Source organism: Anabrus simplex, chromosome 4 (genome assembly GCF_040414725.1).
Source record: "Anabrus simplex isolate iqAnaSimp1 chromosome 4, ASM4041472v1, whole genome shotgun sequence".
Taxonomy (NCBI): domain Eukaryota; kingdom Metazoa; phylum Arthropoda; class Insecta; order Orthoptera; family Tettigoniidae; genus Anabrus; species Anabrus simplex.
The window spans coordinates 117,690,693-117,828,902 of NC_090268.1; the positions used below are offsets into that span (position 1 = coordinate 117,690,693).

At 44.2% G+C, this 138,210-nt stretch overlaps 1 protein-coding gene across 4 annotated transcripts; it reads right to left on the reverse strand.

Annotated features, from left to right (window-relative positions):
• Positions 1 to 21,865: 21,865 nt before the first annotated feature.
• LOC136872480 (uncharacterized) lies at positions 21,866 to 113,574 on the reverse strand. 4 transcript variants are annotated; one of them, XM_067146286.2, is made up of 2 exons: positions 113,435 to 113,475; positions 21,866 to 22,683 (listed from the first exon to the last, which is right to left on the reverse strand). In XM_067146286.2, exons 1-2 carry the CDS (start codon positions 113,450 to 113,452, stop codon positions 22,069 to 22,071), a joined length of 633 nt encoding a protein of 210 aa, XP_067002387.2. In that variant the 5' UTR covers positions 113,453 to 113,475; the 3' UTR covers positions 21,866 to 22,068. The 4 variants fall into 4 exon arrangements, 3 of the variants coding, with proteins under 3 accessions (XP_067002387.2, XP_067002388.2, XP_068083569.1); XM_067146287.2 differs by lacking the exon at positions 113,435 to 113,475 and adding an exon at positions 37,363 to 37,393; XM_068227468.1 differs by lacking the exon at positions 113,435 to 113,475 and adding an exon at positions 25,723 to 25,788.
• Between the last annotated feature and the right edge of the window lie 24,636 nt (positions 113,575 to 138,210).

Sequence of the window (138,210 nt, forward strand, 5' to 3'; positions counted from 1 at the left end):
TCTTCCTGGGAAAACTAGGTTCCCCCGAAAGGGATCGAACAAGAGGGCGTCGGGACCCCTTGGTCCTGTCCACCGTTTCTGTATTCTTTGGAAGAGAGCCGGCAGATGGGTTGCCAGTCATTTTCGGGGATGCGATGACCCCCGATTTGGCTGGAGAAGGCTTCTCCTCCAACATTTTAGGGGAGGGCTGGGGCTTCTCCTTCTGTTTCTGTTTGTTCTGAGCATTGGTAAGACGGCCTTGGTTGGGAAAGTCTTTCCCCAGCTCTGGTGTGAGACGACTTTCCAGCCAAACGTGACTGGATCTTTCCCGGTACAATCGGCAACAACGTACTTTGTGGCTTCCCAGGAAGTGTGGATACCTTCCTGGGATCTCCATTTTCTGTGATAACTAATTCTTGCTGGTGGCTACTGTGAGTTTTCGATACTTGTGATGTACTTACAGTTAATTGGTACAAAATCCGTGGGGAGATCCATACTTCAGCGGTTTGATCTGTCTCACTTTACGATTAACAACAATTATTATGACAAAAAGAAGCTATAATCTCAGTAACATTCCTCAAGAGTGTACGGGATCAGTGCAGGAGCAATAGAATTCGTAATAAAAAGCGAACATAAACAGCGGTCGTTAACAGATTTTATCTTCACAATACGATAATATGCTCCCGGAGAACAAGAAAGGACCTGGAGATATGGAATGGAAAAGTAACTTTGGGAATTCTGTTAGTAATAAGTGGAAGCAGTGGCTGATTCAGTTGGTGTCCTGATGTTATCACAGTGAGCTAAGAGAAGAACGTCGAATTTTTCTAATACCAAGACAGTTTTATCTATGGTAACGATACAATAATGAACCATACATGAAGTTATTATTCAGACTTTGTTGTATCCTTCTATCGGATACTTCTGAAATATGTCAATGGCTTCAACAACAACATTCATAGAATATTCTGTTCAATTTTAGTAATAATTCAGCCAGCGAGATTAATGCCCTAAGTTATGAGACGTGTAAATTGCGTTAAAATTTTCAGATTTTAGTCTGTAAATCTATAAAATTCGTTTGAGTGTTCTCTTTTATTGGTACAATTCAATGCCGCGGTGATGTTCAGTTGGCAATCTGGCAATTTATACAGCCATGTTACATTAGTATGACCACCTCTTACATTTCAATTCGGTATAGCGCGTACCCTAACATCGCGCGTCGTGAAATGGCGTGTTATGTAAGTTATGGGATCGGCTGTCTGCTCACGAATCACTTGTTCCTGCTATGGGTAAACTGGGCGATTTATTGCAGTTGAAAAATGGAATGATCATAGGTTCTAAACCAAACGTGCAAATTTTAGTACCATTGCGAATGACCGACTCATAAATTGCGGAACACAGCCAATGTTGTGAGAGATGCACATCTGACTCGTTTATAGGAACAGGAATTAGGGATTGAAATAATGTCTCAAGAGAAAAGTTTGATAAATGTCCTACTAGTTTGAAACCATTTAAGAAACGAATAGGTTAATAACTGGAAGGGAATTTTTGCCACCAGGGCGTTAGGCCTAAATGCAGATCAATGGTGACTTACGAAGGTGCGCAATGTCCTACCAACTTGCTACAATGAAACAGAGGGTTTCCAGACTTGTACCTAGATCGACAGTTCAGCGGAATTTGCTGCATTTCGGGCTCTGAGGCGATAGTATGTTCACTGCACATATGCTGACGAAGTTGCATCGACGCAAAAAGGTTTCAATTTGCCCGGCAGCATCGAAACTGCGCTGATTGGCGAAGGATTGCTTTCTCCAATGAGACCTGTTATCTGCTCCATCAGTCTCATGGACGTTGGTGTGTCGGATAAGAAACTGCGGAGAACAAATATTCTGATGGTGAGAGCCTTTTTGTCTGGGAAGTGTTTCTGTAGCATTCTCTGGAACGACTCATCCTCACGGATGGCACTCGTGACTTATGAACCCAAACTTGCAGATTAATGTGGCATGTCCTCCTGGAGCTAGAAATATCCAATTGTAGTCGGGAGAACACGATAAAGACCTCCAATTTCTTCTTGGCTCCCTAATTCCCCGGATTTTGAACCCAACTGATTAATTATCAATGAGACCACCTCGGCCGTATGATTCGCTCTATTGATCCTTCGCCACGCACCCTGCAAAAGCTGTGGGAAGTATCATGGCTCTCCACTAACGCGAGTGCTGGGACAGTTCCAAGCATAGGCCACGGCCGCCAACCCTCACACCATCTCCACACATCTCCTTCACCGTAACAAATCTCCTGGCCTGAGAGAAAGCGTCACCGTCTTGGGGGCCCGCCTAACCCTTCAGGGCAGGAATGATAACATTTTAGTAGCAGCAGTAGCATGGCTCTTGATACCAGAGACTACTTACCAGTTCCTTATTGAGTCGCTCACAGTTCGTCTATCTGCTTACCCGTGCAGCGGTTATTCTGGATTTTAGCAGGTAGTTCACATTGATACGACTGTGTATTAACAAATGAACAAATGCAGAGGATAGATTGAATCTCTTCCTTTTTTCTTCTCAATAGTGTAAATAGGGGATGGTTGCTCAGTTATACTTACAACAATAATCACCACCATCACAACTGGGCCTGAAAACATTTTTTTCTATTTGTTTTACGTCGCACCGACACAAGATAGGTCTTATGACGACGATGGGGCAGGGCAGGCCTGGGAATGGGAAGGAAGCGTCCGTGGCCTTAATTAAGGTATAGCCCCAGCATTTGCCTGGTGTGAAAATGGGAAACCACGGAAAACCATCTTCAGGGCTGCCGACAGTGGGGTTCGAACCCACTATCTCCCGAATACTGGATACTGGCCGCACTTAAGCGACTGCAGGAATCGAGCTCGGTAGGCCTGAAAACAGAGCGATGTAAAAGTTTCGCCCAAGAGCTTCTTACAAAATATCGTTGATTGCTCACTGAAATTATTTTTGCTGTACATTAATGCAATTTCAGGTAGTATAGTAAAATTCTGGGAGGACACTCAACCTGAGTACTTAAAATGATTCTGCTATTCCAGTTTTGTATTCCTTATTCTTCCCAGGTGGCATCACTTAAGACTTGGAAGCTGTATTGTACTGTCGATGAGGTAATGAGGTAGACAGAATTGTTGTGTATGTATTAGATGTAATGTCGACTATCAATAAAATGATTGTTTATTCGGTTTAAATCGCTATTTTTTCAGTACATCTGTTGGATAAAAGGAGTGATGTACTGCACTATCGATATGAATGGTATCGATGTGTGTGTTGGACGATCGAGATAGAATTGTTGTGTATGTTTTGGAGGTAATGGCGACTATCAATTCCGTTTAAATCGCTATTCATTCACTACAGAAGCGTTCTATTTTTAAAATTCAATTTGCTTTATGTCGCACCGACAAAGATAGGTCTTATGGATACGATGAGATAGGAAAGGGCTAGAGTTGGGAAGAAGCGGGCGTTCCTTAATTAAGGTACGCATCCCAACATTTACCTGGTATGAAAATGGGATCGGAAGTGTTAATTTCCACATTATACTTGTAGCACTTCTGTAGAAGTCACAGGATATTAAATTGCGGACTTTCAGCATACTCTGCCATGAAGACCAAGTCGGGGGCATAGGCTCAACTGCTTACTACATTTTCACCCAACTCAATCCCTCCAAACCTCACAGCAAAGGCCTGCAGTTTCGAGGTGACGTATGGTCAGCGGGACCGCTATCTCACCGTCGGATAGCTCCTCAATTCTAACTACGTAGACTGAGTGGACCTCGAATCAGCTCTCAGATCCAGGTAAAGAACCCCTGACCTGGCCGGGAATCGAACCCGGGGCCTCTGGGTAAGAGGTAGTCACGTTACCACTACACCGCGGGGATGGCGAATCTCTCCAAAGACACCGTAATTATAAATTACTTTTGGTAAATAGTATTTCTGAAACAGATAATAATGCATTTAATAAGAAATAATTTACCTACCTTCTTCCTTTCATAGTTCAAACGGGTCTTGTAATGGTTGGTGACAAACTGAGTGATTTCGTTGAGAGACCGCCATGGGTAGCGCTCAACGGTCTGTTCCTCTTTGATTGCTGATGTTTTCTCACTGTCAGCGACTTTAGTACTATCCTCTAACATCTTCACTTTCACTTTAGGAATGGTTACACGTTAATTTATGACAACGATGGGTGCGGGAGACGACAATTTAGATTATTACGTCATAATACCAGGGTCTGAGGCTTTAAAGAAGATTGCGGACCGACAAGTGAACACGGGTGGTTCTAATGTCTCGCTAATCACTCCGCGTGACATATTGCAGCACCAAGAATTGTACAATATCACCTTGTTTTGGGGATCCATCCACTGATCTTGACATACAAATGCATCTTTATAGAGATTAGAAAATATAAACCCGCAAGTATGAAACTGATATGAAGTTACAAGCCAGACACTGGCAATATGTGGCATGATTCCGATGAAGTTAACTGATCCAAACACCTAGGATCCACCATAACTTTAAAGAATTAAGTGAAGAAAGGATGCAGTTATGCCGGCCCCGCGGTGTAGGGGTAGCGTGCCTGCTTTTAACCGTAAAGCCCCGAGTTCGATTGGTGGTGATTATTTTTTAAGAGGAAGGACAACTAGGCAACCTTCCTCTATATAACACTAATCAGAAAGAAAAGAATGGGAGGGGGTCCGATAATTGAAAAAAATAAAGGTATCGGTCAAAGAAAGACAAGGGTCGCAAAGGGCGTGAAAATGAAAGACACTCTAGGTCTCAATACCTAATACCGTAGTGGTCAGACAAGAAAAAGAGTTGACGAAGGGAGATCAGATAGGATAGATCAAAGTGAAGAGCCTGGCACAAGTAAGTGGCAGCAACGTCAGGACTCAGCTCAGGCCCGTGGTCGCCAACCTACGTTCCAAAGTTCACAGCCCCTCGGGCCCCTTTCAGTCGTCTCTTACGACAGGCAGGGGATAACGTGGGTGTTATTCTCCCACCCCCGCCCATAGGGTTTCGGGTTCGATTCCTGGCCAGCTAAGGGATTTTTATCTGGATCTGAGGGCTGGTACGAGGTCCACTCAGCCTACGTGATTACAATTGAGGAGCAATCTGACGGTGAGATAGCAGACCCGGTAGAGAGAGCCAAGAATAACGGCCGTGAGGATTCGTCGTGCTGACCACACGACTCCTCGTACGTAATCTGCAGGCCTTCGGGCTGAGCAGCGGTCGCTTGGTAGGCCATGGCCCTTCGGGGCTGTTGCGCCATAGGGATGGCTTTTTAATAGATTCTAATGTAATGGAAGTTATACATTTAAATTCATAACAGCGAACAAAAATGTCTAAATATATAAGACAATTATAAAACCAAAATCAATAGTCTGCGCCGATCAGTGTCGTGGACGGTTCCAGCTTCAGTTCTCGCTCGGTTTGAGGATTTTAGCCGCGTTCGGTTAATTTCTCCGACTCGGAGACTGGGTTTTTGTCTTAATACACACCTCTTTACACGCACACAACACATGACACTACCAAGAACGATAGAAACATTCAGTAGTGGATACATTCCTCGACAAGAAAGATCAATACTTGCTCCCTCACTACCAAACTGTCCGCCTCCGTAGAGTAAAGGTTAGTGTTATTAGCTGCCTCCTCGGGGGTCCGGGTCCGATTCCCGGTACTGCCAGAAACTTAAAAATGGCACGAGGGCTGGTATGTGGTTGAAATGGTATATGCAGATCACCTTCATTAGGGGTGTGCCTAAAAAGAGCTGCGCCACCTCGAGATGAGGACTCGAGTTACCTTTTTTTTTTTTTAAACCAAAGTTTCACTATATACACGTACGTCCGGAACGATTGTCTTCTGTTTATCTCTGGCGGAGGAGGTGGTCGGGCGGTGCACAAGTCTGCCAACCTGTCTACTTACGAACTAAGGGTTTAGTGGTGGAAATGTGAAATAAAACATTTTTCTTGTCGTGCGGACAGTATGCGCTGCGGCCATAGATAAAGCATCTCGAACCCTGTATTCAGGTAAGTTTCATAGAACATTATTGTTGTTCTGTATTCCACATTATTTCTTTCACATTTTCTATCACGTTTGTGCTTTTATTCCTCCGAAGTTGACAACGGAATCATTATTTACGGGAATGACGTCACATTTTACGTAGGGGTGGGATGGTGGGTTCCTGGACATCGCAATGAATACATCTCCCCTCTGAAACCACGGTGTAAGATAGATGATGACGATGCTTGTAGTTTAAAGGGGCCTAACATCGAGGTCATCGGCCCCTAATGGCCGAAATGAAATGGCAACAAAAAAATCAAAATCATCCACTGACCAAAATAAGAAAATGGCATGAAGAACGAATGGATGGACATGAACCCAAAAGGAAACCAAAAAATAATAAATACACAAACAAAAAACAGTGGATCCAACGCAAAAAGGATCAGAAAATATAGTATTACTGACCAAGGGACACGTGGACAGTGTTTAGTACAGTGGTAAGTGGTAAGTTACTACTTAACTCACGTAGGCTTGTTTAAACGTAAGACAGCGTTTAGTACAGTGGTACATGGCAGTTTGTCACTCAAGTCACGTGATTCAGTCGTTCCTGTGCCGTCGACTAAATCAGAGATAAGATGGACGGCCATCAACAACGTGTAAATTTTGTAATGACTTTATTCGCTGCGTGTTAGATAACATTTTAGAGGAAGTTGAGGAAGAGGTGACCAAAGTTAGGAGAAAAAGAGAATGGGAGCGAAAATGGATTACCAGAAGGAATAATATCGGGACAAGTACAATTCTCTTTAAAGAATTAGCCGAGGAAGATCGACAGGAATATATGTTATCCTTGTGAATGTCAGAAGTAACATTTAATGAGTTACTGCATAAAGTTGAACCAATGATACAAAAGCCAGATAACATCATGCGTAGTGCATTATCAGCAAATCTGAAACTGCATATCGTGCTGTACATGCTCGCGACGGGAAATAATGTCCGAAGCCTTCATCATTTCTTCAGAGTTTCCGAAGCCAGTATATCTTTAATGATTCCGGAAGTATATGAAGCTATATATATATATATACTGCTCTGAAAGATTTCATACAGGTAAGGAAAAATAAAAACACATATTGGTTAAAATATTATATATAAATAATTGTTTAGCAAAACGACTATTATCAAAGGTTTATTGCTTTTAAGTTTCAGTGAATACACATCAAAAACCTATCACAATAATTAGTATTGTTTCAATTCTGCAGTGACTTAAAAGCTTCTGTCCATCTAGCCATTGTTCTCGGCAATTAGAATGAACGATCAAAAGAAAAGAGGAACTCACAACGATGATCAGCTCCGTAGCTTTACCCACAACTTATGAACGTGACTAAATTGCACCTGTTCGCACGTGGTAAGTTGCAAGTACAGTGCTCCCCCACTACTCTGATGGGTGCGCGCGCAGCTGGTGAAAAGTCTACTTGAAAGGAAAAATAGACTGGATTCTATTCCACTTGACTAAATTGTTACTTAATCGTTTACTTACCACTTACCACTAAAGTCACAGTTCACACGCTGCAAGTCACTTAAAGTTAAGTTAAAAATTTAGTTACCACTAAATTACCGTCGTAAACAGGTCATAAGTCCTATAAGCAGCTACTGCCCCTACTTTACATAACACTTCTGGGGGGAAATTCGTTTTACAATACGAAACATGGTGATGCGTTTACGTCTTTACCGGGCGAGTTGGCCATGCAGTTGGAGGCGCGCGGCCCTGAGCTTGCATCCGGGAGATAGTGGGTTCGAATCACACTGTCGGCAGCCCTGAAGATGGTTTTCCGTGGTTTCCCATTTTCACACCAGGCAAATGCTGTACTTTAATTAAGAGCAGGGCCGCTTCCTTCCCATTCCTAGCCCTTTCCTATCGCATCGTCGCCTTAAGACCTGTCTGTGTCGGTACGACGTAATGCCACTAGCAAAAAAAGGACCCTAATTCTCTGAAATTATTTATGACTTAGGCCTACTTATTTATCGTGTCCTATTAATACCAGGAGTGTCCGAGGAAGTGTTCAGCTTGCCTGGTGCAGGTCTTTCTACCTGACTCCCTTGGGCGGCCTGCGCGTCTGGTTGTGGGATTATGATAATGAAGTAGGGAGAGATGAAACCCGGTTTCGGCATGTAGCCTACTCCTCTCGAATAATACCATGGGATCTGCTCAATGCTTTACGTCGCCATCCGACGGCCGAATCACAATCAACAGCATCATATCCCCTCACTACATTTGAACACTGAGAAAAGGTTTGGATTTGAATCCCGGCTTTTGGCATGAAATCTAGTGATTAGAAACTGTCTACCACCAAGTTTCCTACCCTGCCGGCCAACATTCTGATGGTGATTTTTTTTTCATCCAGGCTAAGTGGCTCAGACGGTTCAGACGGTTGAGATGCTGGTCTTCCGACTCCAACTTGGCAGGTTCGATCCTGGCTCAGTCCGGTGGTATTTGAACGTGCTCAAATACGTCAGCATTGTGTCGGTGGATTTACTGGCACGTAAAATAAGTCCTGCGGGACTAAATTCCGGCACCTCGGCGTCTCCTTAAACCATAAAAGTAGCTACTGGGATGTAAAGCCAGCAACATTATTATATTTTTCTTTCGACCAATCGCACTCAAACCTGCTCACAACGGTGTCAAACCTTTATTTTAGAAAAGACCAAGTTGGCTACTTATAAGCAATCTGCCGCTTGCTGACAGCCCTTAATGCAGATCAATTGTAAGTGATTGATGGGTCGCATGCGGCACGGTGCTTATCCGCTCGGTCGCTATTGGCACGATAATGGCCGGGTCGCATCCGGCACGGTCGCATCTGGCACGTAACCGTAACGCAGACCTATGTTGTTCCTAACACAGTGGCGCCACTCATAGCCAACGCAAACTGATAAGGTTCCTCACCGAGTGTACTAACCACAGGGACTAGCACTATCCCGTGGTGTTCCGCAACATAGTGGGGACCAGTTACAGCCAACGCTGAGCCACGGCGCCGCTCAGAGCCAACGCAAACCGAGAAGGCTCCTCACCAAGTGAACTAACCACAGGGACGCGCCGTATCCCGTGGTGTTCCTCAACATAGTGGCGGCCAATCACAGGCAACGCTGACCCACGGCGCCGCTCATAGCCAACGCAAACCGAGAAGGCTCCTCACCAAGTGAACTAACCACAGGGACGCGCCGTATCCCGTGGTGTACCTCAACATAGAGGGGACCAATCACAGACAACGCTGACCCACGGTGTCGCTCATAGCCAACGCAAACCGAGAAGGCTCCTCACCGAGTGTACTAACCACAGGGACTCGCACTATCCCGTGCCGTTCCTCAACATAGTGGGTACCAATTACAGGCAACGCTGACCCACGGTGTCGCTCATTTAGTGGTACAATGCACAGGCAACGCTCAGACCCGCGGTGTTGCTCACATGGGTACGACGCACGGGTACTGGAAAACCCCCGACCAGGCCATTGGTGCTACTAATCACAAACCTATTTCGTACTAACATAGTGGTACTACTCGCAAGTATAGGCAACCCATGGTGTTCCCCACGTGATGGTACGAATTAAAAGTAGTTACATGGTTCTAATTCAACCATCCCTTGGGCGCCCCTTTTAGTCGCCTCTCACGACAGGCAGGGGATACCGTGGGTGTATTATTCGTCTGGGTCCCCCAACCACAGGGGGTAGAGAGAGAGAAAAAAGGAGAAAAAAGAAGGGATCAGTCACTTCGAAAAATGAAGTAACGGACGAAGAAAGGCAAGGGCCACGAAGGGCGTGAAAATGAAAAACTCCCTAGGCCTCGAATGCTCTAATACCGTCGGGGTCGGAAAAGAACAAGAGTTGACGAAGGGAGGTCGGACAGGATAGACGAAAGTGAGGAGCCTGGCACAAGTAAGTGGAAGCAATGCTAGGACTCAGCTAAGGGCCCCGTGGTCGCCAATCCACACTCCGAAGTTGAGAGCCCCTTGGGTCCCTGTTAGTCGCCTCTTACGACAGGCAGGGGATACCGCGGGTGTATTCTACATGTGCGTCCCCCACCCGCAGGGGGCAGTGTGTTTGGTCCGCGAGAGGTATTTTATTTCCCTCAAGTCCGCCGGCAAGCCGGTTAGGACCCCCTATCCGCCACGTGGGAGTATCACCTCTCCCCCTGCTACGCACGGTGTAAGATAGACTGGTGTGCAAGCGGGCTTGATATTAATTGCCACAGTAATAGGGGAAGGTCGGGAGGTATCGGACAGTTTAACTTTTTTGCCATAATTTTTTTATTGAATAGGATATAAAATATGTAATTCATTTTATATGCATCTATAGTCTTATATTAACGTACTCACTTGAATATATTAAATCATAATGAAAAACACGGACAATATTAACGAATTACGAGATCATTACAAACTCGCATGTTTGAAAACTGGAGGGTGGTATCGGACAGTCAATCGTTCGAACAAAAATATATTTTTCACATTCATAATACAAACAATTTAACGTCTTATCAGCGTTGAAGATTCTTGATGGAATAAAGAAATATTTTGTCATAAGATCATTTAATTTATCAAAAAATTTGTCCACTTGCTCCTTGTTGAAGCCTACTGCTCGCTGCAAGCTAGTAGACTCAGCCGTTCTCAAACTGAGGTCCTGGTGACTCTTCATAAAATCATAATAAAGGTCCTTTCCTGCCATCATTTTAGTTTTATTAAACCTATGTTCAACTCTCAATTCCTCAGCAAATTGATACACAAGTTTTAAAAATTCAGTTTTGTTGAGTGGCATGAGTTGGCTGTCCAGTGCTTTTATATGCATGAACAGTTCATTCTCTTCTTCATCTGAGAACGTTCTCTGATACGTCCCACTGTTCCCCGTACACACTTTGATAGGAATCTCTTTACCAGCACCAAGAGCTTTAATTCTATCACCTAACGTGCTTTTTGGAACAGAAAAACGTTGACTGGCCTCTCTAATACTCATTTTATTGTCCCTGACACTATTCACGGCTAATATCATATTGCCTTCTTCCCATTGTCCTCGTATCTTCCCCATGTTTACCTAAAACAAAGGATAGTACCATAAGTAACCTGGACGGAACTGCAACCTATGATGTCCGATACCGCCCGCCAGTTTCGTGTCCGATACCGCCCGAATGACTCCCTTAAGAAACAACAGGAACTGAACGAGAACGTTCGAAAAGAAACTGATTCTAAAAGCACGATATTACAGAGTAAGGACTACTGTTTCTGCTAATGTACTTAAAATTCAATACAACAAACCCTTGTTGCTGCTGCTTCTTGGTAAAAATAAATTCGTGCGGGCCGAAAATCACACAATGAACAGAAATACACCACCACTCATAAACGACCCTGCCTCTCGACTGAATAGAATGTACCCACCCTTCAAACATGCGGGCGGACCTGTGAGTAACTAAACAGGTTGTTCCGTCCTCTTAGAAAATTTATACAGAGCGCGCTCTTGTCCGCGTCTCTATTGAGTGTCCAGAATGCATCTGGTTTCGGCAAGAAAAAGAGACAGACTCGAACAAGACAACATGTCGGCTAGACATGCATTCGCGGCCACATGGCCTCCAACTTAATCAGTAGCCATCCAGGCATTTCAGTTTATTGTTAATGTGTAAATAATTTCTATGCAGTTTGCTAATCATGTTTAATTGTAATAAAAGTTTCATTTACGTGTAATATTGATACATGACTCGGCCCTATGGTCTTATCGCGTGCTTAACCAAACTACAGTCCACTACCAGAGTAATCATCGCTGTTTATAGTAATACAACATGTGTGCTACAGCATTCAATTCGTCATCCAACATTTTGGTCCATTTCCGGGCCCGATATTACACGGCAAAAGTGAAACGCGTGTGAAATATCCGCAGGATTGGAAACATACAATGCAACGTGGGACTCTTCAGTTTACAAGGTCAGATTCCCTTTAATTACCTTTTCTTTGCATTATTTACATTTGTGTGAGCCAGTGCTTTACGATGGACGAGAACGAAATCGCAAAGCTGATCAAGCAACGGGGTTATCTGAAAGGTAGAATCACAAAAATCAAAACTTTCGTCGAAAAGTACGACACTACTCAAAACCTAGCAGACATTAGGGTTAGATATGATGCACTTATTGATTTAGAAAGCAAATACGATTTAGTTCAATCGCAGCTTGAGGTGGAGGATAGTAAACGAGATCATGGGGTAGATAGAGATGAAGTAGATGACATTGTGTACAGTTTGAAGGCAAAAATGCAGGTATTATTGTCGCCAGACCAACACGAAAATGCCGGTAGTATCAGAAGTAACACTTCCAATTCGTCGCATGAAAATATCAACATCAAATTACCCGCGATTAAACTACCCATGTTTAGTGGTAACTATGAAGATTGGATGTCGTTTGAAGATAATTTCAAACTATTGGTGCATGAAAATTCCAGTCTAGCAACCATTCAGAAATTTCACTATTTACTAGGAGCAGTTCAAGGTTCAGCTAAAGCATTAATTCAGAACCTTCCAACTACTGAAACAAACTATACGGTAGCTTGGAACCTATTATGTGATCGGTTTCAAAACAAGAGACTAATAGCAGCAAAGCATGTTAGAGAAATCTTAAACATTGCAACAGTGGAGAATGAAACCGCTGAAGACCTCAGGCAGTTCATCGGCACATTCTCAAGCAACTTACAAGCACTTAAAGCATTGAAATTAGATACTCCTCTCGAAGAAGTAATATTATCACAACATATTGTTGATCATCTTGATTATGAAACCAGGAGGGGCTGGGAACTAGAAGCAAACGCCAACAAAAATTCCTCCCTCAAACAATTAACATCTTACATTGAACATCGCTGCCAAGTCCTTGAAAGCATGCAAACATCTGTCAGTCAAGTCAAGGTGCACGGTAGTAAAGAAAGCTCACACAAGAAAAAACCGTTGTCCTATACACATGTTGCATGCATTAACAATCAGTGCTCTTATTGTAAACAAGGTCATACACCAGGACTTTTTGCATGTGAAGCATTTCTCAAGTTAACAGTGTCAAATCGCATTCAATATGCTCGTGACAACAAACTCTGTTTAAATTGTCTTAGAGCATCACATAAAACATCAGAGTGTACATCCAGTCACTGTCGCAAATGCAACAAGGCCCACAACACATTACTCCATCTTGAAAATCCCAAGTCTAGTACAACTAACGAAACTACTTCGAACAACAAGGTGGTATTTGCCAGCGTTCACACAACCACCAAGAATGAACATCCATGTACTCGAAACAAACCATATGTGTTGTTATCCACAGTTATTGTCAAAATCAAGGATCACAGTGGTAAATTTCGCAAGGTTCGAGGACTCTTGGACAGCGGCAGTCAGACTCATCTCATTACTACAGACACTGTCAGCAGACTAAATTTAAAATGTAAAGAAGACACCACTTCTATTGTAGGCATTAACAATTCTTCATCAACTCTGAAACACAGTGTGGATATTCACCTCCAGTCCACAACATCAGATTTTAACACCAACATAAATTGTTTAGTGGTTCCTGCCATCACAGGAGAAATGCCTTCCATGGAGTTAGACTACAAATCGTGGAACCTACCTAATGACATCACACTAGCAGATCCTAAATTCTACAGTCCAGGCAAGGTAGATTTAATCATTGGTGCAGAGATGTTCTTTAACATTTTAAAGACAGATGGGAAAAAACGTGCAGGTGATTACCCGGTATTGCAGGGCACTCATCTGGGTTGGATAATTTCTGGTAAATGCCCTCAGTCAAACAGCCATCCTGCATGCAACACAGTCACTTCTTTCTTTGTCAAAAAGGAAGATCAACTCGACACGCAACTTCGTAACTTTTGGGAAATAGAAGAATTGCACACTAAACCTAAAACTCAGGATGAACAACAGTGTTTACAGCACTTCAAGGAAAACACCACACGCACTCCTGAAGGAAGATTCGTTGTCAGGTTACCTCGTAAGGAAACTCGATCACCCTTGGGCAACTCTCGTGATATGGCAACACAACGATTTCAACAACTGGAAGCAAAATTCAAGAAAAATCCAGTATTGCATGAACAGTATGCGAACTTCATGTCCGAGTATGAACAGTTATCTCACATGAGGGAGGTAGGCCTACATGCAACAAATGATTCTGAACATTATTACTTGCCACACCACGCAGTATTTAAACAAAGCACAACTACATCAGTCAGAGTAGTTTTTGACGCATCAGCCAAAACTACTACTGGAGTGTCACTTAATGATACATTGTTAGTAGGGCCTACTATACAACAAGACCTTTATTCCATTGTGTTGAGATTCAGGACACACAACATTGCATTTACGGGAGACATCACAAAAATGTACAGACAAGTTCGGGTTCATGAAAATGACACGCAGTTGCAAAGAATTATTTGGAGGGAATCGCCACAAACAGCTATCAAGACTTACGAACTATTGACTGTCACGTATGGTACAGCTTCAGCTCCATATTTGGCAACACAATGCCTCAAACAATTGGCAGAAGATGAAGCAACTTCATTTCCACTGGCATCAACGGTTTTACAAAGGGATTTTTATGTTGACGATGCCCTGTGTGGTGCGTCCAACATCGCTGAAGCATTAAAATTGCAAAGTGAACTCATAGCCTTACTCAATAAAGGTGGTTTTCCCATCAGGAAATGGTGCTCAAATCATCAAGCTATACTTGCCGCTGTTCCACCTGAAGACAGAGAAATTAATTTACCTTTCCAGTTTGATAATGATGACACCATACAAGCTTTAGGATTATCATGGCATCCTACGTCAGACAAATTCTTAGTGGCAAACAGAATCAAACACATTCCAGGGAACAGTAACATTACTAAACGCACCACTACGTCAGTTGTAGCATCTATATTTGACCCATTAGGATTGATCAGTCCATTAGTGATACTATACAAGATATTTTTGCAGGACTTATGGTTACATCAACTTCACTGGGACGACCCACTGCCAGATCCATTAGCATCAGACTGGGCAAAATTACAAATGCAGCTAGCACACATTGACAATATACAAGTAGAACGCCACGTATTAATTGAGGGTGACTTGGCAAATATTCAAGTTCATGGATTTTCAGACGCTTCCGAGCGAGCTTATGGCGCATGCATCTACCTTCGGTCAGTGAATCAGGAGGGTGAAGTATCAGTCAAACTGCTATGCTCTAAATCGCGCGTAGCTCCGATTAAACGAGTCACTCTTCCTCGTCTAGAACTTCTTGGTGCAGCATTATTAGCTCAGTTGGTACACAAAACCGTGCCAGTCTTAAACTTGGCCATTAATGAAACACATTTATGGACAGACTCCACTATCGTACTGTCATGGTTAGCATCACCAGCATCACGTTGGAAGACCTTTGTAGCAAATAGGGTAGCTCACATTCAACAATCAACGAACACTAGTGACTGGCATCATGTACCATCACAAGATAATCCAGCGGACTTGATTTCTCGAGGCGTCAGACCAGCAGATCTGCAAAACTCAACCATTTGGTGGTCAGGACCCGCCTGGTTGTCCACTTCTGAGTTAAATTGGCCGCAGAACAACAATGTTGAGGATTCGCTCGCCATAGCAGAGCAGCGACAATCATCCACACTATTAGTAGTGACACAAGCTGAAACTATTATTGAGAAATTCTCATCATTAATAAGACTGCAACGAGTAATAGCTTATTGTTACAGATTTTTGCATAACACTAAGCATGCCAGGGACAAGAAAATTGGGCCTTTAAATGTTGAAGAATTGGAACATTCATTAGAAGTCTGCATTCGTATTGCACAAAATGCAGCCTTCTCAGAAGAGATTGGAGACCTGAAAAACGGAGGCGTAGTCTCTAAGAAGAGCCAGATAAGGAACCTATGTCCCTTCTTACACAACAATATTCTAAGGGTCGGAGGCAGGTTGAAGAATGCATCGATTCCGTTTTCATCCAAACATCCAATACTGTTACCATCAAAACATCACCTGACGACTCTAATTGTCAAACATGAACACTTACAACAAGCTCATGCAGGACCAGAATTGTTGTTAGCAACCCTTCGTCAACGTTATTGGATTCTGAATGGCAGAAATGTAGCCAGACAGCAAGTGCACAAATGCGTAACATGTTACAAATTGAAAGGCGTAACTAGTCATCAACTCATGGCTGACTATCCTGAGCATAGAGTTCAACCAGCACGTCCGTTCAGTGTTTGTGGCATTGATTATGGAGGTCCTATTCTACTTCGCCCAATTAACAAGAGGAGCAATGTCCGTATCAAGGCATACATCGCACTATTTGTTTGCTTCACGACAAAGGCTGTACATTTGGAAGTAGTCAGCAGTCTTACTACAGATGCCTTCTTAGCCGCACTTCGCCGTTTCATAGCCAGAAGAGGAAAGCCCGCAGATATCTACAGTGACAATGCTACTACGTTTATTGGAGCCGATAGAGAATTAAAAGATCTTCACCAATTCATAGCATCACCGCAGCATCAAGAGGAAGTTGTAAGCAACCTGGCAAACAAGGGTATCAACTGGCATTACATTCCACCTCGTTCACCCCATTTTGGAGGATTATGGGAAGCTGGCATCAAGTCGGTTAAATATCATTTGCATCGAGTTGTTGGAAACTCATCATTAACATTTGAAGAGCTTAGTACTGTGCTCACACAAATTGAAGCCTGTTTAAATTCTCGTCCACTTACAGTCCTATCCTCAGATCCGACTGACCCTCAACCCTTGACTCCAGGTCATTTTCTTACTGGTAACAGTTTGAATTCCATCCCTGAATCCAATCTGACACTTGTACCCAGCAATAAACTTTCAGCATGGAAACGGTTGCAGCAAATGGTGCAACACTTTTGGACCAGATGGCATAAGGAATACTTAACCCAACTACAAAACAGGCCAAAGTGGGCCTCCCAGCAACCTTGTATACAACTTGGAGCAGTGGTGGTTATCAAGGAGGACAATTTACCCCCGCTTCAGTGGAGACTAGGTGTGGTTGAGGAACTTCACCCAGGTCTCGATGGACTTGTGCGAGCAGTCACCATAAAAACTGCTCATGGAAATTTCAAGAGACCAGTAGTGAAGTTGTGTCCCCTTCCCATCGAGTAGTGTTTTCTTTTTAATGACTATATGATTCCTTACAGTGTCAGTGAGTTGATTGGTGTATAAAGTTGTATTTGTAGTTATATTGTACAGTCATTTAACAAATGAACAATTCAAAAACTCTCATTGTGCAGCTGTAAACAAAACAATGCATCAGCCTGCACACCAGTGTACAGTTCTGTTTCATTTTATCTATGTTAATTAGTGATTGACGTTCATTTAAGTGCAACATTTATTATTATGTATTTGTATTCTGATGACATTTTGTTTTATGTTAGTGTTATTTTCATTGAAACTGTATTTTGTCTTGATTGAATGCAATCAACAGAGGGGAGAATGTTCCGTCCTCTTAGAAAATTTATACAGAGCGCGCTCTTGTCCGCGTCTCTATTGAGTGTCCAGAATGCATCTGGTTTCGGCAAGAAAAAGAGACAGACTCGAACAAGACAACATGTCGGCTAGACATGCATTCGCGGCCACATGGCCTCCATCTTAATCAGTAGCCATCCAGGCATTTCAGTTTATTGTTAATGTGTAAATAATTTCTATGCAGTTTGCTAATCATGTTTAATTGTAATAAAAGTTTCATTTACGTGTAATATTGATACATGACTCGGCCCTATGGTCTTATCGCGTGCTTAACCAAACTACAGTCCACTACCAGAGTAATCATCGCTGTTTATAGTAATACAACATGTGTGCTACAGCATTCAATTCGTCATCCAACACAGGTTCTGTCACATGCTGCTAACAAAGACATTCTGTGACTGTCCGATACCACCCGCTGTCCGATACCTCCCGACCTTCCCCTATGCCTTAGTTCAATAGTTCACCGCTATGCGCGGTGCAAACTGCGGGCCCAGAGAACAAGCCATCAGGAAAAGCATACAACTACATTGCTTTTAAACGCACTAAAATGCTTAATGTAATGTTTGATTCAGGAAGGCTAAATGCCAAACAATAACTTTTAACCTGTCACGAACTAATCATACGTATGATACTACAAAATTTAAATATATAAAATATTAATAAGGCAGTTGAGCCAACATACCTCTTCCGAATATTAATCCTAATACAACATTCAATTCTCCTTTGTCTTAAGTACCGTTGTAGAATTATTTTGCTTGCAGTACTGTCTCATCCGCAAACGTATTAATAGGCCTATATATTTTTTTCTAATCACACATCCTTTGAACTTCGCGCGAGGAAAACTGGACATCATTTTCAACAAGAGCGAACAAGGCGTCTTCGAAAACGGATGGGGAATTCATGTTTTGTGCCAAATAATGTTCAACAGTTGATAACAATTTGTATAAAAGTATATTTGGCTGTACTAATTTTCCTCTTGTTTTACAATTTACCAAATATGCTACAGGAAAATCAGAAATCAGAATTTACTTCTGAAGCCATTAAAGCACCTTTATATACTGACCATGTTAAGAATCTTTAAAAGCGTCTGGCTACAAATCCTCACTCATGTGGAGAGTAGATGATGGAATTATAACATTAGACATACTTGTAAGTAAATGTGTCAAAATAATGATGGCACTGCCAAGCTGTACTGCGAAGAGTGGAGTGAGAAAGATGTGTGAAGAGACGAGTATACGAGTACTGTAGTTACTGTTGTTGTTGTTGTTGTTGTTGTTGTTTGAGTCATCAGTCCATAGACTGGTTTGATATAGCGCTCCATACCACCCTGTCCTGTGCTAGCCTTTTCATTTCTACAAAACCACTACATCCTACATCTGCTCTAATCTGCTGGTCATCTTCGTATCTTGGTCTACCTCTACCGTTCTTACCATCTACACTTCCCTCAAAAACCAACTGTACTAGTCCTCGGTGTCTTAAGATGTGCCCTATAATTCTATCTCTTCTTCTGGTCAAATTTATCCAAATCGATCTCCTCTCACCAATTCTATTCAATATCTCTTCATTTGTAATTCTATCTACCCCTCTCACCTTCATCATTCTTCTGTAACAGCACATTTCAAAAGCTTCTATTCTCTTTCTTTCTGGGCTAGTTATCGCCCAGATGCTGTTACACGAATAATTAAATATTGGTTGAGGCTAAAGACGGGGGGCAGGGGTTAAAATTCTAAGGATAGCATATGAGCACCAAATGAAACATCAAAATGAGGGTTACTGGGCGGATGGAGTGAAGAAACTACTGTATGCCATAGGAATGGAGTACTTTTGGAAAATAAGTTTATCTAAGAATGATATGGGATTGTGTGAAACGATGGTTCAAAGAGTGAAAGACACTGAAAGACAAACAATAAGGACAGAATGTAATAGCAGACTCGATGACGTTGTTAAAGTCTAGGTAGTACCGTTGATGATGATGATGAAGCTTGTTGTTTAAAGGGGAGTAACGTCGAGGTCATCGGCCCTTAATGGTACGAAATGAAATGACAAATTAAAAGCCCAAAAAATCCACTGATCATAATTCAAAACGCGGATGGATGGATGGATGGATGGATGGATGGATGGATGGATGGATGGATGGATGGATGGATGGATGGATGGATGGATGGATGGATGGATGGAGGATGATGATGATATGATGATGCTTGTTGTTTTAAGGGGCCTAACATCGAAGGTCATCGGCCCCTAATGGTACGAAATGAAAGAACAAAAATTGCAAAGGCACCCACTGACCAAAATAAAAATAAAATATGGCATGAAGAATGAATGGATAGACAGGAACTCAACAAAACACAAAACAAACAAACAAAAACCAGTGGATCGGACTCAATACAGATCGAAAATAACATTATTACCGACCAAGGAACCACTTATAAAGCACAATGATGCTTGGTGTCTAAAGGGGGTGCAAAATCCACGTCTAAGGCCCCACAGAATGGTACATGTCGCGAGTAAAATAGAACCATGGTATGTGTCATGTTAGGGTATTAATCAGAAGTAGCGAAGACTCACGGTGTTCCACAAAAGATGGTACTACTCACAAGTATTGCAATACGTACAAGTAACGCAGACCTATGGTGTGTCTCACACAATGGCCCAACTCAGAGTCAACGCAAACCGAGAAGGTTCCCCACCTAGGTGTACTAAACACGGGCGCCGGTATTCCTGTGGTGTTCCTCACATAGTGGGTACTAATCACAGGCAACGCAGACCCACGGTGCTGCTCATATAGTGGTACAACTCACAGGCTACGCCCAGACCCGCGGTGTTGCACACATGGGCACGGTTACTGGAATCCACCAGGCCAGGCTTTTACTGCTACTAATCACAAACCTACTTCGTACCGAATTTAGTGGTACTACTCGCAAGTACAGGCAACCTATGGTGTTCCCCGCGTGATGGTACGATTCAAAATTAGTTGCATGGCTCTAATTCAGTCAGCACTTGGTCGCCCCTTTTAGTCGCCTCTTACGACAGGCAGGGGATACCGCGGGTGTATTCTACATGTGCGTCTCCCACCCGCAGGGGGTAGTGTGTTTGGTCCGCGAGAGGTGTTTTATTTCCCTCAAGTCCGCCGGCAAGCCGGTTAGGACCTCCCTATCCGCCACCTGGGACTCGCCACGTGGGAGTATCACCTCTCCCCCTACTACGCCTGGGTAGCAGGTTCGTGGCGAGTTGGAAGGAAAGCGGTCGTGGTCTTAATTAAGATACAGCCCCAGCATTTGCCTGGTGTCAAAATTGGAAACCACGGAAAACCATCTTCAATGTTGCCGACAGTGGGATTCGAACCCGCTGTCTCCCGAATGCTAGCTCACAGCTGTACACCCCTAACCGCATGGCCAACTTACTCAACTTGTTTAAAATATAAGAGGCACAAATGTAAAAAAAAAACGATACTGCTGTTAACTTTTAAGTTCTTTTATTTAAATATATTATATGTATGTTGTTATTTGTGATAAATGCTTTCTTCGAAACTTTTGTTCTTTTACTCTCCTTTTAGAACTATATTGCTCCAGCTTATCCCAGGCATATCTGGGGTAATTGGAGCCAAGTTGTATGTTGAGTACTCAGCCCAAAGGCTGTTTTGATCCCCCACAGCTCTGCTATCAACTGTCATAGATAGCCTGGAGCCTAGATATCAAGGAAGAGAAATATAGAGAAAATGAGAAGGTGATGTAGTTTCCCATTGCTTTCTCACCCAGCTAGAGAACCACCTAGGCTCATTGTGGCTTTGGCCGGGTGTTGAAGGCTCAATGTCTATTTTTCAGGTGAAAATTCCAAATTGGTATCGACAGGTATTCGAATCTCAAGCATCCGGGGCGAAAGCTGTAAATAAGCCACTGGGGTAATTCCATCCCATTTCTTGCTAATATAAAAAAATAAACTTAATTAGAATTTTATTATTTCTATATTATTTCTATAGCCTATATTAAAGTTCTTGAGTATTCGTTATTCATCCGTAAAAGAACCTAACCCCATGGCACTACAGCCCTGAAGGGCCTTGGCCTACCAAGAGACCACTGCTCAGCCCGAAGGCCTGCAGATTACGAGGTGTCGTGTGGTCAGCACGACGAATCCTCTCAGCCGTTGTTCTTGGCTTTCTAGACCGACATCAGTAAAAGAGTGAGCCAAAAATAAAACACATGAAATATTGTACTTGCTTTCATTTTGGTGGGGTAAAAGAGTAAGCCAAAAATAAAACACATGAAATATTGTACTTGCTTTCATTTTGGTGGGGTAAAAGAGTAAGCCAAAAATAAAACACAGGAAATATTGTACTTGCTTTCATTTTGGTGGTGTAAAGTAATTTATTTCCTGATAAGTGGTACATCTAAATTGAACATACTTGCTCAGTGGTACGGAAGGAAATGAGTTTGTAAAAGGGTGGTTTAAAAGATTGTGCTAAATGAACAAAAGATTATTACGTAAGTATGGACTATTCCCTGCAATCGAAGAGAAACAAATTCAAGTTTCTTAACATTTCATGCTTCTTCAGTATCCATTCCATCTGTCCCACTTCCCGACAAAGAAATTTCCTTCTGGACTGCCACCAAAGTTAGGACTTCCTCCGGCACTTGGTACACCTGCACCGTTTCCTCCGAAACCATTTCCTGCATTGCCTCCAAAGTCGCCTCCTGGACTACCACCAAATCCTCCTCCAGGACTCCCTCCAGCACCGGCTCCTCCACCAGGATTTCCTCCTACACCACCTCCAGGAATTCCACTAGCTCCAGCACCAGCGCCGGGTCCACCTCCAGCGCCTGCCCCACCTCCAGCGCCGGGTAGTCCACCTCCAGTGCCTGCCCCACCTCCAGCACCAGGTCCACCTCCAGCGCCGGCTCCACCAAATCCACCACCACCAGCATTGTTCCCTCCACCACCACCGCCACCTCCTCTCCCTCCTCCGGCGCCTCCTCGTCCCCCTCCTCCTCTTCTTCGACCACCGTTACCACGATTGCCATTTCCCCGTCCTCCGCCACGATTCGGCGGCCAATCCCAACAATTGTCAAACTCCGTGTTTTCTCCATCTCCGACGTACCTCTTCGGTCCATAGGGGCGAGAGTGCACATCATTACAGAGAATAAAAAACGCTATGCCAGCGAAGATCTGGAAAAACATGCAAATAAATAAATATATTAATTAATTAATTAATAATTTCATGTGGCTACTGTAACCTTTATGGAGCTTCTCAGCTGAAGGTGGGCGGCATCTATGTGTGAGATATTGCGTGTAATTGTAGGGAGGGGGGATGGTAGTGGTGGTGGTGGTGGTGGTGGTGATTTTAGTTTTGAGAGGAAGTAAAACTAGGCAACCAGCGTCTATGAACACTAATCGGAGGGAAAAAATGGACGGGATGCGACACTTCGAAAATGAAGGTATCGGCCAAAGAAAGACAAGGACCACGAAGGGCGTGAAAATTAAATACTTCCTATGCCTCGCAATATCATACCGCTGGCGTCGGAAAAGAACAAGGGTTGATCAAGGGAGGTCGGATAAGGTAGATGACAGAGAAGCCTGGGACAAATAAGTGGAAGCAATGCCACTACTCAGCTAATGATGATGATGATGATGCTTGTTGTTTAAAGGGGACTAACATCGAGGTCATCGGCCCCTAATGGAACGAAATGAAATGCCAATAAAAAGTTCAAAATCATCCACTGACCAAAATTAAAAAAGTCATGAAGAATGAATGGATGTACATGAACCCAAACAAAAACACTATAAAAACAAACAAACAATAAACAGTGGATCCAACTCAAGAAATATCATAAATAAAGAGTATTACTGACCAAGGGACCACTTATAAAGCACAATCCTGAATCGAGGATGCTTGATGTCGCAAGGGGTCCAAAATCCAGGTCTAAGGCCCCTCAGAATGGTACTTATCGCTAGTAAAGTAGAACCATGGTATTTGTCATGTTGGGGTACTAATCAAAAGTAGCGAAGACTCACGACGGTGGTCCACACATGATGGTAATACTCACAAGTATTGTACATCGTACAGGTAACGCAGACCTATGGTGTTTCTCACACAATGGCGCCGCAGATAGCCAACGCATACCGATGAGGTTCCTCACCTAGGTGTACTAGTCACGGGCGCCGGTATTCCCGTGGTGTTCCTCACATAGTGGATACTAATCACAGACAACGCAGACCCACTGTGTCGCTCATATAGTGGTACAACTCACAGGCAGCGCCCAGACCCGCGGTGTTGCTCACGTGGGTACGACGCACGGGTACTGGAAAACCCCAGGCTAACCAACTCACTGCTTATACTAATACTACTCGCAAGTAAAGGCGACCCATGATCAGAGGCGAAGCGTGAACTAAGTAAGCGGGGAGACAGAGATTTTTATTAGTTTTTTTTAAATTTAAACTATTTTAATCATATTATATATGGAATTTTGTTTTCGACGCATACAGATCTATATTCAATACTATATTAATGACTGAAACTAAGACAAATCCTATAACAACCTATAACCCTACATGCACTCGTTTTATCTTTAAATATAGACTCAATGGGCAGCGAGAGTTGTCAAATAACAACATACTTTTAGAATGAAAAAATTGCTGTGTAGATTTAATAAGAGAAATAAGAAATGAATAGATTTTCGTATAAGTCACCTTAAACAACATTCTTGTAAATGAGTTCAATCCGCCTGTCCTTCATTTCAGCAAATATATCTATTACCCTCGTCTTGAAGTCAGGCGAATTGCTAAGATGCCACAGCTGTTCCTTCTCTACACATAGCTAGAGTTTCCAAGTTAGACAGTCTCTGGTTGGTCACTGAATTCCTTAAATAGGTTTTAATTCGTTTCAAGGCACTCATACGCGTTCACTAGAAATTGACGTCAACGGAATATACGACATCTAGTTAAGCAATTTCGTTGTTTCCGTATGCACACTCTGGAGTTCATTATAAGCCAATAGTTGTGGGGGTTATACTAATACCTTAACTAATATTGGCGGGCAAGAAAATGCATTTATTTGAAGGGTTTTCATGTTGTCATTCATTTATTAGGTGTAAGTTTGCTGTATTTCGTACTTATTTTATTTTATTTTATTTTTAGACGTGTCTTATAATAAAATAAATTCAAATTAACTACATTAAACGCATGTCTGAGATGGTAGTCAATAAGAGCACCTTTATACCCGGGATCAAATACTAGCCAATGAGGGGAAGAAGAGACGCTGGCAAGTCTGTCTACTGGGCGGAAAAATCTCGCTATAGGAAAGTCATAGTTCCATAGTCAGCACCTACAGATAGCGTTAGTGTTGCTCTGTCTGAAAGCTTTGAAAATCAAAGGGAACATACACAGAATGAACAGCGTCTACGAAAATAAGTAAAGCAGGGAATACGATAATGTCATGAATGTGGAAATAATTAATGTTTTAAAAATAATTGAATTAACTAGACAGTATTTCGTTCACAAAATGTTAAGAGTACACGCTGTCTCCCCTGACGCTTCGCCCCTACCCATGATGTTCCCCGCGTGATGGTACTAATCAAAAGTAGTTTCATGGTTCTAAGACAATCATCCCTTGGTCGCCCCTTTTAGTCCCCTCTCACGACAGGCAGGGGATACCGTGGGTGTATTTTTCGTCTGCGTCCCCCACCCACGGGGGTATAGAGAGAGAGAGAGAGAGAGAGAGAGAGAGAGAGAGAGAGCAAAAAGAAGAAGGGATCCGTCACTTCGAAAAATGAAGTAACGGACGAAGAAAGGCAAGGGCCACGAAGGGTGTGAAAATGAAAGACTCCCTAGGGCTCGAATGCTGTAATACCGTCGGGGTCGGAAAAGAACAAGAGTTGACCAAGGGAGGTCGGACAGGATAGACGAAAGTTAGAAGCCTGGCACAAGTAAGTGGAAGCAATGCCAAGACACAGCTAAGGGCCCCGTTGTGTCCATCCCACGCTCCCAAGTTAAAAACCCCTTAAGCCCCTTTTAGTCGCCTCTTAAAAGGCTGCCTTTTAATCTGTCCGACTGACGCTCGAAGTTCTGAATGTGGATCCTAAAGAAATTTTCACCTGAAAAATCATGCGGCGCACATTGGAGTATCTGTATTTTTAAAAAAATAATCAAAATTACAAACTTCGTTAAAATCACATAAGAAACTGTTTGTTTATGAGAAACGTACATTACCTTTCTATCATTTGATAGCCGCATCCTAAATTAAATTCTCCACATGAAGACATGCAACCAGTCTGGATTCAACAATTGTTCCCTACTCGCGTGTTAGTTTTCTGAATGACAACTACAGTGCAAACATTTATTGGAATACGCCTGTCTCCAACACAGATGATAGTGAATAACTGTAGTGGAGATAAAGGAAGAAAGTATGTATTGCAGTACGCAATATCATTTACTCATAGTATAAGTAATATAACCAAAGCTTCTGTTGTGTTATGTAAGCATTAAAATACATTAACCAAAACCTGCTCTCTGTCACAAATTAATGTTTCAGTTTATGTTCCAGAACTTTCTGGGCAATGAAAGTGATGCCAGCTTAAGTAAAGTTAATGATAACAGAAGAAAAATCTCCCGCATATATTTGCCATTGATTAATATACTAGCTGATGTATCCATGTTTCGCTACGGATCTCTGCAATGTTTAATACAGAATTATAGATGAAGTAGTGTATGCGTTGTACACGATTGTTTTTAACTGCATAGCTCTTAGCGTTACCCAGAAAACACAACGAAAATGTTGTCACACGTCGTTTCTCATATGAAAACCGGGTTAGGGAATTTTCATTGTAATGACAGGTCCCCTTGCCTATTGCCAGTCACAATCGAGTTGGGCAGTTTTCAATATAATGGCAGACACTCACTCTGAACCTGCCTGTTTAACATCCTCAGAAAGACTGTCTCTGTAGTTTTCCGAAAATCGCAACATATCTGCCAATGTACAAAAATATATATGGGAATATTGGTTTGCTATTTACTTTACGTCGCACCGACACAGATATGTCTTATGGCGACGATGGGACAGGCAAAGCCTAGGAATTGGAAGGAAGCGGCCGTGGCCTTAATTAAGGTACAGACCCGGCATTTGCCTGGTGTGAAAATGGGAAACCACGGAAAACCATCTTCAGGGCTGCCGACAGTGGGACTCGAACCCACTATCTCCCGACTATTGGATACTGGCCGCACTTAAGCGACTGCAGCTATCGAGCTCGGTGGGATAATTGGATGCGTATACTCTACTGTAGATGTCGCGTATAACGGTCACCTAAAGAACAGTATGTTTCCACGAAATATCGCTAAAATTTGTCATAAAAACTTGAAGAAAGTTAATCTGGAAGGCTGCGACTGAGCGAAAGTATAGGCCTACTGATTTCTGTTATATTATGTTAGTGCAGTATCTTCAGTGACCATCCAAGCTGTGATACAAGAACGAGTGTGTTTCTGTCCTTTGTTTCGTAGTTCGTTAAATCTACGCATCTTCCTTGCCAAAGTCATTCAAAATAAGTCAATTGTATGCGGGGTATACTTTGTTACTGCGAAAAGAAAAGACAAGGCGAGAGGGTGATTGGGCACCGTATAAAAATGAAATGGCGTATGGCTTTTAGTGCCGGGAGTGTCCGAAGACAAGTTCGGCTCGCCAGGTGCAGGTCTTTCTATTCCACACCCGTAGGTGACCTGCGCGTCGTGATGAGGATGAAATGATGATGAAGACAGCACATACACCCAGCCCCCGTGCCATTGGAATTAACCAATTAAGCTTAAAATCCCCGACCCGGCCGGGAATCGAACCCGGGGCCCTCTGAACCGAAGGCCAGTACGCTGACCGTTCAGCCAACGAGTCGGACATTGGGCACCGTGAAACACACACACGGAAGTGGCGCAACAGTTCTCGAATTAAATGGCACAGTTTTCGCCACTCTGTGGCCTATTTTATTCCTTCAAAGCAAGGACATCACACTCCAACCCTCAAAAGCATGCGCCAAAACACAGACACATTATTTCCTCTGAAACTATCAGTTACGTAGAAACCTCATATACCGCAAACTTTCTTCTGGCAAATCGAATTTTAAGTACACATGCTCTGCTCCAGTGTTTAATACGACTAACGGTTCAGGCAGTTTACTCACTTTTAAGGATCCCAAACATACGTTCTCCCGATTTGCTTCACATTCTCTTTCGCTACATGGCCCGCTTCAGAAGAGAGAGAGAGAGAGAGAGAGAGATAGTCAAACAATGAAAACATCTCTTTTTGGAATTAGGGAAGAAATCCTTCCTAACGCTTTTCTAGGAAATCTAGGTCAGAGGCCCCTCATGGTACGAAATGAAATGACAAAAATCCAAAACCCTCCTATGACCAGAATTTAAAGCGTGAGGACGAAGAATGAATGGATCGACGGATATGAATTTAAAACGATCAGTGGATCCCACCCACAGTGCCTCACATGCACAGAAGCTGGTACAAAACAATAGTATTATAGACCAAGGGGCTGCTTCTATAGCACGATGCTGAATCGATTATGCTTATAGGCGAAACGGGTCAAAAATCCAGGTCATCGGCCCCTCATAATGGTATTTATCGCTAGGAAAGTAGAACCATGCTATGTGTAATGTTACGGTACTAATCAAAAGTAGCGGAAACCCGCAGTAGTCCACACATTATGGTACGATTCACGCACATGTAACACAAGGCCTATGGTGTTTCGCACATTTCGGCGCTATTTACAGGCAACGCTATCCCTTGGTGTTCCTCATACAGTGGGCACTAATCATAGGCAAGCTAGAACCATGGATTCCGTCATCCCATGTTATCGCTCATATATTGCTACCACTCACAGGTACTGTCAAAGCCGGCAACGTACTCTTGCTACTAATCACAAACCTATTTGGAACCGAACATAGTGGTACTCGCGCAAGTAAAAGCGACCCATGGTGTTTCCTGCGTGGTGGTACAAATCACAAGTAGTTTCATGGTTCTAATACAATCATTCGATGGTCGCCCCTTTTGGTCACCTCTTACGACAGGCAGGGGATGCCGTGGGTATATTCTTCGTCTGAGCCCGCACCCACAGGGGGTCCAGGCATATCTTAAATCAGGTGTTTTGCAATAGAAATCATTGCCAAAGCAGACAGTCGTCCTTCGGTCATTGCGTTGCGTAGTAATTCCTTAATACGAGCCAGTGTCCAAAAATAGCGCTCTGCTTCCGCTGAGGACATGCGCTTTGTCACAATTATCCTGAAAAGCTTTAGCGTTTCTTTGAACGTTGATTTGAGATTATTTTCTAAAATCAAAGCGAGGAGTGGTAGAGCTCCTTAGAATTGCTCGAAGGAATGACTATAACCTCGCGCCACTGAGACGGGAAATCACGCTCAATCCAGATTCAGTTGAACACACGAAGGAGATATAGTAGACTATCGTCACTAAGGTGTCTCAACATCTGGTTATGGATGTTATCCGGTCCAGGAGCGGTGGTGGTGGTGATTATTGTTTTAAGAGGAAGTACAACTAGGCAACCATCCTCTATATAACACTAATCAGAGGGAAAAACGGAAGGGGTCCGACACTTCGAAAAATGAAGATATCGGCCAAAGGAAGACAAGGGCCACGAAGGGCGTGAAAATGAAAGACTCCCTAGCCCTCGCAAACCTAATAACGACGGGGTCGGAAAAGAACAAGAGTTGACCAAGAGAGGTCAGATAGGATAGATGAAAGTGAGGAGTCTGGCACAAGTAAGTGGAAGCAATGCCAGGAATCAGCTGAGTGCCCCGTGGTCGCCAATCCACGCTCCAAAGTTCAGAGCTTCTGAGGCCCATTTTAGTCGCCTCCTACGACAGGCATGGTATACCGTGGGTGTTATTCCACCGCCCCCACCCACAGGGGGTCCGGTCCAGGAGACGTGTCCTTGCAAAGCGCTAAGGGCTGCGGTGTTCCCACCCCGCAAAGGGCATGTTGTAGTCCTCTGAAGCTTGAGTGGCAAAATTAAGGTGATGACGTTTCGCCTCCCGCTTCAGAGCGAGGAAATCACGATGGTAATTCCAGGAGCCAGATACATCCGCGAAATGACTAGCTAGATGATTAGCAATCGTGAGGGGGTGAGTCGCGACATTGCCTGCATTGGAAATTCCCGGTACAGGAGATGATCCTTGGATACCCAAAATCCGTCGAAGCTTAGTCCACACTTGAGATGATGGAGTATGTGACGTCATACTCTACACATATCTCTCCCACGAAGCCTTCTTACTTTGGCGAATAAGAACTCGCACCTTAGCGCGGAGTTTCTTAAATGTTACCAAGTTGGCCGCAGTAGGCTGTTAACTGTAACGTTCGTGAGCGCGACGGCGTTCTTTGATAGCTGCTGCTATTTCTTCGTTCCACCAAGAAACGAGTTTTCGCCGAGGGGTCCACGAAAATAACGGAATGGACTCCTCAGCAGCAGCAAGAGTAACTTGGGTGATGTAACTTATTTCCTCGCCGACGGTCCGCCTGATATCGTCGTTAAAGACAGCCAGTGATATGTGCTTTGGCAAATCAGCATGTTTAAAAATCCATCGAGGGGGAGCCTCGACGGATTTATGTTTCAACAAAGTAAGAAGGATTGGAAAATGGTCACTGTCACAGAGATCATCGTGTGTATACCATAGAAACGGCGGAACCAACGTTCAGCTGCATAGACTTACGTCTATGCGAGATTATGTGCCATACGTACACTAAAGTGAGCTCTGTTACTAATGTTTCCAGCTCTCCTTCCCGGGAGCAAGGCGTTTCACAGCCCCATATGTGGTGATGGGCGTTAAAATCTCCCAATAAGAGGAAGGGCGGAGGAAGCTGATTTATAAGATCAGTGACATCATTCATGTTAAAAGCTGGCCTGGTGGAAAATAAACGTTACACACTGTTGCTATGACAGGCAGAGGTACACGAACAGCTACAACCTCAAGCGGGGTTCTTAATGGAACCTCTTCGCTGTAGGTATCGGAACGTACAAAAATGCCAACGCCAACAGACGCCCGGTGGGCATATATCGTTCTGTCGAGTATAGTCTGAAATTTCTCAAGACCGTATGATGACCAGGTCTGAAGTTGGTCTCGGAATACAGATTATACTTGCTGCGTACTCACTAATGAGCTGACGTAACTCAGCAAGATGCCTCTCCTAACCGTTACAATTCCACTGTAACAGTGCCATAGTGTGGTCTGTAAAAGGAGTGTTAGGTTAAGAGGGACAAAATGCTCGCAAGCCTAAACACTATCAGCATCTACATCCGTAGATGTAGAGGACAGCGCGACATCCATCCCGTCACCAGCAGATGGCGGGGATGCGGCCCAGAACTTCGCCGTTTTTAGGGGGCGAGCAGTTCCCCTACGAGGAAAGCGCGCAGGTTTTGGAGCAGGAGTACCACCAGATGGCGGGCATCATTTCTCCTTCGCAGGGGGAGTGCGAGAGCACTCAGCAAGGGCGATCTTCTTCGCCGCCTTCTTTTCTGGTTTAGACGGGCTGGGAGATGGTTGCCCAGTCCTGGTCGACGATGCCGCCTCCGCCGGCTGGGGCCCGGCTTTCGCCGACCTCTTATGGAGGGGAGACATAGACTTCCCCTCCTGCTGTGCCGGCTGGCAGTTCCCAGCCGTCACAGACTTCTCGTTGGTCGAAGGTGGGTATTCCCCCCACTTCGAGCTTTTACTCTTTGCGACGTTGCTCGGAGGAGCAACAGTCGCCTTGGGCGCAGTGATCAGCACAAGTGACGATGTTGTAAATGACGAACCTGGAAGACTCTGAGCTATCATGCTATAGTCGAGTGTACGGGGAGGTGTATTCGTGGAATTAAACTTACGGCGGGCTTCCTGGTAGGAGAGACCATCCAGGGTCTTGATCTCCTGGATCTTCTTCTCACTCAGATATGTCGGACAGTTCCGATCCCGAGGAGAATGAAAACCGGAGCAGTTAGTGCACTTGTACGGATTTGTGCACTCCTCCACGCCGTTAGCTACTCGTTCACATGTACCACATACAGACTGATTCGAACAATGAGATACCATATGTCCGAATCGCTGGCATTGATAGCATCGCATAGGAAGCGGGATGTACGGTCTCACATCGCAACGATAAGGTGTTACCTTGACTTTCTCTGGTAACACTGACTACTTGAAAGAGACAATGAAGGCACCAGTTGCAACGTCTTCACCGTTGACCTTGCGCGTAAAACGCCGGACGTGTGTCACGCCACGGTTCTTCATGTCTTCCATCAACCCGTCGTCAGTGTTCAAAACAAGGTCGCGGTGAAGGGTGACTCCACGAACCAGATTCAAGGACTTGTGCTCCTCCACTTTGACGGGGATTTCGCCAAAGTGGTCGCTCTGAAGCAACTGATCAGCTTGCAGTGCTGTACGAGTCTTCAATAGCAAACTACCGTTGCGCACTTTCTTGAGGTCCTCAATTTCGCCGTAAACGCCTTCAATGTGTCTACTAAGAAGGATCGGCTTCACCAGCTTAAAATCATGCCCATCGGTTCTGTTAGCGACCAGAAACCTAGGGAAGCTGGATCCCATTCCTTCACGCTGCGCATGTTCCCAGGGAATTGAACCTCCCAGGGAAGCAAAAGTTAAAGACTTCAGTTGGGGACCACCTTAAGAGGGGCGATTTCGTTTGGAAGCCATGCCCGAAATTTTCCTTCCCGAATACCACCCACTCCGATCAGGGGTATCTGTAGCCGAACCAAGCAGCCGAGGCAATACCCACCTAGTCATAGCAGGTACTGCACGGGGTCCGATGTTGGACGATGCCTAATACCTGATGACTGAGGCGATGAGCAATAGGACTCCCTTCCTCCAGTCACCCGCAATAGCATGTACCCCATAGCGTGTACAGAGCACTAAATACACAGTAAAAAGAATAATGATTAATAATAATATGCCCTTCTGGCATTCGGCTGTGCGGGGACCTGCGTTGTCAGGCGGATACTACTGCCAAGGTACATGGCGCTCCCACCCACAATGGTCCTGGGTGGGCAGTTGCGAGCTTTTGGGCGTAATCGCACACGTAAGGGGCCCATCTCCGAGCAGCACGCAAATCGAAATTTTGAAATGGTCTACATCTGACCCTCGGAAAAATAATAAAAGTAAAGAGGGGACAATGGCAACATGACCCTTTAAGTCGCCTTCTACGACGGGCAGGGATTACCTGTGAATGTATTCAACCCCTCCCATCCACAGGAGGTCCAACACATTAAACCAAACCGCAATCCATGTCCGCGCCTAGGTCGCCCCTTTTAGTCTACTCATACGACAGGCAGAGGGTACCGCGGGTGTATTCTACATGTGCGTCCCCCACCCGCAGGGGGTAGTGTGTTTGGTCCGCGAGAGGTATTTTATTGTATTTTATTATATTTTATTTTATTTCCCTCAGGTCCGCCACCTGTGTCGCGCCACTTGGGGGTATCACCTCTTCCGCTGCTACGCCAGCGTAGTAGGTTCTTGGTCTTGTGTCACTCTACGTTTTTTTAAAATCGGAATTATTGTAGTCCGTGAGATCACATGCAATTGTATATTTTACTTCACGTTGTTGTGTTATACACTTTGCGAACTCGGAAGTAGCCTCGTTAATTAGGACTGAAAATGTTTTTGCGTTTTTGTAGGTGATTGTTCAGTATGTCAACATGCGGTATTAATCTGTGAAAAACATACAACCAGAACATGATTTTGGTATCCTCATGAGCACGGCGCAGTCCCCTGGCATCATTTACGCTAATAGACCTTTTACCTTCTTCTAATCTACGAAAGCACTCAATCAGTTTCTCTCTATTATCGTAAACTACATTCACCGTACGTATGTTGTAGTTCCAGCGAGGTCACTGCTGTGATACGAGTTGGAAAATAGAAGTTGGGATTGCGGACAAGTTACAGAAAATTTATTTGATTTGGGGACTGTACGAACAAGCCTTCGGCATATTTTGTTCGTGTCCATAGCCGTGAATGATATATGCATTGGGATAGTGCACGTTCAATTTCGGCTGCACACACCCAGTCCTTCCGCTCATTACGCTGGCTCCGTCATAACTCTGACAAATAAGTTTATGCGGTTGTCTCTTAATATGGATTAATTTGCTCTAACAGACATTGACTCAATCCATCCGCTGTCCTGTCGGTTTGATTCATGAACCCCCAAAACCTTTCATGAACGTGACCCTCTAATTCATATCGAAAAACAAGTACCAACTGGCATTTCTTTGAAACATCCGTTGCTTTTATTGCAACGAATTGATAATGTTTGTTGTTTTTAGGGGCCTAACATCGAAGGTCATCGGCCCCTAATGGATCGAGATGAACGACATGAGATAGGAAGTTAAAATTTTAAAAAGTATCCACTGACTGGAGTTAAAGCCAACGGCCGTAGCCGGATCCCGTGAGATCTTTGAAGTTAAGCAACATTGGGCGTGGTCAGGAGTTGGATGGGTTGCCTCGCGCTGTTGGTGGGGGGGGGGGGTAAGGGAATGGAGGAGCGGAAGGGAACTGGCCACCCTACCGCACGTAAACTCCGGCTCAGGAACACCTCTGCGGAGGTTCGGACCTGCCTTCGGGCAGAACAACCCTTACCTACCTACTGGAGTTAAAAAAATGGTGATGAAGAAAATGAGGGTGAGATTAAAACATCCAGTGGATCTAACACGCAATGCCTTATTTGCTAATAAAAAAATAGAAAATACAGGAAAACTAAGGAATAAGGCGAGAAAATACAGGAAAACTAAGGAATAAGGCATTGCCCAGTAGTACAGATATTAACACATAATTTACGTTAGACGTTAAAATAACACATTAAAATGCGCAACACAAACTAAAATGAAGTCAAGGGGATAAAAGCGCAACAGACACACAAAAAAAAACACTAGGACAAAGGACATCATCACACACGATAAAACAGACCACTGTCCCTCATAAAGCGGATGATGAGGTCTGCTGACTGCTCGTCATCTCGTAAGATAAGGGAGATTGTACTCGGAAGGTTAAGACTACGGCGCAAATTTGTAAAAAAAAAAAAAAAAAAAAAAAAAAAAAAAACGGCTAATATGCAGCTTCCGAAATATGGGGATTAAAAAGACACAGCTAAAATCACACGTCGCAATCGAACTCGCGGTCCTTTGAACAACAACAACGTTAACCATCCAGCCAAGCGAAATAACTGTATGCCAAAGGTGGTGATGATGATGATGAACATCTAGGTCATCGGCCCCTATGGTACGAAATGAGGTGAATGCGATGACAGGTTAAAAGTATAAAATTCATCCACTGACCAGAATTCAAAACGTGATGATGAGGAATGAATTGATGAATATGAATTTAAAACAATCAGTGCATAAGCCGCGCAACGCCTCTCATTCCCAGAAACAATATTACTGACCAAGTTACTGCTTCCAAAGCCCAATCCTGAATCGAAGATGCTTGTCTAAATGGGTCAATATCTATGTCAACGATCCCGCATCACGGCACTTATCGCTAGTAAAGGAGAACCATGGTATTTCTCAAGTTGCGGTACTAATCAAAGGTAGCATAAACTCAAGGTGTTCCAAATATTACGGTACTGATGATGATGATGCTTGTCGCTTTAAGGGGCCTAACATCTAGGTCATCGGCCCCTGACATTACGGTACTACTCACAAGTATTGTACGTCGTACGGGTAACGGATACCTATGGTGTTTCTCACACAATGGTGCCACTCATAGCCAAAGCAAATCGATGAGGTTCCTCACCAAGGTGTACTAGTCACGGGCGCAGGTATTCCCGTGGTGTTTCTCACACAGTGGGTACTAAACACAGGCAACGAAGACCCACGGTGTCGCTCATATTGTGTTACTAACCAGAGCCAACGCCCAAACCCGTGGTGTATCTCATATAATGGTACGAATCACAGGCAACGCCCAGACCCGTGGTGTTCCGCATTAAGTGGTACAAACCACAGGTACTGGAAACCTACAGTGAACCCAACTGGACTGCTAGGATTCACAAAACTATTGAGTACCTAACAGAGTGGTACTACCCGCAAGTAATGGCGACCCATGTTGTTCCACGCGTGATGGTACTAATCACAAGCAGTTTCATGGTTCTAACTCAATTATCCCTTGGTCGCCCCTTTTAGTCCCCTCTTACGACAGACAGGGGATACCGTGGGTGTATTCTTCCTCTGTGTCCCCAACCCACAGGGGGTAGACAAAGAAGAAACGGAAGAAAAAAGAAGGGAACCGTCACTTCGAAAAATGAACTAACGGACAAAGAAAGGCAAGGGCCTCGAAGGGCGTGAAAAAAAAAAGACTCCCTAGGCCTCGATTGCTCTAAAACCGTCGGGGTCGGAAAATAAGTTTCGACCAAGGGAGGTCTGACAGGATAGCTGTAAGTGAGGAGCCTGGTACAAGTGGAAGAAATGCCAGGACTCAACTAAGGGCCCCATGGTCGCCAATCCGCACTCCCAAGTTAAGATCCCCTTGGGCCCCTGTTAGTCGCCTCTACGACGGGCAGGGGATACCGTGGATGTATTCTTCATCTGCGTCCTCCACCCACAGCGGGTAGTGTGTTTGGTCCGCGAGAGGTATTTTATTTCCCTCAAGTCCGCCGGCAAGGCGGTTAGGACCCGTCTATCCGCCACCTGGGACGCGCCACTTGGGACTATCACATCTTCCGCTGCTACGCCAGCGTAGTAGGTTGGTGGTTTGTTGTTTCAAGGGGCCTAACATCTAGGTCATCGGCCCCTAATGGTACGAAATGTGATGACAATTTAAAAGTCCAAAACTCATCCACTGACCAGAATTCAGAACGTCATGATGATGAATGAATGGATGAATATGAATTTAAAATAATCAGCGGATACAGTTCACAAAATTGAAAGTTAAAAATGATTCCAAAATGAATCAACTGACTAGAAATAAAAAAGACGACGGTGAAAAATGATTATCACCTTAAGACAATCAGTGAATTCGACCCGCAATGCCATGCCTTCCCCAGAAACTATACTAAAACTGACCAAGGCACTGCTTCCAAAGCACAACCCTGAATCGATGATGCTTGTTGTAAAGGGGTCGAAAATTCCCGTCAACGGCTCCTCATAATGGTACTTATCGCTAGTAAAGTAACACCATGGTATTTCTCATGTTGCGATACTAATAAAAAACAGCGTAGACTCACGGTGTTCCACACATATGGTACTATTCACAAGTACTGTACGTCGCACAGGTAACGCACACCTATGGTGTTTCTCACATTACGGCGCCACCCACAGCCAACGCAAACCAATGGTGTTCATCTCTTAGGTGTTCTAATCACAGGGACTCGTACTATCCCGTGGTGTTCCTCACATAGTGGGTACTAATCACAGGCAACACATACCCACGGTGTCGCTCATATAGTGTTACTAACACACAGGCAACGCCCATACCCGTGGTGTTGCTCACAATGGTACTTTCCAATTAAATGCTACGTAAGCCCGTGGTGTTCCGCATGTAGTGATACTGATCACGGGTACAGTAAAACCCATACTGATTCACCCTCTGTTGCTACCGATCATCAGTCTATTGTGTACCTAACATAGTGGTACTACTCGTAACTAAAGGCGATCTATGGTGTTCCTCGCTTGATGGAACTAATTACAAGTAGTCCCATGGTTCTAATTCAATCATCCCTTTCAGTCACCTCTTACGACAGGCAGGGGATACCGTGAGTGTATTCTTCGTCTGAGTTCCCCACACACAGAGGTTATATGCCAAAGGATAAAATCAGAAAAGTACATTGCGAAATGGATATGACTTTACTTCCAAACAAATGCCGTTTTCTTTACATACCAGTGATAGGTAACCCATGGTGCGATGTGTTGACAAGTCTCTTGCTACTTAGATTCTAGAACCACAGAGATGTAAATGCACCTTTATGTATGTGCCTTGGAAATAATGACGGTCTTTAATAACGTGAGCATGACAAGAGATTCATAAAAATTAGGAAGAGAAGGACATTTTTTCATTACGAAGAAAATTGCACATTGTCATTATCTTCACACTAGCAAACTAATTGTCGTTAGCACGCACAGTTCTGCTATGCACACAATGAATGAGTGCTTCTCTGAACGAAACCTCTTGCATATCCCGCCAGTGCAAGTTCCTGGCCAAGGAATTGTTACTCTAAGATCAGGATGCGTCTGGTACACACGATAGATTCAGACTCGGGTCGAAAAATTGCAAGGATAAGTAGCCTACACTGTAATCCTTGGTGAAGGAACCGATGACTTCCATGTTCGACCAATGAAAATGACTTACTGCCTGTATATTTTCTACTATTTTGATGATGATGATGATGATGATGATGCTTGTTGTTTAAAGGGGCCTAACATCTAGGTCATCGGCCCCTAATGGTACGAAATGTATTGACAAATTAAAAGTTCAAAATCATCCACTGACTAAAATAAAAAATGTCATGAAGAATGAATGGAGGGATAGGAATTTAAAACCATCAGTGGATCCGACCCAAAAACTAACATAAAAAATAGTATTACTTACCAAGGGACCACTTGATATGCACAATCCTGAATCGAGGATGCTTGTTGTCTAAAGGGGTCCAAAACCCAGGTCAACGGCCCCTCATATTAGTACTTATCGCTAGTAAAGTAGAACCATGGTATTTGTCATTGTTACGGTGTATTGTGGATGTGCAGAGGTGAAATAAGGTGCTGGGATGAACAGGTCTCAACCTACGAAATTAAAGTTAATTTAAAATTTCACCAAGGTTATATATTCTTTTCGAGATCAAGAAATAACAAGTACAACAGGAACTTAGTTCTATAGCAACAAGGTAAGACTAAGAAGGAGGTGCAGACTGGAAAGAAATAGAGTTAGAAATGGCTGTGGAAGTAAGGAGAAATTGAAGGAACTTACTAGAAAATTGAATCTAGCAAAGAAGGCAGCTAAGGATAACATGATGGCAAGCATAATTGGCAGTCATACAAATTTTAGTGAAAAATGGAAGGGTATGTATAGGTATTTTAAGGCAGAAACAGGTTCCAAGAAGGACATTCCAGGAATAATTAATGAACAAGGGGAGTGTGTATGTGAGGATCTTCAAAAGGCGGAAGTATTCAGTCAGCAGTATCTAAAGATTGTTGGTTACAAGGATAATGTCGAGATAGAGGAAGAGACTAAGGCCAAAGAAGTAATAAAATTTACATATGATAACAATGACATTTACAATAAGATACAAAAGTTGAAAACTAGAAAAGCGGCTGGAATTGATCAGATTTCTGGGGATATACTAAAGACAATGAGTTGGAATATAGTACCATATCTGAAGTACTTATTTGATTATTGTTTGGTCGAAGGAGCTATACCAGATGAATGGAGAGTTGCTATAGTAGCCCCTGTGTATAAAGGAAAGGGTGATAGACATAAAGCTGAAAATTACAGGCCAGTAAGTTTGACATGCATTGTATGTAAGCTTTGGGAAGGCATTCTTTCTGATTATATTAGACATGTTTGTGAAATTAATAACTGGTTCGATAGAAGGCAATTCGGTTTTAGGAAAGGTTATTCCACTGAAGCTCAACTTGTAGGATTCCAGCAAGATATAGCAGATATCTTGGATTCTGGAGGTCAAATGGACTGTATCGCGATTGACATGTCTAAAGCATTTGATAGGGTGGATCATGGGAGACTACTGGCAAAAATGAGTGCAATTGGACTAGACAAAAGAGTGACTGAATGGGTTGCTATATTTCTAGAAAATAGATCTCAGAGAGTTAGAGTAGGTGAAGCTTTGTCTGACCCTGTAATAGTTGAGAGGGGAGTTCCTCAGGGCAGTGTTATCGGACCTTTATGTTTTCTTATATATATAAATGATATGAGTAAAGGAGTGGAATCGGAGGTAAGGCTTTTTGCGGATGATGTTATTCTCTATAGAGTGATAAATAAGTTACAAGATTGTGAGCAACTGCAACGTGACCTCGAAAATGTTGTGAGATGGACAGCAGACAATGGTATGTTGATAAACGGGGCTAAAAGTCAGGTTGTGAGTTTCACAAATAGGAAAAGTCCTCTCAGTTTTAATTACTGCATTGATGGGGTGAAAGTTCCTTTTGGGGATCATTGTAAGTATCTAGGTGTTAATATAAGGAAAGATCTTCACTGGGGTAATCACATAAATGGGATTGTAAATAAAGGGTACCGATCTCTGCACATGGTTATGAGGGTGTTCAGGGGTTGTAGTAAGGATGTAAAGGAGAGTGCATATAAGTCTCTGGTAAGACCCCAACTAGAGTATGGTTCCAGTGTATGGGACCCTCACCAGGATTACCTGATTCAAGAACTGGAAAAAATCCAAAGAAAAGCAGCTCGATTTGTTCTGGGTGATTTCCGACAAAAGAGTAGCGTTACAAAAATGTTGCAATGTTTGGGTTGGGAAGAATTGAGAGAAAGAAGAAGAGCTGCTCGACTAAGTGGTATGTTCCGAGCTGTCAGCGGAGAGATGGCGTGGAATGACATTAGTAGACGAATAGGTTTGAATGGCGTTTATAAAAGTAGGAAAGATCACAATATGAAGATAAAGTTGGAATTCAAGAGGACAAACTGGGGCAAATATTCATTTATAGGAAGGGGAGTTAGGGATTGGAATAACTTACCAAGGGAGATGTTCAATAAATTTCCAATTTCTTTGAAATCATTTCGGAAAGGGCTAGGAAAGCAACAGATAGGGAATCTGCCACCTGGGAGACTACCCTAAATGCAGATCAGTATTGATTGATGTACAATTACAGTTTATTAATGTATTTTGGGCTTCGAGTTCCAGAAACACAATCCCTGAGCAATGAGCCCAACTTTACTTATACATAAGGTTTAACAAGGGGGCAGAAAACCCCAATCATGCCCAGGAGCACTCGCTCCCAATTACTCGGTAAAGCCTACTTGTGGCACACAGAAACACAATTTAAGAAAGAGCAACCGCTCTCAAATTTCAAGCCTATCAAAGGCCACACCAAACTCCACTTTCAAGCTGACCTCCAAACACATGAAAACAGGGGTAAAAATACCCAACCTACTGAGGCCTATTCCATAAAGAAACAGGACAATTACAGGGCCCCCAAAATACCAAATTGAGAGGAGGCGAAACTGCACTCCTAATACATTTCTTTAAAACCTACTTGGCACTAGGCCGCTTATGCAAGGGCTAATCCCATACTACGGAGGTGACACGGTTGAAAAATGTTATGACATTACGAGTAGAAGGGAAACAGTTATAAAAACATAGTCACCTCAAAACAAAATGAATGGGAGCTCGAGAGGGTTAGGCACTCTCTATCCCAATTTGTAATTAAAGAGACAGAATATACCAAGTGTCTTTTACATTTTAAATATAGGTTACAAGAGGAAAGTTTCGAACCCGCCCCGAGGGTTAAACTGCTGAGCTGGCAAGAACATAAGTTATAAAACGGCCATTACCCGGTGGTTGAACAGCTGCCCGAAGAAAGAGGCGCTTCCCGCCCCCTGCTACATAATTACACAATGAGAGATGATACTGAAGTGGCCCCGAGACCCGAAAAACAGCAGTTTATTTACCCTCGCGGAAAATTCGAGACGTTTCATGAATGAAAACCCACACCCCCTCACTTTATTGGCTAGGGTCAAGCAACATATCCATGTTGGAGAAGATACACCTGTTTGGTCAAAAATTAATTAAAGAAATTCGGGATTGGCTAAATTCAAAACTGGCGGAACGAAAGGATTAACATTGCCAACTCAAACAATGACTGAAAGAAATTTAACAAAGAGCAAACTTATACATACTAAATTTCTTCAAAAAAAAAAAAAAAAAAAAAAAAGGTTCCTTCACTTCGCACTAGGGTGCACAATTGTAGTTCTTAAGTAGTGCCATCTAGAAGAGAATGTTCACACTTCTTACTACAGAGAAAACAAAAATAAATCGAAAAAGACACAGTTCAGAACTCTTCAAAATTTATAGTAATGACATCATCTGCGAAATCTTAGCATTAATGTGGAAGTTAAAGTTCAAGCTTCCTCCAGTAGAGGAGTTTCAACTGGCGCAATGTTTGAATTAGCGGCGCGGAGGTGTACCGCCCGGTACTGTCATGTTGGGGTACTAATCAAAAGTAGCGTAGACTCACGGTGTTCCACACAAGAGAGTACTACTCACACGTATTGTACGTCGTACAGGTAACGCGGACCTATGGGGTTTCTCACACAATGGCGCCACTCTTAGCCAACGCAAAACCGATGAGGTTCCTCACCTAGGTGTACTAACCACAGGGACTCGTACTATCCCGTGGTGTTCCGTACATAATGGGTACTGATCACAGGCAACGCAGACCCAGGTGTCGCTCATAAAGTGGTACAAATCACAGGCAACGCCCAGACCCGTGGTGCTTCTCACAATGCTACTAATCACGGGTACTGGAAACCCACAGCGAACCACATTCTGCTACTACTAACCACAAACTTGTGGTGTACGTAATATAGTGGGACTACCCGCAAGTAAAGGCGACCCTTGGTGTTCCCCGCGAGATGGTACTAATCAAAAGCAATTTCATGGTTCTAATACAATAATCCCTTGGTCGCCCCTTTTAGTCGCCTCTCACGACAGGTAGGTGATACCGTAGGTGTATTTTTCGTTTGCATCCCCCACCCAAAGGGGGTAGACAGAGAGAAAAAGAAGGGATCCGTCACTTCGAAAATTGAAGTAACAGACGAAGAAAGGCAAGGGCCACGAAGGGCGTGAAAATGAAAGACTCCCTAGGCCTCGAATGCTCTAATACCTTCGGGGTCGGAAAAGAACAAGAGTTGAACACGGGAGGTAGGACAGGGTAGACGAATGTGAGGAGCCTGGCACAGGTAATTGGAAGCAATGCCAGGACTCAGCTAAGGGCCCCGTGGTTGCCAAACCACACTCATAAGTTTTGAGCCCCTTACGCCCCATTTAGACGCCTTGTAACTGTTCCACCTCGTCATAACACATGGGGAGATGTAAGTTATTATCTTGGGACACATGAATATTAAATAGACTATTTGTGGCTTGCCCGCAAATTGCCACGCAAATAGAAACAATCAACATTCCATGGTTCCCCATTTCTCTATGTAATGTTTGGGCGCCATGGTTACAGTTTTTAAATAAAACTGTAAACCAAAATTTATATTTACTAGCATAGAGGCTTACACTTATATCACAGGGGTAGGATTTTAAATAATTAACCATTAAGTATCGCTTAAGAAAGCAAATTACTGCAATATAAAATACAAATGAATTTATTATACAAAAAATGAGATGAATCGGAAAAGTTTCCTTAAAGCGTGGAGGAATTTATAATTTACTGACTTTACTATTGCTTGCTTTATCTAATTGAAGCTCACCAATTGCAGCTTCCGTTGACGTCATCTGGTTTCCGTGGTTACTCGTTCTCTTCTTCTCGATGTCGAATTTGCTCCATAAACATCTTTCCTTCCGTCTCTGATATGGTACGGGCTATCTGGACTAACACTCCCTGCTTGCCTAGTCTTTACATTAGACATTGGCCCTATACTTGTAAAAACTGATCAGCGTTGATCGTAAGAGGAGAAAATTCAGAGATATGAATTTTTCCATATTAGTAGAAATCTCAATCCAACTGAGCTATACTATTTATACGGTATCGACTTGTACCAAATTCCATAGACTTGAACTAAACATAGTTCTTCGTCCACAATATTTACTGAATATCACACAAGCCATAAGCTTGTTTCGTTTCTCGTAGATCCGATAACATTACCGCAGCGACAACACATTGTACAAAAGTAACTATGTCGCGGAGCGACCACACACTGTTTCAAAAATCAAATCACGTCGTACAAAGTAGATGTTCACAGTAGAAGTACTAGTGATGGAGTATCACGTAGTTAGGTTGTAAGGTTGTCAGCAGAAGTTGTACTTAGTTAGGTTGTAAGGTCCGAAGGTCTTCAGGTCTTAAGGTCCCGTTCTCGTGTTGAGAATCAGTATATATCCGGGCTCATCCCCACTCTTGGTAACAGTTCATTCTCAAAACTCATATACAACGAAGTATCTGATTCGATAGATCGAAGCATCAACTCCCCTTCTCTTCCTCGACAAGTCCAGAAGGCGTGGCGATGATATTGCTGACTAGCTTGCAAGCCTCGCGCACGGGTCGCTGTTTACTAGCCTTGGTCATAAAATAAACCCATGACTAACGCAAAATCCCAAGCTTCAAGAATAACCCTCCGTATACACAAACATGAGATGAAATGAAAACAACTATGTCTCAACATATTGACAGTATTTACAACATAATGAATTCTTATCCTACATAATATAATAATTTTAATAATAAAACGATGTTATCATATATACAATATGATTCCAAAATGCCTTGATTACAAATGATTGACGTTGAATAAATATGTTATTACAAATAATTGCCGATGGCGGATAAACTTGATATCAAATGATATCGCGTAAAATGATATTATATTAAATTAGTAGGACTGGAGAAGCCTGGACGGTTACAGCCTCTTACGAGAGGCAGGAGATACCGTGCGTGTATTCCTCGACAGCGCCCCCACCCACAGGGGTGCTATTATTTTTAAATTGTATCCCATTTGATTTAATAATAATAATAATTTTTACGTAGTATTGTGGATGAGCAGAGGTGAAAGAAGGTGCTGGGGCGAACAGGTCTCAAAATACGAAATTAATATTAAGATAAAATTTAACAAGGTTATATTGTCTTTTCAAGATCAATAAATAACAATATTAACAGATACTCAGTAGCCTAGCAAGAATTCGAGAGAGTACAATTACAGTGTTACAGGATTTGGGCTCCAAGAGCCAGACACACAATTCTTGAGCTATAAGCCCAACCTTATGATATACAAGATTCAACAAAGGGGCAGAAGACCCCAATCGTGCCCAGGAGCTCTTGCTCCCAATTACACAGTAAAGCCTCTTCGAGGCACGCAGAAACAAATTTCAAGAAAGAGCGACCCGCTCTCAAGTTCAAGCCTATCAAAGGCCACACCAAACTCCACCTTCAAGCTGTCCTCCAAGGACATATACACAGGGGTCAAAATACCCAACCTACTGAGGCCTATTCAGTGAAGAAACAGAAATATTACATGGCCTCCACAATACCAACTTGAGAGGAGGCGAAACTGCACTCCAAATACGCCTTATTAAAACCAACTTGGCGCTAGGCCTCTAATGCAGGGGCTAATCCCATACTAAAGAGGTGACTTATAGAAGGAGACAATATACATTACGTTAAGGAAGAAACGGTTGTGAAAATAAGTTCACCTCAACGCAATATGAGTGGGAGCTCGAGAGGGTTAAGCACTCTCTATCCCAATATGTAGTTTAAAAAGATAGAATAGATACCAAGTGTCTTTACATTTTAGGAGAAAGTTACATGGTAAAAAGGCTTCGGACCTGCCCCTAGAGTTAAACTGCTGAGCTAGCAAGAAAAGAAGTTATTAAAAGGCCATTACCTGGTGGTTGAACTGCTGCCCGAAGAAAGAGGCGCTTCCCGCCCCCTGCTACGTACTTTACACACTGAAAGATGTTACTGAAGTGGCCCGGAGACCCGAAAATCAGCAGTTTATATACTCTCGCGGAAAGTTCGAGGCGTTTCAGGAATGAGAACACCCGCCCCCAAGCCTTTTATTGGATAATGGCAAAAACTACTACACTAGACGAAGAAGAAACACCATATTGGTGGAAAATTAATTACAGAAATTCCTTATTGGTCAAATTCAAAACTGGCGGAAAGAAAGGGTTAATATTGCCAACTTAAACAATGACTGAAACAAATTTAACAAAGAACAAACTTATGAACCCAAAATTTCTCCAAAAACACAGTTCTTTCACTTCGCACTAGGGTGCATAATTGTAGTCCTTCAGTAGTGCCATCTACAAGAGAATGTCCACACTTCTTGCTACAGATAAAACAAAAACGAATCGAAACTGACATAGTTCAGAACACTTGAAAATTTATAGTAATGACATCTTCCGAGAAATCGTTGAATTAATATGGAAGTTAAAGTTCCGGCTTCCTCCAGTAGAGGAGTTTTAACTGGCGCAAAGTTTGAATTAGCGGCGTGGAGGTGTACCACCCGGTACAATAATAATAATAATAATAATAATAATAATAATAATAATAATAATAATAATAATAATAATAATAATAATAATAATAATAATCCTACGGCGAAAATGTGAAAGTCGAATTCGGTTGGAAAAGAAATCACATGAAATCTAACAAGTTAAAGAAAAGATCACAGATACAATCACGAAACGGCGATTACAATTTTATGGTCGTTCATTCGTAGAATGGATCATAAGAGACTCACATAGAAAATTTTGAACTTCGCCGTACCAATGAAAAATCACAGTAATTGGCTAAAGAAATTCAGTTAAGACTTAATTGAAATAGTATTAATGAAGAAAACATTAAAGATAGAATTAATTTCAAACTTTAATTCACAAATACAAATGTTCTGTAAAAACCCACCCGACTAACTACAGGATGGACTGGACAACGCAAAAAGGAACACAGCGAGAGGATGAAGAGATATAGGGAAGAGAAGAATAAATACCAAAAGGAAGTTCTAGTTCAAACGCGCTCCTTAGTTGGGCACAAGAAATAATAAAATTATTATTATTGTTATTATTATTATTATTATTATTGTTCCGAGGTATCTGTGGAACAGCAGAGGTGAAAGAAGGTGCGGGGGTGAACGGGCCTCAAAATACGAAATTAAAGTTAAGATAAAATTTAACAAGGTTATATTTTCTTTTCAAAATCAAGAAATAACAAGCATGGCAGGTACGGAGTAGCAAGGCAACAAAAGTACAATTACAGTATTTACAGGATTTGGGCTTCGAGCCCCGAACTCACAATTCTTGAGCAATTAGCCCAGCTTTACCCCAAAACAAGTTTCAACAGAGGGGCAGAAATCCCCATTCATGCCCAGGAGCACTTGCTCCTCTTTACACGGTAAAGCCTCCTCGAGGCATACAACAACTCAATTTTCAAGAAAGAGCAACTCGCTCTCAAAATTTAAGCCTATCAAAGGCCACACCAAACTCCACATTCAAGTTGTCCTCCAAGGACATGAAAACAGGGGTAAAAATACCCAACCTACTGAGGCCTATTAAGTGAAGAAACAGAAATATTACATGGCCTCGACAATACCAATTTGAGAGGAGGCGAAGCTGCACTCCTAATACATTTTGTTTAAAACCTACTTGGCACTAGGCCGTTAATGCAAGGGCTAATCCAATACTAAGGAGGTGACTTATATGAGAAGACAATTTAGATTACGCTAGACAGGAAGGAAGAAACGGTTGAGAAAATAAGTTCACCTCGAAGCAAAAATGAGTGGGAGCTCGAGAGGGTTAAGCACTCTCTATCCCAATTTGTAGTTAAAACAGAAAGAGTTGATACCGAGTGTCTTTACATTTTAAAGGAAAGTTACATGGAAAAGGCTTCGGAACTGGCCCGAGAGTTAAACTGCTGAGCTAGCAAGAAAAGAAGTTATTAAAAGGCCATTACCTTGTGGTTGAACTGCTGCCCGAAGAAAGAGGCGCTTCCCGCCCCCTGCTACGTACTTTACACACTGAAAGATGTTACTGAAGTGGCCCGGAGACCTGAAAATCAGCAGTTTATATACTCTCGCGGAAAGTTTGAGGCGTTTCAGGAATGAGAACACCCTCCCACAAGAATTTTATTGGCTAGGGTTAAGCAACATATCCCCGTTGAGGAAGATACACCTGATTGGTCATATATTAATTAAGGAAATTCGGGATTGGCTAAATTCAAAACAAGGGGAAAGAAAGTGTTATACAGCCAACTTAAACAATAACAGAAAGAAATTTAACAAGGAACAAACTTTTGAAAAAAAAAAAATCTCCAAAAAACAGTTCTTTCACTTCGCACTAGGGAGCACCATTGTAGTTCTTCAGTAATGTCCTCTAGAAGAGAATGTTCACACTTCTTACTACAGGCAAAACAAAAATACATCGAAAACGACCCAGTTCAGAAACTTCAAAATTTCCAAGTAGTGACATCTTCTGAGAAACTTGAAAATTAACACATTAGATAAAGTTCAGACTTCCTCCAATAGGGGAGTTTCAACTGGCGCAAAGTTTGAATTAGCGACGTGGAGGTGTACCACCCGGTACAATTATTATTATTATTATTATTATTATTATTATTATTATTATTATTATTGTACGGGGAGAAACACCTGAACGCCGCGCATTCAAATCTAGCGCATAAATGAACTCCTCTATCGGTAACAGTGAAACGGAAACTACACCAACTTGGATTTTTAATCAGAAGATGATGATGATGATGATGATGATGATGCTTGTTGTTTTAAGGGGCCTAACATCGAAGGTCACCGGCCCCTAATGGAACGTGATGGACGACATGATACATGATATTTAAAATTTTTAAAATGTATCCACTGACAAGAGTTAAAAAATGCTGATGAAAAAACGAGGATGAGATTAAAACAGCAGTGGATCTATTTCGCAATGCCTTAGTTTCTAATAAAATAAGAGAAAATACAGGGAGAAAAGAAATAAGGCATTGTCTGGTGGTGCATATATGTATACTTCATTTACATTAGACGATAAAATAACACATTAAAATACGCAGCACAAACTAAAATGAAGTCAATGGGATAAAAGCGCAATTGAAACAAACACACGAGGACAAAGGACATCACTAGACACGATAAAACAGACCATTATCCGTCCTAAAGCGGATGAAGAGGTCTGCTGACTGCTCGTCATCTCGCAAGATAAGGGAGATGTTACCCGGAAGGTTAAGACTACGGCGAAGATCGACCAGGTCCATAAACTCCGTAAGGATGTGTACCACGGTAAGATGGTCGCCGCAGGTACACACCGGAGGGGGTTCTCCTTTCAAAAGATGCGAGTGAGTTACGATACCGTGGCCGATCTGAAGACGACATAATACCACGGCTTCTCTCCGCGAAGCCCGAAAGGAAGTCCTCCATACCTTCGTTGTTCCTTTTATCGGTCTCAGCTTATTGGGAAGTGGAATGGCCTGCCACTCCAACTCCCAATGAGACATGAGCAGATGTCTCAGCTGAGAGCGAATATCACTTGCTGGAACCTTGAAAGGCAACGGAGGCAGTGTAACTGCCTCCTTGGCAGCCTGATATGCTAACTCGTTTCCCTCTATGCCCATGTGGCTGGGGAGCCACAGAAATATAATTCTGGTGCCGGCATCCGAACACCCGCCCAGCAGGTCCCAGATCCGCTGCACCAGAGTGTGCCGAGGGAAACAGGTATCAATAGACTGGAGTGAACTCAAGCAGTCAGTACACACAAGAAAGTGTCGGCGTTCATTGTACAGTGCGTACCGCAAAGCTCTACAGATAGCATAGAGCTCTGCTGTGTACACACTACAGGTTTCCCGGAGAGCGAAAAGAAACCTATCATTGTCGACAACGAACGCGCAGCCCACCTTCGTGTCTGTCCTTGAACTATCCGTGTAGACGACGACCGAACCTGGATAGCAGCCAACGACGGACAGGAACAGCCTCCGATAAATCGAAGGGTCCGTGCTCTCCTTCGGGCCAGTGTGTAGGTCCGGGATTATTCCAGGTCGCCGTACTACCCACGGAGGTACCCAACTTGGTTGTCTGACAAGGCAAGGAACCGAAGGTACGTCAAACAATCTGTAACTGATATCTAAACGTATTCCAAACGGCCGCATTGCTCGGGGACGAGCGGCGTACAGCAAACGGTTGCCACTGTTGAAAACGCTAGGATAGCTTGGATGAAGTGGCATCTGTCGCAAATTAGCAGCATAGGTAAGAAGCAGTTGCTGGCGCCTCAGGTGTAAAGGCGGCACATCAGACTCAGCGAGCAGTCTACATATGGGGCTTGTACGAACGGCTCCCGTCGACAACCGAACCCCGCTGTGGTGAATGTCGTTTAGCTTCGCAAGAACGCTTGGTCTTGCTGAGCCATATGCTGCACTGCCGTAGTCTAGGCGAGATAAAATATGTGCCCTATAGCACCGCGCGGTCAGCCCCCCAAGAAGTGCTGCTAAGAAACTTCATGATAATAAGCTTCTTACCACATTGCACTTTCAACTGCCGCACATGTGGCTCCCACGATAATTTACTATCGAAAAGGAGCCCAAGAAATCGGTAAATGTCAACAACTGGCAGAACGACATTTCCTAAATAGAGCTCGGGATGACGGTGAAGAGTACGTTGACGACAAAAGGTGGACAACAGAGGTCTTTGCGGCAGAAAACCTAAAGCCATGTTTTAAAGTCCAATGCTCAACCCTCCTAATAGCCTGCTGTAACTGTCGCTCTGCGACTGACATACAGCACGAGCTATAGTGCAGAGCGAAATCGTCCACACATAGGAACGGTATTACTGCTGGACCAGCAGCAGAAACAATACAGTTTATGGCAATCGCAAACAGAGTGACACTAAGGACCGATCCCTGTGGAACTCCATTTTCTTGAACGTGGTATCGCGAATATGTCCTCCGCACTCCGACACGGAATAGACGGAGGGACAAAAAATTCGCAATAAATACCGGCAAGTTACCTCGGAATCTCCATTGATGCAGGACTGAAAGGATACCATATCGCCATGTGGCGTCGTAGGCCTTCTCCAAGTCAAAGAAAACAGCTACCAAGTGCTGTTTGCGGAGAAACGCATCCTCAATAGAGCTCTCCAGGCGTACCAAGTGGTCACTAGTCGAGCGAGCGGCCCGAAAACCACATTGGTACTCGGACAAGAGTCCTTGTTTCTCCAGACACAACACGAGTCGGCGATTTACCATCCTCTCAAATAGCTTACACAGACAGTTTGTAAGAGAAATTCGTCTGTACCTTCCTGTTTATTTAGGATTTTTGTCAGGCTTGTGGACAGGAATGACTATGCCCTCTCGGCACTGAGACGGAAAGTCACCCTCTATCCATATTCGGTTGAACACACGAAGGAGATATAGTAAACTATCATCGCTAAGGTGTTTCAACATCTGGTTATGGATGTTGTCCGGTCCAGGAGACGTGCCCTTGCAAAGCGCTAAGGCGCTGCGGAGTTCCCACTCCGTAAAGGGCACGTTGTAGTCCTCTGAAGCTTGGGTGGCAAAACTAAGGTGCTGACGTTCTGCCTCCCGCTTCAGAGCGAGGAAATCAGGATTATAATTCCAGGAGAAAATACATCCGCGAAATGACTAGCTAGATGGTCAGCAATCGCGAGAGGGTCACTGGCGACACTGCCTGCAATGGAAACACCCGGTACAGCAGATGATTATTGGATACCCGAAATCCGTCGAAGCTTAGTCCACACTTGGGATGATGGAGTATGTGACGTCATAGACGACACACATCTCTCCCAGAAAGCCTTCTAACTTTGTCGAATAAGAACTCGCGCCTTAGCGCGGAGTTTCTTAAATGTTACCAAGTTGGCCACAGTAGGCTGTCTACGGTAACGCTTATGAGCGCGACGGCGTTCTTTGATAGCTGCTGCTATTTCATCGTTCCACCAAGGAACGAGTTTTCGGCGAGGAGTCACCGGGAAAAACGGAATGGACTCCTCAGCAGCAGCAAGAATAACTTGGGTGAAGTAAGTTATTTCCTCACCGATGGTCCGCCTGATATCATCGTTAAAGACAGCTAGTGATGTGTACTTTGGCCAATCAGCATATTTAAGAATCCATTGAGGGGGAACCTCGACGGGTTTATGTTTCAACAAAGTAAGGATGATGGGAAAATGGTCACTGTCACGGAGATCATCGTGTGCATACCACCGAAACAGTGGACAAAACGTTCGGCTGCATAGACTTACGTCTATGCGAAAATATGTTCCGTAACGTACACTAAAGTGAGTTGGTTCCCCTGTGTTCAAAATACATAAATCCAGATCTGTTAGAAGTGTTTCCAGCTCTCTTCCTCGGGGACAAGGCGTCTCAGAGCCCCATATGGGGTGATGGGCGTTAAAATCGCCCAATAAGATCACCGACATCATTTATGTTCAGATGCTGGCCTGGTGGAAGATAAACATTACACACTGTTGCTATGACAGGCAGCGGAACGCGAAAAGCGACAGCCTCGAGTGGGGTTCTTAATGGAACCTCTTCGCTGTATGTATCAGAACGTACAAAAATCCCAACACCACCGGAAGCCCGGTGAGCATCGTACCGTTCTGTCGAGGATAGTCTGAAATTTCTCAAGACCGTATGATGATCAGGTCTGAAGATGGTCTACTGAATACAGACTATACTCGCTGCCTACTCACTAATGAGCTGACGTAACTCAGCAAGATGCCTGTCATAACCGTTACAATTCCACTGCAACAGTGCCATAGTGTGGACTATAAAAGGAGTGTTAGGTTTTGAGCGACAAAATGCTCGTAAGCCTAAACAATATCTACTTCTACATCCGTAGATGTAGAGGACAGCGCAACATCCATCCCGTCATCAAAAGATGGCAGGGGTGCCGCCCAGAACTTCGACGCTTTTCGGGGGCGAGTAGGTCCCCTACGAGGAGAGCGCGCAGGTTTGGGAGCAGGAGTGCCTCCTGGCGCAGACTCACCCCCCCCCAGATGGGAGGCATGACATCTCCTTCGCAGGGGAAATCCGAGAGCGCTCAGGTCGGGCGCTCTTCTTCCCCTTCTTTTCTTCTAGTTTGGACGGGCTGGGAGATGGTTTACCAGCCCTGGTTTACGATGCCGCCTCCGCCGGCTGGGGCACGACTTTCGTCGACCTCCTAGGGTGGGGGGTGAGACTTAATTCTTCCCCCCGTGCTGTGCCGGCTGGGAACTGCCAGCCTGCACTGACTTCTGGTTCGTCGAAGGTGGGGTGTTCCCCCCCTTCGAGCTTTGATTATTTGCGACGTTGCTGGGAGCAGCAACAGTCGCCTTGGGCGCAGCAGTCTGGACAGGTGTCGAGGTTGTAAATGACGAACCTGGATGACTCTGAGGTATCAAGCTATAGTCGAGTGTACGGGCAGGTGTATTCGTAGAATTAAACTTACGGCGCGCTTCCTGGTAGGAATGACCATCCAGGGTCTTGATCTCCTGGATCTTCTTCTCACTCAGGTATGTCGGACAATTCCGATCCCGAGGAGAATGAAAACCGGAGCAGTTAGCGCACTTGTATGGAGTTGTGCACTCCCCCGCGCCGTGAACTACTCGTCCACATGTACCACAGACAGCCTGATTCGAACAGCAAGATACCATATGTCCGAATCGCTGGCATTGATAGCATCGCATAGGAGGCGGGATGTACGGCCTCACATCGCAACGATAAGTTGTTACCTTGACTTTCTCTGGTAACACTGACAACTTGAAAGAGACAATGAAGGCACCAGTGGCAACGTCTTCACCGTTGACCTTGCGCGTAATGCGCCGGACGTGTGTCACGCCACGGTTCTTCATGTCTTCCATCAACTCGTCGTCAGTGTTCAAAATAAGGTCGCGGTGAAAGATGACTCCGCGAACCAGGTTCAAGGACTTATGCTCCTCCACTTTGACTGGGATTTCGCCAAAGTGCTCGCACTTAAGCAAATGATCAGCTTGCAGTGCTGTACGAGTCTTTAGAAGCAAACTACCGTTGCGCATTTTCTTAAGTTCCTCCAGTTCGCCATAGACGCCTTCGATGTGTCTACTAAACAGGATCGACTTCACCAGGTTAAAATCGTGCCCATCGGTTCTGGTAGCGACCAGAAACCTAGGGAAGCTGGATCCCATTCCTTCACGCTGCGCATGTTCCCAGGGAGTTGAACCTCTCAGGGAAGCAAAAGTTAAAGACTTAGGTGGGCGACCACCTTGAGAGAGCCGACTTCGTTTGGAAGCCATGCCCGATAGCTTCCTCCCCGAATGCCACCCACTACGATCAGGGGTCTCTGTAGCCGAACCAAGCAGCCAAGGCAATACCCACCTGGTCATAGCAGGTACTGCCCGGGGTCCGATGTTGGACGATGCCTAATACGGGATGACTGAGGCAATGAGCACTAAGACTCCCTTCCTCCAGTCACCCGCAATAGCATGTACCCCATAGCGTGTACAGAGCACTAAATATAGAAAAAATAAATAAAAATAATTAATAAGAATATGTCCTTCTGGCATTCGGCTGTGCGGGGACCTGCGTTGTCAGGCGGATACTACTGCCCGGGTACATGACACTCCCACCCGCCGCGTCCTGGGTGGTTGCTGGCACGGGCTTTCGAGCGTAGTCGCACACATAGGAGCTCCATCGCCGAGCAGCACGCACATCAATATTTTGAATGGTCTGCATCTGACCCTAGGAAAAATAATAAAAAATAAAGAGGGGACCATGGCCACATGACCCTTTAAGTCGCCTTCTACGACAGGCAGGGATTACCTATGGATACTTTCAGCCTCTCCCATCCACAGGAGGTCCATCACATTATACCAAACCGCAATCCATGTCCACGCCAAGGTCGCCCCTTTTTGTCGCCTGTTACGACAGGCAGGGGATACCGCGGGTGTATTCTGCATGGGCGTCCCCCACCCGCAGGGGGTAGTGTGTTTGGTCCGCGAGAGGTATTTTATTTCCCTCAAGTCCGCCGGCAAGCCGGTTAGGACCCCCCTATCTGCCACCTGGGACGCGCCACGTGGAAGTATCACCTCTCCTCCTGCTACACTACCGTAGTAGGTTCGTGGAAAAAAAAAATATGAGAAAATGAGTATGAGATTAAAACTGCAGTGGATCTAATTCGCAATGCCTTATTTTCTAAAAAATAAGAGAAAATACAGGGAGAAAAGGAATAAGGCATTGTCTGGTAGTGCAGATATATATACTTAATTCACATTTGACGTTAAAATAACACATTAAAATACGCAACACATACAAAATGAAGTCAATGGGATAAAAGCGCAAGTGACACAAATACACGAGGACAAAGGACATCATTAGACACGATAAAACCGACCACTATCCCTCATAAAGCGGATGACGAGGCCTGCTGACTGCTCGTCATCTCGCAGGATAAGGGATATGGTAGCCGCGAGGTTAAGACTACGGCGAAGATCGACCAAGTCCATACTGTACCCTTTTCGTGGTATCAGTACATCAATAGATCATAATAGTCCCGCAACATGACGTTAAAATGGAACACCTTGGTTGAGACCTTCGACCAGGCGTGTCGCCGAGGACCCATCCTCCCCTACTAGCGTTACAAGGCACTAGCTGAGTCGGTAGAGACATGCGGGTCGCAGTCTGTCCTTACTGGGCAGTAATCTAATAATTTAGAATAGGGGAATCTTAATAATGAGAGGAATACTATCAAACTATGCAATGAGAAGAATGAATTGATTCTTTTTTTTCATAAGGGCAATTTAATTACTAATAAAGCACATACTTAAATCTTCGTACAGATATGCCACCGCATCAACACATAAATAACAAACACTAATACTTCTTGAGGTTAGGATGTCTATATAGTCTTATTTCTATAACCGTATCAGCTCAGAAATACGCGAAAACTTGAGATGGAGTCCCTTCTCTGATCATTTAATTATCTAAATACTTATCACTTCACACGCATTTTTTTATGTATACAGATATTTTGGCGGAGGCATATCGTGCGAGTTTTGCGTAAATCAAGCTATTAATTTATATGACCAAATGACAAGTAGTATCGTTACGTTCTCAAGTTATATGAGGTTTTAGTCAAGTTATTTATAAGTACACTCTGGAGTACAGGAAAGTCGCCTCGCCCTATTCATTTCTTTTAGAGGAAAAGAAAACCCTACACCACTCTCTCATAAGTAAATAAATATGTACAGAATGCGAATTCCATCGGGATGTTACTTTACACTACTGTACAATTGACATCCAACGACGTTGTTTCCCTATAACGATGCATATTAATGAACCAAGGCCCTTAGATCACATGACAATCTCCTGAAAGTAATGACAGATAAATAGACACTTCACATTCATATAACAGTTGATGGACACTGTGGTCTGTCCACAGTACGTAGCAGTGGGTATGACTTTCACTGCTATTTATTAGCAGCGATCCATGTTCCTCTGACATTGTGGGTGTGAACATCTCAGCTGAACACCCTGAGCGGTAAAATTTATGCAAAGACAGGTGGGAATCGCTCCTCTAAGATATCTGCAGGTCTACCCCTAACGTTGACGTTCTACAAGTTATTACAAGTAAGGCTGCCTTGGAGAAATAATGCGAACTTAAACGAGCCATTTAAAGCAAAACAGCAATAGATTCTCTCTCTCTCTCGCCTTCGGCCCATGAATGGCCTTTGCAGGTAAACGACCTGCCAGCCAAAATACAAACACTCCCTCCAAGTTAACGGGACTTCCTCGGCCGGTCTAGCGATCAATACTTCTGCTACTCATTCACTTTCACTTATTTTCCACTGTGTTACTAATATCATTAATGTGAATGGGCTCTAATCTAGCTCTCTTTATATTCATCACGGAATTACTCATCGTGGTACTATTAAAACTGCTGAGCAATATTCATACTTCCTCGAATCAGAGGCTCATCACAGTCTCATCACAGTCTCCTACACTAAGTTCAATTTTTTCTTTCTCCCTTGACTCGGCCATACATGTAAGTCACAAAAGAAGCTGTTCTATCGAGAGGGGACAAATATACATCCACACACGCGATTTTAATATTACTCATATCACACCCACTGTCATACCGTTTTCTTGATGCTTATATATATACATATCCTTAATTTACATAGGTGGGTATCTATCCAATGTGAAGCAGAAATAGAAATTTCAGAATGTTTCTGAAGACTCATACAGAATATAGCCGATGTTAAACTGGAGTGAATTTTACATGAATTCAAATCCCCTTTACCCAATTACGCTGCTCCACATATTATTTAACTAAAAGGACCTTAATCATAACATGCAATTATATCCCGTGCAAATGGAATAAAGGACGGCTATACAGCCGTGAAGAAATCTACATATTCCTACTAGGCAACTATTTCATCCCTCTGAAATTGCAAATCCTAATCTGCTATCTACATCATTTGCATGCAATTTACATATTTACATTGAACTAAAACTGCGACTCTCTAATAATTCAGAATGGTACTTCACACTTGTCTGGTACAGTCCAACATCTCTCCTCCGGCAGGCACGGCATGAGTCTTTAGTGGGACATTACGGCAGCGTCATCAGCAGCATAGAGTTCGTAGTTCGACCGTAGATCGTTTGCCCCCATGATGACCTGGGTCACGTTCGTGCTGAGACGGTCTTGAAGTTCACGATGCGTGGAATAGATAACCACCTGTGCACCTGGATATGCTCCTAAGGATGACGACGTCGCTGGCACATAACACACAAACGAGGGTATTTTTACTTAGTATAACTGTATTAATATGTGACACGTTATACTGCTATACGATCAGAAAAAACTCATGGGTTCGAGTTCCCTGATCAAACGATGGTAAGGTCCCTGCAGCCCATCGCTTTCCCCCATTCGCCTCTCGGATCCACTATCAGCAATTTAGGCCCTACGTGACAGACAATCTGAATTTCACTTCACTGGTTACTGGGCAATGTCATGACAAGTATGGTTTTAACTCGGCCTATTCCACACTAGTTTCTATGGGATACAGAGTTAACTATTGCACTAGGGTTTTATTAGCTGATACCTTCCTTTCGAATTCACTATCAGTGAGCCGCTTGTTCGTCTCTCACTTCACTATTTAGTGTCATACAGCTAGCAAAGCCTTTCCACGATTTTACCGACCTTACTAAACTAGTATACTGAGTTCTACTGAGGTTACGCATTAATCGCTCCCGTGTAGTTTATTCTATGGTTCCACACGTCACATGAAGAATCATCGTCACGTCCTCGGAAAGTACGAATACCTCCGCACATTTATGCACAATTATACCAGCGTTGATATTATTATTATCATCATCATTATGAAACTTGTAGACACCAAGAAATAGCCACTGAATTTTCACACACTTGTTGAAGAGTCACTCACAAGATTCACAACGTCACACAGCAATTGCCAATATCGAAGTACTCTGACTGGTCTGAAGCGGTCACCTTAAGTAGCGAAACCGTATCAGGCCTAATGGAGAGGGTAAACTCCACCCCTTCTGAAAATTCACTCCGCTGGTCGGCACATTCTACCATTAATTTTGATATCAAATGAAAGCTCGTTCACTCCAGTTTTCACTGATCGATCCTCATTACCATAGCTTCGTGCGTTTTGACGTAATCTCCATAGCGTCCTTTGGCGGCTTTATGTGGGAGGGGCTGAACTTAGGAAGCTTGCGAGTTTGCTCCCGCCGTCCGTCTTCACCATCTGGCGAACACCTGTTAGAGTATTTGTTTGCTGCGTACTTGGTTACATTTCCATTACATACAGCACTTCTTGGTGTGATAAATCTGCGTAAACTCTGCCGATCATTATGAGCTTTGCTCTTAGAAATCCGCCAAGTATTGCCTGAGTTCTGCAATTAATTTTTCTGAAACAGTTGAAGTCTTACGGTGTTTCGCGGGAAAAGAGCGAAGAAATTATATTTTTCCAGGGTTGAGAGCCGTGCTTGTGACCCAGATATTTGGCGTGGCTCGTTTCGTCTTTGACGCACCTGAGTGAGAGCGCTTTCGCCCGCAGACTAAAATATGTCTCGGTGAAGCAAGTACCCATATTGAGAGCTTGACCCATGGAATGAACAGCGCGCGACTCGTATCCCGGGGAGGATAAACATGCGCTAACTTGGACGCTAATTATCGTATAAGAGCGCGGAAAACGGCATATTTGAGCGGTAGAATGCCATAATATAGTCCTGATGATGCGATGAACGGTACAAAACACTTTATAAGGATTTGTACCACGGTCAGATGGTCGTCGCAGGAACACACCGAAGGAGGTTCTCCTTTCTAAAGATGCGAGTGAGTCACGATATCGTGGCCGATCCGTAAACGACATAATACCACGGCTTCCCTCCGCGAAGCACGAAGGAAAGTCCTACATACCTTCGTTGTCCCTTTTATCGCTCTCAGCTTATTGGAAATGGAATCACCTGCCACACCATCTCCCAATGGGACATAACCAGATGTCTCAGCCGAGAGCGAATATCACTTCCTGGAACCTTGAAAGGCAACGGGGGCAGTGTAACTGCATCTTTGGCAGCCTGATCAGCTAACTCGTTTCTCTCTATGCCCATGAGGCTTGGGAGCCGCAGAAACGTGATTCTGGTGCCGGCATCCGAACACCAGACCAGCAGGTCCTGGATCCGCTGCACCACAGTGTGCCGAGGGAAACAGGTATCAATAGACTGGAGCCAGCTCAAGGAGTCAGTACACACAAGAAGTGTCGGCGCTCATTGTACAATGCGTACCGCGGAGCTCCACAGATAGCATAGAGCTCTGCTGTGTACACACTACAGGTTTCTGGGAGAGCATAACGAAACCTATCATTGTCGACAACGACGCACAGCCCACTTTCGTATCTGTCCTTGAACCATCCGTGTAGACGACGATTGAACCTGGATAACGGCCAACAACGGATAGAAAGAGCCTCAGATAAATCGAACGGCCCGTATTTTCCTTCGGGCCAGTGTGCAGATCCGGGATTACTTCAGGTCGTCGAACGATCCACGGAGGTACCCCACTTGGTTGTCTGACAAGGCAAGGAACCGAAGGTACGTCAAACAATCTATAACTGCTATCCAAGCGTATTCCAACCGGCAGCGTTGCTCGAGGACAAGCAGCGTACAGCAAACGGTTGACATTGTTGAACACGCAGGGATAGATTGGATGAAGTGACATCTGTCGTAAATTAGCAACATAGGTAAGAAGCATTTGCTGGCGCCTCAGATGTAGAGGCAGCACACCAGACTCAGCGAGCAGGCTAGCTATGGGGCTTGTACGAAAAGCTCCCGTCGCCAACCGAATCCCGCTGTGGTGGATGCTGTTCAGCTTGGAAAGTACACTTGGTCTTGCTGAGGCATATGCTGCACTTCTGTAGTCCAACCGCGATAAAATGTGTGCCCTGTAAAATCGTAGGAGCACAGCGCGGTCAGCTCCCCAGGTAGTGCTGCTAATAAACTTCAAGAGATTACGCCTCTTGGTGCATTTAGCTCCTGCACGCGTGGCTTCCACGATAATTTACTATCAAAAAGGAGCCCAAGAAAACGGTGACAACAACTGGAAGAACGGGAAGAACGACATTTCCTAAATAAAGCTCAGGATGTGGGTGAAGAGTACGTTGACGACAAAAATAGACAACGGACGTCTTTGCCGCAGAAAATTGAAAGCCATATTCTAACGTCCACTGCTACACCCTCCGAATAGCTTGCTGTAATTGTCGATCTGCGACTGCCATACTGCACGAGCTATAGTACAGAGCAAAATCGTCTACATATAACGACGGTATTACTGCTGGTCTAGCAGTGACGATACCGTTTATGGCAATCGCGAACTCCATTTTCCTGAACGTGATATTGTGAATATGTCCTCCCTACTCGGACACGGAATAGACGGAGGGACAAAAAATTCGCAATAAATACCGGTCAGTCACCTCGGAATCTCCATTGATGCAGGACTAAAAGGATACCATATCGCCATGTGGTGTCGTATGCCTTCTCTAAGTCAAAGAAAACAGCTACCAAGTGCTGTTTGCGGAGAAAAGCATCCTGGATAGAGCTCTCCAGGCGTACCAAGTGGTCAGTGGTCGAGCGAGCGGCCTCGAAAACCACATTGGTACTCGGACAATAGTCCTTGTTTCTCCAGACATCACATGAGTCGGCGATTTACCATCCTCTCGAATAGCTTACACAGGCAGATTGTAAGACAAATCGGTCTGTACCTTCCTGTTTATCTAGGATTTTTGTCAGGCTTGTGGACAGGAATGACTATGCCCTCTCGCCACTGAGAGGGAAAATCACCCTCTATGCAGATTCGGTTGAACACGCGAAGGAGATAGAGTAGACTGTCATCAGCAAGGTGTTTCAACATTTGGTTATGGGTGTTGTCCGGTCCAGGAGACGTGTCCTTGCAAAGCGCTATGGCGCTGCGGAGTTCCCACTACCTAAAGGGCACGGTGTATTCCTCTGATGATGATGATGATGCTTGTTGTTTTAAGGGGCCTAACATCGAAGGTCATCGGCCCCTAATGGTACGAAATGAAAGAACAAAAATTACAAAGGCATCCACTGACCAAAATAAAAAAAAATGTCATGAAGAATGAATGGATGGACAGGAACCCAAGAAAACACAAAACAAACAAACAAAAACAAAAACCAGTGGATCGGATTCAATAGAGAACGAAAATAACATTATTACCGACCAAGGAACCACTTATAAAGCACAAAGATGCTTTGTGTCTAAAGGGGGTGCAAAATCCATGTCTAAGGCCCCACAGAATGGTACATGTCGCGAGTAAAATAGAACCATGGTATGTGTCATGTTGGGGTATTAATCAGAAGTAGCGAAGACTCACGGTGTTCCACAAAAGATGGTACTACTCACAAGTAATGCAATACGTACAAGTAACGCAGACCTAAGGTGTGTCTCACACAATGGCCCAACTCAGAGTCAACGCAAACCGAGAAGGTTCCCCACCTAGGTGTACTAAACACGGGCGCCGGTATTCCCGTGGTGTTCCTCACATAGTGGGTACTATTCACAGGCAACGCAGACCCACGGTGCTGCACATATAGTGGTACAACTCATAGGCTACGCCCAGACCCGCGGTGGTGCACATATGGGTACGACGCACGGGTACTGGAATCCACCAGGCCAGGCTTTTTACTGCAACGAATCACAAACATATTTCGTACCATGTTAGTGATACTACTCGCAAGTACATGCAACCCATGGTGTTCCCCGCATGATGGTACGAATCAAGAGTAGTTTCATGGTTCTAATTCATTCTTCCCTTGGTCGCCCCTTTTAGTCGCCTCGCACGACAGGCAGGGGATACCGTGGGTGTATTATTCGTCAGCCTCCCCCACCCACAGGGGGTGTGTGTTTGGTCCGCGAGAGGTATTTCATTTCCCTCAAGTCCGCCGGCAAGCCGGTTAGGACCCCCCTATCCGCCACCTGGGACGCGCCACGTGGGATTATCATCTCTCCCCCTGCTACGCTTACGTAGCAGGTTCGTGGGTATTCCTCTGAAGCCCGGGTGGCAAAACTAAGGTGATGACGTTCTGCCTCTCGCTTCAGAGCGAGAAAGTCACGATGGTAATTCCCGGAGCCAGTTACATCCGCGAAATGACTAGCTAGATGGTTTTCAATCGTGAGAGGGTCAGTGGCAACACTGCCTGCAATGGCGATCCCCGGTACAGGAGATGTTCCTTGGATACCCGAAATCCGTCGAAACTGAGTCCACACTTGAGATGATGGATTACATGACGTCATAGACGACACATATCTCTCCCATGAAGCCTTCTTACTTTGTCGAATAAAAACTCGCGGCTTAGCGCGGAGTTTCTTAAACATTACCAAGTTGGCCACAGTAGGCTGTCTACGGTAACGTTTGTGAGCGCGACGGCGTTCTTTGATAGCTGCTGCTATTCCTTCGTTCCACCAAGGAACGAGTTTTCGGCGAGGAGTCCCCGAGAAGAACGGAATGGACTCCTCAGCAGCAGCAAGAATAACTTGGGTGATACAAGTTATTTTCCTCCTCGACGGTCCGCCGGATATTGTCATTAAAGACAGCTAGTGATGTGTACATTGGCCAATCGGCTTGTTTAAGAATTCATCGAGGGGGAGCCTCGACGGATTTTTGTTTCATCATCAAAGTAAGAATGATGGGATAATGCTCACTGTCACATAGATCGTCGTGTGTATTCCACCGAAACAGCGGAACGAACCTTCGGCTGCATAGACTTAAGTCTATACGAGAATATGTGCCGTAACGTACACTAAAGTGAGTTGGTTCACCGGTGGTCAAAATACATAAATCCAGCTGTTACTAATGTTTCCAGCTCTCTTCCCCGGGAGCAAGGCGTCTCAGAGCCCCATATGTGGCGATGGGCGTTAAAATCACCCAATACGAGGAAGGGAGGTGGAAGATGATCTATAAGATCAGTGACCTTTTATGTTAAGAGCCTGGCCTGGTGGATAATAAACATTAGACGCTGTTGTTACGACTGGCAGCGGAACGCGAACAGCTACAGCCTCCAGCGGCTTTCGTATTGGAACCTCCTCGCTATAGGTATCAGAACGGACAACAATGCCAACGCCACCGAAAGCCCGGTGAGCATGTCATTCTGTCGAGTATAGTCGAAAATTTCTCAATAACGTATGATGACCTTGTCGGAATTGTTTTCCCTGAATACAGACTATACTCGCCGAATACTCGCTAATGAGTTGGCGCAGCTCAGCAGGATGCCTATCATAACCGTTACAATTCTTTTGTAACAGTGCCATATGGTAAGTGTGGATTTCTGAGGTGTAGGATAGGAGCAGCATAATGCTACCTAACCTAACCTACACTCACATCCCCATCCGAAGATGGTTGATGATGATGATGCTCGTTGTTTAAAGGGGCCTAACATCGAGGTCATCGGCCCCTAATGGTACGAAATGAAATAACCTTTAGTTCAAATTAATCCACTGAATAAAACAAAAAATGTCATGAAGAATGAATGGATGGATATAAACCCTACAAAAAAAATAACAAACAAACAAAAACAGTGGATCAGACACAAAACAAATGTCGTGAATAACAGTATTACTGACCAAGGAACCACTTATAAAGCACAATGATGCTTGGTGTCTAAAGGGGGTGCAAAATCCACGTCTAAGGCCCCACAGAATGGTACATGTCGCGAGTAAAATAGAACCATGGTATGTGTCATGTTGGGGTATTAATCAGAAGTAGCGAAGACTCACGGTGTTCCACAAAAGATGGTACTACTCAAAAGTACTGTACTTCGTACAGGTAATGCAGACCTATGGTGTTTCGCACACAATGGCGCCACCTACAGCCAACGCAAACCGATGAGTTTCCTCACCTAGGGTACTAGTCACGGGTGCCGGTCCCAAGGGCCCCGTGGTGTTCCGCACATAGTGAGTACTAATCACAGGCAACGCAGACCCACGGTGTCGCTCATATAGTGGTACAACTCACAGGCTACGCCCAGACCCGCGGTGTTGCCCACATGGGTACAACGCACGGGTACTGGAATCCACCAGGCCAGGCTTTTTACTGCAACGAATCACAAACATATTTCGTACCATGTTAGTGATACTACTCGCAAGTACATGCAACCCATGGTGTTCCCCGCATGATGGTACGAATCAAGAGTAGTTTCATGGTTCTAATTCATTCATCCCTTGGTCGCCCCTTTTAGTCGCCTCGCACAACAGGCAGGGGATACCGTGGGTGTATTATTCGTCTGCCTCCCCCACCCACAAAGGGTGTGTTTGGTCCGCGGAGGTATTTTATTTCCCTCAAGTCCGCCGGCAAGCCGGTGAGGACCCCCCTATCCGCCACCTGGGACGCGCCACGTGGGAGTATTACCTCTCCCCCCTGCTACACCTGCGTAGCAGGTTCGTGGATCCGAAGATGGAGATTCATGCTCCATGTGCAGCGCCTCGTCACTAGACAGGGTGATGCAGGCCTTCAATTTCTTCGACATTGTCGGGGGGCGAGGTTTCTGCCTACGAGGGAGTGCGCATGTTTGCCAGAAGGAAGACCAGCTGGCGCAGAATCAGCCCTCCTGGTGGAGGGCGTGAGGCCCCATTTGTAGGAGATGTGGAAGTACGCCTGGTAAGGGCGCTCTTCTTCCCCGCTGTCGATTCTTGTTTAGACGGGCTAGGAGGGGATTTCCCTGCCGTGGTCGACCATGCCGCCTCCGCCGGCTTGGGCGCGGCTTTCGCCGATTTCGTAGGGGAATACGACGTTGCCTTCTTCTCCTTTTGTGCCGGCGTATGTTTCTTAGCCGGCACAGGATTATTGGTGGTCGAAGGCCGGGATGGACCTGCCTTCGAGCTTGATCTCCTTCCAGCATTGCTCGCAGAAGCAACCACCGCCTTTGGCGCAGCGATCTTCTGGAAAGGTGTTCCAGTTGAAAATCAGGAACCTGGCAGGGACTGTGCTATCAAGCTGAAGTCTAGTGTCTTGGCCGGTGCATTCAGAGAATTAAACTTACGGCGCGCTTCCTGGTAGAGTAGACCATCCAGGGTCTTGATCTCTTGGATCTTCTTCTCACTCAGAGAGGTCGCACAGTTCCGATCCCGAGGAGAATGAAGACCACAGCAGTTAGTGCACATGTACGGACGGATGCACTCCTCCGCGCCGTGAGCTACTTTCCCACATGTACCACACACTGACTGATTCGAACAACGAGATACCATGTGTCCGAATCTCTGGCATTGATAGCACCGCTTAGGAGGCGGGATGTACGGCCTCACATCGCAACGATACGTCGTTACCTTGACGTTCTCTGGAAACACTGACAATTTGAAGGAGACTATGAACGCACCCGTGGCAACGTCTTCACCGTTGACTTTGCGTGTAATACGCCGGACGTGGGTCACGCCACGGTGCTTCATGTCTTCCATCAATTCATCGTCAGTGTTCAGGACGAGATCACGGTGGAAAATAACTTCTCGAACCAAATTCAAGGTTTTGTGCTCTTCCACTTTGACGGGGATGTCTCGAAAGTGGTCGCACATAAGCAACTGATCGGCTTGGAGCGCAGTGCTCGTCTTCGGAACCAAACCACCATTGCCCATTTTCTTCAGATCCTCAAGTTCACCGTGTGCACCTCCAATGTGTCGACTGAAAAGTATCGATTTAACAAGCTTGAAATCTTGCCCATAGGTTCTGATAGCAACCAGGAATCTAGGGAAGCTGGAACCCAGACTAATACGCTGCGCTTTTTCCCAAGGGAATCAAAAGTTACAGACGTGGGTAACGAACTACCCGACGAGGCAGGCGGAAATGGTTTCGACGCTATAGCCGACATCGTCCTCCCCGAATGTAACCCACTCCAATCAGGGGTCTCTCTAGCCAAACCAAGCAGCCAATGCAATACCCACATGGTCTTAGCTGGTACCGCCCTTGGTCCGATGTTGGACGACGCCTAATACGGGATGACTGAGGCGATGAGCAATAGGACTCCCTTCCTCCAGTCACCCGCCATAGCATGTACCCCATAGCGTGTACAGAGCACTAACAATAGGAAAAAGTAAATAAAAATAATTAATAATAATATGTCATTCTGGCATTCGGCTGTGTGGGGACCTGCGTTGTTAGGCGGGTACTACTGCCCGGGTACATGACACTCCCACCCGCCGCTTCCTGGATGGTTACTGACACGGGCTTTCGAGCGTAGTCGTGCATGTAGTAGCTCCATCGCCGAGCAGCACGCACATCAAAAATTTTGAAATGTTCTACAACTAACGCTAAGAAAAACCATAAAATGTAAAGAGGGGACCATAGCCACATAACCCTATAAATCGCCTTCTACGACAGGCAGGGATTACCTGTGAATATATTCAGCCTCTTCCATCCACAGGAGGTCCAGCACATTATACCAAACCGCAATCCATGTCCACGCCCAGGTCGCCCCTTTTAGTCGCCTCTTACGACAGGCAGGGGATACCGCGGGTGTAATCCACATGTGCGTCCCCCACCCGCACGGGGTGGCTAAATATAACTAGAAGACGGGATAGAATGACAGGACACATCTTAATACAGCCAAGACTTGTTCAGTTGGTCTTTGACGGAACTGTAGGTGGTAAAAACGGTATGGGTAGACCAAGGTGTGAATATGACAAGCAGATTGGAGCAGCTAGGATGCAGCATTTACTGTTTGTAGATATAAAAAAGTTTAGCAGAGGATAAGGCGGCATGAGAGCTTCATCAAACTATACAACTGATTACTCAAACAACGACACATCTTGAATGTGGTGAATTTGACCGTGAAATCTGTATATAGTATATTTGTGAATATTGGCGTAGGCCTGAGCCAACCGTAGCTTTCACTAATTTCTCAATCTCATTTCTGGCAATGAAAGTTTTAGTATGAAGCTTCTGAGGTGTGAGTGATGCCCCTGGACAGACAGAGTGACAGACTTTTATTAATTTGAATTAGGTACTGTTCCCTTTTGTGTTTCCAACTGAACATTATATTTCACTCTTGAATAGAGTTTTCGAAGGGAATCTGATTTTGTCTCTCACCATATTCCATAATATGCACACATCTAGCAACGAGAAGTGAAATTAAGTCGCTTAACTACGGCGTACATTTAGACGACCGGCGGTTCACCGTGCAGAACAAAGGATCTGCACGAACCCCCTCCTTAAAACAGTATATATGCTTTATGAAAAGAGGCCAGGGAATGAAGCAAGAATGATGAGAGTGCAGTTCAACTGAAAATCTTCGATTTACTATCGGTCCAGAACACTTTCTTTTAGTGGTCATTCCTTGGAAACCCTATGGCGTGCTACAGCACCACCAAGGTGGTGGTGGTGGTGATTATTGTTTTAAGAGGAAGTACAACTAGGCAACCATCCTATATATAACACTAATCAGAGGGAAACGTGGAAGGGATCCAACACTTCGAAAAATGAAGATATCGGTCAAAGGAAGACAAGGGCCACGAAGGGCGTGAAAATGAAAGATTCCCTAGCCCTCGCAAACCTAATAGCGTCGGGGTCGGAAAAAACAATAGCTGACCAAGGGAGGTCGGATAGGATAGAAGAAAGTGAGGAGCCTGGCACAAGTAAGTGGAAGCAATGCCAGGACTCAGCTGAGGGCCCCGTGGTCGTCAACCCACGCTTCAAAGTTGAGAGCCCCTGGGGCCCCTTTTAGTCGCCTCCTACAACAGGCAGGGGATACCATGGCTGTTATTCTACCGCCCCCACCCACAGGGGGAGCACCACCAACTTTAGCCCATTCTTTTGATGCTTGATGACATATGTCAGAAGCTATAAATTATTCACACGGAAAGCTGCGAAATAATTCCTCAGCATTTGAATTAAAGGATATTATTATTATTATTATTATTATTATTATTATTATTATTATTATTATTATTATTATTATTATTGTATCGGAAGGTACACCTCTACGCCGCGCATTCAAAATTAGCGCCTAAAAGAACTCCTGTATCAATCAAACGTGAAGTTTAATCAGAAGATGTCACCACCGAAATATTATGTAACTTTGTTATTGTGCAGTTTCCTAAGCTGAGTGATGATGATGATGATGATGATTGTTGTTTAAAGGGGCCTAACATCGAGTTCATCGGCCCCTAATGGTTCGAAATAAGACGAAATGGAATGACAAATTAAAAGCCCAAAATTAACCACTGACCATAATTCAGAACATGAGGACGAAGAATGAATGGATGGACATGAATTTAAAACAATCAGTGGATGCCACCCGCAATACCTTACATTCATAGAAACTGACGGAAAAACAATAGGATTACTGACCAAGGGACTGCTGCTAGAGCATAATACTGAATCGAGGATGCTTGCAGTCTAAAGGGGGTCCAAAATCCACATTATCGGCCCCTCATAACGGTACTAATCGCTAGGAAAGTAGAACCATGGTATTTGTCATGTTGCGGAACTAATCAAAAGTAGCAGAGACTCGCGGTATTCCACACATTGTGGTGCTACTCGCAGGTTATGAAATTCGATATATAATACAGACCTATGTTTTTCTCACTTTGCGGCCCCATTTACAGGCAACGCAAACCTATGGTGTTCATCACATAAGAGTACTAACCATAGGGACCTTCCACTATCCCGTGGTATTCCTCATATAGTGGGTAGTAATCATGGTCCCGCTCATATGGTGGTACTAATCACAGGTACTGCAAAAGCCGACCGCACGGTGCTCCTGTGTGCTACTAAACACAAACCTATTTGGTACCTAATATAGTGGTGCTACCCGCAAGTAAAAGCGACCCGTGATGTTCTCCGCGTGGTGGTACTAATCACAAGAAGTTTCATGGTTCCAAGACAATCATCCCTTAGTCGCCCCTTTCAGTCGCCTCTTACGATAGGCAGGAGATAGCGTGGGTGTATTCTTCGTCGGCGTCCCCCACCCACAGGGGGTTGTGTGTTTGGTCCGCGAGAGGTAATTTATTTCCCTCAAGTCCGCCGGCAGGCAGGTTCGAACCCCCCTATCCGCCACCAGGGACGCGCCACATGGGAGTACACCTCTCCCCCTGCTACGCCAGCGTAGCAGGTTCTTTCTTTCTTTCTTGAGAAGTTTGTTTGGGATTGAAGTGTCCTTCTTCCCAGTCTCAAGTCACAGATAGTATTTCACCGAATTATTTTATTCAATTTGCTATGCACACGAATCACCAAAGTGTGATGTTAAATTATTAGAAACCACTGCACTACTATTAACACGAGATAAGATGCTGAACTAAGCACTTGAAAGACCATGTAGGAGTGTTATTTCCATGAACGTAGCAAAAAAAAAAAAAAAAATGAGCGAGGTATGTTTATAACCGTATTTGAGTAGAATCAAGAAATTGGTTAATAAGAGTGATTATATGTGGTGACGGTTCAAACAACAATACTGAAACACTTGCTGGCAGAGGTACTTGGAGACGTATTCATTTCTGAATTTGTAATCGTTGTTGGAAGTCATATTGAGAACATTGGAAAAATAGATGTTCACTATCTCCACTGCTGTGTCCACATGTACAATATGGATGATTAGACATATGAAAACGAAATTTGTAGGCTGGGTTAAGGAATGATTAAAACGTAATCGTATGATATTGATAAATTGTCGGTGCGTGTACGTACCTCTGGAAAACCATGTTTGTATCGGGATAGTGGGCTGTAGTTGATAATAGTATTTTCCCTTGTTGATGATGATGATGATGCGTGTTGTTTAAATGGGCCTAACATCGAAGGACATCGGCCCCTAATGGAACGAGATGGACGAAATGACATATGACAGTCAAAATTTTAAAACGTATCCACCGATTAGAGTTACAAAAGATGGTGATAAAAAATTAGTATGAGATTAAAACAATCAGTGGATCTAATTCGCAATGCCTATTTTTGGAATAAAATAAGAGAAATTACAGGAGACAATGGAATAAGGCATAGCCTGCTAGTACAGATATATATATATACTTTATATTAGACGTTAAAAGAACACATTAAAATACGCAACACAAACTAAAATGAAGTCAATAGGATAAGAGCGTAATTGACACAAAGACACAAGCACAAAGGACATCATTACATACGATAAAACAGACCACTATCCCTCATAAAGCGGATGACGAGGTCTGCTGACTGCTCGCCATCACGCAGGATAAGGGAGATGGTACTTGGGAGGTTAAGACTACGGCGAAGATCAACCAAGTCCGTACACTCCGTAAGGATGTGTACCACGGTAAGATGGTCACCGCAGGTAAACACCGGAGGAGGTTCTCCTTTCAAAACATGCGAGTGAGTCATGATACCATGGCCGATTCGAAGACGACATAATACCACGGCTTCCCGCCGCGAAGCCCGAAGGGAAGTCTTCCATACCGTCGTTGTTTCTTTTATCGCTCTCAGCTTATTGGGAAGTGGAATGGCCTGCCACTCCATCTCCCAATGGGACATAACCAGATGTCGCAGCTGAGAGCAAATATCACTTGCTGGAAACTTGAAAGGCAACGGGGGCAGTGTAACTGCCTCCTTGGCAGCCTGATCTGCTAACTCGTTTCCCTCTATGCCCATGTGGCTTGGGAGCCACAGAAATGTGATTCTGGTGCCGGCATCCCAACACCCGGCCAGCAGGTCCTGGATCCGCTGCACCAGAGGGTGCCGAGGGAAACAGGTATCAATAGACTGAAGCGAACTCAAGGAGTCAGTACACACAAGAAAGTGTCGGCGCCCATTGTACAGTGCGTACCGCAGAGCTCTGTAGATAGCATACAGCTCTGCTGTGTACACACTACAGATTTCCGGGAAAACAAAAAGAAACCTATCATTGTCGACAACGAAAGCACAGCCCACCTCCGTATCTGTCCTTGAACCATCCGTGTAGACAACGGCTGAACCTGGATAGCGACCAACAACGGACAAGAAGAGCCTCCGATAAATCGAAGGGTCCGTGTTTTCCTTCGGGCCAGTGTGTAGGTCCAGGATTATTTCAGGACGCCGTACTACCCACGGAGGTACGCCACTCGCTTGTCTGACACGGCAAGGAACCGAAGGTACCTTAAACAATCTGCAACTGCTATCCAAGCGTATTCCAACCGGCCGCGTTGCTCGAGGACAAGCAGCCTACAGCAAACGGTTGCCATTGTTGAATACGCAAGCATAGCTGGGATGAAGTGGCATCTGTCGCAAATTAACAGCATATGAAAGAAGCATTTGCTGGCGCCTCAGGTGTAAAGGCGGACCACCAGACTCAGCGAGCAGGCTAGCGATGGGGCTTGTACGAAAAGCTCCCGTCGCCAACCGAACCCCGCTGTGGTGGATGCAGTTCAGCTTCGCAAGAACGCTTGGTCTTGCGGAGCCATATGCTGCACTGCCGTAGTCTAACCGAGATAAAACGTGTGCCCTGTAGAATCGTAGGAGCACCGCACGGTCAGCTCCCCAATTAGTGCTGCTAAGTAATTTCATGAGATTTAGCCTCTTGGTGCATTGCACTTTTAGCTCCTGCACGTGTGGCTCCCACGATAATTTACTGTCGAAAAGGAGCCCAAGAAATCGGTGTCAACCACGGGAAGACCGACATTTCCTAGAGAAAGTTCAGGATGGGGATGTAGATTACGTTGACAACAAAAGTGGACAACAGAGGTCATTGCAGTAGAAATCCGAAAGCCATGTTCCAAGGTCCACTGCTCCACCTTCCTGATAGCTTGCTGTAATTGTCGCTCTGCGACTGCCATACTGTGCGAGCTATAGTGCAGAGCAAAATCGTCCACATATAGCGACGGTATTACTGCTGGACCAGCAGCAGCGACAATACAGTTTATGGCTATCGCGAACAGAGTGACACTAAGCACCGATCACTCTGGAACTCCATTTTCCTGAACGTGATATTGCGAATATGTCCTCCCTACTCGAACACGGAATAGACGGAGGGACAAAAAAATTCGCAATGAAAACCAGCAAGTTACCTCGGAATTTCCATTGATGCAGGACTGAAAGGATACCATATCGCCATGTGGTGTCGTAGGCCTTCTGTAAGTCAAAGAAAACAGCTACCAAGTGCTGTTTGCGGAGAAAAGCATCTTGGATAGAGCTCTCCAGGCGTACCAAGTGGTCAGTGGTCGAGCGAGCGGCCTCGAAAACCACATTGGTACTCGGACAATAGTCCTTGTTTCTCCAGACACCACAAGAGTCGGCGATTTACCATCCTCTCAAATAGCTTACACAGGCAGTTTGTAAGACAAATCGGTCTGTACCTTCCTGTTTATTTAGGATCTTTGTCAGGCTTGTGGACAGGAATGACTATGCCCTCTCGCCACTGAGACGGAAAATCACCCTCTATGCAGATTCAGTTGAACACGCGAAGGAGGTATAGAAGACTGTCCTCACTAAGGTGTTTCAACATCTGGTTATGGATATTGTCTGGTCCAGGAGACGTGTCCATGCAAAGCTCAAATGCGCTACGGAGTTCCCACTCCGTAAAGGGCACGTTATAGTCCTCTGAAACCTGAGTGGCAAAACTGAGATGACGACATTCTGCCACCCGCTTCAGAGATAGGAAGTCACGATGGTAATTCCCAGAGCCAGACACATCCGCGAAATGGCGAGCTAGATGGTTAGCAATCGAGAGGTGTTCAGTGACGATATTGCCTGCAATGGAAATTCCCGGTACCGACGGTGATCCATGGATACCCGAAATAGTTTAGTCCACACTTGAGATCATGGAGTGTGTGACGTCATAGACGACACATATCTCTCCCAGGAAGCCTTCTTACTTTGGCGAATAAGAACCCGCGCCTTAGCGCGGAATTTCTTAAATGTCACCAAGTTGGCCGCAGTAGGCTGTCTACGGTAACGTTTATGAGCATGACGGCGTTCTTTGATAGCTGCTGCTATTTCTTCGTTCCACCAAGGAGCGAGTTTTCGGCGAGGAGTCCCCGAGAAGAACGGAATAGACTCCTCAGCAGCAGCAAGAATAACTTGGGTGATATAAGTTATTTCCTCGCCGACGGTCCGCCTGATACAGTCGTTAAGGACAGCTAGTGAGGTGTACTTTGGCTAATTAGCATGTTTAAAAATCCATCGAGGGGGAGCCTCGACGGATTTTGGGTTCATCAACGTAGGAATGATGGGAAAATGGTCACTGTCACAAAGATCGTCGTTTGTGTTCCGCCGAAACAGCGGAACCAACGTTCGGCTGCATAGACTTGCGTCTATGCGAGAATATGTGCCGTAACGTACACTGAAGTGTGTTGGTTCCCCTGTGTTCAAAATACATAAATCCAGGTCTGTTACCAATGTTTCCAGCTCTCTTCCCCGGGGGCAAGGTGTCTCAGTGCCCCAGATGGGGTGATGGGCGTTAAAATCTGCCAACAAGAGGAAGGGAGGTGGAAGCTGATCTAGAAGGTCAGTGGCATCGTTAATGTTAAGAGGTAGACATTACACACTGTTGTTATGAAAGCAGCGGAACGCGAACAGCTACAGCCTCCAGCGGGGTTCTTAATGGAACCTCCTCGCTGTAGGTATCAGAAGGACAAAAATGCCAACGCCACCGGAAGCCCTTTGAGCATAATGTCGTTCTCTCGAGTATAGTCGAAAATTTCGCATTACCGTATGATGATCCGGTCGGAAATTTTGTTTCCTGAATACAGACTATACTCGCCGAATACTCGCTAATGAGCTGGCGCAGCTCAGCAGGATGCCCATCATAACCGTTACAATTCCATTGTAACAGTGCCATATTGTAAGTGTGGACTTCTAAGGCTTAGGATAGGAGCAGCGTAATGCTACCTGGCCTAACCTACACTCACATCCCCATCCGAAGATGGAGATTCATGATCCATGTGCAGCGCCTCGTCACTGGACGAGGTGATGCAGGCCTTTAATTTCGTCGTCGTAGTCCGGGGGCGGGGTTTTTTGCCCACGAGGGGAGCGCGCAGGTTTCCCCGAAGGAAGACCTTCTCACGCAGAATCAGGCCCTCCAGGCGGAGGGCGTGAGGCACCATTGGTAGGAGATTTGGAAGAGTGCCTGGCAAGGGCGCTCTTCTTCCCCGCCGTCGATTCTTGTTTAGACGGGCTGGGAGGGGATTTCCCAGCCCTTGTCGACGATGCCGCCTCCGCGGGATGGACCAGCCTTCGAGCTGGTTCTCTTTGCGGCGTTGCTCGCAGGAGCAACCGCCGCCTTGTGCGCAGCGATCTTCTGCAAAGGTGTTCCAGTTGAAAATCAGGAACCTGGCAGGGACTGAGCTATCAAGCTGAAGTCTAGTGTCTTGGCCGGTGCATTCAGAGAATTAAACTTACGGCGCGCTTCCTGGTAGGAAAGACCATCCAGGGTCTTGATCTCCTGGATCTTCTTCTCACTCAGATAGGTCGGACAGTTCCGATCCCGAGAAGAATGAAGACCAGAGCAGTACGAGGTGTGCACTCCTCCGCGCCGTGAGCTACTTTCCCACATGTTCCACACACTGACTGATTCGAACAACGAGATACCATATGTCCGAATCTCTGGCATTGATAGCACCGCATAGGAGGCGGGATGTACGGCCTTCACATCGCAACGATAGGTTGTTACCTTGACTTTCTCTGGTAACACTGACAGTTTGAAGGAGACGATAAACGCACCCGTGGCAACGTCAACACCGTTGACTTTGCGTATAATACGCCGGACGTGGGTCATGCCACGGTGCTTCATGTCTTCCATCAATTCATCGTCAGTGTTCAGGATGAGATCACAGTGGAAAATAACTCCACGAACCAGATTCAAGGTTTTGTGGTCTTAATCTTTGACTGGGATACCGCCAAAGCGGTCGCACTTAAACAACCGATCTGCTTGGAGCGCAGTGCTCGTCTTTAATAGCAAACCACCATTGCGCATTTTCTTCAGGTCTTCAAGTTCACCATAGACACCTTCAATGTGGCGACTAAATAAAATCGATTTCACCACCTTGAAGTCCTGCCCATGGGTTTTGGTAGCAACCAGGAACCTAGGGAAGCTGGAACCCAGACTGATTCGCTGCACTTGTTCCCAAGGTGTTGCACCCCTTAGGGAATCAAAAGTTAAAGTCTTGGGTAGCGAACTACCCGAGGTGGCAGGCGGAATTTGTTTCGACGCCATGCCCGAAATCATCCTCCCCGAATGCCACCCACTCCGATCAGGGGTCTCTGTAGCCGAACCAAGCAGCCAAGGCAATACCCACCTGGTCGTAGCAGGTACTGCCCGAGGTTCGATGTTGGACGATGCCTAATACGGGATGGCTGAGGCAATGAGCACTAGGACTCCCTTCCTCCAGTCACCCGCAATAGCATGTACCCCATAGCGTGTACAGAGCACTAAATATAGAAAAATAAATAAAAATAATTAATAAGAATATGTCCTGGTATTCGGCTGTGTGGGGACCTGCGTTGTCAGTCGGATACTACTGCCCGGGTACATGACACTCCCACCCGCCGCGTCCTGGGTGGTTGCTGGCACGGGCTTTTGAGCGTAGTCACACACGTAGGAGCTCCATCGCCGAGCAGCACGCACATCAAAATTTTGAATGGTCTACATCTAACCCTCGGAAAAATAATAAAAGCTAAAGAGGGGACCATGGCCACATGACCCTTTAAGTCGCCTTCTTCGACAGGCAGGGATTACCTAAGGATGTATTCAGCCTCTCCCATCCACAGGAGGTCCATCACATTATACCCAACCGCAATCCATGTCCGCGCCAAGGTCGCCTCTTACGACAGGCAGGATATGCCGCGGGTGTAGTCTACTCCTCAGTTCAGCTTAAGCCACGGTCGAGTGCGGACGTATTGCGCGAAGGGTCACGGGAGTGGGAGTCGGGAGTGTGAGTCTTGGGTGCTGGAAGGCAGTGTGGAGCGGTATCGGCAATGATCGGTGTGGATCAATATAGAGCATCCATAGGAAGATGGCAGGGGAGAAAGAAGAATGAAGAAGTGAAATCAGGTGGGTGCAAAATGGAAATGGCTATTAAAGAATAATTACTGCTTTCAGCGGCGGTGGTTATAATATTGCTATGGATTGGGGGGGGGGGGTCGAGCTAAACCCAGGTCCGACATCTAGTAGAAATGAGGAATGGCCAGATTTTGAAGAATTCAGAAGACTAGTAAAAGAAGTGGTTGAAGAAGCCTGCCCCTTAGAGCAGCTTAAAAATATGTTCCAAGAACAAACCAGGGAGTTTGAGAAAATGAAGGGATGGTTGCGGGAAAGGATTGACGATATAGCATCTCAAGTGAGGAGTAATGACGAAGAAGTGGCTACACTAAGGAAAAGAATAGGACGATTAGAAGAGGAGACACATCAACTGAAAGCAGAGGTAGAAGCTAACACTTTAAATCGTAGGCAGAAGTGCCTATTTATATATGGGGTGCCAGAGGAAGGGAGAGAAGACAAAGTGCTCACAACCTATAAAGTAGTGGACTTAATACAGGGGAAGTTGAAAGTTAATTTTATTGAAGTGGACATAGACGATGTGCAGAGAGTGGGAAGAAGAAGGGGCAACAGGCCTATCAAAGTTCAACTGTTTTCTACGTTGATGGCGGATGCTGTGATAGGTAATGCGAGTAATGTGCAGAGGGAGAAAATATGGATTAAGAGAGACGTGGGAAGGGAGGCGATTAGGAATGAAAAAATACTGAGAAAGCACAGAATTCGAGCTATAAATCAGGGGCTAAGAGCATATATAAAAGGACAAGAACTAGTGGTGTCAGATGGAAACTGGAAGAGAATCTGGACTGTAAATAGATAGATCGATTTAGAAAGAAAGATAAAGCAAGAAGAAGAAAAAGGGAGAAGTGTTGAGAGCAGTGGGAAAGGCAGGCAAAATACCAAAAGTAACAGTGTTCTGTGTGAACAGAGGCAGGTAGAGGGACCAAGTGGAAGTGCGACCAGAAGCAGTGGAGAGGAAAGGCAGGAACGTGAAGGCAATGAAGTAACGGAAGTGCAGGGTAAGAAGGCAAGGCCAGAGGCAACCTGGGGGAGTCTCGACCTGAGTAGGAGCAGAGGGAGGAGTAGAAGCTTAAGGGACCTGAAAGGAGCTGCTGTTGGTGGCAAAGAAAGTCAACAGAGTGAAGATAGCGATGAAAGGATGGCCAAGAGAGGTGAGAGAGAAGCAGGAAGGAATAAAAAATTGACAGACATGTGGGGTACGGGTAGAAATGAAGAGGGTGTGATTACTCGAAGTAAAAAAAACATTAGAATATTGAAGAGTGATGACAGAAGTTGTAATGGGATGTATAATGTGTATTTGGGGATGGTAATTTATTGATGAAATATGGGAGTGCTGAGAGGCAGCTGAGTTATGAGAGTGGAGGTTGAAATGTGGTGATGGAGTAGTGATGTTGTAATTGGATGTTTATTTAATGCTAAAATAAGTGAGTGTTGAGAGGGAGCAGAGTTTTGAAGGTGGAGGTTGAAATGTGGTGTTGGTGAAGAGATGGTATATGAGTGTTTGGTATTTTAAGGTGAAGATGGCTTGGTATCTAGATGGATTATTAATGTCGGAATGTAGTGTTGAGAAGTGGTGTCATTTGGTATATTTTGGTATGGTGGCGTGTATGGGATCATTTCTCTTTTCCTTTTCAGTACAGTAGATGGAATTTGTAAGAGTGAATACGGGTTGGCGAAAGTAGTGTTATGGCTGATTGGAATGTAAATTAAGGAATGTTGCTGTTTTGATTTGGATTGAGAGTAGGGCAGGGAACAATGGAAATGACGTAAGTGCTGAATGCATAAGGCCACGTAATGAGTGATGGTTGCGATAGCAAATGTAATGCTGAGTATGGCTGGGGATTTAAATGAGATCAAGCTTGAGTAAATAAGTATAAAGTGCAATACCAGCAGTTTAATGGTAAACACAGACATGGTTGATGTTGTAAGATAGTCTGGGCGCAGCAATACGGTGTGGGTATTGTAGGAGAATAATATATGTAAAGGAATAGTTGCATGTGGAACATGGCTTCCAACCAACAAACGAGGGATGGAACTATCCTCGCTGCTGAAGGTGCCGCGGGCGATAAGGACCACGACGGTGCTACAGCATGGGGGTCGCTTCCATCTGGCCTTCATGGGGAGCGTATGGAGGAGGCCTGTTTGCCGGTTAAATTCGTCAGAGAGGGAGCTTCATCCCTGTTTAGGAAAGTACGACCGCCTTCCAAACGGTCCAGGGATCTGGTGAGGGCAAATAAAAACCAGGCAGAAATCGAAAAGAAGAAGATGAAGAAGCATTCCATTCAGCTCCTGAAAGTAACAACGGGAAGGGAGGAGGTAAACGTAAATGACATGGAGAATCCAGTATTTAGTCAAATACAGACAATGGAAGGAGAAGAAATAACGACGAAGGTGGACAGGGATAAGTCAGATACATCCATGTCACCCTGCCTCAGTCAACAACAACAACTAACGAAAGAAGTAGCAATTGAAGCTGAGGTTATCAAAATGGAGCAAATGTACCAGGACTTCGCCAAAGCACACCAATTGGCGAGGTTAGAGGAACCCCTCAACCTACACCGGGCGGTGGGAATATTAGTACATCACCTACACCCCAATGGGAGGGACATCTGCTTCCCCAGAAGTGATCGGATTGACAAGGTGTGCCTTGCCTCCAGTGGAGTACCGGCGGATGACATCGTGGAATTGGAGAGTCTGGTTAAAAAGGTTTATGCCAGACGAAATATACCTTTCGACATCGAGTATGAATACCAACAATGCATCAAGGCACATGGGCGAAGGGTATTTATACCGGCCAAGCAGTATCCGGAATGCTACCAATTCTCAAAATGGTAGAAGACAAGAAAACAACACCTCCTAGAGTAACGTGGAAGTTAATCACTTATTGCTGAATCTAGGGGATGGAGAGGTGGTAGATGAGAGGGAGATGTAGTGGTAATCGGGTATATAAGCATAGTTATTTGTTTAGTATTTATTGGTGTAATATGGGAGTGTTGAGATGGATGTTGTAAAGGAGAAGTGAAGGTGGCTTGGCATTTTAATGGTTGTTGTGAGGTATGAGAGAAGTGGCACAGGTGCTGGTATTGAATTGAAATTGAAAGTGCATGGGTGTTTGGTAAGAGTAAGTTGTAAGTGGTGAAGTGGATGGTATGCTCGGTAGGTAATTGGAGAGTATTGCTGAATTTTGGAGTCGGAGAGGTGGTTTAGGAGATGGAGCGGTAGTTGAAAGTGGGTGTGTGAAGCGTAGTTGAAGGATGTTTATTTATTGTTGTATTGGAGTAGAGTCATGATGGTGGAGGATATGAGAGTGTTGAGAAGGAGTAGAGTTATAATGGTGGAGGATGAAATATGGTGATGGATAAGTGATGATATAAGAGACTTATGGATATTATAATTGAAGATGGCTGGATATTGAAGTGAATTATTTATTGATGTATGCGTGGAGTTAGAGTGGTGGATTATTGTGGATCGGTTTTGGTGTGGAGAGGGATCTATGAAATGTGACGGAGAAGTGGTGGTGTATTCATTGAGGTTTGGCAGATTGAATGGTGGTGAGAGATGGGTATTTGTGTTGAGAGGGTTCTATGAATGTGTCGAAGGAGAAATGGAATTTAAGGTAAGTGTTGAGAGAGTTCAGAGCTAATTATTGTGGTATTGTGTGTATAGGAGTCGAGTACTTAGTTAAGTATGTGGAGGTGGGTAATGATATGGGATTGCATGAAGGCAAGGTCTTTCTGTTGGTGTTAGAGTTGGTTGGAATGCAAGTGCTGAAATGCTGAGTTTTGTTGTTTGGAGTATTGATTAGGTGTAGGTCAGGAACAATAATGTGACGCAAGTGCAGAGCGCAATAAGGACACTTGATGAGCATGCTTGAACATTGAGTACGTGACTGCTACAGCTAATTACTGCTAGGAATAATACTATCATATATATATATCACTATCTTTATCATTATTTCTCTCTTGATCTGGGGTTTTAATTCAACGGAATGAGGGGCATGGCACGAGGTTCTGAGGATGACTGCTGTGGTGACTCTATTTTGGGGGTTTTACGTTTCCGGAGTATCCAACGAACCTCATGGCATGCCCAGGGGATACGGTCATTTCTTTCCCTACCCTTTTTTGTGATATGAGTTGTCCATTATTATTATTATTTTATTATTATTATTATTATTATTATTATTATTATTATTATTATTATTATTATTATATTAGGGCAGGTGCTTTTTTCTCACCGTTCATGCATATTTGGGGGGAGTAAGGGAGGATGGGCAAGTGAGAAAGACGGGGTGGGTAAGGCCCACTCCAAATAAGCCAAGGAAGGGAAGAATACGATAGGTTGGATAGGGGAGGAGAGAGGATCCAGTTAGATGTGGACCGTCGTAATGGAATGGTGAGAAGAAAACACACTGTCATCTGGTAGGATGGTTGGGGTTTTCCTTAGGGCCCCACAGTTAGGGCCGGCCGTGTCATCATGGGGAAGGCGGCCTTCTTCTCACCAGGGGGATAACACGGTCGAACGGTAGCAGCAGTCAGCTAAATTTGTATTGCTTTACTTTATTATTCTCTATTATTTATTTTCTCTGTATGTGAACATGTATAGGGGCGAAGTCGCCTGTTATGTTCAATAAATGTTCTATGTTCTATGTGTAGTCTACATGTGCGTCTCCCACCCGCAGGGGTTTTTTGCCTTGTTACCAGCAGAAAGTCTTCAAGCTTGATTGGAGTCTTGTTTAATGCGAGAAAAGAGGTCAGAAATCGGAATTTTGATTTGTAGTAGGTTTCAGGTATCGCGACTTGCCTCCTTGGCTGCAGAATCGGCTTGATCATTACCGAAATGATCAGTATGCCCTTTTATCCGGATCAACGTAATATATACGCCTGACTTCTCAAGTTGATAGAGCAAGTATTTAACCTCGTATAAATACATATTGTGAGATTGCGAAAATGACTGTAAAGCAAGAAGGACACTTTGAGAATCTGTAAAGATATTTATCTTCCGTAAACTAAGACGTTGGACATAAAATAGTGCTTGATAGATCGCATATAGTTCTGCTGTGAAGATAGTTATAATATTCGGTAAAGGATATTTAAAACTTATGTGTGCTTGAGAGTCAAAGAAAGCTGCTCCTACTCCGTTAGGGGATTTTGCTCCATCGGTGAATATATAGTAATCTTGTGGGTTTAATGATCCTTTAAAAGTTTTGAATTAGCTTAATAGATTCTGTCCCGTGGGAAGGTTGGGCTGATGGGAAAGAAGAAGGTATAATTATTGACGGTTTGAAAGTGCGAATATCATAATTGTATGAATGCATAATTAAGCGAGGTGTTCGTAGGATCGAGTCTTGAATATTCTGCATTTCAACATATCCTATATATATCGCTGGGTACCTTCTACTTGTTGGGGGACGCTGCTGATAATATTCATACATTAATTTCAGTTGAGGAATTATAATGGAATTCGATCGAGCGATATGTTTGAGAATATATATATATATATATTTTTTGCTAGCATTAACCTACGAATGTGAAGAGGTGGTTCTTTGGCCTCATCTAGCAGAGCATAGGTAGGTGTACTGTAGTTTTAAGAGCACCAATACTTATGCGTAATGCGGAATATTGTATTCTATCTAATTTTAAGAGAGTTTGTTTAGTTGCTAAGTCTATTATATGCGCACTGTAATCCAATGTAGATCGAATTGAGGCTCGATACAACTGTAAAGCTGAGGAAGGGTCAGCTTCCCAATTACGCCTAGTTACTGTTTTCAGACGTAGCAGGTTCATGGTAAGCTGAGTGAATTTCTCCTTGTTTTATTTCCCATTCATCAAGAAGTTTGGACATTTTTTCACAGAGGACACCACTAAAAACTATGATCATGCACCCTGGTGCGAAGTGAAAGAACTTATAATTTAAAGAAGTTTTGTATTTCTAGGTTTTTGTAACTGACTGATGTTCATTTATTTTTGGGTTGGCAATTCTTCCTTTTCTTTCCGCCAGTTTTGAATCGGACCAAGCATAAATTTTGGTAATTAATTTTCTAATAATCCCGTATTTCTTGTTCACATTGTATCTGCCAATACAGTTTAAGAGTGTGTGTCCTGATTAATCTTGAATGATCTCGAACTTTCCCAGAGTGTTTATAAACTGCGACTTTTCACGTTTCTTGGACAATTGATCGTTATCTTACTGAGTGCGTGTATCAAAGCAGGAGGCGAGCGGCATATTTCATCGATCAACAGAACATCTACAAGGTAATGGCCACATGACTTCTTTCTTTCTTGCCACCTCCGCAGTTTAACCCGAGGGATAGGTTGATGATGATGATGCTTGTTGTTTAAAGGGGCCTAACATCGAGGTCATCGGCCCCTAATGGTACGAAATAAAATGACAACAAAAAATTCAAAATCATCCACTGACCAAAATAAAAAAAATCGTCATGAAGAAGGAATGGATGGACATGAACCAAAAACAAACAAAAAACGAGCAAGAAAAGGAGTGGATCCAACTAAAAAAAGATCATAGATAATTCATTACTGACCAAGGGCCCACTCATGAAGCACAATCCTGAATCGAGGATGCTTGATGTCTAAAGGGGTCCAAAATCCAGGTCTAAGGCCCCTCAGAATGGTACATGTCGCGAGTAAAGTAGAACCATGGTATTTCTCAAGCTGCGGTACTAATCAAAGGTAGCGTAAACTCACGGTGTTCCAAACATTAAGGTACTACTCACAAGTATTGTACATCGTAAAGGTAACGCAGACCTATGGTGTTTCTCACAAAATGGCGCCAATCATAGCCAACGCAAACCGATGAGTTTCCTCACCTAGGTGTACTAATCACGGGCGCCGGCATTCCCGTGGTGTTCCTCACATAGTGGGTACTAATCACTGGCAACGCAGACCCACGGTGTCGCTCATATAGTGGTACAACTCACAGGCTACGCTCAGACCCGCGGTGTTGCTCACATGGTTACGACGCACGGGTACTGGAAACCCCCCAGGCCAGCCTCTTTACTGCTACTAATCACAAACCAATTTCGTACCAATTTAGTGATACTACTCGCAAGTACACGCAACCCAAGGTGTTCCCCGCATGATGGTACGAATCAAGAGTAGTTTCATGGTTCTAATTCAGTCAGCCCTTGGTCGCCCCTTTTAGTCGCCTCTTACGACAGCCAGGGGATACCGCGGGTGTATTCTACATGTACGTCCCCCACCCGCAGGGGGTAGTGTGTTTGGTCCGCGAGAGGTATTTTATTTCCCTCAAGTCCGCCGGCAAGCCGGTTAGGACCCCCCTATCCGCCACCTGGGACGCGCCACGTGGGAGTTTCACCTCTCCCCCTGCTACGCCATCGTAGTAGGTTCGTGGCTCTTCAGGCGTACCAAGTGGTCAGTGGTCGAGAGAGCGGCTCGAAAACCACATTGGTAGTCGGACAAGAGTCCTTGTTTCTCCAGACACCATACGAGTCGGCGATTTGCCATCTTCTCAAATAGCTTACACAGGCAGTTTGTAAGAAAAATCGGTCTGTAACTTTCTGCATATTTAGGATCTTTGTCAGCCTTGAAGACAGGAATGACTATGCCCTCTCGCCACTGAGACAGAAAATCACCCTCTATCCAGATTCGGTTGAACGAAGGAGATATAGTAGACTATCATCACTAAGGTGTTTCAACATCTGGTTATGGATGTTGTCCGGTCCAGGAGACGTGTCCTTGCAAAGCGCTATGGCGCTGCGGAGTTCCCTCTCCGTAAAGGGCACGTTGTAGTCCGCTGAAGGTTGGGTGGCAAGCTAAGGTGATAACGTTCTGTCTCCCGCTTCAGAGCGAGGCACTCAGGATGGTAATTCCGCGAAACGACCAGCTAGATGGTTAGCAATCGTGAAGGGTCAGTGGCGACACTGCCTGCAATGGAAATTCCCGGTACAGGGGATGATCCTCGGATACCCGAAATCCGTCGAAGCTTAGTCTACACTTGAGATGATGGAGCATGTGACGTCATAGACGACAGATATCTCTCCCATGAAGCCTTCTTACTTTGGCGAATAAGATCCCGCGCCTTATCGGCGCTATTTACAGGCAACGCAAATCTATGGCGTTCGTCACATAAGTGGACTAACCACAGGGACTCGTACTATCTCGTGGAATTCCTCACGTAGTGGGAATTGAGCATGGGTAAGGCAGAACCATGATGTCGCTAATTCCATGGTGTCGCTCATATAGGGGTACGAATCACAGGTACTGTAGGACCCACCTCCCGATTTATATATATATATATATATATATATATTTATTTATTTATTTATTTATTTATTTAATGACTTATTTTACATGGCGTGGCTCAGGCTATGAAGCCTGCTCTTATGCCAAACCATTTTATACGTGCTACATTGTACAAACTACAGAGTATTAAGATTTCTAATTACATATAATTAATTATAAAATTATACTTAAATAATAGTTATAAACAAAAGGTAAATTTCTGGGAGTCACTATTAAAAAGCATTAAATACTAATTTCGTAAGTCTATGTACCATTTAATATTTATTATTATATGCATATTTTTCGCCCACATTGGAGCATTTAAGTCAATACATTTTGGTTAATTTCTTCTTTTTCTTCTCCCAGAACTTTCTCATCCTCTCCGACCTGGAAGCCCTTTGTGTGCCCGATACAGTATATTGTTTCCGTTCAACTGTTTTTAGTTTGAGACTTATGTATTTGTTCTTCAAAAACCTCTTCTCTTTTCTGTCTTTGATTTGTTGCCGAGTTATACCCAATCCTTCCTAATCCTCCTGAACTTCTTTGAACCAATTATTATTGATTTTATTTTTCATAAAGTAATAAATAGTTGTTTCAATATCCTGGTGTTTGGTAATCTTGATATGTGACAGAAAAAGGATATTCTTCTTTTACTCATGGTAGATATTATTCATTCACATTCACGATAGACAATGTTGTTAGGCAACAATCTCCACTGTCCATCAACTTGGTGTTTTTTTATTAATAATTGTTCTAAGAATTCTTCTATCAGTTTTCTGTAATTTGTCTGTTGTATATTTTACATTTAATTTGAATAAATTTTCACTAGCATATGTTTCCTCTGGTTTAACTATGGAATTATAGTGTTTCAGCTTAGCGTTTATCGAAAGAGAATATTTTTTATAGGTTGGCCAGGTAAGTCTTTGTGCTTGTTTAAATTTAGTTGTTCTGTGTTCTATTGCTTCTTGTTCATTTGTGTTCTATGTTATTATTTCCCCAAGATATTTGAATTTCTGAACAATTTTAATCTCTCTTTACTGTTCAGTTGAATAAGTGGTAAATCAACTTTAAAAGTTGGCATCATTTCTGCTTTTTCAAATGAAATTTGTAATCCCATTTTTTGCTATAATTTCTAGTTATTCAATTTAAAATTTAGCCTCTTCTATTGTATTTGCAAGTAATGCTAAATCGTCCGCAAAAGCATGGCAGTTGATTTTAATACATCTACCGATCTTGATAGTTGGTTGGCATTTCTTGTTCCGTTCACGCATAACCTTCTCCAATGCACAATTAAATAACAATGGTGAAAGTCCGTCTCCTTGTCGAAGTCCAGTTCTTATAGTGAATGATTCTGATGATTCACCTCTAAATTTAACTTTTGCCTTCGTATTTTTAAAAGTCATACTAATGAGGTTAACAAGTTTTTGGTGTATCCCAAATTCTTTGAGGCTTTTTAATAATGATTCACGATGAATACTGTCGTATACTTTTTAAATCTACAAACGTGATGACTAGACCCTTACTTCGAACTCTTTGGTGCTTCATTATCCATTTTAAACTAATGATTTGATCTGGACAGCTTCTACCTGGTAGAAATCCTCCCTGATATTCTACAAGTTCTTGGTCGAGTTGTTCTTGGATTCTTGTGTATATAATCTCGGATAAAACCTTCTATGTAATATCAAGCAAGGATGAAAAAAGAAATGAAAACCTACAACCTGTTTTCCAGTCATTGACCGGGTCAGGAATGGAATGAATGAAACAGATATAGGCTATTAGAACGATGGGGTCGCCACTCCCAAAGTGATACAGTAATGACTGATAGATGCTATGAAATGAGAATGGGGAGTGTTGCTGGAATGAAAGATGACAGGAAAAACCGGAGTACCCGGAGAAAAACCTGTCCCGCCTCCGCTTTGTCCAGCACAAATCTCACATGGAGTGACCGAGATTTGAACCACGGTATCCAGCGGTGAGAGGCCGACGCGCTGCCGTCTGAGCCACGGAGGCTCCATCAAGCAAGGATATCCCCCGATAATTATTTGGATCGGAGCGATCACCTTTCTTATCCAGCGGGCGGATTATCGCTGTATTCCATTCCTCGAAAAGCTTCTCCGTGTTCCAAATATCAATGATGTATTTATGTAGGTTTTGAATAGTCTGATCACTAGCATTCTTCCATATTTCTACTACTATTTGATTCTCTACTGCTGCTTTGTAGTTTTTAAGTGCCTTAATTGCTGTTTTCACTTCATTGTAAACTGGTGGTATAATCTTTTGTAATGGAGTTTTATTTTTTGGGTTAGGGTCAAATTCTAAATGTTCCACATGATCCTCACAATTAAGTAACTCTTTAAAGTATTCTGCAAGGATGTCAGCATTATCTTGGTTATTGTGTGCCATTTTTTCATTTTTATTTCTTAACATAAATGTGGGAGGGGTAAACTTAGATTGATACTGCTTGAATGTTTTGCAATAGTCTCTTGCTTTATGCAGATCGAATGTTTCCTCTATAGTGCTAAGCATTTCCTTTTGATAATTTCTTTTAATTGTCCTAATTTCTTTAGCTGTTTTTCTTCTGGCATTAATTAGTTCTTCTCGAGATTTTTCTGTTTTCATCTGTTGATCATTTAACCATGCCTTGTGCATTGCATGAATTGCTTTGTCACATTCCCCGTTCCACCACGCATGTTTCTTTCTCCTTTTAACTGGAGCGATTTCTTCAGCTATGGTTTTATGTTTGTTGATCATCATCTCTAATTTGTCATTTAAAGGTGTTTTGGATCTCTCTAAATATATTTTATTATTTATTAAGTAACTGGGATCATAATTTCTCCTTGCTTTGAGATGATTACGTTTGTGTTTCCTTTTTGGTGTTAACTTGATTTTTATTTTTGAGGTTTTTTTATTTCGTATGGCTATTAGTAGCCGAGTGCAGCCCTCCGATGAGGGTGGGCGGCATCTGCCATATGTAGGTAACTGCGTGTTATTGTGGTGGAAGATAGCGTTATGTGTGGTGTGAGAGTTGCAGGGATGTTGGGAAAGCACAAACGCCCAGCCCCCGGGCCATTGGAATTAACCAATTAAGGTTAAAATCCCCGACCCGGCCGGGAATCGAACCAGGGACCCTCTGAACCGAAGGCCAGTACGCTGACCATTCAGCCAACGAGTCGGACGTTTTTGAGATATAATGATCCGAGTTAATGTCTACCCCACGGTGGACTCTGACATTATAAATTTCTTTATGATAATCTTTATCCATAGTAACATGATCAATCTGAAACTTTCCCAATTTTACGTTAGGGCATTTCCATGTCATAAGTTTATGTGGTCGCCTCATGAATCTGGTGGTTTCCAAAATGAGTCCATGATATGCACAAAGTTCAATTAATCTTTGGCCATCTTTGTTCGTTAATTTATGAGCTGGCCATTTTCCTACAACTGTGCGATACTTCTTTTCTCTGCCTATTTTAGCATTGAAATTAAGTAAGATTTTTATATGCTCAAAAGGGATCTTCGATAATATGTAATTTCTGATTCACACACTGTCGCTACTAATTTCAAACCTATTGCGTACCTAACATAGTGGTACTACGCGCAAATAAATGCGACCCAAGGTGTTCCCTGCGTGATGGTACAAATTACAAGTAGTCTCATGGTTCTAATTGGATCATCCCTTGGGCGCCCCTTTTTGTCGCCTCTTACGACAGGCAGGGGATACCGTGGGTGAGTTCTTCGTCTGCGTCCCCCACCCACAGGGGGTTTTTGTGTTTGGTCTGCGAGAGGTATTTTATTTCCCTCAAGTTCGCCGGCAAGGCTACACTTTAGGATATAAATTTTATTCACGCTGAATTAAATGGTAGTTTAGGGGAAGGCCCGATATGCAATTCCCAAATATTTATATTATTAATGGTCCTATCGATAAATACTAGCTAATAAAAGTTATATAGAATACAATTTCCGATCACTTATACAGTACAGAGTTACTCATCAATTTAGAACAGAATGAAATGAAAATCGGTATGTAAAGCGGGGAATAAGTCACTTCAGTATAGACTGTAAATAGCTTATTCGCGCTGGGTGTAATGGTAGTTTAGGCGAAGGCCTAAAATTTTATTCTCAAACAATACCCTATCACTTACGTTTTATACAGTTCTTTTTTGTATCGATTATGATACGAGAATTGATGAATTTTGACTTTCGTTGCTTAGCCAAGCATCGCTAATATGGAAATAATGTTCAGTCGTGTTAACTGGGAATAATCGTGGTTATGTCGTGAATGTCTTTATATGAAAAACTGCAAACATCGACAAGGAAAATCTGTGATGATGTTTATCAAAATGAGAGAAAATCGGAAAGGAACGATCGCTTCATGGACAAGCGGAAGGAATCATAAAAGGGGGAAGAAAGATTGCCTTTACATTAGATGCGCTAATATCACAGATTCGGAAGAAATCTAAATATCGATGATGATGATGATGCTTGTTGTTTAAAGGGGCCTAACATCGAGGTCATCGGCCCCTAATGGTACGAAATGAAACGACAAAGTAAAAGTTCAAAATCATCCACTGACCAAAATAAAAAATGTCATGAAGAATGAATGAATGAATGAATGAATGAATGAATGAATGAAAATGAATTTAAAACAATCAGTGGATCCGTCTCAAAAAACTATCATAGTTAATAGTAGTACAGACCAAGGGACCACTTCCAAAGCACAATCCTGAATCGAGAATGCTTGGTGTCTAAATGGGTCCAAAATACAGATCAAAGGCCCCTCAGAATGATACTTATCGCTTGTAATGTAGAACCATGGTATCCGTCCTGTTGCGGTACTAATCAAAAGTAGCAGAGACTTGCGGTATTCCACACATTATTGTACTACTCAGAGGTTATGAAATTCGACGTATAATACAGACCTATGTATTGCTCACTTTGCGCCGCCATTTACAGGCAACGCAAACGTATGGTGTTCATCACATGAGAGTACTAACCACAGGGACCTCTCCCTATCCCGTGGTGTTCCTCATATAGTGGGTACTAATCATAGGCAAGGCAGAACCATGGTAGCTATCATCCCATGGTTCTGCTCATATAGTGGTACCAATCACAGGTACTGCAAAAGCCGACCGCGCGGTGCTCCTGTGTGCTACTAATCATAAACATATTTCGTACCTAATATAGTGGTACTACGCACAAGTAAAAGCGACCCTTGGTGTTCTCCGCGTGGTGGTACTAAGCACATGTAGTTTCATGGTTCGAATGCAATCATCCTTTGGTCGCCCCTTTTAGTCGCCTCTCACGACAGGCAGGGGATACTGTGGGTGTATTATTCGTCTGCCTCCCCCACCCACAGGGGGTGTGTGTTTGGTCCGCGAGAGGTATTTTATTTCCCTCAAGTCCGCCGGCAAGCCGGTTAGGACCCCCCTATCCGCCACCTGGGACGCGCCACGTGGGAGTATCACCTCTCCCCCTCCTACGCCTGCGTAGCAGGTTCGTGGAATCTAAATATCGAAAGCCTATAAAATTGATCAACAATAACATTACATGGTGTGCTTTGTCTCTTCTGCAGCCACGATGAATTTTCAAGGGAATTTGAAAGGAATGGTAAATATATTCTGAATATATACCGATGCATTCAACATTCAATTATTTTCAACATTTGTAATCTCATCATTTATTAGAGACCAGAGTTATTTATTTACATGGCTAGAAGTGACTACAAGTGAATATTATACAGCAATGGATTACATAGTCATGCCCATTAAGTCATCCAGTCCCTTTTCCTCAAACACACCCCATCCTCTCCCTCCCCCTCTGGTCATTCCTCCACGGCGTCTTTGAGGAGAAGCTGCCGCAAAGGACACCACTGTCACCAAGAACACCATCATCACCAGCAGCAACTGTAAGAACCACAAAAGAAAAAATAGTAATTAAAAAAGGAATTTTTCAACATCATGAGGCACACATGGTGTAGCCACGGTGTGGCGAAAGAGAGGTTTGAGGTACAGTACGAGCCCTATGTAATGCGGTTGTCGGAGGACACTGCACTCCATCCCCCGTGCTGGGAAGCTTAACCGCGGTATGTCGGGACATGACCTGTGCTGTGAGAATAATGAAGGAAACGTACCAGCTATCTACTTCAATCCAGTGGAATATAAAGTACACTAGTTACACACTGATCAATCCATCGATTCACGCACTTTTTAAGTCCACTAGTATTGTTTGTAAAGTTAGTTAGTGCGCAGGGTTTCCTTTCATCATTACCGCGAGGTGCAGCAGATGAACGTGATTTGATGCATTTTACCTCTCCCTCCACAAAATTACTTTATTTATATGTTTACGTGTATTTGGAATATCTTCTTTCACTTCAATTCCATTTTCACTTCAATTATCATAGTTTTCTTCATCGTAATTTTTGTTTCAGACAGCATCGATGATATCAATCATTACTGATCCGCATTTAGGGAAGTCAAGCAGGTCACGCAGATTCCGTATCTGTTGTTTTCCTAGCCTTCTTTTAAATGATTGCAAAGAAACTGGAAATGTATTGAACATCTCCCTCGGTAACTTATTCCAATCCCTAACTCCCCTCTTACAAATGAATATTTGCACCAATTTGTCCTCTTGAATTCCAACTTTATCTTCATACTAGCTAATGTACCCGTGCTTCGCTACGGAATTCTACATTGTATACAGAATTATAGGTTACGTAGTGTACACGTTGTGAGTAAGATTGTATTAAATTGCATAGCTCTTAACGTTACCCTAGAAACGTGACGGCGAAATCCCCAAACGTCTTTTCTCATATGAAGGCTGGGTTAAGGGATTTTCATTATAATGGTAGGCCCCTTGTTTACCATCAATCACAATCAAGTTGGGGAATTTTCATATAATGTCAGACTCTCACTTTCCACCTGCATTTTTAAAAACCTCAAAAAGACTAAGTTAGTGGTTTTTCCAATTGAAATCAACATAGGTCATTAAAATTACTCCAGTAGGAATGTCGCGATTAAAAGCAATGCTATCGTTGAAATACTCGATCAAATGAAAAACCACGGATTTTCTCACTTTTAACGAACAGTAGTACGCTGCCGGTCTAACAGTTTAAATTTCCAGAGCTGGAATGACTAAGCCGCAGACAGCCGTGAACACCCTTTCATTTTCGGGGGGCGGGGGGGGGGGGGGGGGACGGGAGAGTGATGAAGACTGGAGAGTGCCCTTTTACTCGTCTGTTTCCTAGGAGTACCCGATGAGTTGGAAAATCTCAATTCAGTACACTGGCAGGGGGAAAAATCTATCTGAATTTGGAGGCAAATTTGTCCTCCAAGCCAGAGGAGAAACCCTCTCTTGGCTGCTAAGTTGGCTCAAAATTAATGTTGAATTTAATAAAAGTGAGGAGGAAGAAGCTTTTCTTATAAACGGCTCATTTCAGGGTTGAATTATGATGCTATAGTTTGGAATATGCCCAAAATTGTAATTCTAGACTATGTTATAAGTGAGCCTCTGCCATTATTATGTTAATTGTGCACGATGATCAATCCAATCAGTGCGTCTGAGTAGGAATCGAATAGCTGGAATACTATGATGAACCAGTGTGTTACGTACAAGCAGTATCACAAAATGTAAGAACCAGGGGAATGGTATGCTTGAGAAGAAAGTTACCTACTCCCCTGCTATTTCCTGCCAATATTCAGGCAGGCTGTTCTACTCGGTACACAGCAGTTGTCCCATCTATTGGAGACTAGTGGCAGCATAAGAGACAAAGAACATCACAAAAATACTGGGCAACGTAATGTTATTTGTTCCGGGGTTATCCGTCGAGCAGAGAGAGTTGAAAGATGATGATGATGATGATGATAATGACGATGATGCTTGTTGCTTTAAGGGGCCAAACATCGAGGTCATCGGTCCCTAATTGTACGAAATTAAATGTAAACAAAAAGTTAAAAATCATCCACTGACCAAAATAAAAACTGTCACGAAGAATGAATGGATGGACATGAACCATAAAGAAAACAAAAAACAGTGGGTCCGACTCAAAAAAGATCATAAATAACAGTATTACGGCCCAAGGGACCACTTATGAAACACAATCCTGAATCGAGGACGCTTGATGTCTAAAGGGGTCCAAAATCCAGGTCTAAGACCCCTCAGAATTGTACTTACCGCTAGTAAAGTAAAACCACTGTATTTTCACGTTGGGGTACTAATCAAAAGTAGCGAATAATCACGGTGGTCCACACATGATGTTACTACTCACAACTATTGTACATCGTACAGGTAACGCTGACACACGGTGTCGCTCATATAGTGCTACAACTCACAGGCAACGCCCAGACCAGCGGTGTTGCTCACATGGGTACGAACCACGGGTAATGGTGATGATGATGATGCTTGTTGTTTTAAGGGGCCTAACAGCGAAGGTCATCGGCCCCTAATGTTACGAAATGAAAGAACAAAAATTACAAAGGCATCCACTGACCAAAATAAAAATAAAAAATGTCATGAAGAATGAATGGATGGACAGGAACCCAACAAAACACAAAACAAACAAAAACAAAAACCAGTGGATCGGATTCAATAGAGAACGAAAATAACAGTATTACCGACCAAGGTACCACTTATAAAGCACAATGATGCTTGGTGTCTAAAGGGGGTGCAAAATCCACGTCTAAAGCCCCACAGAATGGTACATGTCGCGAGTAAAATAGAACCATGGTATGTGTCATGTTGGGGTATTAATCAGAAGTAGCGAAGACTCACGGTGTTCCACAAAAGATGGTACTACTCACAAGTACTCTACTTCGTACAGGTAACGCAGACCTATGGTGTTTCGCACACAATGGCGCCACTTACAGCCAACGCAAACCGATGAGGTTCCTCACCTAGGGCACTAGTCACGGGTGCCGGTCCCAAGGGCCCCGGGGTGTTCCGCACATAGTGAGTACTAATCACAGGCAACGCAGATCCACGGTGTCGCTCATATAGTGGGACAACTCACAGGCTACGCCCAGACCCGCGGTGTTGCCCACATGGGTACAACGCACGGATACTGGAATCCACCAGGCCAGGCTTTTTACTGCAACGAATCACAAACATATTTCGTACCATGTTAGTGAGACTACTCGCAAGTACATGCAACCCATGGTGTTCCCCCCATGATGATACGAATCAAGAGTAGTTTCATGGTTCTAATTCATTCATCCCTTGGTCGCCCCTTTTAGTCGCCTCGCACGACAGGCAGGGGATACCGTGGGTGTATTATTCGTCAGCCTCCCCCACCCACAGGGGGTGTGTGTTTGGTCCGCGAGAGGAATTTTATTTCCCTCAAGTCCGCCGGCAAGCCCGTTAGGACCCCCCTATCCGCCAACTGGGACGCGCCACGTGGGAGTATCACCTCTCCCCCTGCTACGCCTGCGTAGCAGGTTCGTGGCACGGGTAATGGAAACCCACAGGCGATCCAACTCACTGCTTATACTTATCACAAACCTATTTCGTACCTGTACCTATATAGTGGTACTACTAGCAAGTAAAGGCGACCCATTGTGTTCCCCGCGTGATGGTACTAATCAAAAGTAGTTTCATGGTCCTAAGATTATCATCCCTTCGTCGCCCCTTTTAGTTGCCTCTCACGACAGGCAGGGGATACGTCGGTGCATTTTTCGTTTGCGTCCCCCATCCACAGGGGTAAAGAGAGAGAAAAAAGAAGAAAGATGATGATGATGATGCTTGTTGTTTTAAGGAGCCTAACATCAAAGGCCATCGGCCCCTAATGGAACGAGATGAACGACATGAGATATTAAGTTAAAATTTAAAACGTATCTACAGACTAGAGTTGAAAAATGTGGTGATGAAGGAAAATGAGTATGAGATTAAAATAATCAGTGGATCTAATTCGCAATGCCTTATCTTCTAATAAAATAAGAGAAAATATAGCAGACAAAGGAATAAAGCGATGCCTGGTAGTACAAATGTATATACATAATTTATATTATACCTTAAAATAACACATTAAAATTCGCAACACAAACTAAAAGGAAGGCAATAGGATAAAAGCGCAATTGACACAAATACACTAGCACAAAACACAACAGTACACACGATAAAGCAGACCACTATCCCTCATAAAGCGGATGACGAGGTCTGCTGACTGCTCGTCATCACGCAGGATAAGGGAGTTAGCACTCCGGAGGTTAAGACTACGGCGAAGATCGACATGGTCCACACACTTCGTAAGGATGTGTACCACGGTAAGATGATCACCGCCAGTACGCACCGGAGGGGGTTCTCTTCAATAGATGGGAGTGAGTCAGGACACCGTGGCCGATCCGAAGACGATATAATACCACAGCATCCCTCCGTGAAACCCGAAGAAAGTCTTCCATACCTTCGTTGTTCCTTTTATCGCTCTCAGCTTATTTGTAAGAGGAGTGACCTGCCACTCCATCTCCCAATGGAACATAACCAGATGTCTCAGCTGAGAGCGAATATCACTTGCCGGAACCTTGAAAGGCAACGAGGGCAGTGTAACTGCCTCCTTGGCAGCCTTATTTGCTAATTCATTTCCCTCTACACCCATGTGGCTTGGGAGTCACATTAAAGTGATTCTGATGCCGGCATCCGAACACCCGGCCAGCAGGTCCCGGACCCGCTGCACCAGAGGGTGTCGAGGAAAACAGGTATCCATAGACTGTAGAAGCTCAAGGAGTGAGTACACAAAAGAAAGTGTCGGCGTCCATTGGACAGCGCGTACTGCAGAGCTTCACAGATGGCATAGAGCTTCGCTGTGTACACACTACAGGTTTCCGGGAGAGCAAAAAAACCCTATCATTGTCGACAACGAACGCACAGCCCACCTTCGTTTCTGTCCTCGAACCATCCGTGTAGACGACGACTGAACCTGGATAGAGGCCAACAACGGACAGGCAGAGCCTCCGATAAATCGAAGGGTCCGTGTATACTTTCGGGCCAGTGTGCAAATCCAGGATGATTTCAGGTCGTCGTACTACCCACGGAGGTACCTCACTTGGTTGTCTGACAAGGCAAGGAACCGAAGGTACGTCAAACAAATCGTAACTGCTATCCAAGCGTATCCCAACCGGCCGCGTCGCTCGAAGACAAGCAGCGTACAGCAAACGGCTGCCATTGTTGAACACGCAAGGATAGCTTGGATGAAGTGGCATCTGTCGCAAATTAGCAGCATAGGTAAGAAGCATTTGCTGGCGCCTCAAATGTAAAGGCGACACACCAGACTCAGCGAGCAGGCTGGCAATGAGTCTTGTACGTAAAGCTCCCGTCGCCAACCTAACCCCGGCGTGGTGGATGCTGTTCAGCTTCGCAAGAACGCTTTGCCTTGCTGAGCCCTATGCTTCACTGTCGTTGTCTAGCCGAGATAAAATATGTGCCCTATAGAATCGTAGGAGCACCGTGCGGTCAGCCCCCAAAGAAGTGCTGCTAAGAAACTGATGATGATGACGATGCTTGTTGTTTAAAGGGGCCTAACATCGAGGTCATCGGCCCCTAATGGTTCGAAATGAAATGATGATGATGATGCTTGTTGTTTTAAGGGGCCTAACATCGAAGGTCATCGGCCCCTAATGGTACGAAATGAAAGAACAAAAATTACAAAGGCATCCACTGACCAAAATAAAAATAAAAAATGTCATGAAGAATGAATGGATGGACAGGAACCCAACAAAACACAAAACAAACAAAAACAAAAACCAGTGGATCGGATTCAATAGAGAACGGAAATAACATTATTACCGACCAAGGAACCACTGATAAAGCACAATGATGCTTGGTGTCTAAAGGGGGTGCAAAATCCACGTCTAAGGCCCCACAGAATGGTACATGTCGCGAGTAAAATAGAACCATGGTATGTGTCATGTTGGGGTATTAATCAGAAGTAGCGTAGACTCACGGTGTTCCACAAAAGATGGTACTACTCACAAGTACTCTACTTCGTACAGGTAACGCAGACCTATGGTGTTTCGCACACAATGGCGCCACTTACAGCCAACGCAAACCGATGAGTTTCCTCACCTAGGGTACTAGTCACGGGTGCCGGTCCCAAGGGCCCCCGTGGTGTTCCGCACATAGTGAGTACTAATCACAGGCAACGCAGAACCACGGTGTCGCTCATATAGTGGTACAACGCACAGGCTACGCCCAGACCCGCGGTGTTGCCCACATGGGTACAACGCACGGGTACTGGAATCCACCAGGCCAGGCTTTTTACTGCAACGAATGACAAACATATTTCGGACCATGTTAGTGATACTACTCGCAAGTACATGCAACCCATGGTGTTCCCCGCATGATGGTACGAATCAAGAGTAGTTTCATGGTTCTAATTCATTCATCCCTTGGTCGCCCCTTTTAGTCGCCTCGCACGACAGGCAGGGGATACCGTGGGTGTATTATTCGTCAGCCTCCCCCACCCACAGGGGGTGTGTGTTTGGTCCGCGAGAGGTATTTTATTTCCCTCAAGTCCGCCGGCAAGCCGGTGAGGACCCCCCTATCCGCCACCTGGGACGCGCCACGTGGGAGTATCACCTCTCCCCCTGCTACGCCTGCGTAGCAGGTTCGTGGTCGAAATGAAATAACAAAAAGTTGAAATTCATCCACTGACCAAAATAAAATAAAAAATGGCATGAAGAATGAATGGATGGACATGAACCCAACAAAAAAACGAAAAACAGTGGATCAGACTCAAAAGGAAAAAACAAAAGTTCGTAAATAATAGAATTACTGACCAAAGGACCACTCATTAAGCACAATGATGCTTGATGTCTAAAAGGGTGCAAAATCCATGTCTAAGGCCCCACAGAATGGTAGATGTCGCGAGTAAAGTAGAAGCATGGTATTTGTCATGTTGGGTTACTAATCAAAAGTAGCGAAACTCACGGTGTTCCACACAAGAAGGTACTACTCACAAGTTTTGCACTTCGTACAGGGAACGCAGACCCATGGTGTTTTATCACACAATGGCGCCACTCAGAGCAAACGCAAACCGATACGTTTCCTCACCTAGGTGTACTAGACACGGGTGCCGGTCCCACGGGCCCCGTGGTTTTCCTCACATAGTGGATACTAATCACAGGCAACGCAGGCCCACGTTGTCGCTCACATGGATACGACGCGGGTACAGGAAAACTCTCGCCCAGGATGCTACTAATCACAAACCCATTTCGTACCGAATATAGTGGTACACCTCGCAAGTACAAGCCACCCATGGTGTTCCCCGCGTGATATTACAAATCAAAAGTGGTTTCATGGTTCTAATTCAATCATCACTTAGTCGCCTCACACGACAGGCAGGGGATACCGTGGGTGTATTATTCGTCTGCGTCCCCTACCCACAGGGGGTAAGGAGAGAGATAAAAGGAGAAGAAAGAAGGGATCAGTCACTTCGAAAGATGAAGTAACGGACGAGGAAAGGCAAGGGCTACGAAGGGCGTGAAATGAAAGACTCCCTAGGCCTCGAATGCTCTAATAACGTCGGGGTCGGAAAAGAACAAACTTGACCAAGGGAGGTCGGATAGGATAGACGAAAGTGAGGAGCCTGGCACAAGTAAGTGGAAGCAATGCCAAGTCACAGCTAAGGGCCCCGTGGTCGCCAAACACACGTTTGTTTTCCTTTGGGCCAGTGTGCAGATCCAGGATTATTTCAGGTCGTCGTACGACCCACGGAGGTACCCCACTCGGTTGTCTGACAAGGCTAGGAACCGAAGGTACGTCAAACAATTCGGAACTGCTATCCAAGCGTATCCCAACCGGCCGCGTCGCTCGAGGACGAGCAGCGTACAGCAAACGGTTGCCATTGTTGAACACGCAAGGATAGCTTGGATGAAGTGGGATCTGTCGCAAATTTGCAGCATACGTAAGTAGAAGTAGCTGGCGCCTCAGGGGTAAAGGCGGCACACCAGACTCAGCGAGCAGGCTAGCGATGGGGCTTGTACGAAAAGCTCCCGTCGCCAACCTAACCCCGCAGTGGTGGATACTGTTCAGCTTCGCAGGAACGCTTGGTCTAGCGGAGCCATATGCTGCACTGCCGTAGTCTAACCGGGATAAAATGTGTGCCCGATAGAATCGCAGGAGCACCGCGCGGTCAGCCCCCCAAGAAGTGCTGCTAGGAAACTTAAGGATATTAAGCTTTCTAGTGCATTGCACTTTTAACTGCCGCACGTGTGGTTCCCACGATAATTTACTGTCAAAAAGGAGCCAAAGAAATCGGTAAGTGTCAACAACGGGAAGAACGACATTTCCCAAAAAAAAAAAAAAAAAAGCTCCGGATGGGGGTGAAGAGTACATTGACGACAAAAGTGGACAACAGAGGTCTTTGCGGCAGAAAACCGAAAGCCATGTTCGAAGGTCCACTGCTCCACCCTCCTAATAGCTTGTTGTAATTGTCGCTCTGCGACTGCCATATTACGCGAGCTATAGTGCAGAGCAAAATCATCCACATATAGCGACGGTATAACTGCTGGACCAGCAGCAGCAACAATACCGTTGATGGCAATCGCGAACAGAGTGACACTAAGGACCGATCCCTGTGGTAATCCATTTTCTTGAACGTGGTATTGCGAATATGTCCTCCCTACTCGGACACGGAATAGCCTAAGGGACAAGAAATTCGCAATAAACGCCGGCAAGTTTCCTCGGAATCTTCACTGATGCAGGACTGAAAGGATACCATATCGCCATGTGGTGTCATAGGCTTTCTCCAAGTCAAAGAAAACAGCTACCAAGTGCTGTTTGCGGAGAAACGCATCCTGGATAGAACTCTCCAGGCGTACCAAGTGGTCAGTGGTGGATCGAGCGGCTCTAAATCCACATTGGTACTCGGAGAAGAGTCCTTGTTTCTCCAGACACCACACGAGTCGGCGATTTACCATCCTCTCAAACAGCTTACACAGGCAGTTTGTAAGGCAAATCGGTCTGTAACTTCCTGCATACTTAGGATCTTTATCAGGCTTGAGGACAGGAATGACTATGCCCTCTCGCCACTGAGACGGAAAATCACCCTATATCCACATTCCGTTGAACACACGAAGGAGATATAGTAGACTATCATCACTAAGGTGTTTCGACATCTGGTTATGGATGTTGTCCGGTCCAGGAGACGTGTACTTGCAAAGCGCTAGGGCGCTGCGGAGTTCCCACTCCGTAAAGGGCACGTTTTAGTCCTCTGAAGCTTGAGAAGCAAAACTAAGGTGATGACGTTCCGCCTCCCGCTTCAGAGCGAGGAAATCAGGATGGTAATTCCCGGAGCCAGATACATCCGCGAAATGACTAGCGAGATGGTCAGCAATCAGGAGGGGTTCAGTGACGATATTGCCTACAATGGAAATTCCCGGTACAGAAGATGATCCTTGGATACCCGAAATCCGTCGAAGCTTAGTCCACACTTGGGAGGATGGAGTATGTGACGTCATAGACGACACATATCTCTTCCATGAAGCCTTCTTACTTTGTCGAATAAGAACTCGCGCCTTAGCGCGGAGTTTCTTAAATGTTACCAAGTTGGCCACAGTAGGCCGTCTACGGTAACGCTTATGAGCGCGACGGCGTTCTTTAATGGCTGCTGCTATTGCATCGTTCCACCAGGGAACGAGTGTTCGGCGAGGAGTCCCCGAGAAAAACAGAATGGACTCCTCAGCAGCAGCAAGAATAACTTGGGTGACGTAAGTTATTTCCTCGCCGACAGTTCGCCTGATATCATCGTTAAAGGCAGCTAGGGATGTGTACCTTGGCCAATCAGCATGTTTAAGAATCCATCGAGGGGGAGCCTCGACGGATTTAGGTTTCAACAAAGTAAGGATGATGGGAAAATGGTCACTGTCACAGAGATCATCGTGTGCATTCCACCGAAACAGTGGGACCTACGTTCGGCTGCATAGACTTACGTCTATGCGAGAATATGTGCCGTAGCGTACACTAAAGTGAGTTGGTTCCCCTGTGTTCAAAATACATACATCCAGATCTGTTAGTAGTGCTTCCAGCTCTCTTCCTCGGGGGCAAGGCGCCTCAGAGCCCCATATGGGATGATGGGCATTAAATTCGCCCAATAAAAGGAAGGGTGGTGGAAGCTGAGCTACAAGATCAGCGACATCATTTATGTTCAGATGCTGGCCGGGTGGAAGACAAATATTACACACTGTTGCTATGACAGGCAGCGGAACGCGAACAGCGACAGCCTCAAGTGGGGTTCTTAATGGAACCTCTTCGCTGTAGGTGTCAGAACGGACAAAAATGCCAACACCACCGGAAGCCCGGTGAGCATAATACCGTTCTGTCGAGTATAGTCTGAAATTTCTCAAGACCGTATGATGATCAGGTCTGAAGTTGGTCTCCTGAATACAGACTATACTCGCTGCGTACTCACTAATGAGCTGACGTAACTCAGCAAGATGCCTGTCATAACCGTTACAATTCCACTGTAACAGTGCCATAATGTGGACTATAAAAGGAGTGTTAGCTTATGAGCGAAAAAATGCTCGTTAGCCTAAACACTATCTAATTCTACATCCGTAGATGTAGAGGACAGCGCGACATCCATCCCGTCATCAAAAGATGGCAGGAGTGCCGCCCAGATCTTCGACACTTTTCGGGCGCGAGGGGGTCCCCTACGAGGAGAGCGCGCATGTTTGGGAGTAGGAGTGCCTCCTGGCGCAGACTCATACCCCCCAGATGGGGGGCATGACTTCTCCTTCGCAGGGGAAGTCCGAGAGCGCTCAGAACGGGCGTTCTTCTTCCCCTTCTTTTTTTCAGGATTAGACGGGCTGGGAGATGGTTTCCCAGCCCTGGTCGACGATGCCGCCTCCGCCGGCTGAGGCACGACTTTCGTCGACCTCCTAGGGGGGGGGGGGAGACTTAGTCTTCCGCCCTTGCTGTGCCGGCTGGCAACTGCCAGCCTGCACAGACGTCTGGTTGGTCGAAGGTGGGGTGGTCCCCCCCTTCGAGCTTTGACTATTTGCGACGTTGCTGGGAGCAGCAACAGTCGCCTTGGGCGCAGCGGTCTGGACAGTTGTCGAGGTCGTAAATGACGAACCTGGAAGACTGATCTATCAAGCTATAGTCGAGTGTACGGGCAGGAGTATTCGTAGAATGAAACTTACGGCGCGCTTCCTAGTAGGAAAGACCATCCAGGGTCTTGATCTCCTGGATCTTCTTCTCACTCAGGTGTGTCGGACAATTCCGATCGCTAGGAGAATGAAAACCGGAGCAGTTAGTGCACTTGTATGGAGTTGTGCACTCCTCCGCGCCGTGAGCTACTCGTCTACATGTACCACATACAGCCTGATTCGAACAGCGAGAGACCATATGTCCGAATCGCTGGCATTGATAGCATCGCGTAGGAGGCGGGATGTACGGCCTCACATCGCAACGATAAGTTGTTACCTTGACTTTCTCTGGTAACACTGATAACTTGAAAGAGACAATGAAGGCAGCAGTGGCAACGTCTTCACCGTTGACCTTGCGCGTAATGCGCCGGACGTGTGTCACGCCACGGTTCTTCATGTCTTCCATCAACTCGTCGTCAGTGTTCAAAACAAGGTCGCGGTGAAAGATGACTCCGCGAACCAGGTTCAATGACTTATGCTCCTCCACTTTGACGGGGATTTCGCCAAAGTGCTCGCACTTAAGCAACTGATCAGCTTGCAGTGCTGTACGACTCTTTAGAAGCAAACTATCGTTGCGCATTTTCTTAAGTTCCTCCAGTTCGCCATAGACGCCTTCGATGTGCCTGCTAAAAAGGATCGACTTCACCAGCTTAAAATCGTGCCCATCGGTTCTGGTAGCGACCAGAAACCTAGGGAAGCTGGATCCCATTCCTTTACGCTGCGCATGTTCCCAGGGAGTTGAACCTCTCAGGGAAGCAAAAGTTAAAGACTTAGGTGGGGGACAACATTGAGAGAGCCGACATCGTTTGGAAGCCATGCCCGATAGCATCCTCCCCGAATGCCACCCACTCCGATCAGGGGTCTCTGTAGCCGAACCAAGCAGCCAAGGCAATACCCACCTGGTCATAGCAGGTACTGCCCGGGGTCCGATGTTGAACGATGCCTAATACGGGATGACTGATTCAATGAGCACTAAGACTCCCTTCCTTCTGTCACCCGCAATAGCATGTACCCCATAGCGTGTACAGAGCACTAAATATAGAGAAAAAATTAAAAACAATTAATAATAATATGTCCTTCTGGCATTCGGCTGTGCGGGGACCTGTGTTGTCAGGCGGATACCACTGCCAAGGTACATGGCGCTCCCACCACGCAATGGTCCTGGGTGGACAGTTGCGGGCTTTTGGGCGTAATCGCACACTTAAGAGGCCCATCTCCGGGCAGCATGCACATCAAAATTTGGAAATGGTCTACATCTGACCCTCGGAAAAGAATAAAAAAATAAAGAGGGGACCATAGCCACATGACCCTTTAAGTCGCCTTCTACGACAGGCAGGGATTACCTGTGAATATACTCGACCCCTCCCATCCACAGGAGTTCCAACACATTATACCAAACCGCAACCCATGTCCGCGCCTAGGTCGCCCCTTTTAGTCGACTCATACGACAGGCAGGGGGTACCGCGGGTGTATTCTACATGTGCGTCCCCCACCCGCAGGGGGTAGTGTGTTTGGTCCGCGAGAGGTATTTTATTTCCCTCAAGTCCGACGGCAAGGCGGTTAGGAACCCCCTATCCGCCACCTGGGACGCGCCATGTTGGAGTATCACCTCTCCCCCTGCTACGCCTTCGTAGCAGGATCGTGACGCGAGCTATAGTGCAGCGGAAAGTCGTCCACAATAGCGACGGTATGACAGCTCGACCACCAGCAGCAACAATATCGTTTATGGCAATCGCGAACAGCGTGACACTAAGGACCGATCCACGTAGGACAACATTTTCTTGAACGTGCTATTGCGAATATTTCCTCCCTACTCGGACACGGACTAGTCCGAGGGACAAAAAATTCTCAGTAAATACCGCAAAGTTACCTCGGAATCTCCATTGATGCAGGACTGAAAGGATGATGATGATGCTTGCTGTTTAAAGGGGCCTAACATCGAGGTCATCGGCCCCTAATGGTACTAAATGAGACGAAATGAAATGACAAATTAAAAGTCCAAAATTCTCCACTTACCATAATTCAAAACGTGAGGACGAAGAATGAATGGATGGAGATGAATTTAAAACAATCAGTGGTTGCGGCCCGCAATGCCTTACATTCACAGATTCTGACGTAAAACAATATGATTACTGAACAAGGGACTGCTGCTATAGCATAACAATGAATCTATGATGCTTGCAGTCTAAAGGGGGTCCAAAATCCACGTTATCGGCCCCTCATAATGGTACTGATCGCTAGGAATGTACAACCATGGTATATGTCATGCTGCGGTACTAATGAAAAGTAGCAGAGACTCGCGGTATTCCACACATTATGGTACTACTCACAGGTTATGAAATTCTACATATACTACAGACCTATGGTTTTTCTCACATTGCGGCGCCATTTACAGGCAACGCAACCTTATGGTTTCAGCACATAAGAGTACTAACCACAGGGACCTTCCCCTATCCCGTGGTGTTCTTCATATAGTGGGTACTAATCTTAGGCAAGGCAGAACCATGACATCCCATGGTCCCGCTCATATGGTGGTACTAATCACAGGTACTGCAAAAGCCGACCGCACGGTGCTCCTATGTGCTACTAATCACAAACCTATTTGGTACCTAATATAGTGGTACTACGCGCACGTAAAAGCGACCCATGATGTTCTCCGCGTGGTGGTACTAATCACAAGTAGTTTCATGGTTGCAAGACAATCATCCCTTGGTCGCCCCTTTTAGTCCCCTCCTACGACAGGCAGGGGATACCGCGGGTGTATTCTTCGTCTGCGTCCCCCACCCACTGGGTGTTGTGTGTTTGGTGCGCGAGAGGTATTTTATTTCCCTCAAGTCCGCCGGCAAGCCGGTTAGGACCCCCTATCCGCCACCTGGGACGCGCTACGTTGGAATATCACCTCTCCCCCTGCTACGCCAGCGTAGTAGGTTCGTGGGATGCAGGACTGAAAGGATACCGTATCGCCATGAGTTGTCGTAGGCCTTCTCTAAGTCAAAGAAAACTGCTACCAAATACTGTTTGCGGAGGAACGCATCCTGGATAGAGCTCTCCAGGCGTACTCAGTGGTCAGTGGTCGAGCGAGCGGCTCGAAAACCACATTGGTACTCAGACAAGAGTCCTTGTTTCTCCAGACACCACACGAGTCTGCGATTTACCATCCTCTCAAATAGCTTGCAGAGGCAGCTTGTAAGACAAATCGGTCTGTAACTTCCTGCATATTTAGGATCTTTGTCAGGCTTGAGGACAGGAATGACTATGCCCTCTCGCCAGTGAGACGAAAAATCACCCTCTATCCACATTCGGTTGAACACACGAAAGAGATATAGTAGACTGTTATCACTAAGGTGTTTCAACATCTGGTTATAGATGTTGTCTGATCCAGGAGACGTGTCCTTGCAAAGCGCCAAGGCGCTGCGGAGTTTCCACTCCGTTAAGGGCACGTTGTAGTCCTCTGAAACATGAGTGGCAAAACTAAGGTTATTACGTTCTGCACCCGCCCCCCCCCCCCCCCCGCTTTAGAGCTAGGAAATCACGATGGTAATTCCCGGAGCCAGATACATCCGCGAAATTACTAGCCAGATGGTTAGCAGTCGAGAGTGTGTCAGTGACGATATTGTCTGCGATGGAGATTCCCGGTACAGAAGATGATCCCTGTATACCCCAAATTAAGCCGAAGCTTAGTCCACACTTGAGATGATGGAGTATGTGATGTCATAGACGATACATGTCTCTCCTACGAAGCCTTCTTACTTTGTCGAATAAGAACTCGCGCCTGAGCGCGGAGTTTCTTAAATGTTACCAAGTTGGCCACAGTAGGCTGTCTACGGTAACGTTTATGAGCGCGACGGCGTTCTTTGATGGCCGCTGCTATTTCTTCGTTCCACCAAGGAACGAGTTTTCAGCGAGGAGTCCCCGAGAAGAACGGAATGGACTCCTCAGCAGCAGGAAGAATAACTTGGGTGACGTAAGTTATTTCTTCGCCGACGGTCCACCTGATATCGTCATTAAAGACAGCTAGTGGTGTGTTGTTTGGCTAATCAGCAGGTTTAAAAATCCATCGAGGTGGACCTCGACGGATTTATATTTCAACAAAGTAAGGATGTCACAGAGATCATCGTGTGTATTCCACCGAAACAGCTGAACCAACGTTCGTCTGCATAGACTTACTTCTATGCGAGAATATGTGCCGTAACGTACACTAAATTGAGTTGGTTCCCCTGTGCTCAAAATACATAAATCCAGCACTGTTACTAATGTTTCCAGCTCTCTCCTGGTGGCAAGGCTTCTCAGAGCCCCATACGGGGTGATGGGAGTTAAAATCACCCAATAAGGGGAAGGGAGGTGGAAGCTGATCTATAAGATCTGTGACATCATTTATGTTAAGGGGACCAAGTACCCTTCCACCGGGTAACCTGGACGAATTTTTTGTTTCGATTTTCCGTCGACTGATGTGTAATAAGTGTAATGCCAGAGTTCAAACTCTTAAATCCTATAGGAAATGCTTCATATTTAATATTTACTGCATGCTTGCATACTTCAATTTCGCTACGCCCCCTTTAGCATGAAGATCCTTCGCTCCTTTCATAAGTTACTGATGATGATGATGATGATGATGATGATGATGATGATGATGCTTGTTGTTTAAAGGGGCCTAACATCAAGGTCATCTGCCCCTGATGGTACGAAAAGGTACGAAATGAAATGAAAAATTAAAAGCTCAAAACCATCCACTGACAAAAATAAAAGGTCATGAAGAATGAATGAATGTATATGAATTTAATATATCGGTGGGTTCGACTCAAAAGAAACTATCTTAAAAGTATTACTGACCAAGGGACCACTTCTGAAGCACAAGTCTGAATCGAGGATGCTTGATGTCTAAAGGGGGTCCAAAATCCAAGTTATCGGCCCCTCATAACGGTACTGATCACTAGGAAAGTAGAACCATTGTATCTGTCATGTTCAAAAGTAGCAGACTTGCGGTATTTCACACAGTATTGTACTACTCAGAGGTTATGAATTTCGACATATAATACAGACCTATGTTTTTCTCACTTTGCAGCGCCATTTACAGGCATCGCAAACCCATGGTGTTCATCACATGAGAATACTTGCTAACCATAGGGACCTTCCCCTATCCCGTGTTGTTGTTCATATAGTGGGTACTAATCATATGCAAGGCAGAACCATGGTAGCTATCATCACATGGTCCTGCTCTTGGTGATGATGATGATGATGCTTGTTGTTTAAAGGGGCCTAACGTCGAGGTCATCGGCCCCTAATGGTACGAAATGAAATAACAAAAGAAATCAAATTCATTCACTGACCAAAATAAAATAATAATGTCGTGTGAAGAAAGAATGGATGGACATGAACCGAAAAACAAAAAACGAGCAAACAAAAAACAGTGGATCCAACTCAAAAAAGATCATAATTAATGTATGACTGGCCAAGGGACCACTCATAAAGCACAATCCTAACACGAGAATGCTTGATATCGATAGGGGTCCAAAATCCAGATCTAAGGCCCCTCAGAATGGTACATGTCGCGAGTAAAGTAGAACCATGGTATTTGTCATGTCGGGGCACTAATCAAAAGTAGCGAAGACTCACGGTGTTCCACACAAGATGGTACTACTCACAAGTATTGTACTTCGTATAGGTAACGCAGACCTACGGTGTTTCTCACACAATGGCGCCACTCATAGCCAACGCAAACCGATAAGGTTCCTCACCTAGGTGTACTAACCACACATCCCGTGGTGTTCCTCACAGAGTGGGTACCAATCACAGCCACACAGACCCACGGTGTCGCTCATATAGTGGTACAACTCACAGGCAACGCCCAGACCCGCGGTGTTGCTCACATGGGTACGACGCACGGGTACTGGAAACCCACAGGAGAAACCCCTCCAGCTGCTACTAATCACAAACCTATTTCATACCTAATATAGTGGTACTACTCGCAAGTACAGGTAACCCATGGTGTTCCCCACGTGTTGGTACGAATCAAAAGTAGTTCCATGGTTCTAATTCCGTCATCCCTTGGTCGCCCCTTTTAGTAGCCTCTCACGACAGGAAGGGGATACCGCGGGTGTATTCTACATGTGCGTCCCCCACCCGCAGGGGGTAGTGTGTTTGGTCCGCGAGAGGTATTTTATTTCCCTCAAGTCCGCCAGCAAGCCGGTTAAGACCCCCCTATCCGCCACCTGGGACGCGCCACGTGGGAGTATCACCTCTCCCCCTGCTACGCCAGCGTAGCAGGTTCGTGGGGTCCTGCTCTTATGGTGGTACTAATCACAGGTACTGCAAAAGCCGACCGCACGGTCCTCCTGTGTGCTACTAATCACAAACCTATTTGGTACCTAATATAGTGGTACTACAAGCAAGTAATAGCGACCCATGATGTTCTCCGCGTGGTGGTACTTATCAAAAGTAGTTTTCTAGTCCCAAGACAATTATTCCTTGGTCGCCCCTTTTAGTCGCCTCTTACGACAGGCAGGGGATACCGTGGGTGTATTCTTCGTCGGCGTCCCCCACCCACAGAGGGTTGTGTGTTTGGTCCACGAGAGGTGTTTTATTTTCCTCAAGTCAGCCAGCAAGCCGGTTAGGAACCCCCCCTCCCCCATCCACCACCTGGGACGCGCCACGTGGGGTATCACCTCTCCCCCTGCTACGCCAGCGTAGTATGTTCGTGGCATAAGTTACTACTCCACGAGTTTTTGTGTCAGATTTATGAATGTACCCTTGTTTGAAAGAGGAGTTTACGTAGCTGAGGTTGGCCATACTGTCATCAACGTTCTGCGTTTTGTTTGTTTTTCTTCAAAGCACAGGAAGTTGTTTGGTTTGATCTATATTACAAGTTATCCGGGTTGAAAAATGAGAAATGTAAAGAAATTCGGTCAAAGAAAGACATATGGAAACAAGCATAAGAACAAGAAAACAACTTTAATTATTTAATAAATGTGTTGCTACATACAGTGGCGGTGAAAAAATTAGTGAATTAAATCATGTTGAAAGTGAGGTTGTAAAAAAGTTTGGCTCATGTCCAAATGATTGTACAGCTACTGCTTCAAGTGCATCAAGCAGTAAACTACCATCTTCAAGAACTCTTTACAGTGAATTTGGTGATAGTGTAGATGTTTATAAAGTGACAACATGTTTTCAGTTTGTAGATATTGAAATGCTGTCAGAAGCCCTGAGACAATTTGTACCGTGTAAATTTTGTAGTAATGAAGGGCAAGAAATTACCTGATGGCAAGGCTATTGGAGGATTAAATAGATTATCTGGTAGTGAAATTGACATGTTGCAGGGTTGTTATGGTAAAGCCATAAGAGAAAATGTGCATGATTTGGAAAACATGAGGAAAGCAGTATGATGCACATATTTACATAAGCTCTCAACAGACGATCAACCTCAACGTGGACTGTGCCCTATAAATTCATTGTGCAAGTATAATTCTGCTAAAGGGCCAACCTACAAACATCATGGTCAGCCTGAGGTTATTTTAGTTGTAATAAAACCTGTATATCGGGAATTGGCTCATTCAGACCTTCAAAGAATATGTTTGCACGGTCAAACCCAGAACCCGAATGAGTATATCGGGACTTGGCTCATGCAGACCTTCAAAGAATATGTTTGCATGGTCAAACCCAGAACCCGAATGAGTCATTTGATTAATGATGATTGTGTGATGATTGTTGTTTAAAGGGGCCTAACATCTAGGTCATCGGCCCCTAATGGTACGAAATGAGACGAAATGGAATGACATATTAAAAGTCTACAATCCTCCACTGACCAGAATTAAAAAGCGTGAGAACGAAGAATGAATGGATGGACATGGATTTAAAACAATCAGTGGATGCGACCCGCAAGGTCTCACATTCACATAAACTGACGTGACAAAATAGTATTACTGACCAAGGGACTACTGCTATAGCATAACACAATCGATTATGCGTGCAGTCAACAGGGCGTCCTAAATCGAAATTATCGGCCCCTCATAACGGTACTAATCGCTAGCAAAGTAGAACCATGGTATTTGTTCTGTTGCGGTACTAATCAAAAGTAGCAGAGACTTGCGGTATTCCACACACTATTGTACTACTCAGAGCTTATGAAATCCGACACAGAATACAGACCTATGTTTTTCTCACTTTGCGGCGCCATTTACAGGCAACGCAAACCTATGGTGTTCATCACATAAGAGTACTAACCACAGGGACCTCTCCCTATCCCGTGGTGTTCCTCATATAGTGGGTACTAATCATAGGCAAGGCAGAACCATGGTAGCTATCATCCCATGGTCCTGCTCTTATGGTGGTACTAATCACAGGTACTGCAAAAGCCGACCGCACGGTGCTCCTGTGTGTTACTAACCACAAAACAATTTCGTACCCAATGTAATGGTACTACGCACAAGTAAAAGCAACCCTTGGTGTTCTCCGCGTGGTGGTACTAATCACAAGTAGTTTCATGGTTCTAATACAATCAACCCTTGGTCGCCCCTTTTAGTCGCCTCTCACGACAGGCAGGGGATACCGTGGGTGTATTATTCGTCAGCCTCCCCCACCCACAGGGGGTGTGTGTTTGGTCCGCGAGAGGTATTTTTTTTCCCTCAAGTCCGCCGGCAAGCCGGTGAGGACCCCCCTATCCACCACCTGGGACGCGCCACGTGGGAGTATCACCTCTCCCCCTGCTACGCCTGCGTAGCAGGTTCGTGGAAATGAGTCATTTAACAATTTGATATGGACTAAAATACCCAAGAATGTGTTTGTTGGGTATAATACCATAAAAATGGGGGCACTGGAAAGTGTTCTCTCCTTTAACATAGGAAAAATTGGGAGAGCACAAGTACTTAGCCATCTTGGGATCGAACCAGGTCTGAACACCATCAGAGTAAACAAAGAAAAAACAATCGTTGATGAAGATGATGATGCTTGTTGTTTAAAAGGGCCTAACATCGGCCCCTAATGGTACGATATGAAATGACAACAAAAAATTCAAAATCATAAACTGACCAAAAGAAAAAAAATCGGCATGAAGAAGGAACGGATGGACATGTAGCAAAAAACAACAACAACAACAACAACAAACTAGCAAACAATAAATTAGTAGATTCAGCTCAAAAAAGGGATCATATACAACTTATTACTGACCAAGGGACCACTCATAAAGCAGAACCCTCAATCGAGGATGCTTGATGTCGAAAGTGGTGCAAAATCCACGTCTAAGGCCCCACAGAATGGTACATGTCGCGAGTAAAGTAGAACCATGGTATTTGTCATGTTGGGGTACTAATCAAAAGTAGCGAAGACTCACAGTGTTCCACACAAGATGGTACTACTCACAAGTATTGTACTTCGTACAGGTAACGCAGACCTATTGTGTTTCTCACACAATGGGGCCACTCATAGCCAAAGCAAACCGATGAGTTTCTTCACCTAGGTGTACTAGTCACGGTTGCCGGTCCCACGGGCCCCGTGGTGTTCCTCACATAGGGGGTACTAATACAGGCAACGCAGACCCACGGTGTCGCTCATATAGTGGTACAACTCACAGGCTACGCCCAGACCCGCGGTTTTGCTCACATGGGTACGACGCACGGGTACTGGAAACCCACACGGGAACCACTCTCTGCTGCTACTAATCACAAACCTATTGTGTACCAAATATAGTGGTACTACTCGTAAGTAAAGGCGACCCATGGTGTTCCCCGCGTGATGGTACTAATCAATAGTAGTTTCATGGTTCTAATGCCAGCATCCCTTGGTCGCCCCTTACGACAGACAGAGGATACCGCGGGTGTATTCTACATGTGCGTCCCCCACCCGCAGGGGGTAGTGTGTTTGGTCCGCGAGAAGTATTTTATTTCCTTCAAGTCCGGCGGCAAGCCGGTTAGGACCCCCCTATCCGCCACCTGGGCCGCGCCACGTGGGAGTATCACCTCTCCCCCTGCTACGCGGTTCGTGGATGTCGCAAGTAAAGTAGAACGATGGTATTTGTCATTTTGGGGTACTAAACAAAAGTAGTGAAGACTCACGGTGGTCCACACAAAATGGTACTACTCACAAGTATTGCACTTCGTACTGGGAACGCAGACCTATGGTGTTTCTCACACAATGGCGCCACTCATAGCCAACGCAAACCGGTAAGATTCCCCTCCTAGGTGTACTTGTCACGGGCGCCGGTATTCCCGTGATGTTCCTCACATAGTGGGTACCAATCACAGGCAACGCTGACCCACGGTGCCGCTCATATAGCGGTACAATTCACAGGCTACGCCCAGACCAGCGGTGTTGCTCACATGGGTACAACGCACGGGTACTGGAATCCACCAGGCCAGGCTTTTTACTGCAACTAATCACAAACCTATTTCGTACCAATTTAGTGATACTACTCGCGAGTGCATGCAACCCATGGTGTTCCCCGCATGATGGTACGAATCAAGAGTAGTTCCATGGTTCAAATTTAATCATTCTTTGGTCGCCCCTTGTAGTCGCCTCTTACGACAGGTAGGGGATACCACGGGTGTATTCTACATGTGCGTCCCCCACCCGCAGGGGGTAGTGTGTTTGGTCCGCGAGAAGTATTTTATTTCCCTCAAGTCCGGCGGCAAGCCGGTTAGGACCTTCCCATCCGCCACCTCTCTCCCTGCTCCGCGGTTTTGGATGTCGCGAGTAAAGTAGAACCATGGTATTTGTCATTTTGGGGTACTAATCAAAAGTAGCGAAGACTCACGGTGTTCCACACAAGATGGTACTACTCACAAATATTGCACTTCGTACTGGGAACGCAGACCTGTGTTGTTCCTAACACAATGGCGCCACTCATAGCCAAACTGATAAGGTTCCTCACCGAGTGTACTAACCACAGGGGCTTGCACTATCCCCTGGTGTTCCTCAACATAGTGGGGACCAATCACAGGCAACGCTGACCCACGGCGCCGCTCAGAGCCAACGCAAACCGAGAAGGCTCCTCACCGAGTGTACTAACCACAGGGACGCGCCTATCCCGTGGTGTTCCTCAACGAAGTGGGGACCAATCACAGGCAACGCTGACCCACGGCGCCGCGCATAGCCAACGCAAACCGAGAAGGCTCCTCACCGAGTGTACTAACCACTGGGACTCGCACTATCCCGTGCCGTTCCTCAACATAGTGGGTACCAATCACAGGCAATGCTGACCCACGGTGTCACTCATATAGTGGTAGAACGCAAGGCAACGCCCAGACCCGCGATGTTGCTCACATGGGTACGACGCAAGGGTACTGGAAAACCCCCAACCAGATCATTGGTGCTACTATTCGCAAACCTATTTCGTACTAACATAGTGGTACTACTCGCAAGTATAGGCAACCCATGGTGTTCCCCGCGTGATGGCACGAAACAAAAGTAGTTACATGGTTCTAATTCAACCATCCCTTGATCGCCCCTTTTAGTCGCCTCTCACGACAGGCAGGGGATACCGTGGGTGTATTATTCGTCTGGGTCCCCCACCCACAGGGGCTAGAGAGAAAAATAAGGAGAAAAAAGAAGGGATCCGTCACTTCGAAAAAAGGCAAGGGTCACGAAGGGCGTGAAAATGAGAAACTCCCTAGGCCTCGAATGCTCTAATACCGTAGGGGTCGGAAAAGAACAAGAGTTGACCAAGGGAGGTCGGACAGGATAAACGAAAGTGAGGAGCCCGGCACAAGTAAGTGGAAGCAATGCCAGGACTCAGCTAAGGGCCCCGTTGTCGCCAATCCACACTCCCAAGTTGAGAGTGCCTTGGGCCCCTGTTAGTCGCCTCTTACGACAGGCAGGGGATACCGCGGGTGTTTTCTACATGTGCGTCCCCCACCCGCAGGGGGTGTGCTCTTTTGTAAATTTGAGCTAGGAGCTCAGGAAAAGTAAAGCGAGGGCTTGAAGCCCACGATCTGTTAAAACCACTAATCTTGTCTTTCCTAGAATTGTTTAATGATTGCTACTTGTACCTGTAATATTGGCATGAAAAAATTGTTATGCTTGAAGTTAAGAAAACAGAACCTTCAGTTTAAATTTTAAATTCGATTCTTGACATTGTAGTTAGACCCATTCACCCCAGCACCTTCTTTAGCCTTTCTGCTCTACGGGTATCCACGTGATTATTATTATTATTATTATTATTATTATTATTATTATTATTATTATTATTGTGTGATTAAAACGAACACTAACATGTAGCCTCCGAACTATGGGTGCTAAGTAGACACGCTAAAATTACAGGGCAGGATCGAACTCATTGTCCTCTGAACCGAAGGACACTACGTTGACCATACGGCCAAGCGAAAAAAAATGTATGTCTAAGGTTTAAATCATGAAAGTACATTACGAAATGTATCTGACTGTAATTCCAAACAGATAAGGTTGTCTTTACATACCAGTGGTAGATAACCCATGGTGCGATGTGTTGACAAGTCTCTTGCTACTTTGATTCTAAAACTACAGAGCAGTAAATGCACCCTTATGTATGTGCCTTGGAAATAATTACGGTCTTTAATAACGTGAACGCGACAAGAGATTCATAAAAGATAGGTAGAGAAGGACATCTATTGCGAATTGCCATTATCTTCATACTAGTAAATTAATTTCTGTTGGCACGCACACTTATGTTGGCACACGATGAGTGTTGCTGATAACGAAACCTGTTATAGTTCCCGCCAGGACAAGTTCCTGGCCAAGTATTTTTACTCTTACGTCATGGTGCATCCGGTACACACGATAGATTCATACTAAAGCAAATAAGGCGATATATCATTGTTGTATTTGACCTCTTTTCTTGACGTCTACTATCAGCACGTGATGTCCGGCTCCATGGCTAAATGGTTAGCGTGCTGGCCTCTGGCCACAGGAGTCCCGGGTTCGATTCCCGGCGGGGTCGGGAATTTTAACCATAATTGGTTAATTTCGCTGACACGGGGGCTGGGTGTATGTGTAGTCTTCATCATAATTTCATCCTCATCATGACGCGCAGGTCGCCTGCGGGAGTCAATTCAAAAGACCTGCATCTGGCGAGCCGAACTTGTCCTCGGACACTCCCGGCACTAAAAGCCATACGCCATTTCATTTCAGTACGTGATGGATATATTAATAGTATAATAAACATAATATATAAAGAGTTTAATGAAAATGAAAACCCACAACCTGTTTTCCAGTCATTGACCGGGTCAGGGATGGAATGATATGATGATGACGATTTTGCCGGGAGGTACACCTCTACGCCGCGCGTTCAAAATAAGCGCCTAACAGAACTCCTCTATCTATCAAATGTGAAACCAATAATACAACAAGTTAGAACTTTACTCTGAAGATGTCACCACTAAAATCTGATATAATTTTGTTATTGTGAAGTTTCCTGAACTGTGTGAATTTCTAATGGTTTTGTTTTCCATTCATCAAGAAGTTTGAACATCCTCCCATAGATATCACTACAAAAAACTATGATCATGCACCCTGGTGCGAAGTGAAAGGACATTTGATTTAAAGAAGTTTTGTATTCATAAGTTTTTCCTAATTGATGTTCATATATTTTTGGGTTGGCAACATTTCCTTTTTTATTTCCGCCAGTTTTGAATCCAGCCAATCGCTAATTTCCGTAATTAATTTTCTACCAATCACCGTCTTCTTCATCGATTTTCAGTGTGGCTAGTTTACTCTTGAATGATCTCGAACTTTCCCCGAGAGTTAATAAACTGCGGATTTTCACGTCTCTTGGCCAATTGATCGTCATCTGACCTAGTGTGTGCGTCAAAGCAGGAGGCGGGCGCCGCCTCTTTCATCAGGCAGCAGTACACCGACAACGTAATGGCCACATAACATCTTGATTTCTTGCTAGCTGCGCAGTTTAACCTGAGGGAAAGGTCCGAATCATTAACTATGTAACCTAGTTTTCGTAAAAATGTAACTTTCTGCCGGCTAATGTAAAAACTTCATAAAATCTTTAACTGTAAATCGGGGATAGAGAGTGATGTACCCTCTCGATCTCCCCTTCGTATTGGTTTGAGGTGACTACGTTTTGTAACTGGCTTTCTACCTTTCCGTAATGTCTTAATTTATTCTTATACGAGTCACCTCCATAGTTTGGGAATAGCCCCGGTTTCATCGGCGTAGTGCCCTTTAGGTTTAAGTGTTCATATCTAGGAGTGCAGGTATTCGCCTCCATTCATTTTGTGCTCGGGCCATTTATTTAGCCATTATTCTTCTTCCATGAAGGCCCCGTAGGTTGGGCATTAAATACCCCTGTATAATCCAGAAATTGTAAGTTGATATTGCTTTGAATAGGTTTGGAAAACGGCGAGCCTGTTAGCTTTTTTTTGTTTTGTTTTTTGTTTAGAGGGGCCTAACATCTAGGTTATCGGCCCCTATGGTACGAAATGAAAAACAAAAAGGTCAAATTCATCTACTGATCAAAATAGAATTTTAAAATGTCATGAAGAATGATGGGATGGACATGAACCGGACAGAAAACAAAAAACAACCAAATAAAGAAACGGAAAAACAGTGGATCAGACTGAAAAAAAAAAGATCGTAAACAACAGTATTACTGACCAAGAGACCACATATAAAGCACAATAATGCTTGATGTCTAAACGGGTGCAAAATCTACGTCTAAGGCCCCACAGAATGGTACATGTCGCGAGTAAAGTAGAACCATGGTATTTGTCATGTCGGGGTACTAATCAAAAGTAGCGAAGACTCACGGTGTTCCACACAAGATGGTACTACTCACAAGTATTGTACTTCGTATAGGTAACGCAAACCTATGGGGTTTCTCACACAATGGCGCCACTCGTAACCAACACAAACCGATGAGGTTCCTCACCTAGGTGTACTAACCACACATCCCGTGGTGTTCCTCACAGAGTGGGTACCAATCACAGGCAACGAAGACCCACGGTGTCGCTCATATAGTGGCACAACTCACAGGCAACGCCCAGACCCGCGGTGTTGTTCACATGGGTACGACACACGGGTACTGGAAAACCACAGTGAACCCCTCTCTGTTGCTACTAATCACAAACCTATTGCTCACATGGGTACGACGCACGGGTACTGGAAAACCACAGTGAACCCCTCTCTGTTGCTACTAATCACAAACCTTTTGTGTACCTAATATAGTGGTACTACTCGCAAGTGCAGGCAACCCATGGTGTTCCCCACGTGTTGGTACGAATCAAAAGAAGTTTCGTGGTTCTAATTCAATCTTCCCTTGGTCGCCCCTTTTAGTCGCCTCTCACGACAGGCAGGGGATACCGTGGGTGTATTTTTCGTCTGCGTCCCCCACCCACAGGGGGGAAAGAGAGAGAAAAGAAGAAAGAAGGGATCCGTCACTTCGAAAAATGAAGTGAACGATGAAGAAAGCCAAGGGCCAGACAGGGCGTGAAAATGCTAGGGGCTTTACGTCGCACCGACACAGATAGGTCTTATGGCGACGATGGGATAGGATAGGCCTAGGAATTGGAAGGAAGCGGCCGTGGCCTTAATTAAGGTACAGCCCCAGCATTTGCCTGGTGTGAAAATGGGAAACCACGGAAAACCATTTTCAGGGCTGCCGACAGTGGGATTCGAACCTACTATCTCCCGGATGCAAGCTCACAGCAACGCGCCCCTACGAGCACGGCCAACTCGCCCGGTGGGCGTCAAAATGAAAGACTCCCTAGGCCTCGAATGCTCTAATATCATCGGGGTCGGAAGAGAACAAGAGTTGACCAAGGGAGGTCGGATAGGATAGATGAAAGTGAGGAGCCTGGCACAAGTAAGTGGAAGCAATGCCAAGACTCAGCTAAGGGCCCCGTGGTCGCCAATCCACACTCCCAAGTTGAGAGCCTCTTGGGCCCCTGTTAGTCGCCTCTTACGACAGGCAGGGGATACCGTGGATGTATTCAACATGTGCGTCCCCCACCCGCAGGGGGTAGCCTGTTAGCTCTTTTTCAAAGTAAGATTACTGTATGCCTCCTGCAGGCTAGATGTTTGATTTTGGGAGCAAGTGCTCCATGAATTAGGGGGATTTCTGCCCTTGAGTGAATTTGTGCTCTTTTGTAAATTTGAGCTGAAAGCTCAAGAAATGTAAACCGAGGGGCTTGAAGCCCAGGACTTGTGAAATTCACTATATTGTATTTTCCTTGACTTGGTTCTAAATTGTTAATCGTACCTGTTACGTTGTTATTTGTTGATATTTGAAATTCTAAAGAAATATAACCTTTGTTAAAGTTTTAAATTAACCTTAATATTGTAGTTAGACCCATTCCGCCCGACACATTCTTTAACCTCGTTTTGGTCCATGGGTAACTCCGTAACGATGATGATGATGATGATGATGATGATGCTTGTTGTTTAAAGGGGCCTAACATCGAAGGTCATCGGCCCCTAATAGAACGAGATGGACGACATGATATACGACAGTTAAAATTTTGATGATGATGCTTGTTGTTTAAAGGGGCCTAACATCGAGGTCATCGGCCCCTAATGGTACGAAATGAAATAACAAAAAATTCAATTTCATCCACTAACCAAAATAAAATATTTAAAAAATTGTCATGAAGAACGAATGGATGGACAACACCCTACAAAAAACAAAAAAACAAAAAACAGTGGATCAGACTCAAAAAGAAGGTACCGGTAGGTAATTAGAGTATTACTGACCAAGGGACCATTTATAAAGCACAATGATGCTTGATGTCTGAATGGGTGCTAAATTCACGTCTAAGGCCCCACAGAATGGTACATATCACGAGTAAAGTAGAACCATGGTATTTGTCATTTTGGGGTACTGATCAAAAGTAGCGAAGACTCACGGTGGTCCACACAAGATGGTACTACTCACAAGTATTGCAATTCGTACAGGGAACGCAGACCTATGGTGTTGCTCACACAATGGCGCCACTCATATCCAACGCAAACCGATAAGTTTCCTCACCTAGGTGTACTAGTCACGGGCGCCGGTATTCCCGTGGTGTTCCTCACATAGTGGGTACCAATCACAGGCAACGCTGACCTACGGTGCCGCTCATATAGCGGTACAACTCACAGGCTACGCCCAGACCCGCGGTGTTGCTCACATGGGTACAACGCACGGGTACTGGAATCCACCAGGCCAGGCTTTTTACTGCAACTAATCACAAACCTATTTCGTACCAATTTAGCGATACTACTCGCAAGTACATGCAACCCATGGTGTTCCCGGCATGATTGTACGAATCGAGAGTAGTTTAATGGTTCTAATTCAATCATCCCTTGGTCGCACCTTGTAGTCGCCTCTTACGACAGGCAGGGGATACCGCTGGTGTATTCTGCATAAGCGCCCCCCACCCGCAGGGGGTAGTGTGTTTGGTCCGCGAGAGGTGTTTTATTTCCCTCAAGTCCGCCGGCAAGCCGGTTAGGACCCCCCTATCCGCCACCTGGGACGCGCCACGTGGGAGTATCACCTCTCCCCCTGCTACGCAGCCCCTGCTACGCCTGCGTAGCAGGTTCGTGGAGTTAAAATTTTAAAACGTATCCACTAACAACAGTTTAAAAAATGGTGATGAAAAATGAATATGAGATTAACACAATCAGTGGATCTGATTCGCAATGCCTTATTGTGTAATAAAATAAGAGTAAATACAGGAGACAAAGGAATAAGGCATTGCCTGCAAGTACAGATATATAAACATACATACTTTACATTAGACGTTACAATAACATATTAAAGTACGCAACACAAACTAAAATGAAGTCAATAAGATAAAAGCGCAATTGACACAAAGATGCAAGCACAAAGGACATCACTACATACGATAAAACAGACCACTATACCTCATAAAGCGGATGACGAGGTCTGCTGACTGCTCGTCATCTCGCAAGATAAGGGAGATGGTACCCGGAAGGTTAAGACTGCGGCGAAGATCGACGAAGTCCATACACTCCGTAAGGATGTGTACTACGGTAAAAGGGTCGCCGCAGGTACACACCGGAGGGGGTTCTCCTTTCAAAAGATGCCAGTGAGTTACGATACCGTGGTTTGTACCCAACACGCCGCTCTCTAACCTTTGGTCTCTTAGTGATATTTTACCTGAGACAATAGATCCAGAGAATATTAGAGATCTATGGAAGAAGGCTAAGGCCAATCTTAAAATTTCTCATGAAAAGTTTAGGGAAAGATATGATCGTGGACGGAGGCCCACCAATTTAAAGGTATCTGGGGACTGTAAACTAATGCCGCATCTGCGGCGTTCTTCACCACGACTACCCCTCTCATAGTGCGGGAGAGAGGTATCTCAGGGTACTTGATGGGTGCGGAGGACCTCGACAGGGCATCGGCAGCGGCGGCTGGTCTTGCCGTCAAAATTTCCATCATGTGGTTGGCTTTCTACGGCAACAAAGACACTCTCAAGCCAGAGTTCAACTAACTCCTAACTATCTACTTCAAAACAAAGGAGACTAAAAAACTTTGGAACTTAATATTTCATCCATATTCTCCCAGCAATCTATTTGCAAGGAAGCTGGAATTCAACTAATTTCAAATTATCAACCACAAAACATGGAACTGTTTTTTTTAAATAACTTTTGTTAAAAAACTTCTTCTGTGTCACCCCTTGAAAGGACTTTGGGGGGGGGTCTGTACCGGTTGGTACACCTATACGCCGCACATTTGAATTTTCCGACTTAAATTACTCCTCTACAGCTGAAACTCTCAACTTTAAAACTGAATTAATTGAACCGTTTATCAGAAGATGTCACTCTATTAATTTCGAATTGTTTTTGCTTACTAATTATCAAGAAGTGTGGACATTCTCTCACAGATGTCTCTACCAAAAACTATGATCATGCACCCTGGTGCGAAGTGATGGAACGTTTCTTGAAGATATTTGGTACTCGTAAGTTTTCCTATAACTAAATTTCGTTCTTTCATTTGTGGGTTGGTAATATTAAGGTTTTCTTTCCGCCAGTTTTAAACTTAGCCAATCAGTAATTTCTGCAATTAATTTCCAACCAATCGTAGGTTTCTTCTTAGTTTTTGATGTGTAACTTTTAGCGACCAATGAAATGTAGTGGGTGTGGCTGTTTTATTCATGAAAGGTCTCGAACGTTCCCCGCGACTTTAAAAAATGCTTTTTTTCACGGCTCCTCGTCACTTCAACAACATCTAGCTTAGTGTATGGAAGTATAGCAGGGGGCGGGTAGCGCCTCTTCCTTCGAGCAGCAGCTTTTCAGCAAAGGTAATGGCCTTTTAACATCTTTATTTCTTGTTAGCTCAGGAGTTTAACCCTCGGGGAAGGTTCGAAACCTTTTCAATGTAACCTTCCTGTTTAAAAATGTAACTTAGTGCCGGCTTATGTAAATATTTTCTTATTACCTTAACTGTAAATCGGGGATAGAGAGCTTTGCCCTCTCGAGCTCCCCTTCAATTTTGATTTGAGGTGACTACGTTTTCCTAACCGATTTTCTACTATTAATGTATTAAAATTTTCTTACACGAGTTGCCTCCCTAGTGTGTGAATAGCCGCTGTTTAATCGGCCTAGTGCCCCTTAGGTTTTAACGAGTATTCATGTAGGAGTGCAAGTACTCGCCTCCATTCTTGTTGCGTTTAGAGCCATTTAAGTTAACTTGTTAATTTTCTATTTAGGCCCAGTAGGTTGGGTACTAGATACCCCTGTTTCATTATAAGTTGTGCCTTGATGGCAGTCATGTGTAAAAGTCTGGTATTGCCTTTAATAGGCTTGGAAATTTGAGAACGGGTCAGCTCTTTCATATGTAGTAAAGGTGCCTCTAGGAGGCCTGATTTGGTTTTGGAGCAAAGGCTCCTTGAATGAAGGGGTTTTCTGCCCTTTGGATAAAATGTGTGCCTTGGTAAATTTGGGCTAGTTGCTCAAGGATTGTGAAATTGGGGCTCGAAGCCCAGAATATGTAAATACCCCTTAACTTGTGCTTTCGTTTGTAAGGTTATAATTGTACCTGAATTTTCATTGTTATTTCACCTAGTGAAACTTTGTTAAATCTTGTTGTCTATTGAAAATATAACCTTTATTTAAATTTTAATTAATCTTTCGGCCTTGTAGTGAGACCCATTTCGGCCCGCACCTTCTTTCACTTCTGCCTTCCACTGATAACTCCGTACTAATAATAATAATAATAATAATAATAATAATAATAATAATAATAATAATAATAATATAATTGTACCGGCTGGTACACCTCTACGCCGCACATTTGAATTTTCCGCCTTAAAGTACTCCTCTACAGGAGAAACTCTGAAATTTAAAGACTGGATCAACTCATTAGTTTCTCTGAAGATGTTACTAAAGTAAATTTTGTGATTACGAAGTTGTCAATACTGTGTGGAGTTCCACTTGTTTTGTTTTCCATTGATCAAGAAGTGTGGACATACTCTTATAGATGTCTCTACTAAAAAACTATGATCATGCACCCTGGTGCGAAGTGAAGGAATTTTTCTTGAAGATATTTTGTACTCGTAAGTTTTCCTATAACTAAATTTCGTTCTTTCATTTGTGGGTTGGCAATATTAATCTTTTCTTTCCGCCAGTTTTGAAGTTAGCCAATCAATTATTTCTGTAGTTAACTTTGACCAATCGTTTCTTTCTTCTTCAATTTTGATGTGTAACTTTTAGCCAGCCAATAAAAAAGCCTGTGGGTGTGGCTGTTTTATTCATGAAAGGTCTCGAATTTTCCTCGAGGGTATAAAAACTGCTGATTTTCTTGTCTCTCTGACACATCATCAACAGTTAACTTAGTGTCTGGACGTGTAGCAGGAGGCGGGAATTGCCTCTTTCTTCAGGCCGCAGTCTTCAGTAAGGTAATGACCGCTTAACATCTTTATTTCTTGCCAGTTCAGCAGTTTAACCCGCGGGGAAGGTCAGAAACGTTTGCCATGTAACCTATCTCTTAAAAATGTAGAATTCTGTAAAAACATATATCTTTAACTGTAAATCGGGGATAGAGAGTGCCTTACCCTCTCGAGCTCCCCTTCATTTTGGATTTGAGGTGACTACGTTTTCGTAACCGTTTTTCTACTCTTTCTTAATGTGTTAAATTTATTCTGTATACGAGTCACCTCCATAGTTTGGGAATAGCCCCTGTTTCATCGGCATAGTGCCTCGTAGGTTTTAAGAAATTTCATGTAGGAGTGCAAATTCTCGCCTCCATTCATTTTGCATTTTGGGCCATTAACTTAACATGTTATTTTTCTACTAAGGCCCAGTAGGTTGGGTACAAGATACCCCCGTTTCATTTGATGTAGGCCTAAGCTGTGCCTTGATGGCAATTTTTTGTAGAAGTCTGGTATTGCCTTTGATAGGCTTGAAAAATTGAGAGCGGGTCAGCTCTTTCTTGTATTTGAATATGTGCCTCTAGGAGGCTTGACATTGCCAGGTGGGAGCAAGTGCTCCATGAAATATGGGGATTTCTGCCCTTTGGTAATATGTGGTTGTGAAATGAGAGCTCAGGAATTGTAAAACGTGGGGCATAAGGCCCAGAATTGTTCTGAATCTTGGCTTTCCTAGTCTTGCCACCTGATTATTGATTTTGTTGACTTGTTGTAAAAGTTTCAAATTCTATGTGAAAATTGTTAAGGTGCCATTCTCAAAAATATAACCTCTGTTAAAATTTTAATTCATTTCTTGGATTGTAGTTAGACCCATTCCAGCCCGCACCTTCTTTTACCTCTGCATTCCACGGGTAACCCCGTAACAACAACAATAATAATAATAATTGTACCGGGCGGTACACCTCCACGCCGCTAATTTAAAATTTGCGCCAGTTGAAACTCCTCTGCTGGAGGAAGTCTGAACTTTATCTACGGTATTAATTTTCAAGTTTCTCAGAAGATGTCACTACTTGGAAATTTTGGAGTTTTTGAACTGTGTCATTTTTGATGTATTTTTGTTTTACCTGTAGTAAGAAGTGTGAACTTTCTCTTCTAGAGGACACTACTGAAAAACTACAATGGTGCACCCTAGTGCGAAGTGAAAGAACTGTTTTTTGGAGAAATTTTTATTTCGAAAGTTTGTTTCTTGTCAAATTTCTTTCTGTTATTGTTTCAGTTGGCTGTATACCCCTCTCTTTCCCCTTGTTTTGTATTTAGCCAATCCCGAATTTCTTTATTTAATTTCTGACCAATCTGATGTATCTTCCCCCAACTTGAATATGCTGCTTATCCCTAACCAATAAAGTTTTGGTGGGAGGGTGTTCTCATTCCAAAAACGCCTCGAACTTTCCGCGAGAGTATATAAACTGCTGATTTTAGGGTCTCTGCGCCACTTCTGTTCCATCTTTTAGTGTGTAAAGTACATAGCAGGGGGCGGGAAGCGCCTCTTTCTTCGGCAGCAGTCAACAACAAGGTAATGGCCGATTAATAACTTCTTTCCTTGCTAGCTCAGCAGTTTAACTTTCGGGGCGGGTCCGAAGTTTTTCCATAATGTAACCTTCCTTAAAATGTAAAGACACTTAGTATCTATTCTATCTTTCAAACTGCATATCGGGATAGAGAGTGCTTAACCCTCTCGAGCTCCCACTCATATTGTTTTGAGGTGAACTTATTTTTTCTCAACCTATTCTTCTTTAACGTAATGTAAATTGTTCCTTTCTAAAGTCACCTCTTTAGTATGGGATTAGTCCTTGCATTAATGGCCTAGTGCCAAGTAGGTTTTAAACAAATGTATTAGGAGTGCAGGTCGCCTCCTCTCAATTGGTTATTTTTGAGGTCATGTAATTAACCTTTTTCTCACTTAATAGGCCTCAGTAGGTTGGGTATTTTGCCCCTGTGTCTATGTCCTTAGAGGACAACTTGAAGGTGGAGTTTGGTGTAGCCTTTGATAGGCTTAAAGTTGAGAACGAGTGGCTCTTTTCTTGAAAATTGATGGTTGTATGCCTCGTGGAGGCTTTATGGCGTAATTTTGGAGCAAGTGCTCCTGGGCATGAATGGGGTTTTCTGCCCCTCTGTGGAAAACTTATTTTGGAGTAAAGTTGGGCTAATTGCCCTAGAAGTGTGAATTCGGGGCTCGAAGCCCAAAACCTGTAAATACTGTAATTGCACCTTTGTTGCCTTGCTACTCTGTACCTGCCATGCTTGTTATTTCTTAATTTTGAAAAGAAAATATAACCTTGTTAAATTTTAAATTCACTTTAATTTCGTAGCCTGAGACCTGTTCACCCCCGCACCTTCTTTCACCACTACCTACCACAAAAACACGGTAACAAGTGGTAGCAGAGCGTGGTTGAATGGGTCTCAATTTAGCCCCTTTTGACGGCTAAACATTGCTTTGATTCAAACTCTAACAATTTTCTCAGTTGCTGGAATTTTTGATCTTTCCTGTTTCAAAATTGTTCTGTCATCATGCCCGGCCCTCGCGATGTTCTCCATCTTAACTATTTGCGCAAGGAGGAATTGATCTATGAGTTAACTATCAGAAATGTGCAATCTGGAAGCACGGTTGCGATAGACACCACCAAGCTTAGAGAGTCCCTTGATTTGCCCATTTCCATCCCCAATTTGGGAGAGAAAGAAATTGACGACTCTCTTTCCACGATCACCGAGAATACTACTGGGCTAGCATCGGTAGTTAGTTTTTTTGACGAAAATGATCCTTCTCCTAATCAAATTAAGCGTGTGCAAGCCAGGCTATATCATTTTTCAAATAGAGTTAACGATCTGTTGTCTCTGAAGTTGAATGATGTTCAGAGGAAGGAAGCTAGTACGTTGCTTGAAAGCATTTCTGAATTATCTAGTAAGGTCACTCTATTGTTAACTGGGGAAGTTCCTCCCAAAATTGATCAACCCACCACGATGGATGTAGGTAGCGAGGAAGAGCCTCCTAAGGGAGAAGTCAATAGGATAACCGTTACTGCTCAAACTATCTCTGCCCCATTGGACAACGAGTCTGAACGCCGTGCATCGTTGAATAATATACGTTCTGAATTAACTTCCTTGCCAGTGAAACCTTTACCTACTATGTCACCCGGGTTTAGCAGCTTGCCTCATCCATTGGCAATGTTGCTCAGAGGTATCTCTAAGTTTTCCGTTAATACCACCAGTGAAGTAATTTCATTTTTAAGATTTTTAGTTGAATTTCAGGATCATGCCCTTGTGTTTTCTCTTTCCCCATGTCAGATTTTGCAAATCATCTATCCCTATGCAATTGGTATTCTCTCAGACAAAATAGTAAGAGCCATTGCCGAGCAATCATCTATTGAGGATTTCCACGCCCACTTGCTAGCTAACTTCATCCCGGCTAGGGCCAGGTCCTCCCTTATTCAGAAGTACTATTATCGTGTACAGCGTTTGGATGAAAACTTGGCAGACTTCATCCAAGATATTAAATTCTATACTAGGGTGTTTGCTCTTCATTTTCCTGAAGATCAGATTGTACAGGCTATTGTAGAAGGAATTGCACCATCCTATAGGTCATATTTGTGTTTCGCGGCGTGCCCGGAAACCTTCTCTGAACTTGAAGCATTGGCCGTCTCAGCGGAAGGAGTTAGATACGCCGATTCTTTGCGTGTCGCGAAAGAACCCCCTCCTTCTTTTGGTAATCCTCGGCCTCCACCTCGCCGACCAGTCACACCTCGTAAATGCTATGCTTGCGGGTCGCCCGACCATCTTCGGAACAAGTGCCCATTGCTCAAGTCTAGTGGGACAAGGAATGGAGCTGGTTCATCACAAGGCTGTTTTAAATGTGGGGCTTTCTCACATATCGCCAAGAATTGTCCCAATTCGAATAGCACCCCCTCCTGCTCAACTTCAGGTGCATCTTCCAACAACAATCAAAAGTGACTAGTGGCTTCGGCTGAGTCGACTAATCCATCTTCCCGAGGCTCAGCCCCTGGCAAACAGGTCGTAAATTCAGGGAATGTTCAATCTGCAAATCTATCTTTTGAATGCCCCAAAGAGTGTCTTAGGATTGCGGCGGATACCCCCGCACCGGTCCCTTTTCTCAAACTTGAGTTAAATAATGAACCTGTAACAGCTCTTTTAGATTCAGGCAGTGTTTGTTCGATTATTTCGGCTGAATGGTATTCTAAATTGAAATCTGTTTGTAAATTACCTGACTATGTCTCATCTCCTGTTCAATATGTTTCGGCTAATTCATCTCCATTGGAAATTCTAGGTTCTGTAATTGTCAAAATTCGTATTTTTTAATTTACATGGAAAATCAAATTGTTTGTGGCTAAGCACCTGTCTTGCCCCATCATATTGGGAGCTGACTTCATTTCTCACACTGGTCTTGTGCTCGATCTTCAGAGTAAGTCGTGCACATTCAAATTTGCGTCCAATTGTAAAATCCCCTTGTTAAAATGTAATTCTGTATCATGTTCATCTATTTCGCCTACCCAGGATGAGATGTTGTTAGACCTTAGACATCTACCTGAGGAGCAGGCTGATAGTATTCGTAAATTATGTCAGTCATTTCCAGAGGTGTTCTCTGATACTCTTGGTGTTACTGACCTTATTGAATACAAAATTGAGGTCACGGATTCAATTCCTGTCCGTTTTCCACCTTATAGGCTATCTCCACCTAAAATGAAGGCTCTGAAAGAAATCATCGATCAGATGTTGAAGGATGGTATTATTAGGCCCTCTAAGTCGGCGTATTCGTCACCTATTTTCCTAGTCCCGAAACCCCAAGGGGGCTTCAGGCCTGTCATTGATTATAGGGCTCTCAATCGGAAGGTGGTGTTACAATCTGTGCCCCTTCCCGACCTTCATTCTTGTTTCTCATGGTTCCGTAAGGCCAAGTTCTTCACCATCTTGGATTTGAATCAAGCCTACAATCAAATTCCCCTTGCGGAAGAGTCTAAACATCTTACAGCGTTTGCCACGGACTGGAATTTATACGAATACAACCGCGTGCCTTTCGGGCTCCCCACGGGAGCAGCTGTACTCACTAGGCTGCTAGATAGGGTATTCTCCGACATCAAATTTGAGTACTTATATCACCACTTGGATGATGTCGTCGTATTTTCGGAGACCTTTGAAGAACATCTAGATCATCTGCGAGAAGTTCTCAATCGCCTTCGTAAGGCTGGGTTAACTGTTAAGTTGTCCAAGGTTGCCTTTGCTAAGCCCTCTATGTCATTCCTAGGGCATATTGTGTCACCTGATGGCGTTGCAGTCGATCATTCGAGAACACAGGCCATCCGTGATTTTAAACCCCCTAAGGACATCAAAGGTATCGCCAGGTTCATTGGTATGGTGAATTCCTTCAGGAAGTTTATTCCTAACTTCGCTAATAGAGCGGCGCCCTTGAACCTTCTTCGTAGGAAAGGCATCAAATTCGAGTGGGGACCTTCTCAACAAGCCGCTTTTGAAGATCTTAAATTAGCTCTCTGTAATGCCCCTATACTTGCTATGCCTGATTTCTCGAAGAAATTCATCGTCCAAACTGACGCGTCGTCGTCAGCAGTTGCTGCAGTCCTTCTTCAAGAGACTGAACTAGGGAGGCGCCCCATCGCCTATGCATCTAGGACTCTATCGGCTCAAGAAGCCAAGTATTCTATCTATGAGCTCGCAGTCGTCTGTGAGACAGTGAGCTGAGCGGATGTGCTGAGTGGAGCGCGGAGCAATGGGTATCACGTTGACACAATATAGGATAGCGATCGGCAGATGGAACTGTAAAAAGGGAAGCAGAATGGAAACAAGAATGGAGTTAAAGGGTGAAAAAAGGAAGATGGTGGCTACGTTACTGGTGGCGGCGGTGGTGATGGTGTTGCTGATAATAGGAGGAGTAGAGATTAATCCCGGCCCAGGTCCAGTAGGTTCCATTGGATGGGAAGAGTACGAGGCGATTAGAGAGATGATAAGAGAGGCTTGTCAGACGGAGCAAATAGAAGAAATGTTCCGAGAGTTATCCAGGGAATTTATGGACCTAAAATTGAGTGTCAAAGAAGATGTAAAGAAGTTTGTGGAAGAGGAAGGGTGTAATAAAGATGAATTAGACCTATTGAAGCAGAAGGTAAGAAGCCTGGAGTGGGACCTGAGAGAAACGAAGAGAGCAGTCGAGAAGAGTTTACAACGTAAGAAAAAATATCTTCATATACGGTGTCCAAGAAGAAGAAAGAGAGTCTAACGTCGAACTAGTGTACAAAGTGGTAGAAGTTATCCAGAACAGGATGAAGATCAACTTCAGTGAAGTTGATATTGACGATGTACAGCGTGTGGGGAGAGTGAAAGGTAAGAGACCAATTAGGGTGAAATTACTATCGACACTGATGGCGGACATTGTAATAAGAAATTCGAGTAATCTGAAAGGAGAGAAAGTGTGGATAAAACGGGAGATGGACAGGGAAGCCATAGAGAAGAACAGAATTCTGAATAAACATTTAAGAGAGGCAAGAAAACAAGGTCTTAAGGCATATATTAGAGGGCAGCAGCTGGTGGTTGGAAACGGAAGGTGGAATCGAGTGTGGGGGGCGGGAAGGCTGAAAAAGCTTGATGAAGAACACCAACAGCAGCAGAACGTGTCCTTGGCAACAGTGGAAGTAGCAAGGAAGGTCAGTGACGTAGAAATGAGTGATATTACGGAAGTGAGCGAAGTCCACATCACATCAGGTGCGGGAAGTAGGGATGTGCTGAACAGCAGTGCCAGCAACCAGGTGGGCGGAAATGGAGAGTCCTTGAAGAGTCATCACAACACAGAGATGGAGGAAGCAAGTAATGTGCCACAACTGGTGAGGAGTACAGTGAAAATTGTGAATGAAGGTAACAGTAGGCAGGGTAAGAATGCATCCTCTCCGAGTAAAAGGAACAATACAATATACAATACAATCAGCCATTTCAATCATTAAAATGATGTGGCCTCTTTAAGTCGTGGGTATAGGTAGGCCTTCAACAGTCTTCTCCAAGTAGAACGGTCTTGGGCAGATCTCATCCAAGTGGTACCAGCGATCTTCTTGATATCTTTGTCCCATCTGTCCGGTGGTCTTCCTCTAGGCCTTCGATGTTCTCTCGGACTCCACTCCAGCACTAGTTTTGTCCATCTATTATCATTTCTTCGTGCAACATGGCCAGCCCACTGCCATTTTAAGGAGCGTACTCTCTCTAAGATGTCTTTAACCTTTGTAACAGACCGGATGTCATCAGCTCTTTTCCTATCTTTCTTTGTATAGCCTAGCATTGACCTTTCCATGGCTCTCTGCGCGGTCCGAAGTTTCCCTTTTGTGAATTCGTTCAGAGTCCAAGTCTCACAGCCATAAGTCAGCACAGGAAGGATGCATTGGTCAAATACTGTTTTCTTCAGATTTGCTGGCATTTTTGATCTTAATACTGAAGAATTCCTTCCAAATGCTTGCCATCCGAGCTTGATGCGCCTATAGATTTCTGGTCTTATATCACCTGTCATATTTATAATCTGGCCAAGGTAGATGTAATCACTGACCTCTTCTAATGGCATGTTCTTAATATTCACATTTCCAGCTTGAACCCATTCGTTGGACATAACTTTTGTTTTGGAAAGGTTTATGCTTAGGCCAATCAACTGACATTCTAATGCAAGATCTGTAATTAAGGTCTGGAGCTCTTCGAAGTCGTTTGCCAGTAAAGCAATATCATCTGCAAATCTCAAGTTATTTAGCCTTTTCCCATTAATTCTAATTCCCTTTTCTTCCCAGCTCAGCTTAGACATAGCCATCTCTAGGACCGCTGAGAATAGTTTCGGGGAGATGGGATCACCTTGTTTGACACCTCTGTTGATGGGGAATTCTGGGGTTGATTTACCGATATTAACGAAAGCTGAAGAAGTCTCATAGATATTGTTGAGCACTTGGATGTAAGCTGCTTCCACTCCTTGCTCATGTAAAGCTTGCATGACAGCTGTATGGCTGACAGAGTCAAATGCCTTTTCAAAATCAACAAAGGCAATGCAGAGAGGCAAATGATATTCATTTGCTCTGCTTATCACTTCTCTTACAGTCAGTATGTGGTCTATTGTGCTAAAATTACTACGGAAACCTGCTTGTTCAATAGGTTGGGCTGAGTCAAGGATGAAACTGATTCGATTTAACAAGATCTTTGTAAAAAGTTTATACAAAATAGAGAGCAAGCTGATAGGACGATAATTTTTGATACTGTGAATATTTCCTTTCTTATGTATCAGTATGATCTTTGCTTTGTTCCATGATGTTGGAATTGAAGCCGAGTGCACACAGGAAGTGAATATTTTTGCCAAGTGATTAATTGTCTCCTCCCCTGTGAGTTTCAGGATGTCCACACAAAGCTCATCATCACCCGGCGCAGTTCCCTTTTTCATACTATCTAAAGCACACTTGACTTCCGAAGGGAGAATATCTGGAACATTAGATATATCATTTAGTTTAGGTCCATTCAGGGCTTCCTTTGGTTTGCTATACAGATTGCAATAAAAGTCTCTGATGAATTTCAAAACTTCCTCCTTTTCAGTAATTCGACCATCATTTCCATCTAGAGCAATTAGCTGCTTTTTACCGATTATGAGTTTTCGTTTGGCTGTCTTGAAACTCGTCTTGCTCTCTAAGCTTGTTCTTAAAGTGTCTTCCCTGAATTTCTGTAAGTCAGTTTTCATTTCTCTTCGTACTGCCTTACATATTTCAGAATATTCTATCATGTCACGATCAGTCTGAATTTTCTTTTCTCTCCTTCGCTTTAGCAGGGTTTTAGTTTTGTCACTGAATTTCTTTGGTTGGTCACTTTCCTTACATATGCCCCCGATTTCTTGAGCACACGAAACAATCATTTCTGCTAGATCTTCAGCCTTAGTTACATGGTACTTACTTTGAAGAGCTGCCCGGAATGATTCCGAATTGTTTTCTAGGTTTTTGAGATTGATTCTGTTGCTCTTTCTTCTTATGAGTTTGTTCCTTTCATATCTTACATTAAGTTCAACTCTTGCTCTCACAAGACGGTGATCACTCCCAGTGCTGAATCGGTTTAACACTGATACGTCTTTTACAATATGCGGTCTATTCGACAGAATAAAGTCAATCTCATTTTTTACACTGAAGTTAGGGCTCCTCCACGTCCATTTTCGTTCAGGATGTTTCTTAAAGAATGTATTCATGATGGACATATTGGTGTATTCAGCAAACTGGACTAATCTCTCACCTCTATCATTTCGGTCATCAATTCCATATTTACCCACCACAGTGTCACCTTGTTTCTTGGTACCGACTTTTGCATTGAAGTCTCCAATAACCATCTGGAAGTGGCAATCACTTCCCTTTTTGCAGGTGTTATCAAGGCTTTCATAAAAGGACTCAATTTCTTCGTCTGGATGGCTTGAAGTGGGAGCATACACCTGAACGATCTGCAATTTGTATTTATTCGACAACTTAAGGACCATTCGAGCTACTCTGCTGGAAGATCCTTCTAAAATTGATACTCTATCAGCAATGTTCTTGTTAATTAAAAAGCCAACTCCATTGAATTTCCCTTCCGGATCACCACAAAAATAGAACAAGTTGCCAGATTTCAAACGGAAACAGTCTTCCCCTTTACGGCGCACTTCGCTTAAACCAACAATACTCCAGTTGATTTTTGTAAGTTCTTTCTCGATCTCTTCTAGTCTGTCATTGCCTAATAGAGAACGACAGTTGTATGTACAGATCTGGAATATCTGTGAATTCTTTCCAACATTTCTTAATGCTTCGGACATCAAAGTTGCACCCACCCGGAGATCCGACTGTGGGGCTAATTTACCTCCGGAAGATTTAACGTTAATGCCACTCATCATGATTGACTTAAAGGGTATGAAGCATAATCACCACGCCTGCTTCAATGACGGATTGGTGATCCTCCCGCACTGATCGGCTCGCCGACCCAGTTTCCCACTGGGGTTGGATACCCAACCTTCCACTGGGTTGCTCGGCTTAACAGGGGCACCTCTTGTAGGTTACGTGCTTGGAGTTGAAGTGAGAGAGGCTAGAGAACTCAAACTTGCCGAGTTCTTATATTATTGTTGCTAGATGGGCAGCAACGACGCATCTCACTTCCATTACACCCCCGAGTAAAAGGAACACTGAAAATAAAATGGAAAAAAGACAGGCGCTAAATAAGGAAAGATCATTAAGTTTGAAAGATCTCTGGGGAAAGAAAAAAGGCGTAGGTATGGAGAAAGGGAAGGATGACGGGAGAAAAGAGAACGAGGAAAGATCTGGAGAGGACTCAAGGGAAGAGTGACAAGGAGTAGAGGTGGAAATGGAGAAGCACAGGGGCAAAGAGTGGGAGGGAATAAATAACTAGAGATGGCGATAGGGTTGTGGAATATTGAGGGGTTGATGGGGAAAATAGGGAATAAAGAATTGGAGAAAACAGTAAAGGAGTATGAGATTATTGCCCTAGTAGAGACGTGGTTAGGAAAAGGGATAGAAATTGAATGGGATGGGTATAGAGTAGTCAACGTGATAAAAGAAAAAAGGGGGAGAATGGGAAGAAATCCGGGTGGGATAACAGTTTTAATAAAAAATGAGTTAGTAGAGAGAGTAGAGAGAATACAGAATGAGGTAGAAGGGGTGGTATGGCTGAGAATTAAAATGGGAAATGATGCGAAGGAGGCAATTTGCCTGGCTCTATTATACAACCATCCTAAAGACTCAATTTATGCTAATAAAACATTTTTTGAAGAACTGATTGAAGAAATAAACAAAATGAAAGGATTATATGTGGAAGATGGAATGATATTGTTAGGGGATTGGAATGCAAGAGTGAGTAATAGGGTACCCGATTATGGGAGAGAGGATAAGGAAGTGAGTGAGTACAGAAGAAATAGTAAAGACAAAGATATAAATAGCTATGGGGTAAGATTATTAGAGTTATGTGCTATAGAAAAATTATATATTTTAAATGGATGGATGAAGGGAGATAGTAATGGTGAGCTGACATTCATCTCATCGAAGGGCGTGAGTGTAGTAGATATAGGAGTTAGCACGGAAATAGCTCTAAAGAAGATAATAAGTTTTGAGGTGACAGAATGTGTGATAACAGAACATATGCCCATCAAGATAAAATTAAGGGGGGAGTATGATGGAGTGAAGAGAAGGGTAGGGAAAAGAGATAGGTATAAGGAGGGATGGAAGTACATTTGGAATGATACCACGATCGAGAGATTGAGAACAGAGTTAAAAGAGAGTGAAGAGAGTATAAGGGTTGAAAGTGAAAGGATGTTGGAAGGAGGGGATGTGGATGAAGTTTTAAAACTAATAGAACGCCCAGTATGGAAGGTGGGTAAGAAAGTGAGAATAAGGGAAGAGATAGACAGAAACATAGGCGCGGGGTGGTTTGATGAAGAGTGTAAGAGGAAACGAATGGTTGTAATGACAGCTCTAGCGGACTTCAAGAAAGGAGGGGAACAAGGGAAAAGAGAGGATTATTGTAAAGTAAGAAGAGATTACAAGAAGTTACTAAATGAGAAAAAAAAAGTGCTGGAAAGAGGCGGAAGCTGAGAGAGTAAACAGGTATTGCAAAGAGAAAAGATTTGATAGGGTTTGGGAAACTATAAATAAGATAAAGAGAACTAGATCGACAGGGGGAGGAACAATGATAACAGAAAATGAGTGGATAGGATATTTTGCAGAGCTTTTGGGTGGGAGGGGAGAAGGCCAGGGGGGTATGGAAAAGACGTATATTGTAAAGGAAGTACAAACAGGAGTACAGTTACTAGATGAGGAGATAACAGGTCAGGAAATAGTTAGGGTGTTAAGTAAAGTAAAAACCAAAACAGCGGGTGGGGCAAATGGTATTACTAACAGGATATGGAAGGAATTAGGAGCAAATGAAGCAATGTTGAAAGTGATGGTGAAATTTTTTAACAAGATATGGGAAACGAATAAATTCCCTAGCGAGTGGAGAAAAGGAGTACTTTGTCCTATATATAACAACAAAGGAAGTCGAAGTGATCCAAATAACTATAAAGGAATAACACTCCTGGACTCGCTGTCGAAGGTATATACAGGAATTTTAGCTAATAGGATTATAAATTGGGCAGAGAAATATGGAAGGATTTCGGACTATCAAAATGGATTTCGTAAAGAGAAAAATACTGTGGATAATATATGGATTTTGGATACTTTAATTACGAAGTATGTGAAAATAGCAGGGAAGAGATTATATGTAGCAGCAGTAGATTTAGAGAAAGCCTTCGATGCAGTGAATAGAGAGGCGTTATTTACTAGATTAAGAGAGGTTGGGTTATCGGTAAAAATGAGGATGGCAATAGAAGGAATATATGAGAAAGTATTGGTGATGATTAAACTAAAAGTGGGTGGGTTGAGTAAGTGTATGGAATCGAAAAGGGGTGTGAGGCAGGGTTGTAAGCTATCACCCATATTATTTCTACTGTTTATAAATAATATATTGGATAGACATGGAGGCGAGAGATGGCAATGCCCTTGGATTGGGAAGAGGGAGATACCGGGGCTGCTATTTGCAGACGATTTATTGATCTTGGCATTAACAGCAAAGGGGTTGCAGGAAGGACTAAATGAGGTAGTGGAATATACTAGAAGATGGGCACTCAAGATAAATGTACGGAAGACGCAGATAATGATGTGTAGGAAGAGGAAAGCCAAAAAAGAAAAGAAATTCTGGACAGTCGAGCAGCAAGAAATCAGACCAGAAAAAAATGGAGTATTTAGGAGTTATAATTAGTAGTAACGGCACGTGGGAAAATCAGATTAGAAGAGCCAGATATAAAGGGAGGGGAGCACTGGCAGTAGTGGGGATATTAGAAAATAAATTTCCGGATATAAAGTACAAAATACAGAGATTGGTGTTCCAATCAATGGTCAAAGGAAAAATGTTATATGGGGTAGAAATATGGGGATTAGAGGAAAATAGAAAAGAACTAAACCAGGTGGTGGCGAAATTTAGTAAGATTATTATGGGAGTCCCAAACTGTACTGCAAATGTGGGGGCTAGATTAGTATGTAAAGAATCGATAGACACTACTATAGCCAAGAGGGTGATGAAGTATTGGCTGAGATTGGAAGAAGGGAAGGGAGGGGATTTAGTACAAGACACATATAGGTTCCAGAAAAATATGGAGAACGAGAGGTATTGGGTAAATAAGTGCAAAAATAAATTACGAAAATTGGGGTTAGGAGATATAGGATATGAGAGGTGGAGAGAAAAGAAAGAATGGGTATGGAGAAGGGTTATAAGGAGAGTTTCCGATATAGAGAGACAGGGTTTAATAATGGAATGTAGAGAAAGAGCCTCACTATCAGTATTTAATAAATTGTTAGAAATCATGAACCCGAAAATCGAAGTGGAGGACCGGAAGGGCAAGAGAGGTCTATACTGGTGGATTTTTGGAACTCCTACAAACAGAGGGTGGATAGGTACAGAAAATGCAGGTAGATGTATTCTGTGTGGAGAAAAATGGTCGGACCTACATATATTCATCGAATGTAGGGAGTTAGAAGAGTTGAAAAAGAAAGTGTTGAGTAAAAAAGAGATAGAAAAAGTAGAAAAAATTGAAAAGATGACGGTTTGGTTGGCCAGAAAATGGGGAAGAGGAACAAATATTTCGAAATATTTAAATATGGTTAGAATGAGATTTATAAAGAAATTAAGAGAATAAGGGGTAAAAGAGGGTTACAGAGGAAGGAGAGGAAGGAGGTAGACGAAACTGCTAGGTTATATAAAAATTGAAGACAATAAGAGGAGTTTGAAGTACAATCTGATTGTATGATGAAAAGAAGATTTGTATATATTTGGAGAGGATTGCATGTGTGAGAGAACGGAGGTGGTAGTTAATGTTAGAAAAAAAAAGAATAATAAAGCAACGAGGGATGTGAGTAAGAGGAACTGTTGGACTGTTTAGAAACGGAAATAAGCGGAAGAAAGAGAAGGAATAAGGGAAAGCCAGGTTTGATTGTTGGCAATTCGACGGTTTAAGATTTAAGTTCAAAAAAAATAGAGTAGTTTTTTTAGTTTTAGTCTAAGACTCGTAGGAGCTATAGAATTGTCAACAAATACATTTGTAAACAGTGTTAGAATATGAATGATAGGGTTAGTGGACAAGAAAAGGTGTTTGGATAACATAATAGTAGATAATTTTAAACTCTGGCTTAAAAATTTTAATAAGTAATGAGTGGTCGTGAGGAAGAGGAACTGTTGGACTGTTTAGAGATGGAAAGGATTGATAAGTGATGTGAGGAAACAAGGAAAAGACAGATTTGTTTTGTGGCAATTCCGTGGTTTAATATGTAAGTTAAACTATTTAAAAAAATGCAATTAGGAAGTAGTTTTAGTCTAAGAGACGCAAGAATAAGAAAGAAAAGCGATGAGCAAGGAACTGGAAATTGTCAACAAGTGCGTTTGTATATAGTGTATAAATATTAACTATATGGTATAGTGGAAAGTAGTTAGTAGTTAGCGAATAAGTATTATAAGAGAGATGGACAGAGGCTAGTAAGAGTAAGAGGGGAAGATTGGGGATGGAAGGGGGGAGGGGTATAAGAGACAGACGGGTGGGATGGTACAGTCCCATCCCTAGGTGAAAGAGGAAACATGTCCGCTCACAGAATAACAAGTGAATCAAGATGTGGCAGTAAGACGACACGATTATAGGCGGAGCAGTAGATAAATGCGTGACGGATCGTATGATGGACCGGAAACCGCCTCTACGATTCGCCACGTAAGATGAGGAGAGAAGTACGAGTTATAGGTGGGGGTAATATCTAACCCGGGAGGAGTGGCTGAAGCGGCCAGGGTGGGATGGCTCTCTCCTCACAGGGAATGCCGCATGCAGCCGAGGTTTTTTATTTTATTTTTTTATGTTTAGTTAGCTGTAGAGAGTAGATAGGGGATGCCCTTACATGCGGAGGAGTTCCTCGCATACCAGAGGCATCTCAATAGTTTTAGACAAGTTGGTGCAGTGTTAGACTGGATTCCGCCGACATTGACACCACTAAATAAGTAGAGTAGATAGTAATTGTATTGTTTGGTTTATATTATTTTGTGCGTTTTTTTTGGGTTCTTAGTTAATAGTTTTAGTGTAGATAGTTAGAGCTTTATATTATATATAATAGTATGTTAGTTTATATTGTTTTGTTTTGTTTGGTTTATATTGTTTTGTTTGGTTTTTTGGGTTTATGTGTATTTTATGCTCTTTATTGTCTGTAACCGATGGTGCAAACTAGGGTGGCAATAAAGAGTTATCTATCTATCTATCTATCTATGAGCTCGAAGGGTTAGCAGTCTTATTTGCCTTAGAAAAGTTCCATCTCTATCTGGAACATGTCAAATTCGACCTGGAGACAGATAATCAAGCCTTAAGCTGGGTCTTAGGTAGGCCGCGTCGTACTGGTCGTATAGCCCGTTGGGCCATCCGTATTTCTGCCTTCCAATTCGATGTCCGGCATATCAGAGGTACCGAAAATGTTGTTGCTGATGGACTCAGCCGTATGTTTTCCAACGACGTCGAGACCCATGAACCGGTCGACAGTTCATCACCTCCCGAGTCCATACTATCTGGTGTTAATGCCATCTTAACAGATGCTCCCATGCTCTTTAGGGATATCGAGAAATACCAACGTGAAGATCCGACGCTGGCTCCGATAATGGAAACCCTTTCTTCTGGGGGACATGTTGTCCTTTATGTTCTGAGGAATGGTGTTCTATGTTGCCCTTCGAGGCATGATAAGATGATGAAGGTTGTCGTTCCAGCGATTCTTGTACCTATGATCTTCAAGTATTATCATGAAACCCCATTAGGAGGGCATCTAGGCATCTTTAAAACTCGGGAGAAGATTCATGAAAGGTTCATCTGGAAGGGTATGGACGGTGAAATCCGTGAACTAGTAAAAGCTTGTAAATCTTGTTTGGCATCCGGGAGATAGTAGGTTCGAATCCCACTATCGGCAGCCCTGAAGATGGTTTTCCGTGGTTTCCCATTTTCACAACAGGCAAATGCTGGGGCTGTACCTTAATTAAGGCCACGGCCGCTTCCTTCCAACTCCTAGGCCTTTCCCATCCCATCGTCGCCACAAGACCTATCTGTGTCGGTGCGACGTAAAGCCCCTAGCAAAAAAAAAATCTTGTTTGCTCAGTAAACCCACCATGTCCACCAAGGTAGGCCTTTTGTCTTCGCATCAAGCGTCGCGCCCCATGGAACGCCTGTATATTGATTATGTAGGACCCTTCCCCCAGTCAAAGGGAAATGCCAACAAGTTCATCTTTGTATGCGTAGA

Excerpts from the sequence above, each read along its gene's own strand:
- LOC136872480 (XM_068227468.1), bottom strand. The coding sequence starts at position 25,746 with ATGCGGCTATCAAATGATAGAAAG. Across the intron at positions 22,684-25,722 it reads GGCTATCAAATGATAGAAAG|ATCTTCGCTGGCATAGCGTT; the intron begins GTAATGTACGTT and ends ATGTTTTTCCAG.